Source organism: Carassius gibelio, chromosome A5, assembly GCF_023724105.1.
Source record: "Carassius gibelio isolate Cgi1373 ecotype wild population from Czech Republic chromosome A5, carGib1.2-hapl.c, whole genome shotgun sequence".
Lineage (NCBI taxonomy): Eukaryota > Metazoa > Chordata > Actinopteri > Cypriniformes > Cyprinidae > Carassius > Carassius gibelio.
Window position 1 is genome coordinate 24457406 of NC_068375.1, and position 144179 is coordinate 24601584.

The 144179-nt window shown below is 38.5% G+C and overlaps 4 protein-coding genes and 3 long non-coding RNA genes across 19 annotated transcripts; 2 read left to right on the forward strand and 5 right to left on the reverse strand.

Moving 5' to 3' along the window:
• Positions 1-1771: 1771 nt before the first annotated feature.
• Positions 1772-10671, reverse strand: LOC128005730 (uncharacterized). Of its 7 annotated transcripts, none has more exons than XR_008178378.1 (11): positions 10375-10671; positions 10054-10084; positions 9818-9956; positions 9668-9718; positions 9371-9513; positions 9221-9271; positions 8794-8964; positions 8527-8652; positions 6339-6549; positions 3973-4053; positions 1772-2708 (listed from the first exon to the last, which is right to left on the reverse strand). It is a non-coding gene; the product is annotated as an uncharacterized LOC128005730 (long non-coding RNA). The 7 variants fall into 7 exon arrangements; XR_008178384.1 differs by having other exon boundaries at positions 6350-6549; positions 8880-8964; positions 10375-10670; XR_008178372.1 differs by having other exon boundaries at positions 6350-6549; positions 10375-10670.
• Positions 10672-14479: 3808 nt separating this feature from the next.
• On the reverse strand, positions 14480-16321 carry LOC128005771 (forkhead box protein D1-like). The gene has a single exon (XM_052592696.1). The coding sequence runs from the start codon at positions 15794-15796 to the stop codon at positions 14765-14767; it is 1032 nt and encodes a 343-aa protein (XP_052448656.1). The 5' UTR covers positions 15797-16321; the 3' UTR covers positions 14480-14764.
• A 6088-nt stretch (positions 16322-22409) lies between these two features.
• On the reverse strand, positions 22410-24386 carry LOC128005896 (uncharacterized). Its single transcript, XR_008178542.1, has 5 exons — positions 24180-24386; positions 23849-23907; positions 23695-23760; positions 22868-23004; positions 22410-22752 (listed from the first exon to the last, which is right to left on the reverse strand). It is a non-coding gene; the product is annotated as an uncharacterized LOC128005896 (long non-coding RNA).
• Positions 24387-24702: 316 nt separating this feature from the next.
• On the forward strand, positions 24703-30303 carry LOC128005839 (transcription factor BTF3). 3 transcript variants are annotated; one of them, XM_052592702.1, is made up of 6 exons: positions 24704-24801; positions 25580-25648; positions 25767-25880; positions 25986-26187; positions 28877-28933; positions 29939-30303. In XM_052592702.1, exons 2-6 carry the CDS (start codon positions 25580-25582, stop codon positions 29983-29985), a joined length of 489 nt encoding a protein of 162 aa, XP_052448662.1. In that variant the 5' UTR covers positions 24704-24801; the 3' UTR covers positions 29986-30303. The 3 variants fall into 3 exon arrangements, with proteins under 3 accessions (XP_052448661.1, XP_052448662.1, XP_052448663.1); XM_052592703.1 differs by having other exon boundaries at positions 24710-24864; XM_052592701.1 differs by having other exon boundaries at positions 24703-24801; positions 28877-30303.
• A 195-nt stretch (positions 30304-30498) lies between these two features.
• ankra2 (ankyrin repeat, family A (RFXANK-like), 2) lies at positions 30499-34170 on the reverse strand. Of its 2 annotated transcripts, none has more exons than XM_052592699.1 (9): positions 34092-34170; positions 33042-33418; positions 32784-32942; positions 32616-32681; positions 32051-32148; positions 31656-31781; positions 31376-31442; positions 31187-31267; positions 30499-31040 (listed from the first exon to the last, which is right to left on the reverse strand). In XM_052592699.1, the coding sequence occupies exons 2-9, from the start codon at positions 33292-33294 to the stop codon at positions 30985-30987; spliced, it is 906 nt and encodes a 301-aa protein (XP_052448659.1). In that variant the 5' UTR covers positions 33295-33418; positions 34092-34170; the 3' UTR covers positions 30499-30984. The 2 variants fall into 2 exon arrangements, with proteins under 2 accessions (XP_052448659.1, XP_052448660.1); XM_052592700.1 differs by having other exon boundaries at positions 34088-34131.
• A 15130-nt stretch (positions 34171-49300) lies between these two features.
• arhgef28a (Rho guanine nucleotide exchange factor (GEF) 28a) lies at positions 49301-113459 on the forward strand. Of its 2 annotated transcripts, XM_052592698.1 has the most exons (35): positions 49301-49343; positions 67416-67566; positions 68523-69005; positions 72378-72558; positions 72707-72900; positions 73447-73451; positions 73856-73907; positions 74862-74908; positions 75141-75207; positions 81243-81331; positions 82335-82624; positions 83466-83667; positions 83809-83923; positions 84410-84452; positions 84979-85080; positions 85599-85722; positions 86526-86661; positions 86906-86961; positions 87223-87283; positions 87425-87557; positions 88024-88142; positions 88265-88405; positions 88490-88740; positions 89517-89642; positions 89741-89858; positions 89956-90207; positions 90360-90436; positions 90685-90863; positions 90993-91084; positions 91783-91956; positions 92253-92491; positions 97090-97137; positions 98359-98874; positions 109488-109806; positions 112126-113459. In XM_052592698.1, exons 1-35 carry the CDS (start codon positions 49311-49313, stop codon positions 112281-112283), a joined length of 5373 nt encoding a protein of 1790 aa, XP_052448658.1. In that variant the 5' UTR covers positions 49301-49310; the 3' UTR covers positions 112284-113459. The 2 variants fall into 2 exon arrangements, with proteins under 2 accessions (XP_052448658.1, XP_052448657.1); XM_052592697.1 differs by lacking the exons at positions 49301-49343; positions 67416-67566; positions 68523-69005; ... (4 more) ...; positions 74862-74908; positions 75141-75207 and adding an exon at positions 78850-79523.
• LOC128005875 (uncharacterized) lies at positions 60899-62411 on the reverse strand. 3 transcript variants are annotated; one of them, XR_008178525.1, is made up of 4 exons: positions 62213-62411; positions 61882-61940; positions 61728-61793; positions 60899-61046 (listed from the first exon to the last, which is right to left on the reverse strand). It is a non-coding gene; the product is annotated as an uncharacterized LOC128005875 (long non-coding RNA). The 3 variants fall into 3 exon arrangements; XR_008178531.1 differs by having other exon boundaries at positions 61882-62066; XR_008178519.1 differs by lacking the exon at positions 62213-62411 and having other exon boundaries at positions 61882-62184.
• Positions 113460-144179: the final 30720 nt, after the last annotated feature.

Here is a 144179-nt window from a genome sequence, read left to right on the forward strand (position 1 = left end):
TTTATCCGCCCAAGACTACGTAGCTGCTGAGATATCACTCTTGAAACAAGCCCAATCTATGTGTTTCCCAGTTGAACTTGATACATTAACATGTGGTAAATCTTTGCCTTCCAACAGCAGATTAGTCTCACTTGCACCGGAGATTGACCAATCTACTGGGCTCATAAGAGTTGGTGGCCGTTTGCGACGTAGTGAGCTACTTAGGCCAGATACTGTCCATCCAATTGTCATTGATCCCAAACACCCACTCAGTCAACTCCTGATCCAACATTATGATGAAAAACTTCATCATCCTGGCCCAGAAAGAGTATTTGCTGAGTTACGCCGTAAATATTGGATCATCAGAGGGCGAGAAGCAGTACGGCGGCACCAACATCAGTGTCGTGAATGCAAAAAATGGCGTGGAAAGCCTGAAGTGCCAAAAATGGCTGATTTACCACCAGCCCGACTCCGTCTCCACCGCCCAGCTTTTTATTCGACAGGTGTTGACTGTTTTGGGCCTTATACAATCAAAGTAGGCCGCCGCAATGAGAAACGGTGGGGGATCATATTTAAATGTATGACGACCAGAGGAGTCTACATTGATTTACTTCCTAAAATTGATACTGATTCATTCCTCATGGCCCTACGCAGATTCACTGCACGCAGAGGAACTCCCCATGAACTCTATTCTGACCAGGGAACCAACTTCAAGGGAGGAGAAAGGGAACTATCAGAAGCATTTGCGGCCATGCAACCCAATCTGCAAAGTCAGCTTGCAAAGCAGAAAATTCAGTTCAAATTCAATCCCCCTGGAGCTCCTCATTTTGGTGGACTATGGGAGAGGGAGATCAGGTCTCTAAAATCTGCTCTCAATGTTACCCTTGGAGCCCAACATGTAACTGAGGAAGTGCTTAGCACAGTGCTTACAGAGATCGAAGGCATGTTAAACTCCAAACCCCTGGGCTACGTGTCATCGGATGTAGCAGATGTTGACCCCATCACACCAAACAGCCTGTTATTGGGGCGGCCAGACCCTGATTTACCCCAAATTGTATACCCTGAGTCCGAATTACTAAGCAGAAAACGCTGGAGACATAGCCAGGTCCTTGCCGACCATTTTTGGGCCCACTTCATCAAGAGATACTTGCCTGAACTGCAAACTCGTGCAAAGTGGATTACTGAGACTGGCAAAGATCTAAAGACCGGGACAGTAGTGATGATCGTGGATCAGCAATTGCCTCGAGCCCTCTGGCCAGTGGGCAAGGTCTCAGCCACAGTACCCGGTGCTGATGGGAAAATTAGAACTGCTGAAGTACAAGTGCAGGGTCGGAAATACATCCGACCAGTGAGTAAACTTATCTGTTTGCCACCTCTACCTGAGGATAACAAAGACTCGTAAGCCTTTTCTAAGTAGAATTTACAATGTAAATTGGGGCGGCTGTTGAAAAGGCTCTAGGTTAATTCTTATTGGTGCGTTGTGAATGATTGACAGTCGCAACTTAGTCCCGCCCCCAGAGTCTGACGCAACTTCCCAGACAGCACACATACGTTGTGCCGATGTCGAGCCGACCTACAAAATTCCATCGGGACGATATCGCTCAGGGAGCGTTTGCTAATAGGCAAGATGTCTCGGCGACGTCGGCCTCTGATCGGAAATGCTCTCCGGCCAATGCTGGGACGATACATCCCGGCCGCTCTGCGTGGACGCGGTTCACCGGCGTTTTGCTCATAGTTACGGACCACCCGCGGCTACCGCCGCTGGTTTATAATAAAACAATACACACCACTCTCAAGAACAGATGCAACTTTATTAATATTTTCATTTATTTCATATTACATGTACAAATACATTAACATTTACCAGATGCTTTGATCAAAAGTGGATAATTCGGGATTATTTGTAGTCTTTTGAACATTAACCATGATTTTACTACAGCTTTTGCAGTGAAACCATAGAAAAAACAAAATCAACCATAGTTTTACTACAATCACCATGATTTTACTACAGCTTTTGCAGTAAACCCATAGTAAAAACAAAAATAACCATTACTACAGTCCTTGCATGGTTAAATGTTGTATGAGTATAGCACCTTTTGACAATACTTATTTCAAAGTAGGTTTACAGGAAATGCATGTTTCAAGGTTACAGTTTAAAAAGCCAGAGATGACTGAGACTCACTGGGAAGACCATCTAGTTCATAATAAAAAGTCATGTGTTCAGTGCTGTCAGCATCACATGCGAACTTTATGCCAAGAACTTTTTAAAAAGAGTTACATAAACACAAAATAAAACCAGGCAAACAATACTAATTAAGCAATTAAAATGTTTTAAATTGCATGATAAAAGTTCAAAAATATTTTCTGATAAAATCTTACTAAACAAGTCTCTAGTTTTGTATTCAGTTAACATTAACATTATCTTTCAACATTTTTAAAGTGATGCTTACAAATAAAAGGGGACATGTAGGTCCACATAACTCAGAGAGTAAATATTGATCATTTACAAATAAAAGAGACGTTACAATAAAGCAGTTTGAAAATCATCAAATTTACCCTTATAGGCAAAATAAGGATAATATTTGTTTTGTGTGTCCAATGTTTTGTGTGTTCATGTACAGTTGTCGTCTGTAGTCTTTGTGAGCGTTGGTGTCATCTGAAGTCTTCAAAAGTGAGTTTGGATTCAGTCTGGAGCTGCTGTAATCTCTAGAAACCTTGGGATGGCCATCCTGAGATAGAGACAGGAAATAAAAAGGAGAAAGTTTAGAATAGCTGCTGCTGTTCATATTATTTCAGACAAAATATTATTTATTTAATCACATATAACTGGAGTGCATGGTTATTAGATGTGTTGTGTGAATACTAAACTATGTATTTTAATTTAATTTAAACAACAACAAAAAAGTGTGTCCGAGCCCCAAATATTATTTGGAAGGCTATTTTCAAAGTAAAATACCAATAGGTTTTACTTCCTTTAGTGGACTTTGATAAATTCTTGGTGTTAGAATTTAGTGACCTCACTACAGGCCATGCACCATAGATGCTGCTGCCTCAATTTGAGCTTATTTTGCTATATATATATATCTGATTTAATCACAAGTAGGTTTAATAAACGCACATCCACTTCCAATTCACCAATCAATAAACAAAAATCGACACACTGCCACTAATGCTCTCAAAAATCAGTTTATTGATGAAGTGTTTCACGTGATCCCTGTAAATGTAATATTTGTGGAACAGGCATCTCTTTAGAATGGAATATACATTTCAGTAGGTGGAACATTATATTTGTAATTTATACTACCGTTAAAAGTTTGGGGTCAGTACGATTTTCTTTTTACGTCTTTGAGAAAAGTCTCTTCTGCTCAACAAGGCTGCCTTTATTTGATCAAAAGCAAGTAAAAAAACTGTAATATTGTGAAATATTACAATTTAACAACAGTTTTCTACGTGAATACATTGTGAAATGTAATTTATTTCTGTGATCTAAGCTAATTTTTATTACTCCAGTCTTCAGTGTCACATGATCCTTCAGAAATCATTCTGATTTGCTGCTCAATAAACATTTTCAATTATTATCACTGTCTTATCAATTATCAAAAGTTAAAACAGACATTTCTGTTTCAAACACTGTACTGTTTTAAAACTTTATTCATCAAAGAATCCTGAAAAAATGAAGGAACACAGCGGTTTTCAACACTGATAATAGTGAGAAATGTTTCTTCAGAAGCAAATCAGAATATAAGAATGATTTCTGAAGATCATGTGACACTGAAGACAGGAGTAATGATGCTGAAAATACAGCTTTACCATCACAGGAATAAATTACTTCTCTAAATATATTCAAATAGAAAACTATTATTTTAAATTGTAGTGAATTGTATTCATTTCATAAATTAAACTGTGGTTGCCATAAAAGACTTTCAAAAACACAAAAAAACCATACCTTCCCAAACTTATGAAACAGTTGTGCATGTTCAAGTTTGTACTTACTAGTCCTGCAGTTTATAGCATCTTGGAGATGTTGTCTGACAGCAGCGGTGGGCCGTCAGGGTGAGCAGGGCTCTGCTGGCCCTATAAAAAACAAAATTGTGTGAAAAAAGCTTTAAAGACTATTTAGTTATCATTTACATTTGTGTAATGTTCACAAATTGCTTGTGATTAGTTTAGTTGAGGTTGACCTAGAATATCCTACATTACAAAAAGTCTATGGCCAGCACTACAGATTGTGCTACCCTTTTGATGAAAGAAGTCACATCTGATTTGTTACAAGCATTAGTGACAGAATCATCAGCCAATCAAATTTTGACATTCAATGACAGCACGCCCTCTGGGTCTAGAGACGTGCCCAGTGCTACCCCCAGCGTTAGACTGCCCTTTTAGTCAGGGATTTCCATAGTACGAAAGTGAAATTCAATGAAAAGAAAATACAGCCTACAGACCTGGTTGCCAATCTACTAAAATGCTTTTTTAAGGTGCTCTTTTGCAGACAAAATAGAATAACTGAGAAATGAAGATCTACAACTGAGAAAGGAAGACCTACACCTAAACTGAAGGCCAGCAACATTTTTATGCACCATTTCAAAGATTGCAACTACGAGTGCTATGAGTGGCTAACAGTTAACACCAAGCACAAGTTATTTTGTTGGCCGTGATTACTTTTTAATCTGAGTCAAGGGACAGGAAATGAGTTCTTTATTATTTGATGAGTATTGTATCATGCACATTGTTATAACAGAGGTCGACCGATTCATTGGTTTTGCTGGTTAATCGGCACCGATAGTTGATTTGTAGAACTATCGGTTATCTGCAAAATCCATGGAGATATTTTTCCGTGTTGCGTTTGTTTTGCCATGTGACACTGTGCGCTGCACAGAGTGGGAAACTTCAAACGCGAGTTTAAATGCAGCCGTTCACATAGTTTTCTACTAAATAACATTATATTAATCTCAAATCATTGTAATTTTACATAATGACTTCACCCTAGGCTATAAATTATGTATTGTGCATTTTACAGCAAAAACGTTGGTCTTTCTGTGGCTCTAATACAGTCTGTATGCTTCATATAGAAAGCTGTAATACAGATTGCGCGTTTTCTTTCCGTTTGCTCTTTTTTTTTAACACTGAACTTTAAACACATATGCCACATAGTTCATTCCTGAAGCAAACTTATGTCTGTTTGGTGATTAAATAAACAGTTTTAGACCGCTGCTTGAATTGAATGTGACGCATCCGGTGTGTGTGATAACTGTGACTTCTCAAAGACGCTGCGCATGATTAGATAATCATGCACTGTTCTAAAATAGCAGCAAATAAAATGTGACGCGTCCGGTGTGTAGGGTTGGGTATCGTTTGAATTTTATCGATTCCAATTCCGATTCTGCTTATCGATTCCTAGTTTCGATTCCAATAAGATAAAAAATCCAATATAAAAAAATTAAGTCAAACATTTTGATGTCAAACATGTTTCTGTCTTTTTACAAAGCATTCTGTTACAGCTGAATAACATGAGCAAAAATCAGCAGCTTACAAAACACTGCAAGAGGAATTTTGCCTGTGCTTAAAAAAAAAAAAAATACCATAGCAAAAACAATTAATTAATAAAAATATTAAAGTGTTAAAGACAAGTAACCAGTCAGTAGTAAGATATGAACAAACAAATCAATTAGCAATATCCTAAATACAACTAAACAAAATTTCAGGTACAGAAACTGTAATTAAAAGTTTAAAAACACTGCATAGTTTTCTTTTTATAAATAAAATAAAGATTAATCAATTAAAGTTATTAAATATATTCAGTCGTGATCAGTGAATGATTTTCTTTTGTTCTTTGATTAACATTAATGACAGACAGCGCGTTTATTAGGCTGTTGTCTCTTTAAACAAAAATACTGTACACGTGTTTTCTTTCTCATCTGTTTACATTCATGTAAGACAAAAACGTTTGTGTTTATGATGATATACTGATGTAGTTTTCTGTATATTGGTCGACAAATATGAAAGAAGTCAGTTTCGGCTCGGAACAACCTTTTCTACAGTTGAAATACGGTCCGAGAATGGACACAAACCCGGGAACCCACAGCGCGACCGCAGAGCGCTGCTCTCGTTCAGTATCCATTTTGTTCAGTATTCATTTTAAAAACTAGTGGTTTATAAATCGGTAACGGCCAGTGTGGTCCAAACTAGCTATCAGTATTGGAAAAATCCACTATCGGTTGATCTCTAGTTGATAATACTGTGGTGCTGTGTGGATGTCCAGAAAAAAAAAAGACCAAATCAATACCGGTGGCTACTGGTGATACATTGAGGTCTAATGAAGCGAAATGATCGGTATTTAGGAGAAAATGAACACTACTTACAACAGTATTACCTTTAATCCATAGCCTGGGCAACCAGCTGTCAGCACGTTCACAACTGTCTATAGAAACTGTCTATAGAACGTGACTTCTCTGTTGCATGACAACGGATGCACGGGCGAGATACTGGAGCTGATGACGCTGTTTCCGGCGCAGCATCGTGATGTCTATCAGCCATCGGCGATGGACGATGGCATCGTCAATCAGGCCAACCCTAACCAGGATGACATAATTAAACAATTGTACACAATTTTGAATAAAGCTTTTATATTTTATTAGCTAAACAAATGCACAGCTTCCACCAAGAAAAAAATAGTTCAAGCAAGAGTACAGCACCAACTGCTGTTACCCGGATGAGCCTGTGTTATTACATTTTACAGGTTGTTATCCAGGGATAACATGCATCGGAATGTCGCAACTGACCAATCAGAATCAAGTACCCACAGAGCCATGTAATAAAAGTAATTAGCTAATGGTAAACTAATCATTTACAAAACATGACTATGTGTTCATAGATGATTAATAAGTGATGTTAATATTTTTATCTATGTTCTGTAGATTAAGTTATAAATAACTTACAAAGCTTTCTGCACCCACAATCTAAAGTGTAAACTACTCATCAGTTGTAAATGTAAACTTTCCGGTTACAGGTTGGTTGATTTTGTGTGTGTGTGTGTGTTGGTGTGTGTGTGTATATATATATATATATATATATATATATATATATGTGTGTATGTGTGTGTGTGTGTGTGTGTGTGTGTGTGTGTGTGTGTATATATATATATATACATATACATACGCACACACAACTGAAAACCACAAAGTTTGTAAAACATTTACAACTGATGAGTAGTTTACACCTTAGATTGGGGGGTACAGAAAGCTTTGTAAATGATTTATACTGTTTATTGAGATAATAGTACAATGTTGACATTTCAATGATTTATAAGTGATTCATAATATATTAACTAGTAACTATTAAAAATTAAGGATCTGTTTGATTTTTTTCGTGATTTTTTTTTTTTTAAGATTGCTTATGAAAGATGTGTAAATCATATCATATTACTTAATCATTAGTGAATGTATATTCATGTCACTTGTAAATTATTTATAACTTAATCTACAGAACATAGATAAAAATATTAACATCATTTATTTCTATGAACACAGTAATGTTTTGTAAATGATTAGTTAATCATAATCTAATTACTTGTAAATGACTTTTAAAATGAATTTACAAAAAGTACACAAATTATTAGTATATCACTTATTAGGCGCTTATGAATGTTTTGTAAATGATTAGTTCATCATTAACTACTCACTTAAAAGTGACTTACATATGAACTTTATTATAAATTGTTACCAAAAAGTCACCCACAACTTGGAAGACCTGAGGGAAAGTAAATTAACAGCAAATTTTCATTTTGGGGTGAACTATCCCTTTAACCCACACTAATCTAGCCTACTGCTGAAGTTGTTGATCAGCCCCGTCATTGTTGTTGAGAGCCTGTGTGGGGCATAATATGTGCATTAAGGGGCGGTCACACTGCACTTTTCATTCCACTGACTTCCATTCATACGCATGCGAATGCGTCAGACCGGAAACCCAGGCTCATGCGTTTGGTGAACTTTGACCTGCGAATTCGCATCACGTGAAGTCGTGGGACCAGTAGATGAATGATACGTCACTGCGTGACCTCTCTGTACAGAAATTAAAAAATGAAGTGCTAATTTTAGCCGTAGCGCAGCATCCTATTTTATATAATACATATTTAAAAGATAATTAAAAAAGAAGCTGCATGGTTCGCAGTGTCAATGGAAACAGGAACAGATGGCACATTTGAATGAGGACACGTTCTATATTTTGTTTTTATTGTTTAGTGTGTATATTTATAGAGAGAGAGAGAGAGAGAGAGAGACAGAGTGCAATATAATAAGACGCTTTCGACGCCATCGCCAAAGACACAGTAAAAGCACAGATTAACCCATGTTGTGATAAGGGGAAACCGTTATATCTTGCTCCCGCTCCTTATTCGCAGCGGCGTCCGAAATAATTTTGCACGTTCAAAGGCTAGTGTGACCGCACCTTTACACATACGGCTGCATTAGCTGTAACAGAGATGTGTAAGATGTGTACAGGTATCTAACAGTTGTTTACTGAAGGCCCTGACTGAAACCTCACGGTACTTACTGTCTGACAGCAGGTTCACTCAGACTCTGCTCATCATCACTGAAGAGTCCAGGAACAAAACAAGCAATCTGACACAGAGTCAACAATATTTACTCTGCAGTTCCAGGTTCATTAGAAGGAAACAAGCTAGAGTAGAGGTGAAATGGAGATAAAAGACAATAATATATAACAATTATAATAACATGTAATATACATATTCTACTACTAAAAATATAATCTTAAAATAACACAATCTATATTTTTAGTTTTAGGTTGAGTGTGACTTACGTTATGATGTCAGGGACTTCTTAAAATTGGTGAAATGTATTCTGAAAAAGGCATATTAATGTATTTCATGAGCTTCTTCAGGTCACCTGTATTTCTAAGTCAGAATCTCCCTTCAGAAATGTTGAAATCTTGGAGCTTCACTTCTGTTCTGTAGAGTTTCTTTCTGTCCTCCTGAAATCACAGAACAATTTGTATTAATATCTGTTTATCATGAAATATCAAAACTAATGTGAACTTGATTTCAGCCGATTACACTCTCACTGTAAGTGACGTCATCGATTCAGTAAATCAGCCTTTTCCAATAACATACTGACAAATCACCAGCAAAACATTCAAAGTGCCATCAAAATATCTCATACACACACGAAGATTTTATTAAAAGCCCAGAGTTTCATCAACAAGAGCTCAATCTATATAGTTAGCCTACCTGAAAACTGCTAAGATGCTAACGGACTTTTTCGAAGACACTAAACCATTTCTATAAAATAAATTTAATTGAAACAAGTCAATAACAAGTAAGAAACGTGTCAGGAACATTTGTATGTAATATTTGTGTGATTTTAGCGACTAAACTTACCTAAAACAGTGTAAACCGCAGCGAGAGACGGAGATTATTGCTTGCCAGTAACGGTTTTTGTGTTGACGCCCCGTTTCCATGGCAACTCTGCTCCCCGCTCGCGCAGGACTCAACGCGCACACAGCATTTACACAAACAAACATCTAGAGTTAAAACATTACATTTATAAAGTACAGTCTCATTCAATAATCATTCAATAATTAATTTAAAAATCATTTTGTTTTAATCAAATCGAAGATTTGATTAAAAGCCCAGAGTTTCATCAACAAGAGCTCAATCTATATAGTTATAGCCTACCTGAAAACTGCTAAAATTATAACGGACTTTTCCGAAGACACTAAACCGTTTCTATAAAATAAATTTAATTGAAACATGTCAATAACAAGCAAGAAACGTGTCAGGAACATTTGTATATAATATTTGTGTGATTTTAGCGACTAAACTTACCCAAAACAGTGTAAACCGCAGCGAGAGACGGAGATTACTGCTTGCCAGTAACGGTTTTTGTGTTGATGCCCCGTTTCCATGGCAACTCTGCTCCCCGCTCGCGCAGGACTCAACGCACACACAGCATTTACACAAACATCTAGAGTTAAAGCATTACATTTATAATGTACAGTCTCATTCAATAATAAATTTAAAAATCATTTTGTAGTTCAGAAGCAACAGCAACAATAGCTCACCATATTATTTCACCGGATTATTTCTGAAAGCCTGTAAAAGAGTGAAAAACACGGTGAAAAAGCAGTCAGGACTTATAGTCTTTAACGCTTTTACATTTTCCCTCCGAGAAACTTCTGAAAACGCATTAAGGCGTTAACATTAATGTTAAAAAAAATCGCTACCGTGACCGTAGGCTCAAAAAGTTAACGGTAACATTATTTGTAAATGAGCCAGACTCTTCAGCTGCCCATAGACTGTATTACTAGTACTTTTTCAGTGTCACAGAATTAACAAAGTAGTATTTTTTGTCTAATTGAGCTGAAGTGAAATCGTAACGTTACCTGAGAGCCACAGATGTCGCTGGGATTATCCTCTTCTCTCTCTCTGGGTGGCTAAAAGAGACGAATACTGGGCACGCGCACACAGAGAAGCGCGGCATCGGCCCGCGGTCGTGAACCAACTCAGGGCCGACGATTGATGAGCTGGAGAACAGAGCACTGACCAAATTATATCGGCCTTCGCCAGGCCGATGTTTTATAGATGTTTTAGGTATAGAGGCCGACGTTTAGATATTGGGCCGACGTCGGCCAGACGTACATGTGCTGTCTGGGTTATGTTTCGCTTGAAGGCTGTGGAGGGCTCGCGTGTATTCAAGCCATAGATGAGTGTGCGTAACTTTGAAAGTAAGTTTAATTTCCACTCATACTGTCTTTAATCTTGTTATATTGCTATTTGTTGTATTATGGGTTGAAACGTTCAGACGTTGAGTGTTTTTGGATTGCCGTGAGGCTAATGTTAGCGGTAGACTGTGTGCATTATCTTTGCACGTGTGTTCCGATGCACGCTGTATATGTGAATAATCATAACGTGAATAATCATAACGATTCATATTTCTCCATATGTTTAATTTAGTCTCTATAATTTACAGATGTTATTAAGCCATATTTATGTGGATTGTGAAGATTACACTGGATTGGGATATGGTTATAAGACGATAGTCACGTGTCTATTTATAGTCAATTGTTACATTTTATAGTCATGTATCCTCACGCATCTATTATTTTGAGTAAAATGTATATCATTTATTACTGTAAACTGATTATTTATATTTCTGTTTTATTATAGAAACCACACTCACACAACCTTAATGTTCATGCAATACCCTGAGTATGTTGATGGCTTGATCCTTCTATTAAAACTGTGATTGGACTTTGGACTTTTGTGCATTCTTACCGATGCCCCGTGATGATCCCAACTAAGTCAGAACCAAGCAATACAGTCCATAAAACTAATTAACACTTTGTATGATGATCAGTGTTCAACAGCAACATCACAGGTCGATTTAAAATAATAATTTAGATAATTCTAAACACAATGTTCCGCTTGCAAATGATGCTGCTGCTGCTCTTAGAGTTTTAATAAAATTACTAAAAATGGCAAAATAGTTTGTAGGCTATTTTTAAACATTCAAATAGGTTACGAAATCTGTTAGCATCCACTCAATATGAACACAGTCACCGTCAGCATAAAGGAAGTGTGTGTTTTAGCTTGATTATACAATTGCACGTTTTTCTGTTTCTATTTGGCTCAATGTTTTTACGCAGAAACTGACTTTGGCGTGCACATGATACGCACGTATTTGTCGTGCATATGATATACGCAGCTACATATTATACGCATCTTTTTTTTTTTTTTTTTTTAAACGTAGCCTACCTTCATGAGATCGGGATTAGAGCCTTGATCTTTGTGTTCAATAAATAAGTAAATAAAAATAATAATACATATATTTAAAAAGCACAATAACAGCTAAATTTTAGTGAACTTGTTTGTGTGTTATATACAAGTGTGTGTAAACGCCTCTCTTTAGCATCAAGGAGAAATAGGACAGGTGGAATTAAGAGATGGGGTGCCTCTTTCCGTCCTGCCCTCCTCTGACGCTCATGTCGGGTGATGTGGGTGTGCGTGCAGTAGGGTCCTCGCTGAGATTATTATTATTTAAAATATATATGATTCCATAGCTACCAACCTTTGGTATTAAATGGACGTCTTGAAGTCTGAATTTTTTTTTATTGATTTGAATTCTACTCGGGATAGCATCCTCTTTAGCTCATCCTGCATTCTGACCCATGCACGCTCGCATAGTAACCATCTATAATTTATGAACCTGACAAGATGAAAACACTATATAGACCTCAGCACGCGAACAGTCCTTGAATTTGCACGAGCTAGCCAGGATGTCTGAATGGATGCGCAAAATAAACTCTGGACCTCTCCAAAGCAGTCTAAAAAAATAAAAAGGAGGAATTATAAGTGATGCTACATGTGTGTTCATTTCATAAAACTGTATCTGTTTATGCGTGTACTTTTGTTTTTATCTAACAATTTCACCTTGGAATATTAAATACAAATTTGACACTTATATTGTTTTAGGATAATTTTACTTTTTTAAGTATTGCATATATGAGCTGTCACAAGTTGTCTGAATGAATGAATTAATGCTTGGAAGGAAAAAGCGAGTATTCACCCCATCACGTTTATCTCCAGCCAATGGTTACATCATAGTGGCACTACACTGTGTGCAAGTAAGCGTGCGAGCTTTTCCTGCTCCATTGGCCTACTGTCTCTACTGTACATTTCATCTGCGTACAATCCAGATATGCTACTCTAGATTTCCATTAGGATCACAAAAATCACAGACAAATACAACTTCCGTGCATCCGTGTTGCACTTTGAAATATTTTTTATTTTGGTTTGTCTCAAACATTTTCTATTGTGGTCTTAATTGTCGACCTTTTGAAGAAGTGTATCTATATTTACAGCCCATTATCCCGTATAAGCATCTCAACAGCAGTTTATTTATGATACCTATGGGATTTGCTGAGGTTCAGCAAACTGGCCTCGGCGTCGCCACACACACTCTCGCCCTGCACTGTTAAACTGACCGATCTCTTTTACTGACTATCTCTAGTCGGTTAAATCATCCTCCTCACAAATGACAGCAGAAGACAAAATAGTTAGAGCACATGCCAGCTGGATCAAATCACGCCGATTATCCCCGACCTGGACAGGGAAGCACCGTGTTTCTCACCCCAGTGACACTGCGCTGTCGCGGAGTATTGTGGAGATAAATGTGGGAAACAACATACAGAGAGATAACTGGGCCATGAAGAGGAATCGACATCGCGTTTCTGTTGTCTGTTAGAGAGGAGGGAATAAAACCATAATGTAATCACGAGCTAAAAAAAATCACATTATCCTCTTAAAAATACATATGCCTGCCTTTCGATGTATCACACTTATCGCGCGAAATATTCAGATTATTTAATACAAATATTAAAGAATATATAAGAACTTAATTTAAAGTGTAGGCTAAATGACAGAATATGTCATATAATCTATAGTATTTAGTTTTATTTCACGGGGTTTTTCTCTTTATTATAACTGCTGTTATTTATTAAAAAAATACTATATTTTTTCTTAAAATATGAATTCAAAATTACTGTGCTCAAGCTTAGTTAAGTAAATTGTGTGCCATCGTTTAATAAAGCACATAATTATCTTACAGTGTTCTAAACATTGTCATCTCATTGATAAATACGTAAGAGTCCCGGAGCACCAAAACCTGTCAGTTTTTCTTCTAAAAAAAGATGCCCACAGTTGTTCTATCACAGGCCTCAGTTGAACTGGACAGTCATAGGCGTATTTTATCTTTGCCCATACGCGTCTTTGAGCAATAATCCTGTCTTATACTGAGCAAGTTTATCTAGTCATTAAGCTGAGACTAAACCATTGATGCTGCTCTTCGATTCAAAACAGCTCCCATGATAACTTTACATTAGAGTTCAACTGGTCCTCCATTATCTCCCTCTGTATGTGTGTGTGTGTGTGTGTGTGTGTGTGTGTGTGTGTGTCCGTGTCTCCAATACAGTCGATTCTTCCTCAAGCAGTGCAAGACGCCATCAAATGCTACAACAGCACTGCACAAAAAACTGCAAACACTGACCCACGAACTGAACTGCACAACCTCATGTGTGTGTGTTTATATATATATTTGTATATATGCTTTCAGGATACAAGAGGCTCAAGACAAAGTTAACACCTGATTTCAGAGGCAGAGGGTAGAGTATTATTATCTTATTAGCATTTAAAGCTATTGGGACTATCAATGAGGTAATTTCCACTCCATCTTATTTTGCAAAACAATATTTATTATTAATGAAAAACAGACCGTGTAAAAAATAATCACACTCCGAGTATACAATATCAACGAATGTACATTTTTTATTAGGCTACTGAGAAGTAGGCTACGGGTTGTATAAAAAAAAAAAAATACTCGATTTACATTATCGATTCATTACAAAGTATTTAAAAAATCAGTTTGCCAAACTAGAAAACATTTGTGTTTTCACACAAAATACATCGACTATTTATTTTATAGCCTGTAAAAAAAAAAAAAAAAAAAAAAATGGTTGTCCTGAGACGCCCTGCAGTGATTACCACAATCACATCGACAGCAAAAAGTTCGTGGGGCGGAAATTAGATTGAATTTAAACGTTAACATAAATATATATATATAGATATATTTTATATTTCACAGCTTGAATATAGGCACGAACGTGTTACTGTCCATCATTCAGCTGAGTGAAACAAAACAATACAAAAATAATCCTACCTTAAACACAGGAGTGTATCGCTTTAAAATGTGACGTTTAGTTTAAAAACATAACAAAATTAACAGCCGCTAGTGCCACTGACAATCCGGTTTGCGTAGGTTTCGTGTAAAGACATTGGTCCGTACAAGATTCCCGGTAGTGGGTTTGAGGAGTGCTGAGATGCGAGGGACGGCGGAAGCACCGGGACCACCGGGGAAGTCCGTGAGGCACAATGCGAGTTGGTGGGGCTTAAAGAGCTCCCGATAATGCTGTCTATGGAGAAGGGTGAACGGTGAACCGGGGACTTAGCAGCAGTCTGTATGGGGGAAGAAAGCCCGGGACTTAAAGGAGGATAGAAGCGGGAACGGGTGAGGTCCGTGGTGGTTGGCATGAGGGAAGGAGCGGGGATGAGAGTTCCGGTGTGAGGATGCCGGGACGAGGGCGCCGGAGGCTGCTGCTGCTGCTGCTGAAAGGCGAGGAGCGCAGAATGCGCGTGATACGACTGAAGCTGCAGACCGAATCCACAACCATAAGGTCCGTAACCATACGCAGGGAGAAAGCCTCCGTGCTCGCGGAGAAGTTCAGGCGTCTGCTGGCGCTTAAAGCGTTTCCGGCGACGTAGAAAGCTCCCGTTATCAAACATGTCGGCGGACTCTGGGTCCAGTGTCCAGTAGTTGCCTTTACCGGGGTTCCCAGGCTCCCGTGGTATCTTGACGAAGCAGTCATTTAAAGACAGGTTGTGCCGGATAGAGTTCTGCCAAGCTGGGAACTTTTCCCGGTAGTACGGAAATCTGTTACTGATGAAGTCACAGATCTCGCTGAGCGTCAGTCGCTTCTTGGGACTCTGGAGGATTGCCATGGTGATGAGTGCGATGTAGGAGTATGGGGGCTTCACCAGGGTGTTTTTACTTGCTGGCTTGTAGGGGTCCCGTGCGGCGGAGGCATCCACACAAGACGGTGAACCACCGAGCAGGATCTCGTCGTGCATCTGAGCCACCTCGTCCACGTAGGAGCGCGTGTGGCCATCACCTTCATCTCCCTCTCCAACCACGTCGATGTCGGTCTCCTCCGAGAGCACAGACGCATCCGACATCTCGGAGCTCAAAGTCATGGCTATCTCGGGTCCCAGATGGACTACGGCGGAAATGCGCTGCGTGTGCTGAGCCTGCGTGTTACCTGCGCTCTCGATTCGAGGGAACTCATAAGACGCGCCGAGCAGATGCGGGAGACGCGGACAGGACGTGCCAGTGTGTCACCAGTGCCATGGGCTTTTAATGGATTAGCCTACTGTCGGCAAGGAATCAAGAGATTGCCCAAATCCCAACATCCACACGCTTATTCTATCTGGGGAGACCCTCCTAAAGGGCAGACCAGGATTCCAAAGAGGGCGGACCTTTCCATGCGCTTTATACCAGCTCGCTGATCACATGACAACAAAGCGTCACCGCTGCTATTGAAGAGATAACAAATATCAGCCTTTGTAAAATAATCTAAAGAACTCTGAGGTTCCTCTGCATCTTTAGCGGTCACCGCCGCTTATCCCAATGGTTTAGTGGGAATTTTCATCTCCTGGGTGAGATGCTGCTGTCTTCTTTAAAAGCCTATTGACTCGAGGATATAAGAAGCTCAGCACGTCGTTATGGTAGGATCCTCCCTGCTATTGTTATATTTCTCCTGATAGAATAAAACTCATTATATATATATATATATATATATTTTTTTTTACACTGTAGTGTCCTTTCAGTTGCATGACGTTTAATGTGGACTTAACAGAATGATGATGATTGCAGAAATGCTTCAAAAACATTCTTTCCCTGTCTGCCCCAGTACGCATCGCAGTTTGCGTGACACGGGAGTGCACCAGATCATCCAGACCGCGAGCCATTGGTAATGGAAAAAAAAGGCAGCTGTTGACTCGCATCGGTCACGCGGATCACGAAAGCGCATTCTAGCTTGCGAAAAAGCAGGGCACATGCGCGCGTGCCCTATTCCGAGAGTCCAACATTGTCATATTAATATTGATAATTAATATTCGCAATTGGTATCTTGTCCTTTTTTTCTTATAATGTTAAATAAGTAGCATATCTGAAATATTGGACGTTTCTGAGCTGTCATGATTTTACACATTAAGAAAAAGTAGGTGTAACAGTGCACTGACACATGCAGCTTCAAAATGATAAGCATCCATCGTGCAAACAGGCCTTAATTTAACAAAGGGGCCAATATATGACAATAATTAAAGCACTAAATTATCGCATTAAACGGTTAATGAAAACGTTAATTCTGCTTGCAAATACACAACCATATATATATAATCTCATCATAATTAAATATAAACAGGATTAAAATTTAATTATTAGGCTATACACGCGGAATCAGACGTTTTATTTTTATGTATTTGTTTGCATAAGAATACAAAATTGTACAGTGTTTGTTTTTGTTAATTAGTTTTTAGAGTCTGTCTTTTTTTTTTGTATGCTCTCCAGCGTTTGTTTCGAATGTTATTAGCATTTTATTAAATATAACAATAGTTATTCATGTCATTATTATTATTGACTAATGTAACAATGATAATAATAATAATAAAAGCTTTAGTTTACTTATAATTTTGTGGGCCTAAGTTTTTTTTTTTAATCTTATTTAAAAAGCTCGCTCTGCCAATTAGAAATTGCATATAAAGTTATATACTAAAACAACTTGTGGTAGGAGTGATGAAAAATATCTTAAAAGACAAACAACACTGACCCAGGAACTCGTGTAGCAACCCGACATAAAAATAAAGGTATTTTCGAACTTCTCAAAATGAATTATCTTTTCCTTTTTTATTATTATAGCTCCCTGTTGTTTCTGGAGGTTGCAGTGGATATACGGGGTATTTTTGTATGATTGCAAAAACATCTGGTCCGGTTTGATGGCCGTTTTATGGTAACGCATGTGGTCAGGCTTGTGTATTTAACATATATTTACTTCATCCAGCAGTTACTGAGGGCTGTGAGAGTGCCATCTCGCGGCAGTTCAGATGATCCTAACGTCACTTTTTATTCTGTTTGGCACGTAAATTCTAACTATACAAATGTTTTAAACATTCAGTTGTCTTGCAAGCAAGTTGATTAAGGAATAATCTGACTGACCACTAAATAATATTTACATAATCACATTTAGGCTATACACATACAAATAAAAACATTTTCATAATCAAAGCTTCTGGAACAAAACATTTCTTTAAACAATCTTTAATTAATGTGGCAGGTTCGTTTTTTTCTATATATTTTTTCAGTATTTGCCTTATGGATGTAGAAAAGGAATATCATAGGTTTAACTCTATTAATTTAAAAATATCAAACGTTGTATTAAATGCCGATGCAGGATTAATATTATAGAAAAGCGTGGCCTATGTTTAAGCTATTCTACATATGTGGGTTAACTCAAAAGACAAACATGCTTATTTTAGTGAAAGCATAACGATATGTTAGCAGAGAATTTTAATTTAAATATTGATACAAAGATGTCTAGCTACAGACAAATTCAGTAATTGCATCGTTTCTGAATATCCCCCAAAATATAAAACAACAACCCTATTAAATTGTGAAGACCGATGTCAGAAAGTCAGAAGCCTATGTGCAGCAAAGTAAACTTTCAGCAGGTCAGGACATTCTAATTTTAACAATGCAGCTGAAGCAATGCAGATAAATGAGCTCAGCTAAACAGAACAACTTGTTTGAATGCATTAAAATTTTATTCTTGTAATGTTTTATTCTTTATGTTTGTAAAATATAATCAGTATTTAAAATATTTTGTAGACTCGATGTTGGATTGTAGACCTACTGATTTAGGAGTACAGTATGCGAAATCCAGATCAGGACGTCACAATAACAAGCAGTGATGCTCCTATTGGCTGTGGCTTAATTATTCTGGGTGTGAGAGTGGACGAAATAAACAATAAAAGTACAATTTGACAACGAAAAATGCTACCGATAAAATTATGGTTTATTAGCATCTACACCTACCACAACCCTAAACCTACCCTTACAGTATAATGCAAATACAGTAATTATGGGTTATATTCACGGTTGAAGCTAGAAGCGATACAGCTACAGGAAACCGAAAACAACAACAACAAAACATACTACCTATTAGACTGTTTTATTAAAGTCATATCCTAAGCCCAAACCTTCCCTTACAGTACTGCAGATACATTAAATGTTGTTCAGCATGAGAAAAAGGACGCAATATCGATGTGCGCATGCGCAGTAAACATGGTAGGAAAATCTGACGAGTAGGATAAAATGTCAGGACACCTGGTCAGGGCTTGTATTTGTGGTTTAACCACATCTAAAGTGTTTGTAGTCCCGGAGGGGAGAGCAGGCGCTTTCCGTGCCACGGCTGCTCTGGGTGACAAGTCCCATGAATATTATCTGAACTGTAATAAAGCTGCAGGGGTTCTCACGTGCTCTACAATTATTTTCATATGCACGAAATAAAACCTGTTTAAAGCTATAATGGGAAGACCTATTCATTTCGAATGTGCTTGAAAAATCCTACTGCTCTCCAACAATGAGTAATGTTTTTAAATGAGACATAGTAGTAGCCTAATAACTATACCAGTGGGCTTTCACAGTCTTTTTTATGTTAGGTTGCGTGTTCTAATATTTCGAGAAGTGGGAAAATCATTTATTTCAAAATATTTCGCTGCCCTAGCAAACGTTTATTTAGGCGCAGAAGCAGGCTAGGTTTTTTCTAGATCTGCATCCACATGGAAAAAGCCAGGCGATTCTTCCCAGAGATGTATAGTAACGAAGTAGAACTACTTCACTACTGTACTTAAGTACTTAAAGGCGGTATCTGTACTTTACTAGAGTATTATTTTTTTCTCCTACTTCCACTTTTACTTCAGTACATATTTTCGCTGAGTTTAATACTTTTACTCCGATATTTTTTTCATGTGCTGCATCGTTACTCGTTACAATTATAAAAATGTTACGAATCATTCCATTACAAACCACTGCCAGAACTGTAGATGGCATGGCAGGTTTGATGAAGCTGGCACATCATTGAGCGAATCAAGCGATTAAGAAGACTGCGCATGCTGACTGAACTGCTGTGAAGAGAGAAATGAACACCGAGCCGAGCCAGATAATGACTCGTTCACGAGTCAAGAACCGGTTACATCGGTTCTCGGATGACCAGTAACGTTAGTTCTTTCTGACAGTTCGATTCAATAAACCAGTTGAAGGAAACAGTTCACCGATTCTTTTGCGCTCGACGCAATGGCGTCATTGGCGTTGACTGCACCTGGGCTCATAACATTAACTCAGAATCAATCACCAAAAGAATCACTCTGTGTGTCGGTTTGCTTCACGCTAAATCACACATGCGCAGTATCATCAGCTCCTCGGTTCACGAATCGGACGCGTCTGACAGAAACGGTTCTTGACACGTGAACGAGTCATTATCTGGCTCGGCTCGGTGTTCATCTTCAGTTCTCTCTTCACAGCAGTTCAGTCAGTGTACTGTTTGAGTCAATGAATTACTCCGGGATATTGGTTTGTTTTAACTCAGAGGAGACACATTAAACAAGTTAACAGCTTAATTAATCTGTGGATTAACGCGTATTGGAGACGCGAACCGTTTAAAACGATTCAGTTCGATTTGGTGAACTGTTTAAAAAAGATCCGGTTACATTCGTTCGCGAACCGGATATCACAAACTGCTTTGTTTTTAAGTGTCTTACAACAGACACGGAAGAGAAGACAATGCTGAATAAAGTCGTAGTTTTTAGCTATTTTCGGACCAAAATGTATTTTCGATGCTTCAAAAAATTCTAAATGACCCTCTGATGTCTTAAGGGTTTGAAACAACATGAGGGTAAGTTATTAATGACATACTTTTGCAAATTGGGCTAACTGACCCTAGTAACCGTTTTTTGTTTACAAGAAGTTACAGTCAAAGGAATTGTGATTGTCCTTTAGGATAATCATTTGAAATAGTAAAAACAATATGTTCAAACTTTTGACTACTTTCTTTAACTACATAACACAATACTTCTACTTTTACTTTCAGTACTTGAGTAGTAAATTTTAAAATAGACTACTTGCAATACTTAAGTACAAAATATGTTGAATACTTTAGTACTTCTACTTAAGTGTGGTGCTTAAAGAGCACTTCAACTTCAACTCAAGTCACTTTTTTGATAGAGCACTTGTACTTTTACTCAAGTATGGGTCTCTAGTACTTTATACATCTCTGATTCTTCCTCGTATAATTCTCTGAGGGGTTCTGACATCTGCAATGCAGGAGTTCATAATTTCAAGCAATGTTCATCAATGGTTATTGATACATTTATTTATTCGTTTAGCCAAAATATGTAAAACTAACAACTGAACTGTGGTTGTTATTGTTGATGCAGAATACACGTTTATCTCCTTTTCCAGTAGCCTACCTATTCCAAATCACACTGCCTCTAAATGGTCACGCTATATCACTGGAAGATATGCCTGGTTGTTTATATACAATCTTGTAGCTATTACTCCTACTATTATTAAAATTATTGATAGTCTTACTTTGAAGACTCAAATGGGTCCTATTGGACCAAGAATAATGTCCGTCAGCATTTATCCAATAACGGAACAAAGTGTGTAAATATTGTTCCACAGCTATAACTAGCCTACACTTTCATTGATTTAATTAATTTCCCACAAAACAATAAAGTCTAGAATCAAACAGGACTACTTACAGATGTTCAAGCTCATAAAAATCATATTGTTTTGAGATGGCATATTGATCCAAGTATCCCAGAGTGCAGTCTGGACGATGGGGCGGGGCGACACGTTGGGGCGGAGCGACACGTGTCGCCCCGCCCACCTCAGCGGTTATTGGTTTATGATTAAGATGAGCTTATTGGTGTATAGATGAGTGACGATTTTACAGCTTATTGGTATAGAGAATTATGACGCTATTAGCAGGATTGGAATGCGGAAGTAGACACTCAGATGAATAAACTTTTAATATAAATTAAAAAGTGAATGTAAATGTTGTGTTTTTGCATTTATTGTTGCATTTCCACAACATCCCGTATAAATACAAAGAGTTTTGGATTACGACGAACAGAATAGAAATAAATGGTCTACTCCCTCAATGGCTGTAGTGTAGACGCTACCTCGGCATTACTCGCTGGTTTGAAAATGACACGGCAATATTATGCGAAGTATGGTTATGTAGATAGTCATGGAGTACCTTGATTTATATATTCAAATTATATATACATATATATATATATGTGTGTGTGTGTGTGTGTGTCGTGTGTGTAACAAATTGTCACCAGTCTCTGAACGTCACCAATAATATTCTGAACATTCCCTTGGCCCCTACGAAAATTTACCATGGTTCTGCTACAGTAACTATAGTAAAACTATGGTGTTTTTATAATTACAGCTCACAGTAATTAATATGCCAACAAATATTTTTACTACAATAAATCCATGGTTACTTTTTGCAAGGAAGGAACTATACAGGTTCTAAAGAACTTGCCCAAAAACACTTGTTACTTTCTGTTATTTGTTTTCTGAACTGCACTACTGAAAACCTCATTAATCCTCACAATCCTGTCACAACTAAATTAAGAATCCATTATGAGCAATGCATAGCAAATGATGTTATCATCAAATATGAGAAACCTTAAAGAATGATAGACTGATGTAAATGACTGAAACCTGTTGTCATGCACGTGTTTTCCATAGCTTCTTTATTAAAACTTTATACACTGCAAAGTTTAACTTTAAATGACATCAATTAATACATCAAAACCAGTTGATCTCAGTCCATTCTCTATTTCCCTTCAATGAACTTAACACACAAATGTGTTTCATGCCGCAAAAAAAAAAAAAAAACAGTCCTTGGAACAAAATCCTGTGTAAACGAAAGCCCAGAAGATCACCACGCCGGTCTCTTCCCTGTACCCTGGTGGGTTAAACTTGAAAAGGGCTCTGCACTGCAAGCATTCCCTGATGCTGTACATCCGTCTGAACTCGTTCCGTGAGACAGGACGACAATTCTTCCAGTTGGCCACAACTTATAGTGTAAAGACAAAATACATGAAAGATAATAATAATAATACAAAAAAAGTTTAACAGCCTTCTACTACAAAATTCAATTGGAGAATGAGCATTAAACGGGGAAATGTTACTGTCTAGCCAGGCAAACTGTGCCGCTTTCCGAAAAACTTCGGAGCACATCCCTAAACCATCTGCAAACCAGAGAAAGTGTAAAATATGCAGAGTCACCCGCCAACAAAATAACTTCCCTGAGGATTTCCAGTGGAAGCTGTTGAATCAAAAACATACATAGGTTTATTTATACATGTATATAAAAGTTATTAAACATTATATAAACTCTGAATACAGACAACCTTGCTTTAAAACTCTCATTAAAAACTCTATAGATTGTTGCCACAACTGCATACTCATTCTTTTATAATAACACTAATAAAATGTTAATATATACAGTACTGTGCAGAAGTATTAGGCATGTTAGTATTTTCACATTGAAAAAAAAAACAGTTTTAAGCCAATTATTTATATCTTTTGCTGTTGCGTGTCAGTAGGATATATTAGTTTACATTTCCACACATTCATTTTGCCATTAATTGTAATAATCCAGTGAGATATTTGTATATATTTGTATGCATGATCCACATGAAGATCTTTTACATTGAATATAAATATTTCTGTCTTATATGGTGAACAAAATCCACATTAGATCGCAAACAGAAGTTATTTAAAAAACTCGCTGCTGTCTGAAAATGAATTAAGCTGAAATGTTTTTAAATGTCTTTGATGCTGGTGTTAACTGATAGCTATATATTAAATAATCCACAGTGCTGACCAATATACTACTTGTACATAATACCAATTTCACATCTGAACAACTATGTAGCTGTAATAACTAAAATACCTCTGCATGTACACACATATGTAATTATTAGTTCTTAATGAATGTATGTGCACAAATAACCTGCTTTGCTGGACTCTGCCTGAAGACATGGTGAATGGTGAAGTTCCTCCCCTCAGTGGTTGAGCTCTAAAAGAACAAATGTCAAGAGGTAGGTATATTGCTAGATATAGTACAGAGTAATGTTTCATGTAGCAACATTCAAACAGCTACATACATTTGCGGAGTGAAGCTGTCCAGGAGAACAGAACACCACCACCTCCTGAACATGTCATCCTGAATAATAATAATAATAATAATATACACACAAAAATCATGCATGTCTGTTCAAATAACTTGACAAATGTGATGCCATACCTCTGTAAAATCGAACCTATGAACTAAAGCCATGTACAGAGTGTACTGTTACAATCCACAAAGAACAATAAAATTAGCAATTTATAACAATTATTAACAATAATTATTCAAATTGAACGTACCATGGATAAATAAATGATCGAACATCGCATTTCATATTATAAGATATTTACACAACCACTTTTACTCACCTCAAGCAATCAACGGAATAGCGTTATTACTCTGCTGCTGTAGTTGCCACCGTTCTGTTTGTGTCAACGCAAACTGCCCCCTGCTGGCTCGGAGGAAAATGTCAAAGGCGGGGAAAACAAATATGGGCGGGGCGACACGTGTCGCTCCGCCTCGAAGTGTCGCCCCGCCCCATCGTCCAGACTGCACTCTGGGGTTACTCTATTGATCTTCTGAGGCGTCAACATTATATATATATATATATATATATATATATATATATATATATATATATATATATATATATATATATATACACAGAGTTATTAAACTAACGTTAGGCTACATCAGAGGCCATCTCACGATCAAGTTTCCACATAGCTAAACAACGTATAGCAACGACATTATTTCTGGTTAATATTGTGCTCGTTAAACTTTTACCTTATATCCTTACACAAATACCGCACAAAAGAGACCCGACTGCGCTGGTTGAGCACTGTTGTTGCCCAGACTAGTGCAGGCCAGGGTGGGTAGGAATGGTTTCTGGATCCAGCCCACTGCGTCGCATTTCAGTCCTGTCGTCACTTCCGTCCTCTTCTCTCGCTTCCATCTTGCTCTCCGCGTGTGTTTGCTGCTAGCGTGCAGGTCAGTGAGGAGCTCTAAAATACTCTATTTCCTGCACAACCACTCCTGGTTTCGAGGCTCAAGGTAAATAAGTACCTTATTTACCAAACGCGACTGCTGTTTTGTAGGAAATACCCGCGAAAGCTGCCTAAATAGGTTCGGGTGAGACTCGGCCCTACTGGGGGAGACCCAGGCCTGAGAGCGCGTGAGATTAGCACTGCTGCTAGCTCACTGCAAACAAACTCCACGAGCCTCCATACGAGAGACTTTTATCTAATGTTTTTACATATATACTTGTAAACCTTCTGCTAATGTCCTTTTCCTTTATGACTTTTCGTCAGCGTTTAGCGTTTTGAAATGGCTAACTTAACGGTTTTCTATGTGGACCAAGAGCCTGTTTTTTTTTCAGCGAGAAATCGCGTCGCATTGTTTTATATTTAAAGAAAATGGCTACATAATAGTGTCGGACTGAAAGTGTTACGTTGCGGGTGTTAAAACTACCTGACTTGACTTGAGTCAGTTGATCGCTCTTGCTCAACAGGCCTGACAACCAGCTCTTTCATTTGCTCTTTTTATTAGCGGCTGCACCGCAAATGATATATTCTGTGCGTTTAAGAAATGAACAAGGGCGTGAGCTGGGCGATTAACTAATGGATGTGCATGTGTTTGTTCAAGTTTTCTTGTGTATTATTAAGAAGATTGTTCGCTGAATGTGTCATTCATACCGCGCCCCTGCAACTCATTTGTGCTTTAACTTCCCTCCACACTATCATTAACATCCTTCTGTGTGTCTTTACAGATGAAAGAAACGATAATGAACCAGGAGAAATTAGCCAAGTTGCAGGCACAAGTCCGCATTGGTGGAAAGGTAAGAGCTTATAATGCAAAAACCCCGTTGTAATTTGGTTGGTGTATTTACTTCATAACTGTTTGGTCATGTAAGTGTAGTTCCTCACAAACACATTAATGGTATTTTGTTTTGATAGGGTACAGCCCGCAGAAAGAAGAAGGTGGTCCACAGAACGGCCACTGCTGATGACAAAAAGCTTCAGTTCTCTCTGAAGAAATTGGGAGTAAATAACATCTCTGGCATTGAGGAGGTAAGGTTTGGTTTCAGCTGTGTACATACTGTATTTACTAATGTCTAAAATAATCTCTTTCCATGTACACTTTGGTCATTTAATTGCCACACTGTTGCTTTGCAGGTGAACATGTTCACAAACCAGGGCACGGTGATCCACTTCAATAATCCCAAAGTGCAGGCCTCACTGGCAGCCAATACCTTCACCATCACAGGCCACGCCGAGACCAAGCAGCTGACAGAGATGCTGCCCTCTATCCTCAACCAGTTGGGTGCTGACAGCCTGACCAGTCTGCGCAGACTCGCAGAGGCCTTGCCCAAACAAGGTGTGTTCAGTTCTTAAAAATGCACAAGGACAGATTTTTTTCAGAGGCAGTGTCACATTTTTTGTTTTCATTTTATGCAGCAAGCAGCTAGTGAACCAACTAACCTTTTAAAGTGACAGTCCCATGTGTGTGTTGCTAACAGGTGTAAGCATGTTTCGGGGGAGGGGTGTTTCATTGCCTCTGGTCTGTTCCAAGAGAGTTTGCTTTAAAAAAGAATTTAATCTGGTCATTTAAAACTAAATTGAGAGTGCAAAGGAGGAATGCATAAGCTTTTTTTTTTATCAGCGGAACTTCTTTGACCTCAAATATTATTCTGAAGTACTCTTAGGGCTGCAAGATTAATCAAATGTGATTGTCATGCACATCTTGTCAGTAAAGCCGGTTCTGTGATTTAGTAGTGATATTCAATTTTTACACGGTTTAGTTTTTCAAACCGCAATTTGGGAAAAATTGGTTTGCTTTGTAATTTTAATTTTTACATTGTTTTTAATGGTTTAATCAACTCACAAACCCTAGTTTGAAACCTTGAGCCAAAGCAAGATTAATTATTTTACATGCAGAATCTTCGCTAATATAAAGCGTGTTATTTCTTGTTTGACCTGGTTGAAGGTTGAATTTTGGTTATTGTTTTGTAGGCTTTTAACCCTGAGTGATATTTCTCACTCTTCTATTAATCTGAGCCAATGGTTCCCATAACATATGCATGTTTAGCCCTGTCTTTATGGAAATTATATTTTTTTAGTCTCTCTTGTAGGGCTGGGTATTGATTCAGATGTCCCGATTTGATTTTGATTCACAAGCTCTCCATTCGATTCTCTGTTTTTACATTCAGTGAATATAGTTTTAATACAAATGAAATTTTTACAAAATTAACTGTTAACATTAGTTTACAATCTGTGAATTTATAAAAAGAAATTAAAAGCCACAGGCCTGTATTTTAAACTTTTTCTTTTTTTTATAGGATCCTTTTTTTTAAACAATAATGGGGCCATATGAAATGTTCTTAATTTTTCTGGTAATCCGATGAAGGCATAAAATTTTTTAATTTATCCTAATTAAAAACCATTTAATTTTTTGGAAAGCAAAGTGATGCACAGTAGAGGTTTACTGTTAAAATTAAAAAGAAAACAAATGTTACTATTCCTTTTAAAAAGTATTTATTAATATTATTAATAGTAGTAGTATTGTTTTTATATTGAGTCTTAAGACTAGGGATGCATCGATCCGATACTGGCATTTTCCGCTGATTGGGTATCGGTCAGACGAGACAGCATGTACTATTCTGTGTTGTTGTTATCTGAGCTCCCCAAAAGGCACAAAAAAATTATAAAGCACCAAAACGTTTTCGTGCGCACCTTACTTGCATCAAGAACCGGGTACTTGCAACATTTTCATTTTAGTACCGAAGTATCGGGTCTTTTGACAACACTATTCCGTTCAGCAATCAAACTGTGTGTCGCGTTTGGTTACAGTCAAAACCATGAAACAACTCTCTTCAAAAGCGCACAGTAACCAGGTTTAGAACTGTTCAAAGGGGTCAATAAACTAACATACAGGTTTAATACACTACGTATCCATATCTCTTCTCTTTATACTAGTAATGTCCGGTTCGCGAATGATTTGTTTGACTTAACCAATTCTTCTATTTGTTTTAACCAGTTCACCAAATCTGATTGAATCATTTGGTTTGAACCGGTTTGCGTCTCCAGTAATCATGAATCCACAAATTACTTAATTCATTTTTTTTTTACATGGCTAACACTCCCTCTGAGTCGAAATAAACCAGTACCGCAGAGTAATTAATTTACTTAAACAGTAGACTGACTGAACTGCTGTGAAGCGAGAACTGAAGATGAACACGAGCCGAGCAGCTTGTGTGTTGTGCTAACTTTTCTAAATGGACTCTGAGGACTGCGCAGCCTGCACACTGTGACTGTTTTAATCTCATCATGCGGAGCACGTGATGCGCATAATCGCTCTGTGCCGCTATATATGGGCACCTTTAGTATTATAATACTTTTCTGCGCTATCAAAGATTATTAATAGTCTTTCTTGTTTTGTCCTTTCTATGATATGTTGCTCCCTTCATTACTGTGCTATACATTTAAAAGAACAGTCTTTTAAATTTCTATATGTATATACTTAAACTTTGTGCATTTGTGGACCAGTGATTTTTCTGGAATCTAGAGTATCTTTTGCTGCTGAATTATCTACTAACCTAGTTTATAATAGTCTTTTTTGTCATATATTATGATTATATATTTTTACATTTGTTATTTTTCATTAAAATGAAGTTGTTTATATGTTTGTTATATATTGTTTATATTGATTGTGTTAAATACACAAGAGTGATGATCAGGTCAACACAGATAAGAATAGAAATTTTACATTGAATAAAAAAAACTGCGCTGTATCAGATTAGATTGGTTCTGAAAAATTTGTAACGTTGCATCCCTACTTAAGACTGCTAAATAGTTATATATTTTTGAGTTTCAGAATCAGAATGAGCTTTATTTTTCACATACAAGGAATTTGTTTTCATGATGGAAGATTCTGCATTGCAACAGAATGACACTGACAGAACAAAAACACAGATAATAATAAAATGCTCTAGATTCTCCAATAATGTATTGTTTAAATAGGAGAATGTTTGTACATTTATTATAAGATTTTCTCCAATTTGTTTCAGCTGGTGATGGAAAGGCACCGGTAGCTGCTGGAGAGGAAGATGATGACGAAGTTCCAGGTCAGTATGCTGCTCTGAACTTTTTTTTTGTTGCAATTTCCTTTTTTATTTTTAAACAATCAGCTCTCGTGTCTTAACTTGCAACAAATACCATAAGATTATTTGCTTACATTTTCTATTATTTCTTGTGTATTTTATATGCCCCTTAGCTTGAGCTCCACAATTATTACCATATGGGTTTCTGTGCATGTGGTAATGCAAGCAAAGCACCCTTGCTCATGTTAGGGCAGCATCTCATCTTGTGGTGTGGAAATGTCCAAAAAAGGAAGGTTTCAGCAGGTTGTCTTGGCTTTTGCACCGTCATCATATACAAGTGTTTAAAATCTCCTCTATTGTTTATGAGTACTGAAAGCTCAGTTTGCTTTTCTTTTGAAAGAGAGGGGGTCAAACACATACGGTTGCCTTTACAATTCCCCAGTTCTCCTCCCTGATCAAACTCCAGTTAGTAACCCAAGTCTTGCACATGTACAGTATGATTACATCCCCAACACTGCAAAATGAGCTCACCCGTGCGATGACAAAAAGAGGTTAACAGCTTGTGCCATTGTGCCCATTACTGAGATTCAACCTTTTCTGTCCCTTCTGAAAACAAAGTCCAGCCTTCTGTTAGTGATTTCCATTCTGATGCCCCAAGGCAGAAAAGTTGCTGGTCCCTTTTTTTTTTCCATCTCCTAAAAGGCAACCTGCTTTTGATCCTCTGTGGTTTCATTTTTACAGCTGTGGACTTTTCAGTCCCCAAGTGCTCGTTTGTTCTCTATGGAAATTACTTGCACACGTGGGCACACAAGTGAGAGAGAAGCACAGAAATTTCCTTTACAGATCATGTTTCTTTAAACATTCACAGATTGTTTATTAAAGATGAGATTTAGTTTGTTACTCTCACATTTGTCCAGTGTTTCTTCATAAATCCTGTTTTCCCTGTGTTCAGATTTAGACACTCTGAATTGTCATTGACTACAGGTAGAGCTGGTATTTGATTGAATCCTTGTTTTTCTCTCTTTGCAGACCTTGTGGAGAATTTTGATGAGGCTTCAAAGAATGAGGCAAATTAACGTCATGGGAAGGAAAGACGTTTGAAATCTCTGGTCTCAGCGGAGACTTGTGGGACTTTTTTTTTCTTTTCTTTTATAAATATTTTGCATCCCTGAATCTCCTTTATCTATTTCGTGCACTGCTGTGACCCTCATGTCGAAGCTGAGAGTGTGAGATCGATTGTACCACACAAGTTTACGCACAGTTTTATGAGTGTGTGTGTTTGCTTGTGCTGTCCACGAAGCCATCTTTGCCTACACCTTCCCTGTTACTGGGGCTCACTCATTTGGAGCCTGTCTGAATCAACATCTGGAAATAAACGTTTGTTATTGACAAAAGGCTTATTAAATACTTTTTTTTTTAAGTGGGGTTGAGGTCACTCTATGCTGTTGACTTGGTCATTTTCAACCACAATTAAGATGATTCCTAAAGGATTAGTACATAACTAGAACCCTCATATTAGAAATGCAGTGGAATTCTACTTCTATGGCACTTTAATTAGTTGTTGTTCCAGACACAAGTCAGGCACATCCTTCAGTATAAATTAAGGTTTATTTACAGTGTTGTAGCACAAAACTTACATGAAAAGGGAAAAATGTATATTGTTACTGTAAACCTAGATTTCACAATGTTCTTTTCCACTTGATTCTAAAGTACCCATATTTAGATTTACTTTGTTTTATGAACCATTCAAGTTTAATGTAAAGTGAAGCAGCTTATTTTTGCATTAAACGGCAAAATATATTTTCAAGTACACATTGAAAGTGGTTAAAGAGGACCTAAAAACACATCACACGGAATAAAAACCACATATATATCAGTAGATTAAAAATGCTGAAGTTCCGATGTCATCATGTGCCATCCATTTTTGATCTGTGCATTTGCACTTTCTACAGTGGATAAAAAGTGCCAACTTCATATAAAGTATGTTCTGCAAACTTCAAATGGTATTGTCCATGTCATCATACCAAACACTGACAACACTTAAATATTCACTGTACTTCTTGTAGTTGCTACGGTTATTCTTTGATTCCTTGCAGAAGCTTCAGAAGATGAGCCTCCAAGACCTGTTGGACTGGGAAACAATATAAATGATTACAAAGACAATAATAAGACCAACACAAAATGGGTATAGTAGTCTGAATATTATTTACACTTAATAAAACATGTCTTAAGAAAGCTCAGTTTGATTAACACTAATAATAATCATGTTATAGTTACCATTTCGGTGTCCCATTGCCACAGCCATGTCCATCGCATTGAACCCAGAGTCAGACTCCATGGTTGGGTCAGCTCCACTCTCTGTCCAGTGATCGGAAGTAATATTAACAGTTAACCAAACCTAAGAAGAATACTTAAATGCTGTTTGTACTGCAGTGAAATGAAATCAATTTAAAGTAAGCATTTTACCTAAGAGGATTTCCACACAGCGAACATGATTACCATGCACTGCATAGAGTAATGGCGCGCCACCATTCTGGAAATACAGAAGCACTGCCTTAAGTGCATATCAGTTTTTTGCTTAAACAAACATTGATTCTGGCTACTACACCTCAGAGTGCAAGGTCCAAGCCATACTCAGAAGTGTATTCACACCATATAACCATACTAGAAAATAAAATGACTCCTACTCATCAAACCAGGTCATAGATATAGATGTCTTCAGGGACTCAGTGTTGTGACTGCTTACCCAATCATACTCATTGACGTCAACTCCACAGTCGATAAGCATTCTGATAATATCTGTGTACCCTTTACTGCAGGCCAGTGACAGTGCACTCTCTCTTCCCTTGGCCAAGAGATTAGGATCTGCACCCTGAAAGGAAAGAGCTGTGAGTACCTGGAGATTCGGCTATAGGATTTCACTTCTGCTTTGTGTTTCAGGTGATCAGCTAAAATTTGAGGTGACAGAATAAAGAATTAAAAAACGATCCAGAACAGTGAGCTCATGATACAAAGATGGCAGCAACTGAGGACGGACACAAAAATGAATTCTAGCTGATAGCTTTGTGCAGGTAGCTTTGGACTTCAGTTAGTCAGACAACACTGAAGGAAAAATGTAGTGAGTGTGTATGATGTGCTCACACTCTGTAACAAGAACTCCACTACAGCGATCTGTCCATGAGCTGCTGCCCACATCAGTGGGGTGAATCCCTCTTCATCCTGCAGGTTTATTACAGACTCTAATTCAAAGAGAAACAGGAAGGTAAGGGTAAACTCATCTATCAGAATTTTAGACCTAGAGATATAGTTAAAACTACACTACTGTTTATCCGTCTGGGGTCAGTCAAATGCTTCTGTTTTGTTTCTAAAATAAATTAATACTTTTATTCAGCAAGAAATCAAGTTGATCAAAATTGACAAAACATTTCTAATTCTAAAATAGACTTCTAGTTTTCAACACTGATAATGAAGCAACATGTTTCCTCAGCACTTAATCAGCATATTAAACGGATCATGTGACACTGAAGACTGGTGTAATGGCTGTGGAAAATTCTGCTTTTCTATTGATACTTTTAAAATATATTCAACTATATCAAATAACTGCAACATTTGTCAGCATAGGAAACATTAAAAACATTTACAACCCCAAACTTTGAACAGTAGTAAGACCAAATTGCTTCAAATTAATTTTTACAAACAAACTAGCCTTGTTCTATTCGACTGGCTAAGAACACCATCTCTCCTTGTGCTGCCAACTGATGTATAGACAGTGCTAGAAGAGAAAACAAATGGTTATGATCATGGTTATAGTTTTAAACAGTAGGTTGACAAATATCAGAGGCCTGTCTTGCCAAATGAGATTGAGAAGACTTACAGTGAACGAGCAGCGGTGTGGATGAGACCTCATTTCCACGGTGTTTGTTGGTTAGCGTGGTCGACTGCTTTATCGGAGAGAAGTGTTTGGTGGTGGATGGTGTGTACACATGCCTAACCTGAATTCCAGGTGAGGGAGATGTTTGAATATTACACTCCGCTGTAGAGAGAGAGAGTAAGGAAACAGGCCATTTTAAAGACTTTTCTGACAATTATATTCAATGGGAAAATATCATTTTTATCTATTCACTTGCTTTACCTTTAAATAACACAGAGGCCACCTCCAGATCAGAGTTCACCTGGTCCTGGATATTTTTACTATCTTCCTCATTCAGTGACTTCACAAAGCGCGAACACACGTTCATGTCAAAGCGATTGGGTAATATAAACTTAATGCCCATGGCATTCTGTGAGTTGCTATCGTCTGCTGATCCAATGCTGACGGATGGCTCCACCTTGATGCCCGTCACCTCTGGCAATGGGCACAAACCCTCCATCTCCTCTGATGCCATCGGCCCCTCGGAATCTGTGATATTCCAAAAGATGCTACGATAGCCTCTTTTTTCTTATATAGATTCAACCCCTTTACAGTAAGTGGATGATGTTCAGTCGCCCTGAAGAATGGATCTTTTGTGCCTGGGATATTTACAAAGAAATTTACAGTAGTTTAAATATGTGTACAATTTGATTTGACACACTACAGCTGATATAAACAACTGTAATTCATGTCTTCTTTGTTTATAATTTTTTAAAGGCTGTCCCTTCATTTACTTTTGTGCCTCTGTTTGATACTATAACCTCACAACCATCACTAACAGCAACACCCCCCAGCTGAATATTATTATAATATTATATCAGATTTCATGATGGAAATTAAACCATGCACGTTTGAAAAAGCCCTAATCCTGGAAAACGATACATAATCTCACATGTCCAACAAATGAACGCGCTTGGTGTCAGTGTGACCAAAACAAGGTTAGCCAACCAGCTAACGACCGCCGTAGGTCACACTGACTGTAGTTTATCAATAAAAAGGAAGTGAAACACTGCTGTACAAATACATCTTAATTCCAGCATGGGCATTTCCTCAGTTTAAACACAGACAGGATACGAGAGCGGCACAGCTTGATTTCTAATACAGGATTAACAGGCTGACGCCATCATCTTATTTCAGCATTTGAAAAAATAAAAATATATATAACGTTATATATATATATATATATATATATTGCTCAACATATACTATTGAACATTTAACCACAAACGTAAATAATCGTCTATTTTAAATAATTCAATCATATATACCTACCAAGTTTACTAATATCGTTTGTTTTGAAAAGACGCGTTGTTCTTGAGGTTGAGTGTAAATAAAGTTTTTTAGAACGCAGAGTGGGTGGAGTCAAGTGTGTTCATTTATCAACAGTTGGATTTGTAAATGTATGCTGTACATTGCAATTACATTGTATCCATGGTAAGACAACTCCCGCTATAAAAATAGCAATATTTTTTTCCAACACAAAATATAAATATAAAAGGCATTTTAAATAAGCAAAATTAAATCATGAGAGGGGATTCAAAGCTCCCAATCTGACATTCATATAAAAAGTAAAAGAGAGGAAAAAAAAGTTACTTTAAACATTTTTTGTCATCTTAGTGACAAATAGTTTCCCATTTTACCTGAATTCACACTAATGTTTGTAACTTTAGTGACAAAACGCCTGCCTTTTGTGTTTATGCAACTATCCATTCTGCGTGTGCAGGCTTTATTTATTTAGTTATTTTATTAAATTTTTTATAACATGAGCTCTATCATGAGTGATGTGTTTCTTTGGAGTCTTGCAAATCTTGCATGACATATTTAGTGATTTTTTGAGTATGTGTACTCATGAGTTCTTGTCATTTGTTTATTCTTACAAAATATTTGTGTAATTTTGGAATTAGTGGTCACTAGATATCCTCCACCAAAGCCGTTCTCAGAATCGAGTGGAGCAATGCATAAATATTTATGTAAAATCTGGTCCAAACAACTGAAGAGGAAACAAAAGTAGACTCTTGTCCGGCCCACTGCAAACCACTGGAAAAACATCCAGATAATAACATCTCCATTCTCTGCTTGGGTACAGCTGAAATGTTCACTGCAATTTGATCAGACAGCTGCATTTCCCACTCCAGTATGTAATAATTGCTTGATGAAGCCAACAAAAAACTTTTCATTGATGCAAATGTATAATTATTACTTCCTAGTATCTCCCTGCTTTTAAGAAAGCAGATCAACTTCATTATTTTTTCTCAGTATGCAGAAAGCCTGTGCTTTTGACGTTTATGGCATTTTTCATACATCATGACCGCTATGTGATTTTCTATTCCACTATTTAGTGGGTCTGAGATCATGCATTTATATTGCTAGATTTGCCCTTTGGTTTCACAATGGTAATCAGATTATATGGGATATACTACATATTTCTACATAACCTGTCAAAGGTCTGCTTTAACAGCCTCTAAGCCCCATTCACTTTTGTGTTCACACTCGAGTTCACTGTTTGTACAGACCCCTGTTTAAATGATGGATTTTAGGGCATTGATTGAAACGGACACTATTACCAGCCTTCAATCCTCAACTTTTAAATACACACAGAAAACTGAAATGTTTTGAGGAAAATTAATCACTGCGTTCTTTGTCAAAGTACTTTATAGAAAGTCAGTTATATCAAGTTTAAAAGACAAGGATAAAATGCCTTTTCTATTCCCTGTCTTTTATCATCCTGGATGTAAAAATTTTTTTTTCTGTGTTGGAGAATTGAATTGAAAGTCTTCACAGAAAACTTTGGGTCACATAGGAGAGAGCAGCGAGCTCTTTGGTGATAAATAGTATAGCATGGTTACAACCAGATCCTATTTTACTTATAAATTACTGTAAAACTGTTGAAGAACATGTTAGTTATTGTCAGGCCAATTGTTTTGTAGGTTGTAATGGACTGTTTTTTTTTAGTGGACGCTTAAAGACAATAAAACATTTAAGATAAATATAAACCATTTCAACAGCCCTGCTTGAACTATGTGCAGAGAGCTTTTCTTCGAGAAGCTGATCAGAAGGATCTAATTCAGCTGTACACTCTGACCCCTCGTGTTTCATGGCTTTAACTCCTTGATTGTTTTGAGTTGACTGTGAGACTAATTCACACACACATGCTTCTAAAGCTCCAGAGTGCTGATCTCTTAACTCGCTGATTAAGGACTTTGCGGGATGAGGCAGCATTTTAAGCTCTTGTTTAGAACTTAGCCAGCTTCTGTTACACTAATCTTTTTTTTTTTTTTCTGGCACTAGAAGCCCAGCTTCAGTTAAAACTAAATTTCATCCCAATCCCTATTGAACCATAGTCTAGTTTTGAAATTACCCATGATATTCATAAAGGCCATTTATTGCATGGAGCATACCTTTTTTTTTTTTTTTAAACAGGAAATAAAACTCTTGAGATATAAAATCTCTTTAACAAGAGGGTCCTGACCAAGACAGGCAGTGCACATTGTTACACATTTAAACAAAACAACATGCATCAATTCACATAAACAAAAATATACACCGGGTAAATCCAAGACAAAATCATTTAAAATACACTTAGATTAATTGAAAGAGATCATCTCTCTGAGACAAAATGTATCTGGTTCCAGTTAGATGAAGCAGCATAACTAAACACCATTTTACCCATATTTGTATGAATTTTATCAGGATATTTAAAGGAACACTCCACTTTTTTTTTTTTTACTAGGCTCATTTACTAACTCCCCTAGAGTTAAACAATTGAGTTTTGCTGTTTTTTAATCCTTCCAGACAATCTCCAGCACTTTTAGCTTAGCTTATCATATATCATCGAATCTGATTGGACTGTTAGGGTCTCACTCAAAAATGACCAAAGACCAAAGAACAAAATGTTGTGAATGAAGATCATAATAACAATCACTTTGTTTGTTTGTTTGTTTGTTTTACTGCATGTGCAGAAGACCAAAACTCAAACGAGGATGCACTTGGCCTACACTGTCTATATAACAGCTTCAACAAAAGAATTCCAGAGCGTAATTATACACATTTGACCTGTTTCTGTATTTTCCAAGAACAAAATAATAATGCTGATTGAGCTAAGGGATTACAAAATCATAGGTAGGCCTGTTAATGATCTTGTACAAATATGAAAGGGTGAATTTGCATTGTTTGAGTTACAGCACTTAACAGAATAATCAAACTCTTTTTTTTGCATGCTGGATCTGATTTACAGAGAAGTGTTTTGAAGAATTTGATTAATCCAAGTAAAAAATGAAAAAAGCTTTAATAATCTGTTCCAACACAAACACATGCAGTATTTGTTGAATACTTTTGCTGAACCTTAGAGGAGATTAATAGTTTAAAAGTTATCCTATACAGGCACTGACCAAATAAATGGAGGGTGGGTTGAAAATCTGCAGCATTTTTGTTGGTGAGCTGCTTAGTATAAACCATTATTAAGGTTATGAGTTACATGACAAGGGTCAAAAATTGTACTCATAAATGAAAAATGCCAGTGTATTTTCCTAGTTTTTTTTTTTATATCCTAATTTATATAAAATAGGCCTTAACTGTGACATGCTCAGCTTTTGATGTTTCTGATGTTTCTGATCATTTTTTTTCTAAATCTGTGTTTTTAGTTTAATTACATTATTAGGCAGTATGAAAGCCCATTTTCACCATAAAAGAAAAAAAGAATAGCAGTTTTGACAGGTATAATTGTGAGAAAAAGTTTTAAAATGAGATAACAAAGGTCCAAATCATGTCATAAAAAGTCATAATTATGACATTAAGTTATAATTATAATTCAACATTATGACATTAAAAAGTATGATTTAAAGCCACTAAGTGCGATGTAATTGTGAATTGGTAAAAGATAGAATGGCTTTCCCACCGCGTCGCATCTTGATGACAGAAATATTTAACAAAAATAAAAGATTACTAAAGTAAAAAGTAAACATGTAACACAGAAATGTGAATATGTTCTCTCATCCTAAACAAAGATAGATTTTTTTTAATGTCATACTTTTTAGTTTTTATATGTTAATTATGACTTTTTTTTTTTTTTTACATTTGGGACAACAAAAGTGGCATCATATTCTGACATCACTTTAAAAATCAATAAAATAGTAATTAAAAAATAACATCAGCAAACGTGAAACTTTTGTTACATTTGTTACAAATGTTACATTTTCAACCAGCAAAAGCGGGAAACAAAATGTTTCATTAAAATGTAAAATCATCTCCCATTTGCACTGATTCACTGATTTCTTCTTTTTAGTTCCCCAGTACAGTGACTTCTGATGGACTTTGGAAGTTGAAAAGTTTCGGGAAGTGAAATGTAGCTTGGTAAATGTGCTCACTGCTGTGCCAGTGGAGGGCTCAGGCCAGCCGGAGCGAGAGACTGCAGTTGTGCTTGCACGGAAAGAGAGGACAGGACTCATGAGAGATCATGATTTGGGACACCTGGGTCGAATTTAAACTTAAGGCTAAATTTGAAACAAAAACAGTCCAACCTTTGATTTAAACACAAATAGAACAATTTCAGATACACAATTACAATAAACAACTCCCAAAGAATACAGACCACAACCATATACTAGACTTTTTTTCTTTTCTTATAATGTAATGTTGGCTTTGCACTTGCCAGTTTGGCCTGCATATTAGTATTATTTTGTTGTTTTTTACTGTGGAAAACTGTCATTTTGTCTTGTGTTGTCAATCGTAAATAAATAGATGATAGTGTTGTTTAAGAACTGATTGACTTTCATGCTGTACATTTCACACTTCTCTCTTTTTTTGCCAACTCCCTTCCTTTAGTCATCTCTGTGTGTTCTGGGATTGAGATGGGAGATTGGGGATCTTTCATTTTGGGGTTGGTGGTGTAACTAAATCAGGAACCCAAGGAGGGCAGCAGTGAGAGAGCTGCCTGCTGAATATAGGCCGATAGCGTGAGACCCTACTGAGCAGCCTTGTATGTTCTTCCGGTCAATAGGATCTGAAGTCGTGCTGGAGCTGTTGTGGCCAGTCTTTTCTCGGTTCCCCTGCTGTTCTTCACAGCAAGGACATGGGCCATGAGGTGATCTCCCCTCTTTCATAGAGTGAGGGAGTCAGACAGATATTGTGATGAAGGAAGGGAAACTGTTGTTGTAGCTTTTGGTTTGATTCTTGGTGTTTTTTGTGCATTTGCTCATGAGAGAGACTAGGGGGTTAAAGGCACTTTTTGGGTCACGGCTCAGCTCCAGTACACAGGAATGACGGTGGTTTGCTCGGTGGGAGATTTCTTTCCTTCCACCTCATGCAGTGACTGTCCGGTTACATTACTGTTGACTATCAGGAAAAAATTGTATCACAATTCAAAACATGTCCTATTTTCATTGTACGTATCAAACTACCCATAAATGATCTTAACTGTTCATACCTTCACTCTTCTTATTTGTGATTACTTTAAAAGTCACATTATATGTCACCACCTAACGTCTTACTGACTATTCAATTATATATGCTTAGTAAACTAAGGTTCATGAGATGTTTGTCTTTATTAAAGTAGCAGAATCCTGTACAATCCTGTTAGAATCCCAAAGAAAGCTGTCTGAGTGAATAAATGCAAGAATGGGAAATGTGCAGGGTTGTAGGGTACAAATTCCCTTTAATGCCTTTATATTTACTTTCCTTTTTACATCTTCTGTCACACAAATTTGTGTCTGTGCTTCATCAGTATTTAATAAAAACAAAATATTTGTATGATTATATTCTTTGGGACCCGTTATGGGCTTAAGTTACTGTTGATTAATTCACAACAGCATATAACTCATACTATTTCTGCTTTAAAAAGAAATGGTAAAACGTTAGTGCCACGGATGCAGTGTAGAGTGATGTCCAGAAGATGGCATTGTAAACTCGCAATATACAGTGGGTGTAGAAAAGAATCACCCCTTTTAAAATAATCTCATTTTGTTGATTTGCAGCCTGAAATGAAGACGGACAGTTTCTGTTTTATCCAGCTGTACTTTCAATTTGGGCAACTTTCAGGTGAAAGATATAACACCTACATGTGTAAAGAATCACTGAGTTTTGAGGATCCCCTTGTGTCAGTATTTTCAGTGGGGTTTAAGTCTGGGCTCTGACTAGATCATGCAAGGACATTCTCCTTCAACCACTGTGTGCTCACTTGTGCTGTGTGCTTTGGTCTGGAAAATTGTCTGAAGCCGCCACTGCTGGCATGTTGGTGTTATATCTTTCACTTGGATGTTATAAGTTGCAAAGAGTAAATACAGCTGGATAAAACAAAAAAGGTGTCGGTCTTCATTTCATAACAGGAAGTTTAACATCTGTATAAAAACATTTTTCAGTGCACTAAATAAGCAGACATTTTGTATGATTAAGTTGGCTTGAAATAGCCAACTAACTGAAATCCTGTTTAAATTCTCAGACCAAATTTGAAAGTGTATCTCCTCCTAGACTTTTAAAGCTAAAACCACCAAACATGGGTCAGATCTTCATCCTGGTCTGACTCAGGTTGCTATGTCTTTTTAAACTGATGTGGCTTACGCTTTTCGTAAACCAGACTATCAAGGCCACCTAAAATCCCATAGACTTTCAATGAGGGGGTAAAAATTTTATATAATAAGACTTATGTATTTATGTCTATTGCTAACAACTCCCTACTGAAAAAAAGAAAAGAAAAGAAAACCATGCTAAAAACCTAAGCTGTTTGGCTGGTCTCCCAAGATGGTTTTAAGGTGGTTTTGGCCACTTTTAGCACTTTTTTGCATTCAGCGGATATTCTCCAAAATGGCGCTTTGGTGATGTGGAGAGACACTGAGGAGACAAATTGTTGAATAAAGTCATTATTTTTGTTTTTCTTCACGTACAAAAAGTATTCTTGTTTTTGTATTTTATACTTTTCAGGTTCGATTAGACAGAGAAATCAACCAGAGGTTCACATAGAAGCAGAAAAAAAATAAAAAATAAATCAGACACATTTACACAATTGCCTCAAAATAAAAATCATTCATTCATTATAAACATTACGGGGGCACCACAGTGTATTTTCACTGTTTCATTTATTCATGTTTTGACACGAAATAATGTTGTTACCCACTAGAATGATGCTTTCTGTTAAAATCTCAGTTATGCCAAGGATTCAAAAGAATAATGAATGGCATGACTTTCATACACAATATGTTTCAGGCTCACTGAATATTAAACACTGATCAGCCACTAGATGGTAGTCTACTCTAGTTGTATACGGTTGAAGCACAGACTCTTATCCTCTGGTGGGTTTTCTGGGGAAATTCTGTGATGCTTGGACTCTGTCCAGCCTTTTGGAGAATAGAAAGGAAGGGTGGGCACATTGATTGACTTCCTCTTCATTTCCTATTCAATTTGCAAGGGGCACTTTCGGTAAACCGATCCTGTGTGACTAGGAGTGACATTTCTTGACATGTCTTTTTATCTATACCGATCAGACACAGTAGCTACGTGTTAGACGATACAGGATTTAAGAGTGATATGGTTGTATATCCTATTTCACAAGCATATTATCGACATTTTTTATTATTTAACATGGATCAAATCTGGCTTAAACAGATATACTTTCAGCTAGCTCGTCTATCACTGGCATGATCCTAAAATAGCATGTTATAGAGTAGAGCCTAATAGCCTTTCTGTTCTTAAGATATTTTATGACACAATTTCGCTTCTGCAATTTTGAAAATATTAACTTGTGTTACAAAAGACATTAAAATGTACATATTTATTGTCATGTAGTGCCACATGCCAAAACCTGTTTATAAGCAGTAGCCTATACTTAAAAAAAGAAAAGAAAAAAAAAGTATAAAGCTCTCAGTAAGTCCTGAAGTTTTAGCTCTATATTAATATTAATATTAATATTAATATGAATTCAGTCATACTGACGTTACTTGGTTACCTTTTCTGCGGTGTGAAGTCAAGTAGCCTACTATTCATAAGCCAAACCTTCACCGTAGTAGGATTGGTTAATGCTCGCGGTGGGGGGAGTGCCGTCATCACACACGGCGTTGAAGAGAGTGAGCACCGGTGGCGCATCCACAACCCTCGTGTCCATTGAAAACTGTCGGCATTGTACAGGTGTAAGTCATGCACACAGATATGCCGACCGTGAGTCAGTCAGGATACTTTTTGCTAGCAATTTGAAATCATTCTGAAGTTGAAGAGATTACACTCGTATGCAGTGAGGTAAGAGTTCTATTGTGAAAGGTCTTCTACAGGTCAGGTGCGGGCGCGCTTTAATTAAAGTTTTGGGAAGTAGTTCCCCACCACAGCTTCTTAAATGAAATCTTTTCGTCTTCAAATAATGTAAACGTTTTGAAATTGTCGGGAAGAATGAAGCTCCATTGAAAGCTCATTGTTTGTAACCAGTTGACAGTCGCAGCTATGGGAACTAGAGCGCACTGTAAAATGTCTTCATTAGGAGTATAATAAAAATATATAATTTTTTTTACATTAGTTTAATTTATTTTAATAATCTCAGTCGTTTTTACTGGATTTTATTTAATGTGGGAGAAAAAAGTATTGAATTTATCAGTATAGATTGTAACTTTGAAACCACTTCAGTAGTGTTTTATGTTGTATTTTTTTTAATGGCCACATTTCATTGTTATTCATATTTTACATTACTGCAATTAATAGCAGTTACAATAACGATGACTGTGTTTACATGCACAGAATATACTATTGAAATGTCATGTAAATAATCCAATTGGCATAACCAGATTAAGTCAACATTCTGATTAAAGGGGGGTGAAATGCTCGTTTTCACTCAATATCATGTTAATCTTGAGTACCTATAGAGTAGTACTGCATCCTTCATAACTCCAAAAAGTATTTAGTTTTATTATATTCATAAGAGAAAGATAGTCTGTACCGATTTTTCCCGGAAAAACACGAGCGCCTGGAGGCGTGACGTGTGGGCGGAGCTAAAGAATCACGAGCGCCAGTTGCGTTGAGAGAGTTTGAAAGCTGTGACAGCTGTGAAGGCTGAAACTGAACGAGAGCAGCAGCAGCAAGGACTCGCTCCGAGCGGGGCTCGAACCCGGGTCTCCGATGGGAGGCGGACGCACTAACAAGGAGGCAGAGATATTTGAAGCAGTTTTACTCACCGCCTGTGGTTCCAACACACAATCGTGACCCTTTTTCGTTGGGATTGCATCATCCTTAAGAAATAAACGATACGCAAATCCGTCATCAAACTGGGCTTTGTTTGTAAAACAAGCATTTTAGAAATGCAGGGAACAAACACAAACACTTGCACAACTCCGTTGATGCTCTGTAAAAATAAACTCCATCCACTGGTCCCTTAATGCTGTTTTTTCTTTGGTAATCTGTGCAGGGTTGTCTTGCCCGGCAACCAAAAACACACTCCTTTTGTGACATTTCGCGAAGCTCTCGCTCTGATCAGTGAAGTCTGTTGTGCTCTCAGTGCTCTGCTATACGGGAGCGCGCGCTCTTCCGGCAAACGTGCCCTCAGGACCCATATAAGGAAATTCCGCTCCATCTAATGTCACACAGAGCCATACTCGAAAAAAACTTTCCGAAACTTGTGACAAACCGGAAGGAGTATTTTTGGAACACAAATACTCCTTCAAACGTACAACTTAATTTTGAAACTTTGTCCATGTTTAGCATGGGAATCCAACTATTTAACAGTGTAAAAAACTCAGCATGCATGAAATAGCATTTCACCCCCCCTTTAAGGAATCTGTATTCGACAACTGGTATGCATGTCTGTCTGTATTTAATTTGGATAAAAGGTAAAACGTTTAATATCCACCATAAATTGGCATATCCGATCAGAACCAAACAAATGTGTTTGTGAATGGTTAAAGAACAGGTCATAAGGGTTTTCAAAAAAAAAAAAAAAAGTATTTTCCCCCGTTTTTAACGTAGCTATCCTTCAATTGTGACACCTTGTGGTACCATCGCAGAGAGGCTCAAAATCACTTTCCAGAACATTCTCGTTCACCATTCCTGGTTGGTGGAATGATCTTCCCACCCTTATCCGGAATGCGGAATCCCTGACAATTTTCAAGCGACAGCTGAAAATTTATCTTTTGAAAATACTTGGCTTCATCGTTAAAAAACAAAAACCTTTCTCTTTATTTATTCCTTCTCTTTCTAGCTTGTATTTATTTGAACAATGTCTTAAACTTGGTATTACAAGTACTTCCTGTGTCTGTTTGCCTCTTTAAGAAGAATCACTTTATTTATCCCCCAATTGGAAGTCGCTTTGGATAAAGGTGTCTGCAAAATGACTAAGTGTAAATGGTCTGCAAAGTTATTAATCAAACAAGTGCATGATAAAGATATTGTCTCTCAAAAGAAAGAGTTGACTTTGAATCACCTTAATGTGCAGTTATATTTTTGAATTTTCTATCTGTTACTTATGCGTCACAAGGTAACACATTTGCATAAGCCACACCTGCCAGCAAAATACGAATACTCTGACCTGCCCACAAACACTTCCACTAGTTGGTGTTTGAGAAGATGCGGTGTTTTCAGCCCAACTAGGCATTCGAACACAGTTCCCACACCTGCAACTCAAATAAGTAAATAATAATAATGAAAACAATAAAAATGCTGTCACATCATGTAAAGTACCACATTCAACGTTAAAACTTACCACTAAACACCCTGATCAAGTCATGCTTGCGATGGAAGTTTCCAGATGAGTGACTGTGTTGGTATAATACTCCGTAGTGGTACACGATATATATTGGCCGATGATTAATGTGCATCTAGTCAGTAAAGCTGGTTCTCTAATCATCGGTAAATACCATCAGGTGCGTGATTTCACATAGCGCAGCTGTTACTACACAGAGCCGTTAACTGACAAGCTGAGCAAATCCACGCTGATAATGAATGTGGATTTGAAAAAAAAAAACACATTATTTTCCACATACTGTACTGCATTTCATTAGCTCTGTACTTGTACTCCGCATAATGACAATAAAATTTAATCTAATCTAATCAAATTATTGTTTCTCCTCATCTGTCTAAAAAGCAAGGTGTGCTTTGATTGGCAAGCTATTCAGTGCTTTGTGATTGGTCGAATACTTCGAGCGTGTGATGGAAATGTTTGCCATACTGTGATGCTTTGTCCCGGTCAGAAAGTAATAAAACCCATTACAAACAAGCTATTTGTTGCATCCAGTGGGGACATAAATATGGATTACAATGACTTATACGGTCTTTTTATCCAAATGCAGACATGGTTTTATCTTTATGTGGCGCGGTGCAATGCAATGCCTAAACATAAAACCATGTCTGCATTCATGATCAGAGAAATGACAAACCACCAAGTGCTACTCCAGACTGCTCAAAACTCGCATTTGAATCATCAGTGGCAGATTCTTTACATATGTAAACGTAAGCTGTTGTCCATAAATTGTTACAGACTGTGAGTCAGAACAGCTGGCATTGTAGTCTTCTCGCTCAGGATCATGATTTCTACTTGTGTCCTCTTTTGGAAGGCCAAACAAAGTATTTTTGCAAGAATCAAAGTTACGCCTTCTTTGTGTGCGGTGAAAATTTGGGTGGTGTTATGCAAATCTTGACGAAGACATGTTGGGCCGTGTTTATAGGGGTCATACGATGCGATTGAGAAAAATGTCCTTTCTCTTTGGAGTGTAACAAGCTCTTGGTGCATGAAGAAGATCTGTAAAGTTGCAAAGACTAAAGTCTCAAATCCAAAGAGATATTCTTTATCAAAGTTAAGACTTTGCCAAGCCCCCCAAAACGGTTCAAACAAACACGCAAATCTTTGTGTAATGCCGCCCAAATGTTCATGTATAGAAAGAAGGCTTTGTTTCAGTAAGCGCTGTGAGTGTTGAAGCAGCCATGTCAGGGAGATGCTGTGTGATTCTTGGCGAAAGCAAAAGCACTTTATTTGGCCTTCTGAAAGTAGATGCATTTAGGAATCTTTAATATTATTACAACAGAACATTAACACATTTTATAGCCGACTTTTTCGTGAACCTAGGAGAGGAGGTAATTCTGACTTTGCTACGACAATCTGGTGCTTCTGAATCAGCTACTGTAAGTACGTTTTGTTATTAGTTTAAGTATTTGCTATTGAATGTCCCAATGTGGAGTTTTGCATGTCGTGTGTGTGTGTGTGTGTGTGTGTGTGTGTGTGTGAGAGAGAGAGAGAGAGAGAGAGACACCGAAACACCATGGAGTAAGCTGTCTTAACCGTCCGTGGCTTGTGTACTGCAAACACATACGAGCTTCATCACTGTGTCTGATACACAACTCTGTTCCCCTTATTGATGCTAAAACTAAGGACATTATTAACTGTCATTACATTTAAATGAAGAAGCTCGTGATTATGGAAAGATGAGATACATCGGTGTTCAGCCTATCACAATACACTGGTCATTTGGCCAATCAGAGCAGACTGCACTTGTCAGAAGGAGGGACTTTGTAGAAAATGATGCGTTTGAGAGAGGCGGGGCATAGATGACCTACAATAATGTACTGCATTTGAAAAATAATGTGTTTTTTGAACATTAAAGCATGTCAACATATTCTGTTACACCAAATAATATTCTTTATAAAGCATCATATGACCAGTTTCAATGAGGTGTTTTAGGAGGGTGTGCCATGGACGAATCTTAACTTTTAAAAAGAATATCTCTTTAGGTTTGAGATTTTAGTCTTTGCCACTTTAGGGTTCTTATCTATTCTTGAACAGCTAGTAACATTCCAAAGAGAAAATAAAACTTGAAATCGCATCATATGACCCCTTTAACATGTGTAGTATAACATTGAGACAGCACTTGAGATAGTTGTGTCCATTTAATTGAAACTTTATTATGATTGTGGCCATGAAGCTAGCAGAGCTGTCATCGGAAGTATTTTAAGCACTTGACTGTATAATGTTGAGGCTGCAGCCATGATTATGTTCCAGAAATCTAGATACGTATATTTGGGCCCGTGGATGTCTCAGAGCCAAACTTGAGGATGCAGAGAGAAGTGGGGGTGAGGGCACTGTGTCCTGGTAATCAGGATTGATTTTGACTTCTTCCTTCCCATGTTGTATCCTGCATGAATAGCCTATGCCTTAGAGAGTCCCAGCCCTCACTTTCAGGCCAGGGAAAGAGAAATAGGAGGGTCTGGCATGAAAGGCACTTTGAAGTGCGCTCCTCATCAGTCTTTGTCTTTCTACTTTTCTCTGTAGAATACTGAGCAAACTGAAGTAACAAAAGAATGCTTCACAGGCCTACTGGGTAGCTTGCGAATATCCCACACGACTAATGTTAAGGCCTCGATGTACTTCAAACGAAGTCCGTTTTCGTTCTTTGTTTGGGGGCAAAAAAAAGTTCGAAAAGGCTGAGCAGTGATATATTGTTTCTGAACTTTCCGACACCCCCACGCTGCTGGAGGCAAGTGTAGATGAGTATAAACGTGTTGCGATGCTTGCGCTTATCCCCTAAACAAAACCGTGATGGAGTGAAGAAGTGTAGGCAATCTGAGTGTGAGATGGGTCCCAGTGCTCAGAATATTATTAAAAAAAAAGAAGAATAATTAGCAGCAGTTCAGAGTCAAGTATCATGTTTGCAATCTCAAAAGAACCATAATCAGTCCTTTATGGGAAGTGTGAATGGCTCATAGTCTGAAAACTTAATTGGAGTCAGTTTGTTACTTTTTATATTAGTGTTTATTTTATTAAACTGGATAAATTGTTACACATTTTTATATTTTATGTGGTGTTATGATTTACTTAGGCTTATTATTGTATGTTTGTTTGACATTTAATTTATTGTATACTCTTTAAATTAGCTTACTTAAAGAACAGCAGCAGCAGCAGTATGGTGTAACATTTATAACCGCCACAGACCAGTGGAAGCTCCAAGGTTTCTAGGAGACAAAACAAAGTCCCCAAGAAAGAAAGCTTTGGTCAGCTGTTTCAAACTACTGAAATGAACTCAAAACGAACTTTGTTTCGGCCTGATGTTGTTCGAAAAGACGTCTATCAGTTAATTTCATTTCATTTGAAGTATATCGGGGCCTTTAGTCTAGTCACATTTTTGGCTAACAGAAAACTATGTTTTGCAGGAGTTTTCCAGGTTCAGTAGAGGTTAGGTTCAATCAACACTGTTTGTGGCCTAATATTGATTACCATGAGTAATTTCTTCCATCGTTTTGTTATTATGGTGGGCTATTTACAATGGAACTTGAAAAATTTAAAAGCAGAAATGTGAAGCTTATTGTAAAAGCACTTACACTTTTTTTTTTAAACATAAACTATCTTAAAAGCTGTAAAACTGTTTTAATATATATATTTTAAGAGTAATTTTTAAGGGTTTTAAGGTTTATGTTGCTGGTTGTCATAGTAGCATCAATTAAGTCACCTTTTTCCATTCTAAAATCATGTTAGTACACATCTGTTGCCTTATGACTATATTATTGAAACAATAAATATTATTGGGTTTTATTTGACCAATCCATTTTCATTGTACATGCCTCATTGAAAATCAGATTTGCCTTTTTTGAAGAACAAGCTTAACTGGTACTGACCATGGAGTATTACATTATTTTATTATGACAACTATGCTTTCATACATGGTTAACCATTTTTATTTCTGATCACTAAAGTTAAAGTAAATCATGAAATAGTGCTTAATTATCATAATATCATAATACTTGACTGACTGATTAAGAAGCCAAAATTTAAGAAGAAACTGATCGGAATCATAGGCCTATAAAAAAGGCCTATGTGAGTAAAAAACATTTACTAGCTAATAGTGATAATATTGCCAAGGTGTGCGTTGAGGGTTGAGTTTACTCAAGGAATAAAAAGCACAGTTTCACCAATCTTAGTTCTTCTTTACATTAGACCCGGCTCTCCCTCCTGTTGATTGCAAGAGAAAACATGGCAGTGGTGCTTAGGCCATAGAAAGTGAGACAGGGCTGTGTTCTGACATTTTGAGGATCAAAAGATTAAGCCCTCTGTTGTCCCCCGCACTGCCATGTGAGCATGTCCCAATTAAAAGCAAGGTTTTTGTTCTCATCCGTCTCTGAGCCTAATTAAAAGAGAAGTCAGTTGAGAGTCAGTGAAATGAAAGGACGGACAAAAAGACATTAAGGTTTCATTGTGATGCCCTTATTTCATATTTGTTTATGACTGGCCATAATGGACACTGTCAGCGACATCAAATCGTCTTTCTACTGGCTTTTTTGTTGCTTGTGTATGATATTCTCTTTCTCTCTCTGTGCCAGCGTTCAGTTAAATGTCATGTTTTATTTTTGTAGTGAGTAGACATTTGTTTTCAGAGTTTTGCAACTGGTCTCAATATATTGTGCAGCACTGAAATGCAAGGGTCTGTTCTGCTCATACGTCCTTTTTTTCTATATTATGTGTTTGGTTTAAGGTGTTTTATCTGTAAGTTTGTGTCTTTACCGTGTTTTATACATGTGTGTTTTCTACTTTTAGGTGCTGTTGCCGTAATGGAGCTCAGCAGGGGAGAGGTGCCACTTTATGTTTATAGATTTTTTTAATGTCCTGTTACTCTTGGTTTACTTTATGGAAATTTATTCTTTCTAGATTTTTTTGATGTCCTGTCACTCTTGGTTTACTTTATGGAATTTTATTCTTTCATTGTACCTTCAGGATCTGTCATTTCAATTCTCTCAGGGTGCCAAAGGACAAAACTCATTTATTAAAGACTTTACCTGTGCATGAGAGAAAACTCCTTGAAATTGTTCTGGTTGTTCAAGCTTCTGCATTTTATGGACTGCGTCTCTCATAACCGTGTTTACATTCGGTTTATAAAATAACAGGAACGAAAGTTTGTGTTTTCAGTTGTTTATTACTCTGTCTTGTGAAATTGCCTCTCTGGAAGTTGGTACAGTTGTTGTGTCTTAAAGAGACACAAACCTGAAAAACGTAGATAATTTGAAAAGTTTTAACTGTTGTTATTTATTTACAGAGGCAGACAGAGTACACAGCTTCATTACTTGAGAAAAAGTACATATAGCCTACCCCTTGCTAAATTTTACTCAAGTACCAGTACTTGGGTCAGATGTCTACTTGAGTAAAAATACTGAAGTACTTGTTTTTCAAAGTACTTGAGTATCAAGAGTACAAGAGTACATTTTCTAATTATTGCATTACTACTGCCACAGTGCTTACATTTATGTACAGAAACATCCTACATGGAGTTAATGTTAATGTTAATACCTTGGAGAATGTAAAATGAATTCAAAGTAAAATCAAGTCATTTTCATCTTTTTACCATGTTGCTTTATTCAACATTTCTCACTTGCCCACAAGGCAATAGCACAATGGCAACGCTCTGACAAACCTCTGCTAGAGTTTTAAAGGGGGGGTGAAATGCTTGTTTTCACTCAATATCCTGTTAATCTTGAGTACCTATAGAGTAGTACTGCATCCTTCATAACTCCAAAAAGTATTTAGTTTTATTATATTCATAAGAGAAAGATAGTCTTTACCGATTTTTCCCGGAAAAACACGAGCGCCTGGAGGCGTGACGTGTGGGCGGAGCTAAAGAATCACGAGCGCGAGTAGGCTTTTGCGTTGAGAGCGTTTGGAAGCTGTGACAGCTGTGAAGGCTGAAACTGAACGAGAGCAGCAGCAGCAACGACTCGCACCGAGCGGTGCTCGAACCCGGGTCTCCGATGGGAGGCGGACGCACTAACAAGGAGGCAGAGATATTTGAAGCAGTTTTACTCACCGCCTGTGGTTCCAACACACAATCGTGACCCTTTTTCGTTGGGACTGCATTATCCTTAAGAAGTAAACGATGTGCAAATCCGTCGTCAAACTGGGCTTTGTTTGTAAAACAAGCATTTTAGAAATGCAGGGGAACAAACACAAACACTTGCACAACTCCGTTGATGCTCTGTAAAAATAAACTCCATCCACTGGTCCCTTAATGCTGTTTTTTCTTTGGTAATCTGTGCAGGGTTGTCTTGTCTTGCACGCTCTCGCCCTGATCAGTGAAGTCTGTTGTGCTCTCAGTCAGTGCTCTGCTATACGGGAGCGCGCGCTCTTCCGGCAGAAGTGCCTCAGGACCCATATAAGGAAATTCCGCTCCATCTAACATCACACAGAGCCATACTCGAAAAAAACTTTCCGAAACTTGTGACAAACCGGAAGGAGTATTTTTGGAACAGAAATACTCCTTCAAACGTACAACTTAATTTTTGAAACTTTGTCCATGTTTAGCATGGGAATCCAACTCTTTAACAGTGTAAAAAACTCAGTATGCATGAAATAGCATTTCACCCCCCCTTTAATGGATTTTTTGCACCCGCATTTGACCGTTTTAAACACACCGCATACTCAAGAATATCAAAGCAAATGCTCAGCTTACATTAATGTGTAATATCAGAAAAGAAAATTCAGCTAACAGTTGTGTGTACATGTGAGTTTCTCTGTTTTTAATCAATCAAATCAATAAACCTAAATTAGCAAAGAAGGCAATATAGCAATGTTCTGACACCCCTCTGAATCTCACCGTCTTATACACGCAGCATAGAAGAGAAAATAATAATGATTAAAGAAAATCTGCTAATCAGCTGTGTTAAGGTCAGCGTACAAAGAAGGAAAAATGAAATCCAGCTCTTTTGAATGACCGTATTAAGCCCCTTTCTCTCACATTGACATAAAAAGGAAGGAGAAAATACTTTTTTTGGCTGAATAACACCATTCTGACACACACAATCTCTGGGCCCTATCATACACCTGGCGCAGTGCAAGTGTGTTTGCTAGTTTCAGTCCGGCGCCATTCGCATTTTCCCGTCCAGCTCCACGTCGTTTAATTAGCAAGTGCATTTTCACCCATTTGTGCGCCCATGGGCATGCTGGTCTAAAAAGTAGGTGTGTTCAGTCGCATTCCTGGCGCATTGCTATTTTAAGGAGGTGAAAATAGACTGCGCCATAGACCAACTCAAACCTGGTCTAAAGTCAATGGCACAATATTTTTTTGTTATTTTAAGAGCGCGTTGGTAGAAAACCTCTGTTCCAAAAATACTCCTTCCAGTTTGTCACAAGTTTTGGAAATTTTTGTTCGAGTATGGGTCTGTGTGACGTTAAATGGAGCGGAATTTCCTTATATGGGTCATAAGGGCACTTCTGCCGTAAGAGCGCGCGCTCCCGTAGAGCAAAGCAGAGACATTCACTGATCAGAGCGAGAGCGTCGCGAAATGTCACAAAAGAAGTGTGTTTTTGGTTGCCAGGGCAAGACAACCCTGCACAGATTACCAAAAAAAAAAAAAACATTAAGGGACCAGTGGACGGAGTTTATTTTTACAGAGCATCGACGGAGTTGTGCAAGTGTTTTTGTTTGTTCCCTGCATTTAGAAGATGCTTGTTTTACAAACAAGGCCCAGTTTGACGCCAGATTTGCGTATCGTTTATTTCTTAGGGATAATGCAGTCCCAACGAAAAAGGGTCACGATCGTGTGTTGGAACCACAGTGTCACGGAGACGAACCCCGTGATTCCCCCTACTGGCCAGCAGAGGGCTCCATCTCCGGAATACTGACTCTCACACTCACCTATACTGATTCGCACTACACTACCCATCATCCCCGCACCCCCACTCTGATCACCTACAGGTGCAGCTCATTGGCACGGAGATATAAGCTGCACAACTCCATTAGCCAAACGCGAAGTCTTGTTTTGCTCCGGCTGACATTTCCAAGCGTTATTTCCTGTGTTTGATTTCCTGTTACCAGTTCTGTTTGTTTACCGTCTCTTGAACCTTTGCTGCCTGCCACTTGACCTTGGATTGTTTATTGGACTCTGAATCTTGCCTGTTACCCCTGAACTTCTGCCTGTGTTTGACGACGATTCTGGTTATCTCTACTGTTGTGTTTGCTGGTCCTGATCCCTGCCTGTACGACCTCGAGTCTTTCAATAAAGCCTGCAAAATGGATTCCCTGTCTGATGATGTGTTACAGAAGACTTCGCCACAACCGAATCCAGCGGCTTACGATCATCTGTGTGCTACCATGGCAGCCCAGGCAAATCAGATCGCTGCTAATCAACATCAATTGAATCGTCTCACTTCCGTCACGGAGGAACTGGTAAAGGCTGTTCAAACCCTCCACAGCCCTGCCGTGACGTCAACCCCACCTGCAGCGGTCACCGCTTCCCACATGGCAGGAACGCCAACTCACGTTAATCCTCGACTGGCTTACCCGGAGAAATTTGACGGGGACTCTACCAAGTGTAAGGGCTTCTTACTACAGTGCTCGCTGTTCGTTGAACAACAACCCACCCTTTACACCACTGATGCTGGTAGGATCGCCTTCGTGTGTTCATTATTAACGGGAAGAGCTTTGGAATGGATAACGGCTGTATGGCGCGAGGATGGAACGGCGTTCACCACTTTCACTGACTTTCTGAGACGTTTCCGTGAGGTGTTTGATCACCCCCGAGAGGGGAAAGGAGCGGGTGAGCGGTTGCTTGAATTATCGCAGGGAGGATTAACAGCAGCGGAGTATGCCTTGAACTTTCGCACTTTGGCTGCTCAGACGTCATGGGTGAGTGACACGCTGAAGGTATTGTTTCGCAAGGGGCTTAATCACGAACTGCAAACCGAACTCGCTTGCCGTGATGAGGGGAGAACTCTGAGTGATCTTATTTCACTTACTATAACCATTGATAACCTGCAACGCTCTCGCCGTGTCAGTGCTCCACGCCTCTTCACCGCTGCGGTAACGCGACCCGTAGAAACTACAGAGCCCATGCAGATAAACTCCTATCATCTGACTGAGGAGGAACGTCACCGCCGCAGGGTTAACCGACTCTGTCTCTACTGTGGCGCTCCGGGACATCTACGAATCACTTGTCCCAATCGCCGCTCTTCTTACACTCCGAAGTCGGTGAGTTTACCTTTTAACTGTGTGTCAGTCCCTCTGATAATCAAGACCGACAAGGTTCAAATAGCCACCACTGCTTTACTTGATTCAGGAGCAGCTGGGAATTTTATCTCTGAGGAATTTGCCAGAGGGAATAACATTTCTTTAATTTCATGCGTTAATTCTCTGTCTGTAGCCACAATAGATGGGCGCCCTTTGGGGTCTGGGTTGATCACTCACCGCACCCAAGATCTCCAAATGTTAACCGGCCTGCTACACCAAGAAACCATTCAGTTCTACGTGCTCCCTGTATCTAACACCCCTGTTATTTTGGGATTGCCCTGGCTCAGACTGCATGATCCTCAGGTGTCGTGGAGAGAAGGACAAATTCTTAGATGGAGCACCCAGTGTCAGAAATCATGCCTCTCGACCATCTCTCCTATGACGGTACAAGTTGTCACATTAGACTCGGAGACCACCAACATTCCCAATCTGCCCAAGGAGTATCACGATCTCGTCACCGCCTTCAGCAAGGTACAGGCAAACACATTACCACCACATCGCAGCTATGATTGTGCCATTGATCTCATTCCAGGTTCATCACCACCCCGGGGTCGAATATTCCCGTTATCATTACCCGAGTCAGAAACTATGGCCAAGTACATCAAGGAGGAGCTGGAGAAGGGGTTCATACGTCCATCCACCTCTCCTGCTTCAGCTGGCTTCTTCTTTGTCCGCAAGAGGGATGGAGGTCTGCGCCCTTGCATCGATTATCGTGGACTCAACGAAATAACAGTAAAGTTTCGCTATCCTCTACCACTGGTGCCCTCTGCTTTAGAACAGTTACGTACTGCACAGTACTACACCAAATTGGATCTGCGCTGCGCATACAACCTCATCCGCATTAGGGAGGGGGACGAGTGGAAGACAGCTTTCTCAACCACCAATGGGCACTACGAATACCGGGTGATGCCGTTTGGTCTGGTCAATAGTCCTTCGGTTTTCCAATCCTTTGTCAATGACATCTTCAGAGACATGCTAAATAGAACTGTTATCATATACATTGACGATATCTTAATCTATTCAGATACCCTGGAGGAACATGTCCAACATGTGAGAGCTGTACTGCAAAGACTCATTGAACATCAACTCTATGCTAAGGCGGAGAAGTGTGAATTTCATACCACCTCCACCACCTTCCTGGGGTACGTCATCAGCCCAGAGGGGGTCGCCATGGATGAGAGCAAAGTCAATGCCGTTCTCAAGTGGTCAGTACCAGGGACACTAAAGGAGCTTCAACGCTTTCTGGGGTTTGCTAATTTCTATCGCCGTTTCATCAGGAACTTCAGCTCTGTGGTTAGTCCCCTCACGTCTATGGTCAAGAAAGGAGCCCATCGGCTACACTGGGCTGAAGCTGCTCTTCAAGCTTTCCAGGAACTAAAGAGAAGGTTTGTGACCGCCCCCATACTCCATCATCCTGACCCATATCTCCAGTTTCTCGTCGAGGTGGACGCCTCCAACACTGGTATCGGGGCTATTCTCTCCCAACGCCAGAGTTCTACCGGTAAACTCCACCCATGTGCCTTTTACTCCCGCAAACTCAATGCTGCGGAACGTAACTACGACGTGGGAGACCGTGAACTTCTCGCTATGAAAGCAGCCTTCGAGGAGTGGAGACACTGGCTGGAGGGGGCCAACTTTCCTTTCACCGTACTAACCGATCATAAGAACCTCGAGTATTTGCGCTCAGCCAAGCGCCTCAATCCACGGCAGGCCAGATGGTCACTGTTCTTCTCTCGATTCGACTTCTCAGTTACCTACCGTCCAGGCTCCAAGAACACCAAGGCAGATGCGCTATCCCGTATTCACGAAGATGAACAGATTCCATCCGAACCAGAGTCCATACTCCCCTTCAAAGTAGTCATTGCACCAGTACAATGGGACATCATGACGCTTATCCAACAACACAACTCTCAACACGCACCTCCAGCAGCTTGTCCTCCTGGAAAAGTTTACGTACCACCTACCTTACGTGATCAAGTTCTCAACCACACGCACTGCTTGCCCGCATCCGGTCATCCAGGTATCACGGCTACCATTCACCTGCTTCAGAACCGGTTCTGGTGGGAATCATTACCCAAGGACACTGTAACTTTCATCCAACAATGCCAGACCTGTAATGCACACAAGACTCCCCGCCAATTACCAGCCGGATTGCTGCAACCTCTCCCCATCCCACAACGACCCTGGTCCCATCTGGCGATAGACTTCATCACTGATCTACCTGTCTCTCAGGGTAACACTGTTGTTCTGACTGTAATTGATCGATTCTCCAAAGCCTGTCGCCTAATTCCCCTACCTAAATTGCCTACTGCTCTACAGACTGCCGAACTACTCTGTAACTGGGTCTTCCGTCTCTACGGACTACCGGAGGATATCGTCTCCGATAGAGGTCCCCAATTTACCTCCCGTCTCTGGAAAGCCTTCTTCCAAGCCCTCAATATAAACGTTAGCTTGACCTCTGGTTACCACCCTCAATCCAACGGCCAGGTCGAAAGGCTCAATCAGGAAATCACCCGGTTCCTGAGATCATACTGTAGCTCCAACCAAGAAGATTGGGCACGGTTCCTCCTTTGGGCTGAGTACGCACAAAACTCCCTGGTCAAACCAGCCACTGGTATAACTCCCTTTAAGTGCATCCTAGGCTATCAACCACCCATGTTTCCCTGGTCCGGGGAACCCACCGATGTACCCGCCGTCACGGACTGGTTGCAACGCAGTGAGGAGACTTGGAATCAAGCTCACGTACACCTTCAACGAGCCATCCGCCATCAAAAAGAACATGCCGACCACCGTCGTCGTCCTGGGCCTATATACCAACCCGGTCAATGGGTGTGGCTCTCTACCCGAGATCTCCGTCTCCGACTACCCTGCAAGAAACTAAGTCCAAGGTACGTGGGTCCCTTCAAGATAACACATCAGATCACTCCTGTTTCATTCCGTCTTGCATTACCTGACACCTATCGCATCTCTCCCACCTTTCATGTATCTCTGCTCAAGCCCGCTGTGGCCCCTGGAGTGGAGGGGGAGGGGAGGTCCCGTGAGCAGAGTCCCCAGCCCGTCCAGATCGAGACTGAGGAAACTTACCAGGTGCGAGAGCTTCTTAACTCCAGGCGTCGAGGACGCATCCTGCAGTATCTGGTCGACTGGGAGGGGTACGGTCCGGAGGAACAATCTTGGGTCAACGCTGACAACATACTAGACCCCAACCTCATCACGGAGTTCCATCGGTTACATCCGGAGAAACCGGCCCCACGACCACGCGGTAGACCTCGACGTCGGCTACCATCTCGCGCCAGGAGTCGCTCGCAGGGAGGGGGCTCTGTCACGGAGACGAACCCCGTGATTCCCCCTACTGGCCAGCAGAGGGCTCCATCTCCGGAATACTGACTCTCACACTCACCTATACTGATTCGCACTACACTACCCATCATCCCCGCACCCCCACTCTGATCACCTACAGGTGCAGCTCATTGGCACGGAGATATAAGCTGCACAACTCCATTAGCCAAACGCGAAGTCTTGTTTTGCTCCGGCTGACATTTCCAAGCGTTATTTCCTGTGTTTGATTTCCTGTTACCAGTTCTGTTTGTTTACCGTCTCTTGAACCTTTGCTGCCTGCCACTTGACCTTGGATTGTTTATTGGACTCTGAATCTTGCCTGTTACCCCTGAACTTCTGCCTGTGTTTGACGACGATTCTGGTTATCTCTACTGTTGTGTTTGCTGGTCCTGATCCCTGCCTGTACGACCTCGAGTCTTTCAATAAAGCCTGCAAAATGGATTCCCTGTCTGATGATGTGTTACACACAGTCGGTGAGTAAAACTGCTTCAAATATCTCTGTGTTGTTAACTTAGCTATCGGCGCATAAGCACATCAAGTAAACCTTGTACACCTTTAAAGAAAAAAAAAAGACGACAAAAAGTGGAACTTAGTCATTTTCCAAAACCGCTAAGCAAATATATACAGTTTCAATACATACCACATAGAGACGTCCTGCTGTAGACATTGCTGCTGCTGCTCTTGTTCAGTTTCAGCCTCGGGATCTGATTCTGGATCATAAATAAACGGCTGAATCTGTTAGCCATGGTTTGTTTTGGATGATGGTTTTGTCCTCAAGGTAATGTCACTTCCAAACGCTCTCAACGCAAAAGCCTACTCGCGCTCGTGATTCTTTAGCTCCGCCCACACGTCACTCCTCCAGACGCTCGTGTTTTTCTGAAAAAAATCGGCACCGACTATTTTTCTCTTATAAATATAATAAAACTTAAGACTTTTTGGAGATATGAAGGATGCAGTACTACTCTATAGGTACTCAAGATTAACAGGAGATTGAGTGAAAATGAGCATTTCACCCCCCCCCCCCCCCTTTAAGTACTGTACTCAAGTAAATGTACTCCGTTACTGTCCGGCTCTGTTTATTTACAAAACAACACTGTCATTCATCATATGGATTAAAAATAGGGCGAAACAAAAGACACTAAAACGGTATTCAAAATCTAATTCATGTAAGAGGATGTCATACCCCTTGCATAAATGATTTTTTTGGGTGGACTATCTCTTTAAATAACAAACTTTTACCTGTTTTTTTCTGATTTCTGGTGTACTTTACTGAATCATTTACCCGTTACATTTTTACAAACTGACAGGAGCAATTCTGCTTAAGAAACCTGGGTCACTCTTTGCAAGGTTCAAACCTGCAACCTTTTTATTACTAGCCCAAATCTTTAAACCCTAGGCTACAGGAATAGATGTTTGAGAGGTGTTGATCCCTGGACAGGATGCCATTGTGAATCTGAAGCTCTCTTCATCGGTGGGCTGAACGAGAGAGTCGCACAATCCTTCTCTGTGACCTCATTATAAAAGAGGGGCACTATGTGCTAGCTTAGTTAAGCTTTTTAAGGTGTGTGTGACTGTGACGGGGATAATGTGTTTTTGTAAGGGGATATGTTGAGAGTTTGTGGCAAACTTGCATAGTGTCAACCCTCAACTCCCTGTACTGCACTACAGACAAACAGTCTCATTCACTCAGAGCTAAAAGCAATTAGTGTGTGTGTGTGTGTGTGTGTGTGTGTTTGTGTGTGTGTGTGTGTGTGTGTGTGTGTATGTGTGTATGTGCGCGCGTGCAGGCGTGCGTTAAATGCTTTCAGGTGTTCCTGGTCCAATATGTGGCACCTAGTGTGTTTTAGGAAGTGTTTTTTTTTTCACTTGAAAAAATGTGCTTCTAGATCAGAAGGTCAGTCCAAATAAAAGGTTTATATTGATCAAAATTCAAAAACGCTGTAAAAATTAAATAAAAAATTAAATAAATAAATACATTTTATTGTGTTTTTTTCCCCTGTGCAAGTAAAGTTGAATTTATGCAAGAACTTTCAGGAAATAATTCTGTAGAAAAAAGTTGTTCTATTTAAACTTTTTTTTTTTTTTTTTTTTTTTTTTTTTGTGGAAACAGCGATAGTCAAAGTCTGTCACTCTAAAACCTGGAAGACAATGCCATGGGTTCATGGCACAAGCAATTTGGGATGTGAGTTTACACTTGAAGAATCAGACAAACATTGTAGTCCTTACGGTTCAGCTGCTTTAGTTGTGTTGCTGTTGCCATGACATTCTAAATGAAACCAATGAGTGTGGACATTATTAACTGCAGTCATCATGACTATATGTGCTCCTTCAGTACATCTGAGCAAGTATCCCAGAGTGCAGTCTGGACGATGGGGCGGGGCGACACGTTGGGGCGGAGCGACACGTGTCGCCCCGCCCACCTCAGCGGTTATTGGTTTATGATTAAGATGAGCTTATTGGTGTACAGATGAGTGACGATTTTACAGCTTATTGGTATAGAGAATTATGACGCTATTAGCAGGATTGGAATGCGGAAGTAGACACTCAGATGAATAAACTTTTAATATAAATTAAAAAGTGAATATAAATGTTGTGTTTTTGCATTTATTGTTGCATTTCCACAACATCCCGTATAAATACAAAGAGTTTTGGATTACGACGAACAGAATAGAAATAAATGGTCTACTCCCTCAATGGCTGTAGTGTAGACGCTACCTCGGCATTACTCGCTGGTTTGAAAATGACACGGCAATATTATGCGAAGTATGGTTATGTAGATAGTCATGGAGTACCTTGATTTATATATTCAAATTATATATACATACATATATATATATATATATATATATATATATATATATATATATATATATATATATATATATATGTGTGTGTGTGTGTGTGTGTGTGTGTGTGTGTGTGTGTAACAAATTGTCACCAGTCTCTGAACGTCACCAATAATATTCTGAACATTCCCTTGGCCCCTACGAAAATTTACCATGGTTCTGCTACAGTAACTATAGTAAAACTATGGTGTTTTTATAATTACAGCTCACAGTCATTAATATGCCAACAAATATTTTTACTACAATAAATCCATGGTTACTTTTTGCAAGGAAGGAACTATACAGGTTCTAAAGAACTTGCCCAAAAACACTTGTTACTTTCTGTTATTTGTTTTCTGAACTGCATTACTGAAAACCTCATTAATCCTCACAATCCTGTCACAACTAAATTAAGAATCCATTATGAGCAATGCATAGCAAATGATGTTATCATCAAATATGAGAAATCTTAAAGAATGATAGACTGATGTAAATGACTGAAACCTGTTGTCATGCACGTGTTTTCCATAGCTTTTTTATTAAAACATTATACACTGCAAAGTTTAACTTTAAATGACATCAATTAATACATCAAAACCAGTTGATCTCAGTCCATTCTCTATTTCCCTTCAATGAATTTAACACACAAATGTGTTTCATGCCGCAAAAAACAAAACAAAACAAAAAAAACAGTCCTTGGAACAAAATCCTGTGTAAACAAAAGCTCAGAAGATCACCACGCCGGTCTCTTCCCTGTACCCTGGTGGGTTAAACTTGAAAAGGGCTCTGCACTGCAAGCATTCCCTGATGCAGTACATCCGTCTGAACTCGTTCCGGTCAGGAGACAGGAGTACACTTCTTCCAGTTGGCCACAACTTATAGTGTAAAGACAAAATACATGAAAGATAATAATAATAATACAAAAAAAGTTTAACAGCCTTCTACTACAAAATTCAATTGGAGAATGAGCATTAAAGGGGGAAATCTTACGGTCTAGCCAAGCAAACTTTGCCGCTTTCCGAAAAACTTCGGAGCACATCCCTAAACCATCTGCAAACCAGAGAAAGTGTCAAATATGCAGAGTCACCCGCCGACAAAATAACTTCCCTGAGGATTTCCAGTGGAAGCTGTTGAATCAAAAACATACACAGGTTTATTTATACATGTATATAAAAGTTATTAAACATTATATAAACACTGAATACAGACAACCGTGCTTTAAAACTCTCATTAAAAACTATAGATTGTTGTCACAACTGCATACTCATTATTTTATAATAACACTAATAAAATGTTAATATACACAGTACTGTGCAGAAGTATTAGGCATGTTAGTATTTTCACATTGAAAAAAAAAACTGTTTTAAGACAATTATTTATATCTTTTGCTGTTGTGTGTCAGTAGGATATATTAGTTTACATTTCCACACATTCATTTTGCCATTAATTGTAATAATCCAGTGAGATATTTGTATATATTTGTATGCATGATCCACATGAAGATCTTTTACATTGAATATAAATATTTCTGTCTTATATGGTGAATAAAATCCACATTAGATCGCAAACAGAAGTTATTTTAAAAACTCGCTGAAAATTAATTAAGCTGAAATGTTTTTAAATGTCTTTGATGCTGATGTTAACTGATAGCTATATTTTAAATAATCCACAGTGCTGACCAATATAGTACTTGTACATAATACCAATTTCACATCTGAACAACTATGTAGCTGTAATAACTAAAATACCTCTGCATGTACACACATATGTAATTATTAGTTCTTAATGAATGTATGTGCACAAATAACCTGCTTTGCTGGACTCTGCCTGAAGACATGGTGAATGGTGAAGTTCCTCCCCTCAGTGGTTGAGCTCTAAAAGAACAAATGTCAAGACGTAGGTATATTGCTAGATATAGTACAGAGTAATGTTTCATGTAGCAACATTCAAACAGCTACATACATTTGCGGAGTAAAGCTGTCCAGGAGAACAGAACACCACCACCTCCTGATCATGTCATCCTGAAAAATAATAATAATAATAATATACACACAAAAATCATGCATGTCTGTTCAAATAACTTGACAAATGTGATGCCATACCTCTGTAAAATCGAACCTATGAACTAAAGCCATGTACAGAGTGTACTGTTACAATCCACAAAGAACAATAAAATGAGCAATTTATAACAATTATTAACAATAATTATTCAAATTGAACGTACCATGGATAAATAAATGATCGAACATCGCATTTCATATTATAAGATATCTACACAACCACTTTTACTCACCTCAAGCAATCAACGGAATAGCGTTATTACTCTGCTGCTGTAGTTGCCACCGTTCTGTTTGTTTCAACGCAAACTGCCCCCTGCTGGCTCGGAGGAAAATGTCAAAGGCGGGGAAAACAAATATGGGCGGGGCGACACGTGTCGCTCCGCCTCGAAGTGTCGCCCCGCCCCATCGTCCAGACTGCACTCTGGGGTTACTCCATCTGAGAGTGGGTTCAGTTTGTGTGTGTGTGTGTGTGTGTGTGTTAGCATGGCCCTGTGTGCCAGGGTGTGTCTAGATATTGTTGGCCATACCCGAGTCTCACCTGGTGTGCAGAGCCATGAGGAATATTTAATGAGTCACAGTCAAGGAGAGCATGTTTCTAACGACTGGTAAAGCCCTTAATGTCACTTAGAAAACTAACCAGGATATTAGAGCCTTAGTAACTATTCATTGAGACTTTCTTTGAGTTTAAATTACATTACTAGAACTGTGATGTCCATGATAGAGTTAGTTCAATCAAAAATGTACAAACATCTTTACAGAGATGGTAAAGTCTGGCTCTGTGTACGGTTTGACTGTAACAAACAGCATTGAGGAAAAGGCCTCTGTGTTTGTCTGTCAAGTATTTTTCCTCAATCACACTAAATCAGCTCTATCCAGGGAACCACAGAGTGCTTAGAGTGATAAAATAGTGAGTTTAGTGTTGGGGTTTTCAAACTTTTTGATGTCAAGGACCCCCAAATATAATGATCAGCAATGGAAATATACACTACTGTAAATTAGTACTTTTATTCACCAAGAACTTATTACATTTTGTGTACTATGATGGGGCAAATTAAGAAACTAATCAGCATATTATTATCATTTTTTTCTTTCTCGGAAGCATCATGTGACACTGGGGTAATAATGCTGAAAATTCAAGCCATCACAGTAATAAATCACGTTTTTAAATATTTTAATTCACAATATAACAGTTTTACCTGTTTCTTTTTAATCAAATAAATGTGCTTTGGGGTGATAAGAGACTTTTTAAAAACATGAAGAAAATCTTATGGACCCCATGAGTGGTAAAGTGTAAAGAAAATGTCATATTACTATGTCTGGAAAATACTGGTCAAGCTAGCAGTTGATTGTGTTAACGTTCAGCCTTCTGGATTCTGAGTGTTGTGATGTGGGTCACGACTGTGGGTCACTGGCTTCTGGCACAACTCCCTCAGGAATCATTAAGCATACAGAAGTAAGTTCTTGGACGTCTTAGCAAAGCTGGAATCTCATGTTGGAGTCATGTTGAGTCCATAGGGGACTATTTGGACAATTTTCTCATGTGGCACTATGAGCTTGGAAATATTCCTGTGCGCTGTGTTCTTCCTCTTCCTGTGTTCTGTTTCGGATATCAGTTGGAATCGCATGGAAGGCATTTCCTCGATGAACACATGATACTCTGTTCTGGTCAAACACTTACCTACAAACCGCGGCTGTGAAATTTGGATTGAGCAGATCATCTCGGGTTAAAGGAAAATGATTTTGTGCAGACGTTGACCTAAAAAAACCTGACTATTTTTGTATGAACCATATATAATCAGACATAAGATATATATAATCCATTTATATTCCTTATTACCAGGTGCTGAGTTGTTAATTGGGATATTATCGGTATCCAGCTGTTGCTAGCTGATCAAATGACTCTTTATCGAACAGCTGTTTGCTCTAGTCCCAAGCTTTACCTTTTTATTTGATATAAATAAATATTTTTAATGTGTTGTCCAGTAAGACTAGAGTGTTACGCTTTGTCTTGGAAGCTTGTTGATTCCAAAAATTGACAGGAACAGGACAGGAACACCATGATCAAAGAAAATCCAACAGGTGATTATCTCTAATAAAGAAGACGTTTCTAGAAATACTGTTTCAGCTCACTAAGAAGATTATGCCTTGCACAGACTTCATATTTCACAGCTAGTCAGTAAATCTTGAGCTGTTTGGCTGCTTGTCTTTTGAAAATCAACTTTTGCATCTATACATATTGGATGGTTGATGTCAATTAAATCTGTATTTCTTATAATGGTTTAATATTAATACAAATTAATATGGCCATCACAAGTTTCAAGAAAACAAACAAACTGCAGTAGCAAATAATAGAGTGGGACTGTGGGAGAGGAAATATTTCCTCATTAAAACATTTTAACACACAGAAATGCTGAAACACATAAAAAGTCAGTCACAAATAGCATGACGGAGGAGTTGTTTCTCATGAAATAATGAAAAAATAATTATTAATTATTTTGAGTTTGTCTAAAGCGTATTAATGCATGTTTATTCATGTACATTTATATTAAAATGTTTTAAGACGTTGATCATGTTCTGCAAATCCTTTTAATAAATTAACAAAACATTTTATGATTTGCCATTTTATATTTAAATGCTTAATTTATGACTGTAGAATATAATGTTTAATGGTAAGTTTATTATGGTGTATAATAATGGTATCCTTGAGTCATGTAATTGACCGAACCTCCAGTAAATAAGTGACGATATGTTTATGGTTTTAAAATTCTGGCACATTGTTCTAAATCTAACTCGGTTTAGAAAGGGGAATAATTAAACAAAATTGCTCAGACTTTTATCACTTGGTATTTTATCACAGCGTTGGTCATAGACGTTGAAGCTCCAGATTGCCCAATTCAAATATGGTCAGCAGTATATGGATAGTAGCATTAACAAAAATGTGCTTAATTTTGTTTTAAAATGTTAATGTTGTGTTTCATATTAGATGATGTAAACTGTGAGATGCACAGATGTCTGAAAAGATGGTAGAAAGATATTATCACTACTGAATAGCAATTCTAACCTAAATATGTGTTTGGACTTGAATCCTGTTTGAACATGAGAACCCATACACACCCTTCTCAGGTGGCAGTAGTTATGTCACTGGTAAGGGAACACACGTGCCGTCAATAGGGACCAGGGTATTAGTGAGCTGTTTTTCCTTCCAGGAACTAGTGTGTAAACAGGTGCCAGAGACTCTCATTGATCCGTGGAGTAACTGCAGTAAATTAGCTTCTGCTCTTTTCTTAATTTATAAGCCAGCATGACAATAAGACTATAGGGCAAAATATACACTTGCTAACTGTTCTGCTCCATCTGTTGCATACAGTTTAAAAAAAAAAATAAAATCATGAGGTTCATTAAATATTGTTGATGTGACCATAGCATTGTTTCCTTCATCAGTATTTTTGGCTTGTTTTCCAAAAAAACATCCTTAAAACAAATGTTTTTGTGTTTTCTTGACTCATAAATACATACGTACATGCATAGAGACACACACACACACACACAATCATGTATTTAGAGTCATTTTAATTAATAGATTGTTTCATTTGTGAAGCAGCTGTTTTTCCACTGATTCATTACTTATGAACAGTTTTTTTAGTATTTAGTTTACTGGATATTCAAGAAATGGGAAGTATCACATGATGTTTAAAATAGAAACCATTTTTAAACATGACTCATATTGTGATGTAAGATTTTGGCCTCGGAACCCATACACTTTGCAAGTAGAACTAAAACTGGGCCTGTTAGATTAAGTATATGAGAGTTTTATAGCTATTTACCTCTAAACGGCAGTAAGATTGTGTGGAAAGAGAGCACCGTGAAACCGCATAACTCTGAGAGGCAGAGTGAGGAAAGAGAAGAAGAGGAGCAGAGAGAATCCCATGCTCATCATTCATTCACCCTATGTGAAGTATACAGAGCCTGAGAAAATAGGAGAGAGCTCACCTTTCCCTCATTCCCGCACCAGACCTGTTCTGTATGCCTTCTTTCTCCCTCCATCACTATTTCTGCAGGGCCTCTTAAATGACAGGAAGTGAGACAGACCTCTGGTGAAGGAAGGCATACAATCAAACGGGGGCTTTATGTTGAATGAAGGGAGAAAGAGAAAAGTGACTTGTCACACACGTCTCCGGTGAGACTGAATTTATCTATGTCCTTTGCTGTGGTATAAAGAAATTCCTATGCAAACAAGTCTATAGAGGAGGAGGAGCCCAATGTTCAGTGAACAAATCAAAATGGCTGTTGAATCAAAGACGTTGAAGCTCCAGATTGCCCAGTTCAAGTATGGCCTCAATCTGCAGTGCACTTCACTGCTGCACCAGACTAGATAGTAGCATTAACAAGCTAATATTAAAGGACATATCATATGCCCATTTTCCACAAGTTGGTATGATTCTTTAGGGTCTTTATGAAATGTCTGTATTAACATACTTTTTTTCATAATTCCTCGGTGGTCTTGTAAAACAACACCATTTTGACCAAATACAGCTCTGTTCACAGCGACCCGCTTCGGTGCATGTCTTTGTAAATGATAATGAGTTATTACTCATCCCATTCCTGTCTTCCTTGGGATGTGTCAACACAAGACACATGAATATATCCATGGCTCAGATGTTGTCTTATTCAAATAGCTAGCTATCTACGTAGAAACTCGCTGGATGACACCGTTTCAGATTCAGACAGCCCATTACAAGCTGGCTGTGTGTTTTCTTTCCAACTGTTTTGAGCTGGCAGACTCTCTAGAAACCCAACTAAATTAGGGCCCTATAATAAGGAATTGATTCGTGAATAACGCTGAATGTCACAGAATTTGTCAAATTTTGACACTTACGTCAAACTGCTATATGGACTAGTATCTGTAAATATTAAGCCGCAAAAAGACTATTTAAATATGAATCCTGCATATTCTGTGTGTCTTATCTCTGTGTGAATGGCACAGACACGTGGTTTCGCTTGCTAACTTTACACACATACTGAAGTGCGTTACGCTCGCTGTGATTTCAGCTCTGCCGTCTCACTAAATGAGGACATAAATACATGAACAACATTTCCAGAACTGTTCTGAGAGTCACTTCACCGACATTTTACCATTTAATTTGAATAAAACTGGTGTCATATCATATACACACAGAACTGTAAAGATATTCCCGGCAACCCGTCAAAATAAAAGTCTGGATTCATTTGAAGAAATATATTGCTATTGTTCGGTAGATTGTTCATTTTCAATTTGACTAACGTAACATTTCAGTGATCTGCATTTATTTGCCTGAATAATAAGCTCCATTTCCAAAGAATTGTCTTGGCTTTAAAAATATATTTCTTTGATAACTCCATCATGACATGCTGTGTGTATCACAAATCATAATGTGGATGTAACTGTCTTTCTCTCAGGGTCAGGTGGAGGTCTTTGTGAAGCTGCAGGTGTCACCGTGTGTTCAGGAAGAAGCTGACTACTATGTGCTTCTTGTAGGCTCATCCCTTCACCATGTCACTACAGCTCACAGGACCGCGGATCAAGGTTCAGTTAGATTCACTGTGCCCGGTAAGACACTGAATTAAACACACAGTCTAATAGATGTATATAGGTTGATTTTCTTTGATTGTGTAGAGGCCAGCTCACACCTAGAACTATAACAATAACTATATTGGCATTCACGTCAATGGATGTTAACATTGTTTATTTGAAATGTGCTGTAGTTTTTTTCATCTGCTGCTTCAAATGCTTGAGCATTCTTTTCAGGTGGATTCTGATTGGCTGTCAATGCTTTTATCATACATCATCTTGGAAAATGGGCATCATCTGAAACGGTTCTAAAGATATTTCTATAGTTGTGGTGTAGTCGTACCTTTTTTCATATAGAGTTAGAATGAGTATTAAAACTTTGAAGTTCTAGTTATCTTCATGGTTACCGTTGTCAGTGTGAACTGGATTATAAGGGGATCTCCTGTTCACAAATGAAACCAGTACAGCACTGGTCAGTGATAGTGCTTGTTTGCATATGGTGAGGAGTGAAGAATATGTATTTCTATTGAAACATATCGTTAGAAGGCAACAAATACCTGAAAGAAATTGTTCAGTCTTGAAACATAATGAAATAGAGTTGTGAGCTCATGTTACCTCATGGCTTTAAGTAAAGTAAAAGTAAAATGGGCCAGTGCCTGATTTCTTCCTATAATATAAAGTTCTAGTGTTCATAACGTCCTGTTTTTGTGTTTTGTCATATCAAGACAGTAACACAAGACAGTATGATGATGTACAAATATTACCCTAGTTTTGAATGTTTAGGGCATATTGAAGGACTTCTCCTTTTTTCAGCAGCCTTTAGTTTAAGACACTGTAAAACAAAAAACTACACAAAATCACAAATTACCAAATATAAAAAAAGTTGGACGGTAAGATCAAAATGATGTAGTCCATCATGAGCAGATAGAATATGTATAATTTAACATATTTGATGAGCTACCTCAGTGAACTTTTCTCACCCTTTCTCCGTCAAGGCCACGATGTTCCAGAGAAAGTATCTGTCGAGATCTACTGCTGTTTGAGGGGCAGCAGAAGCCCCATCAGCCCCTTCTGCAATTCAGGACAGCTCTCTCTGGAGTATATCTGGGATGAGGCACAAGAGGTGGCAGAGCAGCTGATGAACTTGACATCCAGCAGCTATCAGGATATCCTACGGAAGTTCTGCCCAGAGAAAATGCTTTCATCTGAGACTAACCATTTAGACCAGACTGGCCAGCATGGGACAGATGGGATTTGTGATCCAAAGGAATTATTTCGTTTGGACTGCCTAGCAGATCGAGGGCTCAGTGTTTGTGAACAGGGGAATTTGAGTCAGGGAGAAGCCTCAGGAACATCAGAGTTTAATCCAGAGCACAGATGCACAGTGGGACAACAGAGTGCAGTTGATGAACAAATCACACAGGCCCTGGCTAATATCCACTTTCTGGGATGGGACGGCCAAGCTGGACAGAAGCAAGGTCAGTCATTTTCATTCTGCCACTCTTATCACTTCAAGTACTGCTGCTAATCCTCATTTTATTCCTGTATGCTACACCACATACTGATTGTTTTGTACAAATAGATTTGCCAAAGTCTTCAGAAAAATTTGTTCTCAGAAAAAAAGTGCACTTCAAAGCACCATAACCCAGACTGCCATTATATTCATAATACATAATATGTGATTTATGTTTTGGAAACACAGATCACCTTTCTGAAACATTTAGAGCCTCTTGTGATCTTTTCAGATGTGATACTGCTTGAATGAACTGTATCAATTAGATTTTAATTGCATTATCCATATGGGTGTTTAACTAACTTTTGTAAGACAGATGTATGGAGCTCTGCAGTATGTTTGTTATGGTTCGTTAGTGGAACACAGGATTAAATTCAACAGCACTTTAGTTACAACTGAGTAATTTTAAGTAATAGTGTTTTGTGTTCACTTAGAAGCTAGACTCATGAAGGGGAATGGTTTAGAGTCCCTGGGCCAATGAATCTGTGCGTATATAATACATTACAATACAATACAATACAATACAATATAATATCAGCATTGTCTGCTTACCTTTGACCTGTAGAGGTGAATCAGTCTTCTCTTTCTGTATTGTAGTCTGGCAGGAAAAGTTATTAGAATGAGTCAGCCCATTGAAATTTATCATAGACAGGTTTTAACCAAGGAACACAAAATTTTTAGGAATGTGGATAATCCATTACAGAAAGAGTTCAGTTGTTGCCATCAGGATGTCTTTTTAGGGTACCTGGGGGAAGAACAAAATGTTTTTTTTTCCAGTGACAGTTGGTTTGAGGAATTCTTAACTTAATTTCACTTGTTTTATGCATTATGGATTTCCAGGAGCATGCTTCTCATGTGACAGACAGCCAATATTAACAAACGGTGATATAGAATAAAATAGTGAACAATAATTTGAGTCTTGTTGGCCAGAGCACAGTTTCAGCAAAGCCATTTAACTCCTCGAATATTGTTGATAGAATATTTTATTTCATATACATGATCTTTCTCTGTGTGTGTGTGTGTGTGTGTGTGTGTTTATATATATATATATAAACTGTTTAATGCAGAATATTCTGAAATTAAAGTAATGCCATGCATGTTCTTTTCTTGAATATAACAATATTTATCTGTGTGTGTGTGTGTGTGTTTGAAATAGAGTGAAGTGTTGTAGTTGTTATGGTCAGGAGCTCTGTCTGAGAGAGAATGGATACTGTGGATCATTCCTTCACAGAACATTAACTCATTTCTTGAACAGTAGAGAAAGAGATTTAAAGAATGTCTCTAGTGCACACAGAGCCCCTGGCATAACACTAGCGATTGTTTGCGGTAAATTGCACAGCTGAATTAGTGCTCATTTTATTTCATTGCTTTGTCTGGAGAACGGCGTGCCAGCTTTAATTCATGACAGCACTCTTTAGCAACATTCTTGCTATTCTCAGGGAAAGTAACAGCAGTTTATCTCACAAGTGTTACTGATTATTTTGAGTGTATCAAAACAACCTGGACATTCACGTAATGGATATGAATATGTTGATCTAATCCTTTACATTTGTTGCGTCATTCCCTTGAGAACTATTGTTGGCAGTTTGCTGAGTTAAACAGCTTTAGCACGATGCACTTTATAAGATTCACCAACAAAACAAATCAAGCAACTGCAATGCTTTATCTCTCAAACAAACTGCTTCGTTTTCTGCAACTTCTTGCAAAATAGATAAGTGACATGGTTGCAGAAATTGTAAACCGAGAGCAATGTGATGGAAATGTTGCCTCACCTTGCTGACACTTCTCTTTTAAATCAAAACAGCAGTTCGACTACCACCATCAGTATGAGCAAAGAGTCATAGACATCTGTTAAGTCATTTACTGTGTGTGTGTGTGTGTGTGTGTGTGTGTGTGCGAGCTGTGTGCTGCGTTTTACAAACACACCAGTCCGGTTTAGAGTCCCCTCTTTAGTTTGTCTGTCAAGACCCAGTAACTTGTCCTCAGTTCCACTGAACCACACTTATACGAGGCTTTGTCAACTTGATTATTTATATCCTGAGCCTCCTGAATCTCATTCATATGAAGATGAACTGATTGTTTATGACGAGTCCACTTGATTGAATGGAATTTGCATTTGCCATTGTGAGTTTGAGCATCGTGATAACATGCTGAGCAGGTTTGGACTCAGCTCTACACATATTACACTTAAATATCTGTGGCTTACGCATACTTAAGGGAAATACTAAAACAATAAAGAGGAAAACAGAAAGGGTGACACATTCACTGTAGTTTTAAGGCCGGATTGGTTTCAATATTTTTCCCTCAAATCATCCAAAAAGCTGACTGGACTCCTCCATGGACCGTATTCAACCTTTGGGCCCTGTCTTTGACTCCCCTTCATAATACACCTCAGACTCCATGCACAAAGTGCTTGCCATAAGTGTTTTTCTCCCTGCAGCATGTTTATGACCAGATGTGTACCACACAGAGATTAGCTGTCTGTTTGAACTCTAAACCATTGATGTGGATGTTCACAAGGTTATAATGGTCCATTTTTTTTAAAAAGAAGTGTTATACCTGTTATCAGACTACTGTTTGTTTGCATACAGCACAAAGCACAGATGGGCTTGCATGCAAATAAAAAAACAACACCATCTTGTGTGTATTTTAGAACTTGTACACTAATGTGCCAGTTGGTCTCCTGATGTCTGATGTTTTTTTGTATTTTTATTTTTCTATTTGACAATCTCCCTATTGAGCATGCAAAGGGCTTTCTTTTAGTGCTAATTAAAGTAGTTATATATATTAAAAATAAACACAATTTGTGTGTGATTTTAATATACTGTGTGTACATTATTTTATTTTTTGTACAATATTTAATGAGTTGCAAAAATATTCATGATTTAAATTTATATATATATATATATATATATATTATATATAGTAGTTCTGCTTATATTATATACTGTAGAGGACCTTTAAATATTGCGTATGGTTTATATCGTGCGGCCTTCAAGCCCCAAAAAATGGAGAACAAGTGCTCTACAGGATTTTGAATGCAGTCATGCCCTAGTATATAAAAAAATCTGTGGGTGGAATAAAAGAGAACTTTGACGTGGATCACTGAAAAGAATGCCAAACTCATTTCCACACATACTACAACTCCTTTTATACTTGTACACCTTATAAAAAGCCAATTTCTTCCAAACTGGGACATGAATACATAGAAATAAATAGAAAATTAAAATAGAAATATAATCAGCTTTTTTTTTTTATTGAAAAAAAATATTTTGAAAAATAAAGCTGTGCAGTATTTTTCCGAGTCTGATCGTTGATTATTCTCTGTCTCTTTAAGATCTCCTTTCCAGGAAAATGCCTGTACATGTGGCTATCATTTTGGGGTTCCCCCACCTCAGTCACTTCCTCCTCCATGAGTCTGAAGGTCAGAGGATGATTCCCATCATCAACAAGGAAGGACAAAGTCCTCTGACACTGGCTCAGAAGCACAGAGACCCACTCATCAGCGCTCTAACAGTGTGAGTCAGTCCATCCAGCCTGACACAATGCACTATAATTAGATTACATCTGAAAAAGATCCATTAATCACTGTTGTGTCACCTCAGTCACTGATCTAGCATACAGTAGGGCTGAGTTTGATGTGTCTTATGACTGTGTTATGATCAGTCCCTCAAGTAGCAGTGTGTGGAGGCCAGTGTGGATGTGTCAGATATGGACTGACGGCTCTCATCAGCTCCGTATCTGCCCTGTCACCGAATCTGTTTGTCTGACTGTGAGGAACGGAACATGGATAGATGCAGCGCACAGCATCGAGCTGTACAGAGAGAAGGGCAGAGCTTCGGATACACTTGCAAGGGTGGGTCTGCATTTGCATACAGGTGTGGACACCCATTAACATGCCATTACAGAACATCATTAAAAAACTGATGACACTGATGATTTAAACAGCTTCTGAATACAAATTTCCAACACACCTCCAATTTGCAGTAGATTGAGTTCAAAGGGTCAGAGTTCAGCTGGTTTGCAAAGACTTGTTAGCCTCTGCTGGTACAGTACATGTTGTAACTACACCATCTGCACCCCAAAATCATCTTTCTCTACTGGCAGTTATTCAAAAGAATTCAAAATCCGTTATATATTCTGAGTAAATACATGGGTAATATTAATTTTATAATGGAATAAATATTTTATGTGCTTACCATTTGTTACAGAAAAGAAAGTATCATAAAACTCCAGGTGAAATAATCCCCAGTTTGAAATACACCTTTCAGCTGTCCACCCCTCCCTCTAACTTTCATTTTTAAAAGTCTATAAATGACTAAAGTCATAACTGGATTTTTTTTGGCAGTTTACAGTATCGTTTACAGCAGACTGGTATTTCTCATATAACAACTGTTGGCAGACAGAACATGTAAATCATGTACCTGTGAGGTTTCTCAAAACTGTTTTCATATGTACTTATGCATAGTTTAATAAGTAAATGTACAGTACCGTTTAAAAGTTTGGGGTTGGCAAGTGTTTTTTAAAACGTTTTTGAAAGATGTCTTTTATTCTCATCAATACTGCATGTAGTTTATCAAAAATACAGTAAAAAAAGCTACAGTGAAAAATATTTGTAACAGGCAATACAGTTTTCTATTCTAATATATTTTAAAATGTTATTTATTCCTGTCACTTTTGATTTATTGCATCCTTGCTGAATAATACAAAAAAAAGAGTTTAATGAGTTAATCAAAATGCGATTTTTCAAATGATGTCAAACACAAACACATGTGACTCTATCTCAGACCTGACCGTGTTAAACACATGTTACAGGTGGAGCGACTGAGTGAGGGAAGCGTACGCAGATCTGATGAATGTGACACAGGTAAACAAGAGTGTTTTACCTAAATACACAGATTAAAATATCTGTCTTTTTTTAAATAAAACTGTTAAACTAAAATGTTTACCTGCAATCTGGGATTTCAACTAATATTTGTGGCTTTCTGGAAATTAGATATAAGCCGTGTTGTGAGTGTTCAAACTCCACAAGATCAGTCCTGGTCATAATGTTCATTTGTATTATTTTAAAGTTAATTTTATTCTTCCTGTCTTGGGTTTATTTTATGACTAGTTTCTATATTCTGCTGTCACCAAGGTCTTACCACTTTTCATCCTGCAGTTGTGATCAATTTTCTTCTCGTGTGGCTCTTACTTAGTCTCAGTCCTCCTTCTGTTATTTCACTTTCACTTTTTCTCTGTCTCTCACTCTCCTTTCCCTCTTCATTACCCCAGCTCTCCCCACAGCAACTCTCTCTCTCTCTCTCTCTCTCTGTGTGTGTGTGTGTGTGTGTGTCACTGTGAGTTAGGTCTGGCAGGGTTGTTAGAGTACATTGGGTGAGTTTGGCTCAGTCGGGAGGACCTTGTGGTAGAATGTGGGATGAGGAGAACACATACACTAATACACACACACACATACACAGAACAGTCGTTGTGAGGGACCTCCGGCTGGTTTCCCAAACATGTCTAGTATGAGCAGACACATTCCTCCTGGGTGGGCCAAGAGACAGAGACACTGTATGTTTGGGAGGGGTAAGAGAGGACAAAATGAGAGAAATAATCTGTCTGTAGTTCGACTGATCAAGAAAAAAAATGGCATGAGCCTCTGTGGGTTCAGCCTCTGTGACCCTGTGAACTTGACGTTCACACACTTCCTGTCATTGCTCACCATGGTGATAGGTGTCTTGGTTTTCCAACAGAAAGGCTTGTTTGTGCTCAAGTTTGCAAATGCATACAAGTGGAAATCGATTTTCATCTTGTATTTGTTGTTTCTGCTCCTCAGATCTGAATAGCCCACTGAGAATGGAGGATGAAACCCTGGTGGATAGTGTGAGTGGAGTTATTTTTGTGTGTGAGTGAGTCTCAGTCAATTCCTGGAATCGGAAACCCAATAATGGACCACTTAGTCTCCTTCAGACCTGCCATATGTGCTCTTGTAGTGTTTTTCTGTTTGCTAATGGACTGATGTTCGTGCTTGCGTTCTTATTTTGGTCTGTTTTTGTTCTTGAAAACGATTGAATTGCGGTGTGAGAGTGTGTTTTTGTCGTCTTGTTTTTTTCAGGTCTTTGAAGAACAGCTTGTTCTCTGTCTGGATGAAGAGGAAGAAGATCTAAACACGTTTAACTCAGGTAAACATACGTCCAAAGAATTGATTTTATTCAGCAAGGATATAATAATAAAAACAAGGGTGACAGTGAAGAACTTTTATAATCTTACAAAAGATTTCTATTTCAGATAAATGTTTATATATATATATATAAACAATGACTGGATCACAGTTTCCATAAAAATATTAAGCACCACTACTGTTTTAAATATTGATAATAATAATAAATATATAAATGTTTGAGCACCAAATCAGCATATTAAAATGATTTCTGAAGGATCATGTGAAGGATCATGTGACACCAAATACTGGAGAAATGGCTGCTGAAAATTCAGCTTTGCCATCACAGAAATAAATAACTTTTAAAATATATTAAAATAAGATCAATTATTTTAAATGGTAAAAAAATGTCATAATATTACTGTTTTAACTGTTTTTGATCAAATAAATGCAGCCTTTGTGAGCATAAGAGAATTCTTTCAGAAGCATTAAACAATCTTTTGAACAGTAATGTAGTTGTAATGTAGTTTTCATTTTCATAATCATTTTTGGTCGTGGATGGTTTGGAGTACAGTAGCAGCAACTCAAATATTGTTTTACACTAGAGGTTGAGTGTGAAGTTAGCATGTTGCTAAGCTAACACTGTGATACTCTAATAAGGATAAAAATATATAGCAAACAAATTGGGTAAAAAAAAAAAAAATATATATATATATATATATATATATATATATATATATATATATATATATATATTATATATATAATCAAAAATTTTTCGTTGTGCCATGTTGAAATTCATTTCTCACTGAGCTTGTTGGAGGCCATTATGGTCCATGCTGACTAATAATATAGTAATATATCCTAATCCGAACCTTTGTCCAAAAGAAGTGATTATAACAGGCAGCATAATTAAGTTGCTTAATGTATCTTGAGATTCAAGATTATAATTTTTTTTGTCACATACATGGTTATATGGAGAGCATATGACCAGCAGTGAAATGTAAGTCAGGTCTGCTCCATCAACAGTGCAATTGCTAAAGAATACAAACACACAATAAAATTATATATAAATATGGTGCGGAAAAGGTAAGATAAAAAATAAGGATAAAATAAAATGCTTATAAAATTAAATTAAATGTGCAGGACAGTATATTCTAGACCTAATAAATATTACGATGAGCAGGAATGTAAAAGAGAAGAACGTGCAAACCGTTTGTACTGCTTTACATAGCAGCAATAGAGGTAAAAAAATTTAATTGCAGATATTGCTGTGTGCAATTTTACTGATAATTAAGTGAGTTCATGTTAAGAGGCTGGGTTTGAGTTTAGGAGCCTGGTGTCCTGGGGGAAGGAGCTCCTCCGAAGTCTCTCAGTTTTTGCCATCAGGCTACGGAAGCACTTACCAGATGGCAGAAAATGACTGGATGATCTTAAAGGAGCTGACTGGGTTTTGAGCAGAGTATTTATGATGCTGGAGTTGAGATTTAGTATTGAGTATGGAAAGGTGCCTGGTAGTGTGTCATGTTAGGATTTCTGATGTCAGAAATGTTTATGTTTGTTTCAACAGATGTATTGATTGGACTACAGATAAATATTGAATATCCTACAAAGTTCTTATATGTAAACATCAACAAGAAATTTGGATGTTGACTGTTAATGCTCTGTGTATGTCCTTGCATGCATGAGAAGGGTTTACTGAAGATGGAAAAGTCATGAATTGTCTAATTGGAGTGATGTTAACCAAATTTACCTCAGTGCATTTACATCAGTCTGGCCAAAGGAGTAGCAGAAAAGTGTTTAATTTAAGAGGATTCTTTGAGGTTAGAGCAAAATCGTGTTCATTCAAAACAGACGTCTTGTGTTTTTAATTATTCTCTCAGTGTGTTACAAGTACAAGTAGCAGGCGCTGGCACCAGAACATGCTCATTTTCCATCTAAATGAAATTGTGCAGACCTTCTGTTCAGTGTTCATTGATTTGTTTCATGTCATTGCTGCCTTCTGGATTTCAGATGCTGCCATTGCTCTTATGGATCTGCTTTCCTTGGTACAAAAAGTGCATTGTTTTGTTTTTTTGGAGGAAGATTTATAGGCAAGGAAGGACAGAATAACTCTTTTCTTTTGAAACCACTTTGGTCCCTTCAACACAACAGCCCTCTCACACAGATATGCACATTCACAGTTTTAGCTGTAAAGTCGAAGCAGGAATCTTAACAAGCTTAGATTTTTGAACTTGCACAAAAGCTGACATTTAAGATGATGCTTTAAAATCCGACAGAATGGGTTCCTCATCCTCATACAAATGCTCTCATCAATTTCTCCAAGTTACCTAATTTTTGCTTTCCATACAGGTCTATGTTACCCGAGGGGTTACATTGGAGAGATTTATTTGGTTAAACCTAGAAAAAGAAAGTACTTTATTAGTTGTGATATTTTTTTTTAAGGAAAGAAAATGTAGGAAAATAGTACATTTAAAATTAAATGTTAAAATGAACAAATTGCACAACACAAAAGATGAAAATGACTTGTGTTTTATTAAATGACTTTGGGTTGATCAAACTTGAGCTGATCTTCTCTGTAATAAGTGTAGCATAATTGTGTATTCATTTCCCTAAAATAATCTTGTTTTGACTCTAAACATTTGAAAAGTAGTACTTGCCCATGATAATGATTATAAGAATATTTGTTCATTCACACTCACATATGCAACCCATTCTCATAATCTGAGCAATAATGAGCTAACATTTCCCTTTTTCTCTCATTTTAAACACAAACTAAGTCTCTCACACGCAGACAGCCACTAGAAACTCTGGAGGCAGAGGGAGGAGAAAGCTGGGGTTGGAGCCCAGATTTCATGAGATGAGAGACTAAAACAGTCACACAAAAAAGAGCAGGCAGACTGGAAGCAAACTCTTTCGGAGGTCTCTATTTAAACTGAATGGACAATTCGTCGAAGTAAGGGAATATGAACATGGATGAACAGATATAAGAAAAAAGGAATTTAATATGACATTTTTGTTTACTCACCTTCACCTTTCAGGAGATCTGTCTTCATAAGGAGGATTTTCTAAACAGACATATATAATTATTGAGTTGCAGCAGACTTATGGTAAAAATAAGCTGTGAAATAAGTCTTCTGTTGGTTTTTGAGACCTTTGGTGAGCTGAATGAGTCTGCTGTTTGGATTACTGGAGCGCATGTTTCCGCTGAAGGATGGATAAATACACACACGGAGCGGTTCGCTAACAGAGTCTGAATGTCCTCCACATGCAGAGAGTAATTCATCTCGTCTCAGACACACACTCACACACACACCTGGCTGTAATGCTGCTTTGTAAAAGTTCCTGGCTGGGGGTGACTTGGCTTTTTAACTAGGAGACTTACTGTGTGTTGTAGAGCTTGTGTTGTGTTTCAGTGGGTTTGATTTTGTGAGTTGGGTCTGTGAGCTGTTCAATTTAAGTGGGGTACTTTATGTATAGTTGGGTTTTGTAGGATTGACTTGAGGTTGATTTGGTGTTAATTTGCCTGTGTAGGGTTGGCTTTTTCTAGGTTTAGGTTTTATTTAGTTGCAGATTATAGTTTAATTTCAATGTTATGTTAATATAAATGAATATTTTATTATATACAGGTACAATATTATTACCGATATATTTTAGTTGTTCTAGATTATACTGTGGGCCACCACTCCGGGATTGGTTTGGGACTGTTATTCAAATTAATTAATGTTCGTTGCAAGTCAGTTTGGGCCACCCTTGTACTGTTTTTGAGGCGATACTTAGCTCATTCCTGCCTGTGAGAAGTTGCATTACAAATTAGGTTACTTTGCATCATGAATTCATGAAAACATAATTATGGAGATTTGTTCCACGTTGAAATTGCAGTCTGCTTTATAAAGATCAAGAGGAGGTGTGTTTCCTTTTGCATCCCAGGACCTCATGGGGTTTTATTAACGTTTATGGTTAATGATTCATAAACCTTGGCTGACACCTTAGTTTAAAAAACCCTCCTTCATGCTCTCCCAGGTCCAGATTGAATCCTGACTCTGCCTGCAACAAGAAAGTGGGAGTATAGAGTGTCAGGTCTGAGCCCACCTGCTTCAACATGAGCACAAGCGTTCGTGGACTCATCTCCTCAATGCTTATCTGAGGAATCTGCTTTCTTCAGAAAGGTGTTCTCAAACTCCTGCGTAACTCCTTGTTGATTTTACTGTTATGTGTTTCACAAAACGGAGCAGTTAAGGAAGATTAAAAACATGGACTCTGATTCAGACTCTCCGTTTAACTACTCATGGCCATCCTTCCCAAAGATGAGAATCCGGAGACGGACATCAAAAGCAGGTAACTAGAGAGCAATGGAGAGAGCGAGTAAGAGAGAGTGAGAGAACCTGTCTGAATGAATGATGCATGCAACAAAGACACACACACACACACACACACACATATATATAATGCTTAAGGAAAGCAAACATACACAGACTAAAAGTCTTTGGTTGTCTCACATGACTAGTTTGTGTGTTTTTGTTCATTGTTTTGGGTCTGTGGTGCAGGGCAGCTTTACAAGCTTAATTCAGCAGTGAGTCAGAGCTCAGATTGCTGATTCTAGTTCTGTACAATGGGAATTTTAAGCCAGAATTGCAGTGAGATGTTTTTGATAGGATATTAAAGTGGTTATTTCACTGGTATTGGTCTTTAATTTCTTACCTCAAAAGTGTGTATAGTCATCCTGACCAGAAATGCTGTATTCAGAGGTACCATCTACGCAAGAGTAAAACTAAACTGCCAGTCACAGGTCAAGTTAAGTGAGTGATTAATCCAGCTTGTGTGTGGAGTGGACATCACTATCTGGTATTTCCGTTGTTGTTGGAAGACCTTCACACGCATCCGTCATGACGGGATGCCCCTGCAAGTTATCTGAATCCCAGATCACTTAAACATACACACTCATCTTTACCAAGACACACACACACACATGATCTTGTGCCAACACATACATACCTCTCCCTTGAACATTGAATCTTGATGTGTTTGTGTTTGTTTGACAATGTCGGTGGATGTTCTTGTCATGTGAATGGATAGGTGCATGTGTAAGTTTGTGTTTCTGCACATAGCTGTAAAGGTCAATAGTGTGTGTGTGTGTGTGTGTGTGTGTGTGTGTGTGTGTGTGAGGCTGAATGTCTGTTTCTTCCATTTTCTTTACACACTACGCCACTTTGACTGCATTGGGACCACACATTTTGTACGTTTGCCCAGAAGATAATTTATTATTCAGAGGTTTCTTCTTCATAGTTTATGGTGTATTAATGGAGTTCTCAGATATTTATTTAAGATAATAGCAGATTTGCTTAACAAGTTGGTTATTTCTAAGACAATTTAAAATTATAAATAGAAGTGGTAAAAGTAAAAGCATGAACATGCTAAATGAATAATTATAAATGTACATGCTACTGTGTGAGAAATAATTATACTCTCTTATGCTGACCAACACTGCATTTATTTGAATTAAACATACAGTAAAAAGAGTAATATTGTGAAATATCATTACAATATAAAATAAAGTTTTCTATTTTAGAAATGAATTTTCAGCAGCCATTACTTCAGTCTTTTGTGTCACATTATTATACTTCAGAAATCGCTCTATTATGCTGATTTGGTAAAAAGAAATAGTTCTAGAAAGTTCAAATGAACATCCTTTTTTGAAAATATAAATCTTTTATGTCTTTTATATTCTTCAAAAATAGTTTTTTGGATAAATGCACAGAGACACATAAAATTTAACTGTGCAAAAGGAAAGCAAAAGCCTCCTTAAAAATAAAGCTTTACCGGCCATAAAGAGACTATGCTGTTGTGCTATTTTCTATTTTAATGGCTTTCAGAGACTGTCAAAACACTAACGCACACATAATTTTTCATAGAACAGAACAAAGGCAGCAGCATGTAAAGTGCTGTCATTCACATAATTTTTTTCTATTAGTTAACTTCTAAATATCACTGACTCTGCATTTCCATCCAGTTGTATTGACACACACATCAATTTGACAGTGTGCTTTGTTTTGACAGAGAAGCTGTGTTCCTCTCCTGACTCCTGCACTCCATTTCACCTCAGTTCTTCAGACACTGCTGCTGTCATGCTCAGAGACTCCGCTAAGGTCAGACGCCACACATATCGCTACTCCTACAAATCAGCATACTCAGTATGCCAGATCTACAGACACTCAGCTGTAACATTTTCCATCCAAATCCCATCTCCTCCCTTCACTCTACTGCCTTTGTCCTATGATTGATCTCTTTGAAAGTCTTGGGGAAATACTTTATTTGATCTTGGCACATTGTAGCCTGAATCTTAAGCCACAACTCTTCTACTGCCTTACAAGTCTTTAGTTTGACATGAATCAAGACACTAGTTTATGAGACACCAGGCTTAGTGTAATGGATAGTTCACCCAAAACAAAACAACAACAAAAATTGTCATCACTTATTCACCCTCATGTCCTTCCAAACCTGTATGATTCTGAAAAATCTCTCAGTGTTTTTTGTGCATACAAATGTCAGCAGGGACCAGTAATGTTTTGGACCGCATTAACTTTCACTTTATGGACAAAAATGGTTGCAGATTTTTCCAGAAGCATGTAATACAGGTTTTTTCATTTAAAATGCTTCATGAGGGTGAGAAAAAATATTTAACTTTAAGTGAAATAACCCTAGTATATCGCTACATTACTTTTGTCGTTTTCTTAGTACCTTAAAGGGTTAGTTTACCCTAAAATTTTAATTAGGCCATAAATTACTCACCCTCAAGTCATCCTATGTGTGTATGAATTTCTTCTTTCAGATGAATCCAGTCAGAGTTACAATAAAGATTGTGTTTGATCTTTCAAGATGTTTCATGGCACTCATGCATCAGTCCAAAAGAGGTTAAATAAAAAGTGCCCATCAATAAAAAAGAAAAGAAAATGGCCTCCTGTAGCGAATCGATGCGTTTTTGTAAGAAAAATATCCATATTCCAAATGTAATAATCACTTTAATATAGCTTGCGCTCACTGTTGTACACGGAAGCAGCTCCAGGTGGATGACTTATGAGTTTGGCTACTGTTTTCATTTTTGGGTGAACTAACCCTTTAAATATTTGTTTGTTTTCACTTCTGGTGTAGGACAATGACCTCAACATGAAGTACGCTGTTACAAGTGTCACAGAGGACAGTTCTGGGACAGATAGCGGTGTGTGGCGAATGTCAGATATGGGGGTCTTGTCACCAGGGACTATAGATATGCCTCCAGCTATTAAAGATGATGAAGGTCAGAGAGGATGGCAGCATGCTTCCTGTTCTTTCTCTCCCACCTCTCCAGCGGGACCGATGCTGGATAGACTCATACGTGCCACACGACCTGCTGAACTGACATATAACAGCTCAAGCTCACCTACAGAGCCATGTGACCTAAGGTAAGCATGCTAACATTGATGTTTTGTTGTGACAGTTATTTAATTGCTGGTGGTGTTTAACATTTGACACTTTACACTTACCGTTTGCCATTTGGGGTTGGTGAGATTTTCTTTTTTTCTTTTTTTTTTTAAGTTCAAAAGAACAACATTTATTTGAAATGTAAATCTTTTGTAGGATTGTCAACGTCTTTAATGTCACTTTTGATGAAATTAATGCATTCTTGGTGAACAATCAATAATAATCAATTTCTTTCCCAAAAACGTCCAACCCCAAGCTTTTGAATACTAGTTTATGGCCTCGGTTTATACTTCATAGTGATTTGAAGTAGCCAAATCAGGCACATGCCAACATGGACAGGTTGCATGACATGACAAAACAACTCTTACATCAAACGCAGATTCACTTACAGCAAGAATAAACATGGTTTGTGCCGACCACATGTGTTTTACGCAATGAATTCTTAGCTGCTGAGAGCATGATGCCGTCACTGTTCAGAAAACATTTTAAGGACATTTTGTTTAGATCTTTTAAAACTTGGTAGAAGAACTGTGACAGTGAGTAAACTAGAGAAGAAAAATACAAAAACAAACGCAGACTCTACCTGGCTCTGTCTGCTGGATGCCTTATAAAGCAGGAATGCAGTTTTTATGCAAAAGCCCAGAATCAATTAAAAAATGTTTCCATGATTTAAAACATTTGCCTTGCTGTGATATTTCACCTTAGTTTGAGGAGTGTTTGTATAAACTAACAATGTATAAATTATTTACAAAGCGTTAAGTGATGCTCGTCTTACTTGCAGTAGTTGTTGAGAATTTTTTGAAGTCCAATCCTCTCTCTAAGCCCGAGTCTGGTGGCCTTGGAAATGGACAGCGAGGAGGATGATGATGATGATGATGACATTTTAATGAAGAAGCCCCTCCCCCAGCCACAGCCTGAGCTCAAAAACAGCGTAGATGATCGGGTTATATCTGGCCCCGCCCCCGATCTTACCTGCACGCGTTCACACTCCGCCTCCTCACCCTGCAACCCCACCCCTGCAAAGGTACCACACTTATTTTCCTGGTTCCCTACATTACAAACTATGCACAGATACAGATATCTGACTACAGCTACTACACATGATGGTCGTTACTACATTTGTGAGCACTGTGGATTGAAAATGTTAATTATTAATTTTTTTCAGGATATTGAGCAGGGCATCCGTCTCCGTTCGTATTCCTTCACATCCCCCAAAATCAGCCTGCTGCCTCCACGGTTAAGCAGGGATGCCCAACCTCCACCTACCGACCTCAACCAGGGTCAGATCCTTTAACCTTTCACCTTCCACCTCTCACTTTACTCGCATTTTGTCCCAAATGATGTGTGTTTTTGCAAAGGTTAGGTTTTTTTCAGAGTCAGGTGACAGGAAGTCAAGTCAAACATGAATCACAGCGCATAAACAAAAGTCCTTTTATTCTGAGATATTTATAAATCACATACTAAGTCACAAATTGCTGTTTCAAGCATGGTGAGCTTTTAAAGGATGATAGGATTTGTGACTAATTTAAAATCACTTTTCCTTTTTTTATTATTATGTTTATAGGACATTTCTGATGAGATTCCTTTTTGGTTATTATGCTGTTAAAAATAATTTCTGGACACTAACATATAATATAGCAGCTGAACATAATTGCCTTTACACTTGATCATAGGTTGTTAGAAGCATGTTTCATAGCAACCTAAATTATAAAACTTCAATTTTAGAGTATAATCTTCATATCAGCACCTATATTCTCTTTCCACAGAACATCGTGCCTGCAGCACATCAGAGCAGCCTCGAGAGAAAAGGTAATTCAGACCTCGAACAACCTCCACTGTCATCTCCTCTGAACCCTGTATTGGGTGTTGAACAGAGAATACAACTGTTGAGAAGAATTCTCCAGTGTCCCTGACAACATGGTGGCCAGGTGACAGGGTGCTTTTGGTTGATTTGAAGGATATGGCACCTTTTCATGGGTCAACCTTTTTTTTTTCTTTTTCTTAATGAGCAAAAACATTATCATTATTTACAACATTATTAACATGTCAATGGATACAAAAATATGCATGTAATAGTTGGTGATTGACTTACAGTTTATGTGATAAGATCACTTTGTATGTTTTATTGCATTTCATATATCGTCATCGTCCATATGTCAGCTTATTTTCAAGTTTTTTTTCTTAATTCCCCACATTTTGTTTTTTTTAACTTTTTTTTTCAGCAAAGCACAATAGCGCCCTCTAGAGACAATATGTGTGTGTGATACATTGAAATGTAAATGCATGGATCTGCTGTGTGTATAAACACTCAGAGTGCTGTACTGTACCTCTATAGGGAGTTAAGGTTTCGTAGGCGTGCTCAGTCGGCTGACGACGAGACCAGTGCAGAGCTGGCCAACTCCCTCCAACACCTCACGCTCTCTGAATTCCTCAAAGAGTACGTCAATACAGAGTCCCAGTAGCCCCAAAACACCAACAACACTTGGCATGAGCGTCTTAATAACCTAACCAGAATGCACTGTCACCCACCGGCATGAAATCATGTCTAATGCTTGTTAATGTTTGTGTAAAACTCCAAATGATGCTGTCACTTCACCCAGTATGTAATAACACTGTTTGTGAACCTAACTGTGGTCCTTGTCTCACAACTCACCTCCCACTAAGCACAGATTTCTAATCCGGTATGTGTGAAATGCAGAGAATGTCCGCACTGCTCAGGTGGTATGTCCTAATTATTTATGGCACGGAGGGTGATGACTAATTATTAATTTTCCGGCTGCCTGGAAAATAATGCTTGACTTACTCTGAAACAAATGCATTAATGAAACTAGCCAGCCACTGCATCATGGTCTGAAAGTAAAAGCTGTGTTATCATTAAACACTCACTGGACAGGCATGTGTTTGTGATTCTAGTGCACACCAGGTGAATAATCTAAGCGGGCTTTTGTCTTCCAGGATTGAGGAAGAGGAATGGGACAAATACATCGTCCCTTCCAAAACAGAGTCAGAAAAATGCAAAGTCAGTCGCACGTTCAGCTTTATAAAGAGCCGAATGTATAGCACTCGCAACAAGAACAAGGTAAACATACTGTACACACGTAATGTATATTTATACACTGCTGTTCAAAACGTTTGGGTAATACTTTAAACAAAGGTAAATTAAATTTAAGAAAAGTGAAAGTAAAGGCATTAATAATGTTACAAAAGATTTATATTTCAAACAAATGCTGTCATTTTCTAAGTTTGTTTTTTGAGCACACAAACAGCATTCACTGAAGTTCATTAAAGAAACCTGAAATAAAACAGGTATCACAAATGTCCACAAAAATATAAAGCAAAACAGATTTCAACATTGATAATAAGAAATGTTACTTGGAGGAAAAAAAATAATTTTCAAATATTAAAATAGAACATTTATTTTAAATTGTAATCATATTTTACCTTATTACATATAAGCAATCTATTAAAATCTTAAACTTTGGTTTATATTCTTATACAAGTTACCTTATACAATGCATGTTACTTTATACAAAGGTGTTTTTTTACTGTACTATATCTTCCTGGTTTTTGCACACAATATCCTTTAATAGCCATTCATGATGTATGAAAAAGAAATTGGGGGTAAAGACTGGTTGTTCGACCGGAAAACAACCACAGTTGTCTCTTTAATAATTAAACCTTGTTCTGGCTGTAACTGTTTTACTAGCAGCAAACTCTCCCACGGCCTTTTCTTTTTTTTTTTGCTACACAAGCATGTCAGACTTAGACTAACTTAGCAAGCAGACAACGTGAAGAGATGAACATGTTGAGTTTAACGTGCAGTCATGGCAGATGGTGATGTGGACTGTCAGTGATCTGATGGCTTTTTCTTGGTTCTTTAAGGGGAGAGGAAAAGAGAGAGAGACCAAAGACAAACAGGTCAATGGACATCAGTTCACAGCTGGATCTGTCCTGGGGTCGACACTTTGTGAGATCTGCGGCAAGCCAGCTCCTGGGAAAGAGGTCCTCCACTGCACATGTGAGTTTCAGATCTTTTAAATAATAAGACATTAAGATAGACTGTGTTTCTTGCAACAAGGAGGTTTGAAATGAGACATTTCATTTGATCTATTTTTGTGATTTGGAAAATTTAGGTCCTGGATGTCTGCCAGTTGATTTATTAAGTGTTTATCTGTATTTTATTATATTATATTATATTATATTATATTATATTATATTAATGTTCTTTCTTCTGGTTTGTTTATATTTCTCTTGACTCTTAGACTGTGCAGTTAGCATCCATAAGGGCTGTAAGGACTCATCTGCACCATGCCTGAAGGTGGACTGCGCTTGTGATTACATGTTGTTGTTGTTGTTGTTGTTGTTGGTTTTTCTTAGTTTTTTTGTCTTGAACTACATTGTCTAAATTTAATATTTAAACCTAGAGACACGTTTGCCCATGTTTGGTCATACACAAAGGACAGAGGCTCTGTAATGAGGCCTATTGTTACAATACTGAATTCTGCTAATCAGTGTGTCAAACGAGGAAGTAATGTTAATTTAAAAAATATATATATACTTATCATGCTTTCTTTTACAGAAACCTCAAGACAAATCTTCTGTAATGACAGTAAAAAGCAGGACAGCCTCCCTCCCTCAGAGTGAGTTTTACCACCTTAATAAAATATGTAAAGGAAATCGATATGACTCATGCTATCATCTCTTTGAAAATCCTAAAGAGGTTTTTTTAAGCAGTTACAGTTTTGTTTTGAATTTGCTCTCACCTTTTTTGTCACATTTAGATTTTATAGTGCGTGAAAGTTCCTCCTCGTGGTCTCAGATGCCCATCTCCGCCTCTCTTCCTGTGATGACATCACGAGACTCTACACCTCTTCTTTGCCCTCTGTCTAGAAGTGTGCCTGCAGTCACAGAAAGGTCCGAAACTCTGTGTGTTGCAATATTCAACCAAAAACTAACTAGATCAATTTATTGTTAATGTTTATGACCCATATGCTGTTATAATGTAATAATACTACAAAAATCAACTAGAGTGAGAAGATTTATTTTGTTTGATTATTAAAATATTAAAAGTTAAAAGGTAAATTTTTGACTGAAAATTACTGCAACATTCTTATTTATTTTCAGTCTGACAATTTCAGACATAATATTGAAATGCATGCAGTCTCAACACAAGCTGACTAACTTTTATCAATTTGTTTCCTCTGTAAATGCTAAATAATTGCTACTTGACCTTAACTGTTTGGATATTCAATATTTGAATGGGCATTACAATAAGCCAACACAGCATAAGTGCCCAAAGTTTGTATTTTTTGAAATGAACAAGAGTGTTTAGCATTCCTTGGTGTTGTAATGAACATTAATGCCATTTATTTCCCATCAGGCTTTGCGGTAGCCCAGAAGCAGATAGTGACGCTCCCCCATGGCAGAACAATATTCAACCAGAGGAGCTCCTCCAAACATTGGAGTCCTCAACATCCACTGATTCTTCTCTTATTGAAGGTAAAACAGCTGGGCATTTGATGGAGGAAATTCCTACCTCAACTCAACATACTTGGAACCCAGTAATTTTGCCTTAATAACTTAAAAAAAAGTGCTCTTATGTGTATCCCACCTCTCCATAGACTCTGTAGATTCCCCACTACAGAATGAGCTGGTAATGAATGCTGTGGATTTGGAGGCGGAGTCATGGAGTCTAGCGGTAGAGCCCCAGTTCTGTAAGATGCAAGAAAAGCGCATCGTCAAGAGACAGGATGTCATTTACGGTCAGCTGAAACTCACCTAAAATGTTCTGTTCAGTTTAATTCTGTACATCATTTGAAAGTGTTTGTACTCTTGGTCTTACTCAGAGTTCATGCAGACCGAGCTCCATCACGTACAGACGCTGGTGATAATGGCGGAGGTCTTCAGGCGGGGAATGCGGGAAGAAGTCGGACTGGATGCGGACACTATTGATCGGATTTTCCCTTGCTTAGATGAGCTGCTTCTCCTCCACCGTGACTTCCTTTCAGCGATGAAGGAACGGCGGCAAAGCTGCATTCAGCCCAACAGCCGCAAGAACTACCTCATCCACCATGTGGGTGACATCTTTCTGCAACAGGTACATTAATTATAGTAGTAGTCGTATATATTTCTGTACGATTACATAATTCAAATAATTCAGGGTCCTGATCAATTTAATCGTAATACTTGTAATGATGTTACATTAGTTTATTGTTAGTTAATGAGTTAACTTTTACTAACAGTAATCAATATATTTGTTACTATATATTTTTTTTTTTATTAATGCTAGTTCATATTAATTCAGGTGCTGAAATTAACATTAAGGTAATTATTTTCCATTGTTAGTTTCACTGATAATAGTAATTACCCTACAACAGCTCTATTAATACATCTATCATAACATGTACACATAGTGTCTAAACTGGGATCTGTAATATTTTTTAATGTTTTAAAAGAAGTCTCTTCGGCTCAGCAAGGCTGCCATTATTTGTACAGTAAAAAAAAAAAATAGATGCCTGATTTAAGTCTCAAAAATGGACAAAAAATAATACTTTACTGACTTATACATTTTAAGTTAAACTGTGCTTTGTTGGTATAGTATCTGCTAGAATTTAAAAATTATTTAATTAATGCAGTTTTGAAAAGGAAAAATAGGCCTACATAGGTAATGTTTTCGGGTATTCAGCCTTCGGCACCCGGCCCAGTGTTTTGATTTAGTTCGGCTTTGGCTAAGAACTTTCATTTCGGTGCATCCCTGCTTGTCACCAGAATTCGAGAGCTGTAGTTCCAGTCACACCTGCTGCTGGTATCAAGTACATATAGAGTACATACATCATAAGAAACATCATAGGTGTGTGTTTGTGTTCATCATAGTTCTCCCAGGAAAATGCAGAGAAGATGAAGCAGGTGTATGGCGAGTTTTGCAGTCACCACACAGAAGCGGTCAGCTACTTCAAAGAGCTTCAGCAGCAGAATAAGAGATTTCAGCTCTTCATCAGAGTGAGAGCCAAATCAATGACTGTATCGGTCACATTTTGTATTATGGATGCTCTTGGTAGCACTAAATTTCCGTTAATCTGATCTTTTTGGTCCCACAGCAACAGAGTAGCAACTCCTTGGTAAAAAGACGAGAAATCCCAGAATGCATCTTGCTAGTGACGCAGAGAATTACAAAGTATCCCGTCCTCCTGGAAAGAATCCTGCAATATACAGAGGGTATCTGTCTTCACACACAGTACATCACAACCAGTCCCGAACATATACTGTGCATACACATTCGTTTACTCTCAGTTTCTCTTGTTCTTTGCTTCAGAGGGCACAGAAGAGCATGCTGACCTCTCCTGTGCACTAGTCCTGATCCGAGAGCTGATCTCCGCTGTGGACCAGTGCGTGAGTCAGTGCGAGCAGAACCAGAAGCTGAGTGAGGTCCTGGGCCGCATGGAGAACAAATGCTCGACTAAACTGAAGAGTGGAAACCCCTTCCGCAAGCAGGACATCACCAGTGGCAGAGCTCTGCTGCACCAGGGCCCGCTGCTCTGGAAGACAGCCACAGGAAGACTGAAAGGTGAGGAAATGAATTATCCAATAAAACGGCCACAATACATCACACAGTAGTCAAGCGAACGGACATATGAATAACCATGTGTGCTTAATTCTTGTCTGGCTCAGCAGATGAAAGGTCTGGCTACATTATTTGATTGTTCTGGTCATCCACAGATGTTCTGGCGTTTTTGCTGTCTGATTCATTGGTGTTCCTTCAGGAGAAAGATCAGAAATACATCTTTGCTGCTGTGGTTGGTTTTTGAGATTACTATGCATTTTCATCTTTATAAAGCATGCATTACAGGTCAAAGGTTTGGGTTAACAAGAAGTCTTTTATAATCATCAAGGCTGCATTTATTGGATGTTGCCATTGCATTGCTATAGATTGTGCAAGTCTTAAACAAGCTCAACTTTTAAGTGGAGCAGAATCTTCCCGCTCTTCTTCGTAAATCTGTTGAATACTGTGTCGCCAATCTCTCAGCTATGTTGTCTTTCTCAGGACCAGAAGCCTCCGGTGATCTCTCTGCAGAAGCTGATTGTGCGTGAGGTGGCCAATGAGGAGAGAGGCATGTTTCTGATCAGCGCGTCTTCAGCTGGTCCTGAGATGTATGAGGTGCACGCTGCTTCTAAAGATGAACGAAATGCCTGGATGAGACTCATCAGAGAGGCTGTGGAGAGGTGTGAAGTGATGAGGAACTGGAACATGTCATACTTAATATTCACACTTGATCTACAAAGGCAGCTGAGAGTGAAAAAAAAAATCTGTGTGTGATTGAACTAATTATAAATTTATATTTGTTTGATAAGTTGCCCTGAAGAGGAGGATAAAACTACAAGTGAGTCAGAAGAGGAAAGGAGAGTCACAGAGGCAAAGGTCCAAAAGATCCACAGGCTAAAAGGTACAACCAACCAGATATGCTGAACCCAAGGATAATAGTTTATAATAGCTGAAATGTATATATAATTCATAATAACTGAAGATATATATCCATTTGCATCCCTGTTCATCTTTCATCTCAAATTGTTCTGTGGTGCAGGCCATTACTGTGGATTTGCAAGAGGTGATGGCACCTCAAGAATGCCCACATTCCCTAACTATTTTTGGAGAGCTCTTATAGTACTATGAAATGGATTTGTCAATGTATGTGCCAACAGTATAATCTGTAACTGGTAAAACATCTAATAACATAATCAAATACATCAGATTTGTATGTTGCTTTTATTTCATCAGCATACACAGTTTATTTTGAATAGTGGTCAATGAGAGGTAGGGTTTCTTAAAGGGTTAGTTCACCCAAAAATGATAATTAGGCTGTGTTTTAGGTGTATATGACTTTCTTATTTTAGACGAATCCATTCCAAGTTATATTAAACATTGTTTGAACTGAAGCAATGCAACACCAGAGACCATTATTAATATAACTCAGACTCGATTTGTCTGAAAGAATTTAAGGCATATACACCTAGGATGCTTCAGGGGTAAGTAAATCACAGCCTTATATTCATTTTTGGCTGAACTAATCCTTTAAGCTATTTGTGTGAGCTAAAGAATAATATATATATTTTTTACATGACAACCAACTTCCTTCTTTCACAGAGTCTTTGTGTGGCCACGATCACCTCATCTGTGCAAATCTGGGGGAGAAGCTACACATCTATCATATCATGGCAGGAGAAAGTGAGACAGGACCAGAGCCCAGACTGCTGGTCCGGCCCAGCACTGAAGACATCCCTCAGGCTGGAGTACTGCTCAGCGCTGCTCTTATAGAGGGTGAGAGTCCAACGAGGGAAGCATATCCATATTTACATTACCATTCAGAACAGTGCAGTTTTTTTTTTATTCAGCAAGGATTCATTAAACTGGGCAGATGTGACCGTAAAGGCCATCAAAAGGAATTAATAACATTTAAAATATATTAACCCAGAAAACAGTTAATTTAACTTGTAATAATAGATCACTATTCGTTTACTGTTAGTTTACTTTGTTATGAACCACAATACACATAACAGCATGCACAGTAGTTTTTACTTTTATTAAATCCTTCTGTCTCTCTCTCTCCTTATCAGTGGAGAACCTGAAAGCAGCTCTCTCCTCTCACTGTGCTTCAACTGCTGCCATCCTGTCTTGTCCAGAAGAACAGACCCAACCCGAGGCTTGCTCTCCCTCCTCCCCTCTGTCCCTTGAGCACCAGAGCCCACTGATGGACCCCCTCCAGAGAGAGGATGGAGACTGGAGAGGAGAGCAATGTTTGGAAACACAGGCCTTTAATCACAGCTCAGATGCTGATCACAATATTCACCTAAAGGTAAATGTTCTCATGACACAGCCATTATTTGCACACAGGATTACCACTAGAAGATGAATTGTGGAAGTATAATGTCACAGCATGATTACTAATAGAAATATACTAACATGGGTAAGAAATAGTCAATATTTTCCATTATTAGTGATTTTAATTGCAGCCTTACCAAAAAGGCTGTGTTCAGCATGAGTTTACAGTCGCCTTGCATGAATTATTCACATTCTTCTTCAGCTATCACATCTCATTCTTTATGTTACTAAGTATTCATGAGCTTGACATAAGAGGTGTCCATTTCACCGCCTCAAGGGTCCCGTTTCATTAAAAATAAAAGCAAAGAATTAGGCTTTCATTTTCTTGGATCTGTTTTCTGCTGTCTATGGCGTCTTGCAGTGCACTGCACAGCACATCATGCTGAGAAGGTTTTTTGTGCTGCTGACATGAGCACAGTTCACGAAAAGAGATGATCAATATTTAAAAGGTATTTACATTTTATTGTTACAAAACCTCTTGGTTACGTATGGTAAACCTCATTCCCTAATGGAGGAACCTGAGATGTTGTGTTGAACACAACAGGGTCGCTCTTGGGAGCCCAGACAGCTCTGACGTCATTGAGAAAAGGCCAGTGAAATTGGCAAGCAAAATCTGCATAGCTGGCTACACCTCAGACATCCATATATAAATAAGCCAGCATAGCATTTGCTCACTCATTCTGTTCTGAGGAGTCGAGAAATGTCTCAACCCACTCCGAGGCAGTTTAGAGTTGTGGCATAAGGGAGATGATCACAGTGTCTCAATTCAGATGCTGAACTGCGCCACAAGAGCCTGGGGCATAGATGTTGACAAGACCGGCATGTCACAACCAAATGCACTATCCTCAAAACCTTACAACATCCAAGACTTATGATCTTACTACCCAACATCGTAGAGAGCCAACATTAAGGAGGAGGTCACCTCAGCCTGAGCTTATTAGAAAAAGAGTAATAAGTAATGGCTGAAATCCTGGTAGGCAATGTTGGGAACATGTCTGTTTTCCTAGAAGGGAAAAAGACACTTCGGAGATCACATATTACCTGAAGGGGAGGCAACTTAAAGACTGACCTATGGACTTACTGAAGGAAGGACCACACAGGGAAGAATCTGTTGTGGGCTCCAAAAAAGGGGAGAAATACCAAGCACAGAACTCATTGACAAACTGAACGTCTATCTAGGGAAAACACTAAATCCCAACGGACAAGTCGGTGAAGTAAAACACATATGGGGCCATATAGGCGAGCAACTACGTGTGGAGCACTTCATGTGGAGAGTTCATTTGAGGGATGCCTTTTCATAATGGATTATAACAGTGAGTTCCTCTGTCAAACTCAGCTATGTGAAACAACAGCATTCTTGCCTCGCACTGAGGTTAACAGAATGCTACTGAACTACGGCAGAAGCCTGGTGAACTGTATCTCATAGCAGAGATAAAAGGTTCTGAGAAGCCAGCAGGAAAGGTTGGGGAGGCTTAACCAAGCTTCCAGACACGTCGCCAATGGACTAAAAGGAATAAAGTTTGTTGTACCTAGGGCAGGGTTCCTGTGGTTCAGTGGAGCAAAAGGCACTAGGAAGAAGTGCACTGTGCCTTGTCCGCAAGGTTTGTCAAACGAGTCATTGATGAATGAGAGAACAGGAGTTCGTCAACATGTGTCATGCCGGCTTGATGACAAACCTGTTGGATCAGAAAATGAGGAGACAAGGTGTCTCAGCATCTGGGCATCACAGATGGGAAGGCCAGATAGTCTAGATGTGTGATTGTGACCCAGGGAAGAAGGCAGAATGTGTATAATAGCCTCCATCTGCTTCTTAATGGGTTACTCCACCCCAAAATGAAAGTTTTGTCATTCATCACTTACCCCCATGTCATTCCAAATCCATAAAAGCTTCATTCGTCCTCAGAACACTATTTAAGATGTTTTTGGATGAAAACGTTAAGGCTTGTGAGTGTCCCATAGACTACCAAGTAAATTAAACTGTCATGGTCCAGAAAAGTATCAAAAGCATCGTCCGAATATTCTATCTGCCCTAAGTGTTTCAACCGTAAAGTTATGAAGTGACAACAATACTGTTTGTAAAGTTAAGAAAACAAAAATAACGACTGAATTCTGTTGACAAAGGAATTGTTGAATTAAGTTGTAATTTTTGTTTTCTTTGTGTACAAAAAGTATTTGCATCACTACATAACGCTACAGATGAAACACTGATGACAGTGCTAGTGCTATTCTGATGATGTTTTTCATACTTTTCTGGACCTTGACATTGTAATTTACTTGGCAGTCAAAAGCCTCCCGGTTTTCATCCTAAATATCTTAAACTGTGTTCCGAAGTCAAACAAAGCTTTTACGGGTTTGGAACAACATGGGGGAAAGTGATTAATGAGAAAATTTTAATTATGGGGTTGAGTATTTGTAACTGTGGATAACGTCTGTGTAAATTCTTCAACAGTGTTGCTGAAGAGACCAATCTATGAAATGGGTAGGGCGGTAACAGCCATGACAACCGTGTCACCACAGTGGTCAGCTGCCATCCGTGGTTGTCTACTGCCACCGGCGGCAGTGCATGTGACAACACGCAATCTATAACAAGCATAATGCTAAGTTTTGTATACAAGTGTAAAATCAGTAATAGTTGCAAATTGTTTTATTTAGACTATACTGTAAGTCTATGGTAATTCTCAAATTACCTCAGACGCCATACACAGTGGTTCCTTTAGTTTGGCAGGTTTGAGTGCAGGAAAATACAGCAATAAATGAAAGATGTTGACAAGAAATGTGGCAAAGATTCCTATTTCAAAGAGAGAGCGTGCAGATGAAGAGTTAATGTGCCCGCTTGCTTGGCGGTGGAACAGGTTGAGTCTCTACACAGGACAATTGAACTTGTGTCAGTACCTCATAAATAGGACGAGGCATATATATATTTACATAAATTATAAATATAAATATTAGGCCCTAATAAATATTAATTATATCAACACCACAATTGCGGTAGTTGTTCCATTACCACCGCAGTTTTAAAAATCTGCCACCGTCACAGCCCTAGAAATGGGGGCATTGAAATGGGGACAAAATCACCCTGCCCAGAGCCTGCGCTGTGACCTTTGTAGCCCGCAGGGCATAGTTGGTCGCTGAGCGGAGTTCATTGAAAACCTCTGGGTTGGGACAACCCTTGTGTAGTTATTTGAACAACTTGGCCTTGTACAGTAGATCTGCAGGATAGCCATGGCATGCAGGGCATCCTTCACCACAAGGGATAAAGAAAACATACAGGCCCTGGACGGGAGTCTCAGGCAACCATGCCAGCTAGTGGTATTTTAAAGGCAAAGATGCACCACAATTGCTCTCTCCATAATTGGTTAACCACTGCCTGTGCCGTAGATCCAAAGACGAGGAGATAGAGAGGTGAATGAGTGGGGCTTCTCACAGAGACGCTACATTTGGCTCAGAAAAACGGAAGGAGTGAGCAAATGCTATGCTGCTATATTTATACTCTGATGTCTGGGGTGTGGCCAGCTATGCAAATTTTCTCTCCAATTGTCTTGGCCTTTTCTCAATGTCAGAAGTGTCTGGGCTCCCAAAACAAACCCTAGTTTTGGAACTTCGACACACCTTCAAAGTGATCAACCGAAATGGAACAAAGGATTTTTGATTTACAGGATGTTAAATAAATTTATATTTATTTGTTTTCTACATTTATTTATTCTATCACTTAAGCTTTAAATGACAATTTATATTAAGTTATATTTGTACTCCGTGTCGTTATAGAAGAGGCAAAATTGATCCTGTTGCATATAAGCAGCCAACAAAACCATATTTGTGTGTCCACCAGATGGTGCTACGAACTTAATATTGAAATTGACTGCCATAAACCTTGCCTTAAGAGGGCAGACTTGTTTTGTGTTGATTTCAACACAAAAGAGTGTATTTGTTGCAACTATCTTCCCGTTTATACTTCTACACTAGAATCCAAATTGCATTAAAGTGTAGTAATATTATTGATTTTCAATCCAACACAATGTTTAATTAACATAGGAAACTGTCCAACTCAAGTTAAGGTGAATTTAGAGGTATAACAACCATTAACAGGCATTTTTTTTTCATCCTCTCACTTTCTGGGAAGTAATCAATCAACGAATGTCTAAATGTGTCCTCCCACATTACTCATGCATCCTTGAGTGAACACTTTGCCTTGCTAATTTACAAACCTACTTGGCTAAAAGGCTGTTTTCTTTAACTCAGGTCACCGCCGTCTGTTTCCTGTGCTGTCTGTTGACTTTGTAGATAATGAACCAAGTGGTATTTTAGTCAACAGATGCTGAAGTTTTTGAATCATCCCTAGCAACCTGCTGAAGTAAACGCAATGCTTGCAGTTTTGTAAAATGTGCTACAGGAAGCAGATGTCTGCCAAAAAATGTAAATGAAATATATTGCACAGTTGTTTGCAATGGAACAGAACATACTGCTATAGTGCACGCAGCTATGGAAGAAGTGACATTGCTCAGAGTAGGCTCATAGGTTTATTTTGGAGTTGTTCACTTTGTCACTCATTGTTTGTTTGTTGTCTTAATGCAGGTGAGTCAGAGTGTGCAGAGCTTGACTCAGCTGCTGTATAGTCTACAGGTGAGCTCATGTCACACAACCACATACCAACTGAAAGAGTAATTATAGTGGACAGCCCTTGTGTCAGACACACACAAACCCACAACATGACTCACTGTTAATAGCTCTGTCCAAGCCTTAAGTTTCATCGCCTAAACATGTTTGACCGACTATAAAACTCTCTTATATAACATGCTATGGTTTGGATGTATAATAGCAGGTGTTGTAATGCAGGTTATCTGGAACATAGAAATAAGGGACACACCTACAAAAGGCTCTTAGAAGAGATTGCTCTTCTTTATGAATCACTATTAGAAAAAGAAACAACAACAACAAAAAAAAAACTATATTTCTACTGTTTGTTTGTGAGTAGGTAGGCATAATAGATCTGTTCAGTCATGATGTAAAATAAAACGGAGACATTTTGTTATGTAGCATAATTTACACCGTTACAATTAAAATCAAATGTGAATTTGTTGCTGTTGTGTGCTTTAAAAACAGATGATAGATAATTGCTTTACAAGGACTGCAGCTACTACAACAATGTGCACTACTGTTCAAATGTTATATATGATATATACGTTTATAGTTGTTTTCACAGTCAGCTTTCTCTAAGCATGAATCTGAACCTGAGCATAGTTGAGCCAAACCCATCTGTCACAGGACAGATCTTAGGCTAAGAGACTCGATTTGAATTATTATTCAGTTTTCACAGATTATGTAGTTACTGTCTTTTACATATGCAAGACAGCAATGTAGTCTTTAGTAATTTGTTAGAAATGTATATTTTTTGTAACATTTGAGTTATGACTTCAATTAGTTATATAACAAAACATGAAAGTAATTCTTCAAGAGATGTTAACCACAGACCTTATTTTACTCAAAATCGAAAACCAATTAGATATACCAGAGGGAACCATGTCTGAAAAATGCTAATTTTCCTCAGGTTTTTAGAGCTGAAAACAGCTTCATTTAAAATGTCACTAGAGACGGCACAAGAAAATATGCAGTTTTTTGCATCGGGCTTGCGTTATATATGTATGTATACATATGTACATATGTGCATGTACGTACATGCAGAATCAAATTATTAAAATCTTATGATGATAATGAATTGTCAGAATTTTTGCTGGCGACGAATTGTCAGATGAATTGAAGATGAGGGTAGTTGTTTAGTCAAGACACTACACACGTGCTGGCTATAAACACAAACATTTAAACCCCCTCACTTTTTGTGAATAGGCCGCAGTCACCATCCAAGACAGTTGCTATGAAGTCCAGAGGCTCCTCCTCTTCCTGTTAGCAAGCCCCTCCCCTCACCAACACTCCCGCCCACTGCCCATCACTCGCAGCAACCAGACCCTGCAGGAGCAGGAGCGTCAGCGGGAGGTGGAGCGCCGGCGAGAGGAGCTGGCGGATGTGGCCCGTCTACGGGGCGCCCTGGTACGAGAGCGGCAGCAGTGGGAACGGGAGAGCCAGGTGAGGCAGCTTCAGCAGTCAGACCTGGAGGCATCACTGGAGCAGAGGGAGGTGGTGTGCCACCTAGAGGAGCGGAGACTGCAGAGTGAGCAGCAGGAGCTCCAAGAGCAGCTGCAGGAGTACCAGCAAAGCCTGGAGAGGCTGCAAGAAGGCCAGAGAAGTGTGGAAAAGGAGAAGGAGAAGCTGGATGCCCAGCGGAGGCTGCTGGACAGTTTGAGGCAGGGCTACCAGCAGAACCTGCCAGCTATGGTGATACCACTGGATGGACAGCAGACACAGGTGATCATCATGGGATGGGATGGAAATGTATGGTCTGTGTTGATGTGTAAGTCACCATGAAATTAAAACTAGAATATTGAATGGAATATTGCCATGTTCATTATAAATGGTTTATTATTATATACACCAGTATAAAAAAAAAAAAAGGTTATCCATAGGCCAGACAAATTTCAATCGCTCACCTCCTTCAACCTGTCATTTACATGTAATTATCTATGAAGATTCGGGAGGAGCGCGTCAGATACTTAGCCTAATCATCACAGGTGGACCACAATCAAGTAATCAATCCCACAGTATAAATATCGCTGACTTACCTCTATCCATTGACGGTTTATCAGCATTTTGGTCCGCATGCACCATGTCCCAAAACCGAGATTCCTCGTCAGAAGACTCATCCAGCTCTTCCCCAGCCCCATCACTGCAGCCAGCCGGCTCCAAGGCCACCCCTTCCCGGCGTGGCAACCAAATCGAGCCCCAGGCTCCAACCCGCGGGCGCGGTACGGCGCGAGCAGCTACTCGCCTCCCAAGACGCCTAGGCCTACCTTCGCCGCCTCCGGCGAGAACCGCGGCTGACTCCCCCGCGTCCTCCTACCGCTCGGCCAGGCATACGATTCCGCCAATCGACAAATGGACGGTGTCGAGTCTGAGGCAGGCCCTGTCCAAAAACGACATCACACCATCAAGCAAGTTAAACAAATCCGAACTGTACGACTTGTATACAAAAAATCTAAATAATAACATTTCTCCCCAGTCTACCCCTGTACCAAAGAAACGACAAAAGAAAGGAGTACCTCAAAATTCGCCTCAAAGCACTCCACCATCCTCCGCCGCTAGGCCTAGCTCGCAGCGGCTATCAAGCCGTAGCAAGAGGCCTTCAGCAAGCCTAGGCCGCGCCCCGGTTCCAACCGCAAGGGCGCTCGCTATGTCGCCCGGAGCTCAGCCTCCTTCCGCGGCTCCAATTCCAACAGCTCAGGGCGCCGAAGCCCAAGGAGGCTCCTGGCCGCCTCCTCCACCCATCGCAGCCCCTCCATACGGAACTTTCAATACCAACACCGCAGCCCAGGCGAGCGCTTGGCCGAACAGTTCGCCACATACAGCGCCGCCTCCCGCTTCCTCCAGCTTCGCGCCCGCGGTCCAAACTAGCGCTTGGTCGAACTGGCTGTCACACAATGCCCCGCCTCCCGCTCTGCCGAGCTCCGAGCCCGCCGCTCATGCTAACGTTTGGCCGAACTGGCCGCCTTACACAGCCCCGACTCTAGCCCATCCCAGCTTCGGGCCCGCGGCCCAAGCAACTGCCTGGCCATACTGGCCGCCCAACCCAGCCCCGCAACCCGCGGCCTCAAACTCCGGGCCCGCGGCTCAAGCAAGCGCTTGGCCGCAATCGCTGCCAAACACAGCTCCGCCCCCAGTTGTCGCCACCACCCTCCTCCAAGCGAAATCCCCCCATTCACTCTTCACTGCTACACCAATGCCCATCCCATCAAACGCTGTCGCCCTCGAACCTCCCCAAGTGACCCACAGCATTCGGGCACAGATATTAGCAGGTGCGGATGTAGATCTCTCGTCTCTCCTTTCTCTCCTGCCCACATCCGATTCAAACCGCCAAATAGACTGCGGGGACTTCTCAGTCACGCTAAAAAATCCAAATCCCCTTTCATCTCGACTACTCTCCTTCTCCGAATTCACCATCGCATTCAACCGCTACACCGAGATAATCTGCTCAGCCTTCCCCCACAGGCGACGCGAACTAAACGATTATTTGTCTATAATAGCCGAACTCGCGTTGTCCTACGGAGGGGGGCACTTCTACACTTACCACAAGCTTTTTTCCGCTAAATGTGCCATCCGAATAGCTCAGTGGAACCAGTGCCCTTACTGGGGAGCGATCGACTCCGACTTGCACAGTCGCGTATTCCTAGGCTGTAGGAGCATTTCGTGCGCAATCTGCAGGTCCGTGGCTCACTCCACCACAACCTGCCCACAAATAAACCCGGACGCAACCCAACACTCTCTTACTCCCCCGGCAAAATCCACCAGCTATGTCCCAAAATCAGTTACCGCAGCAAACTCACGCCTAGCCCAACCAGGAGAAGAAAGCACACAGCTATGTATCGCCTTCAACAACGGGAAATGCATCAGACAGCATTGCCGCTATCTACACTCCTGCAAGTTCTGTGGCGGTGCTCATGCACGCATAGTTTGCCCCGTGCATAAAGCCGTAAATAAAAAATCTAAAAATTACCTATCGACTCCTGTGAATATTTTTCGCATGACCATTGAACTAGCACACCATCCCGACAAAGAATTTACTAATTATCTCCTGTCTGGCCTCAAACACGGTTTTAACCCGGGCGTCGTTTGCGAGCTTACCCAAAACACCGTCTGCCGTAATCTCCAATCCGCCCTCGCAGAGCCCGATATAGTAGCTAACCTCATCAAAAAAGAAGTCGAGTCAGGCTTCATGATCGGGCCCTTCAATACCCCCCCCTTCAAAACGTTCAGAGTCAGCCCAATCGGAGTGGCTACGAGAAAATTTTCTGGTAAGAAACGCCTAATAGTAGACCTGTCATCTCCGCGTAATTCCACAGTCCCGAGCATTAATAGTTTGATACCCCTCGACGAATTTTCACTCAAATACCAAGACATAGATCAGGCAGTCGAACTGATTAAAATCGCGGGCCGAGGAGCCTGGTTAGCAAAAATAGACATCACTTCTGCTTTCAAAGTGATGCCCATCCATCCGGATTTTTGGCACCTGTTCGGGATACGATGGCTCGAGAAATACTATTTCGCCGTCCGGTTAACCTTCGGATGCAAAAGCAGCCCCAAAATTTTCGATATGCTATCAGAAGCCGTTTGCTGGATCCTTTCCAACAATTACGCAATCCCACATATTATCCATCTCTTAGATGACTTCCTGGTCATTTCATCGCCCAAGGCAATCCCAGCCGCCCATATCCTCACCGTCCAAAAAGTCTTTTCCGAGCTCGGGATTCCCATCGCTCAGGAAAAAACCATGGGTCCTGCCACAACCATAGAGTTCCTCGGCATCTACCTCGACTCAGCTAAATTTCAGCTCTCCCTGCCAAAGGAAAAGATTGATAGAATAATTCTCGTCTCATCCACCCTCCTCGACAGCCCTTGTTGTTCTAAACGCGAACTTCTTTCCCTGCTCGGGCATTTAAATTTCGCCATGCGCATAATTCCACAAGGACGCCCATTCATCGCGCACCTTCTAACACTCGCATCATCAGTTCACGCGCTCGAGGACCTCATCCCCCTAACCCATGCATGCCGCGACGAACTTAAATTATGGATCCTGTTCCTTAGACAATGGAACGGGCTTTCTTTTTTTTTACAACAATTTAATCTCGTCTCCCATCGACTTGCAGCTGTTTACAGACGCGGCTCCCTCAATTGGTTTCGGAGGTTTCTACCAAGGCCGTTGGTTCGCGTCCACATGGCCCCCCCAGATGCAGGACTCGACCCAGTCCTCAGCTCTTTTCGAGCTCTATCCCCTCGTAGTAGCAGCCTTCCTGTGGGGCAATGAATGGACAACTAAAAGCATTTTAGTGCACTGCGACAACGAAGCCGTAGTTCAGTGCATAAACAAAGGCCGTTCTCACTCCCCCGCCCTCATGCCTCTCCTTAGACGCCTTATATGGATCGCAGCATGCGACCAATTCATAATTAGCGCAAAGCACGTCCCAGGTACAGAAAACCAAATCGCTGACTCCCTGTCTCGTTTTCTGTTTCAGAAATTCAGGACGCTGGCTCCAGAGGCGGACCAATTCCCCACTCCGGTTCCTCACTATTCAGAATTAATATTTCCGTAACTCACCCTCTAAAACCACTCCTCGAAGCATCACTGGACTCTATTCTCCAAGCAGTCTCTCCCAGAACCCTCCAGTCATACGTGACTGCATGGAGGTGCTTTAAGTCATTTCACCTCACCTATAACATCCCTTTCCCAGATTTTTCTCTACTCTCCATCACCTCTTTCATTTCGTTCCTCAACGGCACCAAGGGTCTCCAAGTCGGATCTATAAAAAACTACCTGAGCGGAGTCCAGTTTTTTCACAAACTAATGACCGGCGCTCCTTCACCCGAAATAAATAATTCACAAACCTCCCTCCTAATCAAAGGGATCCAGCGATCCCAGCCCACCCATCCAGACACCAGAAAACCCATAACGCTAGATATCCTCACAAAATGTATCCACACCCTTCGCACAAATTACCAACCCCTCAGCATTGCCCGCACACTCGACGCCATGTTCATCCTTGCCTTTTTCGGTTTTCTCAGGTGCTCGGAGCTTACGATCTCTTCCAAATTTAATCCTAAAATCAACCCCACCGTGTCAGACCTAACCATACTAGATGACGAAACAATCGCTTATTTAATCAAACAAAGCAAAACAGACCAAACCAACAAAGGCCATTTCATATACATTTTCAATCTCCCCTCCCCAATCCAGCCTTACCAATCCGTCCTCGCCTTTTTACACCTTAGAAATTCCCAGGCAAAATCCCCACACGAACCCCTATTCACCGACGAGTCCAAAAAAACCAGTCACTCGTTTCTGGTTCCAAAAACACCTCAAATGCGTCCTGCAATTATCAGGCATCCCAGCGAACAATTTCTCCACCCATTCATTTCGCATCGGAGCAGCAACTTCAGCTGCACAAAAAGGCCTCTCCAACCAACAGATCCAAACTCTAGGAAGATGGTCCTCAGAAGCATACCAAAGCTACATCAGAATAAACCAGTTTCACATAAAGAAAGCCCACCAAACCCTCATCGGCCATAAATAAAAAAAAATAAAAAAAAAAAAAAAACCCTCAGCGACACATCCCTACTGAATACCGACGAGTAAATTCCTATTAATACCGCCGACTCCAGCCGCACACCCCCGGCCAAATAACCTAACCTTTTCTATCCTATGACCAGCGAGGCTTCTCTCTTCGATGACAGGAGCACGAGCTCCCTTCGGATGCCGACGAGAGCCTCCCGGCCAGACAACCTCACCTTTTCCATTCTGCGGCCAACAAGGCTTACCCGTCCGTTGCCAGGAGCTCACACTCCCTTCGGACGTAGGTGAAAGCCCCCGGCTACCTGCTTTTCCATTTTCTGTCTTACGTACGGAGAGGTTTACCCGTCCAACGCATGGAGTCAAGGCTCCCATTGAACGTAGGCGAGAGCTTCCCGGCTAGACAACCTTACCTTTTCCGTCCTTTGGCCAGCGAGGCTTAACCGTTCTATCCGGGAGCTAAGCTCCTGTCGGACGAAGGTAAGAGCCTCCCGGCCGGACAACCTTTTCCGTCCTTCAGCCAGAGAGGTTTACCCGTTCGATTCCTGGAGCTAAGCTCCTATCGGACGTCGGTCCGAGCCTCCTGGCTAGACAACCTGACCTTTTCCACCCTTGGCCAGTGAGGCTTACCCGTCCGATGCGAGTGCTCCCATCGGACGCCGGCGACAGCCTCCTGGCCAGCCAACCACGACCCTACTGTGTGGTTCAGGTTACAAACCTACAAGCAAGCTGCTTAAATGCTGCAAGTACCTAACACACAATAAACTCTCCTTCCTTCCTATGGTCACCAAGGCTAAACCGTCTCTTGCCAGGAGTAGCAAACTCCCTTAAACGCCGACGACAGCCTAACGACCACGCAAACTTACCTTTTCCATCCTACGGCCTGCGAGGCTCACCCAGTTTGTCCCCGCCGGACGCTGGCAAGAGCCTCCTGGCCACCTGTCGTTACCTTTTCTGTCCGCCATCCGGAGAGGCTTACCCGTTCGATGCGCGTGCTCCCTTCGGACGCCGGCGAGAGCCTCCCGGTTAGACAACCTTACCTTTTCCTTTTCTATGGTCAGCGAGGCTTACCCGTTCGATGTGTGTGCTCCCTTCGGACGCTGGCGAGAGCCTCCTGGACAGACTTGCTTTACGTTTCCACCCTACGGTCGGCGAGGCTTACCCGTTCGATGTGTGTGCTCCCTTCGAACGTCGGTAACAGTCTCTCGGCCACACAACTTACCTTTCCATTTGACGGTAGGCGAGGCTTAACCGTCCGACGCTACGAGTCTCGTCCTCTCGCCAAATCCTGCAAAAAAAAAAAAAAAAAAAAAAAAAACCTACCCTCAGCTACTCTCACATCTTTTAACCCCGTCTGGCGAGGCTTACCCGTTCGATGTTCTGAGTTAGAGGCCCCATCGGATGCTGCGAGAGTCCTCCCAGTCGGGTTTTCCTTTCCAACCCTCCCCGTCCGCCGAGGCTTACCCGTCTGTCGCGTGCGCTCCCTTCAGACGTCTGGCGAGAGTCTCCCGGACGGGCCTATGCTTGCCAGCCGCAAGCGAATCTCATCCAGCCGATGCCGTGAGTCGGGATCTCCCGTCGGATGTTGCCAGAGTCCTCCTTGTCGGCTGGCCCAAAAGCTTTTTATCTGCCTAACCGAGAGGACCCAGACGTCCGTCATCCTGAGTCTCAATCTCCTGTCGGAGGCTTCATGGGCCCTCTCGGTCAGCGTTAGGCCCTTCACCCACTGAATAGCAGGGGCTATCAGCCAGTAGGGCCCGTACGCCGACACCGTGACCTATTCCGGTCGAGGCAACTCGGGTCCTCCCGGTCGGGCACCACAACCACGCCGCTCCTCCTCATCGGCCGGTAGGGCTCACCGATCCAACGCCAAAAAACTCCAGTTGAGCATCGGCCCGAGCCCTACCGACCGGGCGCCAACAACCACGTAGTTCACTAGCTGCAGCTGGTAGGGCTTCCAGCCTGCCAACGAGATAACTTCTCAGAAACCAAATCAGCCCCCGCCAGTACTCTGCTTTTTGGGGGCATTCTTTAAACTGGCGGCTGTCCTCCTGTACATTTGCCTTTTTGGGGGGTACTCTAGGTTCGGGCAATTCCCGAGCTCGGAGCCCTTCCCCGGACAGCACGCCAAATACGCATACCATACCTCAGCTAATTATATGTAAGCGTGAACTAGTGAAATGTAATTATCTATGAAGATTCGGGAGGAGCGCGTCAGATACTTAGCCTAATCATCACAGGTGGACCACAATCAAGTAATCAATCCCACAGTATAAATATCGCTGACTTACCTCTATCCATTGACGGTTTATCAGCATCCCTCCTCCACCCCATCTCCCCACTTCAAGTTCACTTTACAATATACGGGGAAGGGGGGGTACTCTAGGTTCGGGCAATTCCCGAGCTCGGAGCCCTTCCCCGGACAGCACGCCAAATACGCATACCATACCTCAGCTAATTATATGTAAGCGTGAACTAGTGAAACAAAACAAATCAAATCAATCCACTTGTTAAATCATGACATATCAAATACTGTTTCCTGCTCCAAGTCTCAACTTCAATTGAGAATTCATTTAAGAATCTCAACGGGTATTTACGAGCACTATTTATTTATAGCACACATTTAAGCTAAGATTTGAAATAACCTGGTCGACACCTGGAGATTTCGCTACTAAGATAAAGGTTAGGCTCATGATATACACCATGAGTGTAAATTAATAGTTTTTTGTTTGCTTTTAGGTTCTTATAGAGTTTTTGAATCTGGAAACGGTGATGGTGACTTAAGCACATTAGCAAAAAACAACAATCCAGCCATTTACAATTTTTATGTTACTTGCTAAGGAAAATAATTTACGTCAGTTGTACTTTGGAACTTCTCTTATGAGTAAATGAATCTAATGGTTTAAGGTTTACTTGTATTTATCTGTGAAAATGAAGGTGGAATGACATAAACTTGACATTTCCCATTGAATGAATATCAAAATATCAACCGTTTTTGTAGGCCGTAATGACTCGAGGTAGGACAAGAGTGTGATTTTGGATGAGTTTAGTATTTTGTCCATTTCCAAGTAAATTTGAAACAAAGATTCTTTATTGTGTACTATACCTTTAACAATGATCATTTTTTAAACACCAGCCAACCACTTCATATGAATGGATTGAATCATGCAGTGCAATCTTTGTCTCCTGGAAGCAACCTCTATGGACGCATTAGTTAAAATTGCTCATTTATCTGTAAGGAGACAAATTCTAGTTCTCTTTCTGCCCTTCAAGCCATACTTTTTAAAATTAAAGTGTTGTAATTTGTGCATTGGTATTCTGATTGGTCAGTTTATACATCAGAAGTCTTGGCTGTCAGCCTTCCTTTGGCTCTGATACAATGATTTGAACTTGCTTAGACTACCACATATGAAAGAAGAATCTATTCAAAAATACATCTCTATGCGTTTGAGTTATACACATTAGTTAGATATTGATTAAAAGTAGTTTTAATCAGTTTCTTCCGAATCAATTGAATGGAAACTGACGCTGTCTTGACTCCTGTGATGGACTGTCACTAGTGGCACCAAGGGGGCTTTTGTTTTGCTTTTGGGACTTTGTAGTTTCTGCCTGTTTGCTCATATGCGTGTATATGCATGTTCTCCATATCTGTTTGTGTATGTTTGAAATATTCCTAAAAGCTATAGCTGTGAGCTGTGGGTATGTCATAAAAGCCTTCGTGCACAGCATGAGTCTGGAGACGCAGCTGTCTTCTAAACGCTGAAATATTTATTTCCTCCTCTGCTCTTTCCTCATCCCTCCTTTACTCTGTTGCCAAAACACCCAGATAGTGATGTCAGGGGAAAGCTCTCCCAAATCCGCTCTCATTTGACTTTGAAGAAGGAACAAAACTGTCAGTTAGGAATTCAAAAAAGAGAAGCTATATATTTTCTGTTTTTCTTGATCCCATTTGGTTTTATTGTCTTGTAATTCCCTTCTGTCTCATTTTGTTCTTCTTCTTTTCTGTTCCTTACATATTAAACCTGTTTTGTACACTTTCTTTCTGTCTTTCTCAATCTTTTGTCTCTCTTCTCTCTGGATTGACAGATCATTGTAAATTTTCATCAACAATCAGAAATCATTAATTTGGTACCCAAGAGAAACAGTAAAACTTTTTCCAGGATTCTTTGAGTAGAAAGCATTTTGACATAAAAAAAATGTTCTAACATTTTTTTAGTGTCATGTTTGATTTATTTAATGTATCCTTGCTGAATGAAAGTATTTTTTTCTTAAAAAAAAAAAAAAAACCCCAAAAAACAAATGAGAAGTAATAAACATCCCTATTTCTTCAGTTTGCTCTTATGGTTTATTTCACATTCATATTTCTCTCTTTCTCTCTTCTTGTCTTTGAGGTGAACAGTATTTTGGATTATTGGATGAAATTCAGTTACCAGTCCTCCCAAACAGAAACCCAAACTCAGTGGAGTTGTTAAGGTTCAAAGCCAGTCTTGTTTTATCAGGCAGAGTCAAATCAGGTGTGGCAGGCCACTAAGGAAGAAAGCATTTCTTTCCTTCGACCTCTTGTACACAGGGAGGATTCCGTTGCGGTCAAACGTCTGTTGTTCACACAAAGCTAAGCCTCTGATTCACTACCTGGGATAATGAGAGCATTTCATGGCCCATCAGTCTTAGGCCGTGTGAGGCAGTCTTAGCTTCAGCCTCTTTACTGTCTGCTAGTAAACAAGCTTAAGATTAATGATAATTAAAAAGCCCCTACCAAGGCAACATAATTAAAAACAGCTCTTTTGTGCTTCATTCTGCAGGTCAGGGAAGTGGTGTTTCATTTGTTGGTGTAGTGTGATCAGAATGATAAGAAAGTGGACAGGTGCAAGGGCGAGTAGTGTCCATCTGATACTCACTGCTCAGGAGTGTCTTCACTAGATACAAAAACACTTAACATTTAGACATGAACACAGCAACAATCTGACAGCTAAAATCCTTTTCCAAAGGCTCTTATTTCTTTCTCCATTGCATGAATTCCCCCTCAGAATGGCGTTCATGAAATCATGACTTTAAATGGCTTGAGAGTGTGTATCCACCATCTAAGCTGTAACCTTTTGGAAAGTGTATTTCTGTGTCTACCTTTAAGAGTCTCCATCACACATTGAACCGCATAAAATAAAGCCACCTCAGGCCCAGGTTTTAGTCATTGTATTGCTTGTGAGGGCTCTGTTAGCACAGAATGGTGATTTTGAGCTTGTGGGTCAAGGATTCAGGCTGGCCAGCTTAATGAACGAGGAGAAGCGCAGGACGAGAGGTGAAGAGGTGGATATGATGTCTGATGGGAAAACTGCATCATACTGTAGGGCTCTGCTGTCAGTTTTATAAGGTGAATCAGTGGTTTCTAAATTTGATCAAATCAAGTACAAACAAAATACATTTTTGAGGAAACAAAATTATCATATAATAATTATCATATATTATCTATACTTTTGCTGTTTTTTTCCCCCAACACGTTCTCTTTGTTGATTTTTATTTGTTATTGTTTTCAAACTAACTCACAGGATTAAACATCTTATGTAAGTTCAATACTTCTTATGTTCGATATCATGACTTTAAAAATTGGGGTAAAGTTGTGTGTCATTTATACATAATCGGAAGCTGCAAAGCTGCACAGAAACACCTTTCTTCCATCTGGGCATTACTTTGATTATATAATTTGAATGAGGTGCAACTGTATGTACCATGATTGCTTTGTTTATAGATAAGTTGTATTTGTGTATATTGTAGTTATATGTGAGTGATCCGCATATCTGTCTTTCAGGACGCTGGTCACCATCGCCTGGGTGGTCAGGATGAGCATGGATCCATTTTTGTGAACGAGGCAGCGTTTATGTCTCCCTCTCTGAACAACAGGCACATCCATCTTCAACATCATCATCAGACTGTTCACCTTCACTCAGGATCTATAGGATACTCAGATTCTCCCAGTGCTCAGAACAGTCTCAATTCACTCCTGGCCCGATCCAACCACAGACAGAGCTCTGCTGGATTATCTGACGGTCCTGCGGGGCTTGAGAGCTGGACTGGAGGAACAATGTCCTTGACCCCTCAGAGAAGTCTAACAGATATCCCAAACAATGGTAATGGTTTTACTGCAATCTCTAATTACTGTGTTGACAGTAGACCTGGGCAGAGTGAAGAGTCGTTTGTCACAGTGGGAGTAGGTTTTTTTTTTTTTTTTTTTTTTTGCATATTCCCCTCCTCTAAAAATAATAATATGCATTTGTTTGATCAAAAAGTAAAAAAAAAAAAAATCTTAATATTGTGAAATATCATTACAATTTAAAATAACTGTTTCCTATTTGCATATATTTTAAAATGTAATTTATTCATGTGATGGCAAAGCTGAAATTTCAGCACCTTTATCACATGATCCTTTAGAAATCATTCTAATATGCTGATTTGCTGCTCAAGAAATATTTATTATTATTAACAACAGTTGTGCTCCTTAATATTTTTGCATAACCATAATGTATTTTCAGTTATATTTTCAAAATATACTATGACTCAAACCAAAGGGTAAGAATATGAACTGATATAAAGCCTCACATTACATAACACTTGAGTTTAAAAACAAGACAAAAATAATTTAATGAGCCTGTTGAAATACCAGTTGTGACATTAATAGGTAACTGTAAACAATCTAAAGTTAACTGCACCAGGCACAAACTGCTCCCATTATAATCAACAAAGCTCTTCATGCAAAAAGTGTCCAAAGTGCAACACACTTTGGAGTATGTGCTATAGTTTTCTGATTTAAAATCATGTCTTAGATATTCCGCGATATAAAAGGTATGGGAGAATCTCTAATGATTGGAACATTTCTACTATTTTATAGCTGTCTATAGTTAACAACGTAGCAGAAAACCTAGCTGGACTTAATATATATATCTTCAGCCCCTAACTATGCCATAGAAGCAAAAGAAATTTGATTTCATCGCATCAACTTGCAGAATGTTACTAAATCTTGTGTTGCAGCAGTGAAGGTCGATTTGCTCTCTTTGTGTTGTTAATCTGTGTTTAATAACAAAGATTCATCCTCACTCTATCACACACAGATACACATCTGTCTCGGCGATCGATTACACCTCTGTCTATTGACTGTCGAGGTGACAGTGGCGTGTGAATCAAAGGCCTCCAGCTACGAGAGACTGATTGGAACATTGATCTTAAAAATCTTTACCAAACTCATTACAGAGTGGCCTGTCATCTTACCAGGAAGGGGAGGAGAGAGACAGAGACTTATTCATCTGTTTTTTTACACATGAGCTGTCTCACATTATGAATTGTTTCCCTCACACATACGTATAAACACACACACATACTCTTTATCTCTGTAATTTCTGAAGGTACTTGTTGAACACTGAAATGAAATGCAGGTTTTTACAGGTGGATATTACAGTAAATAGCACATCCTGTTATTTACCAAGCCTAACCCCAACACTCAAAAATTGACAGCAAAGACATTAAGAATGTTATAAAAATGTGTATTTCAAATAAATGAAATATTTAAATAAATTTAAATTAATAATAAAAAATATAATTAAAATAAATTATAAACACAATACTTGTCCAGAAAAAAAGAGACCTAAGCAGCAGTTGTGAGTGGAGTGGCCAAACACTTTAAACTGTGGGTCATGATTCACTCAACAACCTGAAAGATCTCCTTACAGTCTGTAGCTTCAAACAGAAAATATTTTATTCTAAGTGCATAAATATGAAAGTTACCTGTCCTTCTATGAAGGCCTTTATTGAAGTGCTGGTTAAATTAACAAGCACTGCTTTGTTTAATGGTTTAGTCAGAGGTCAAGGGTCACTGTTTGACCTTCACTCTGCGAACAACATTACCTCACATACACAAACATTCAGAATGGAGATAATGAAACTGGCTCATTGTTGAGAAGCAGGTAATTAAATGAGAGGAATTCATCAGTGTCGTTCACAACATCACATGAATGGAAATGACATGTGAAAGCATTTCAGCTGGACCTGTTGTGTGGAGTAGATTTTTACATGAATGTAGTCACATGAAACTGAACATAATAGTTTGCTCAAATAAAAAGTGTTGACCCATTTTATTTCCTCTGGTCAAACACAAAAGGAGCTTTATATATAATGGAAACAGATGCTCTCAAATGTTGTCTTTTTCAGTAAATAATGACTTAAATTTCACAAAGCTAGGAGAAGACTTGGAATTTTGCACACAAGATCACTTCTGAGACTTTGTGGAGCTTTACATTGTAAAATACCATTATCATCCAAAATCCACAGTTGTACACAAAACGTTCTGTGTTTCACCAACAGAAAATGATGGATCAACATTAAGGAAATGATGAGTAATGTAATTTGGTGACTATTGATGAAGCAATGAATCATAACATCCGGTCTTGTCTTCACAGACGCGGGTCATCTCAGTCATGTCCAAGACTCTTGGTCAGCCGGAGTAACAGGGGCAGAGCTTCATCAAGCCGACGTCCTGCTCGTCAACCAGCCCTTTGTTAACATAGAGACAGAGAACAGAGATACTGATGCGGAGGAGAATATTGTGTATCTCTGAAATGGTTGGTGTTGAAACGAAACATTTGGACTTGGATTTTCAATTTGAGATTTGGGCCGGATCTGATCCCACTCCTTGCTTTTGGCTTCTTTCTTTAAACTTTAATCAAACTTTTGGCCTTCTGTGACATTCTCCAGACTTCATAGCACTTACTTTGGTCCGTGTGTGAGACGGGGCTCGTCTGAGGCTGGATTTTGCTTTATAGCCTGCAGCCTGCAATGACAGAATCAGGTTAGGCAGTTTCAGCACACGTTTAGTCACACACGTACAAAAGTCCCCCACCCACACAATGTATTATTCAATGTATTTTTCTGCAACTGCCCATGCCAGCTCACATCAGGATGCAAAAATACTGACCCTTTCTTTCAGTAGTTGAATGATGATTTGGTTTATAAAAGCATTCACTGCTTAGTATATGAGTCAGGGTTATGTTATGTATGTGTGGGTTTTAGAGTTAGGAATTTGATTGTTACCTTTCAAATTCAATCTCTCACATTTGGAAACTAGTTGTCCGTATGGAGGATAATGTGGTGTCCTGCTTTACTCTTCTGAAACAGTTCAGATTCATTGGTGCTCATGAACCATTGCCTGTAATGTCACATGTGCAGTAAACGTCTAAAAAAACGTCTCATCAGCACTGCATCCAAATATATTTCTTGATACTTTAGGCTAATTAAAATGTTTCTGTATTGGTCTAAAGGCTTTGTTCACACATTTTGAATGTTGTCTGTTATATTATTCATTGCTTGTGTGGGGCAACACTATAAACACTTTTTGGTCATACATAGACTATATGTTTGCAAATTGCATAATTCAAGCTTGCTGTCATTTCAGTCACACTAAAAAAACAACAACAAATAAATAAATAAAAATCCCAATTCAAATTTCAAGGCATAATTGTTATAAAAGAAACCAGTACAGACCAGTACTAGGTGTTATTATGTACTTGATGTAAAGTGACAAGAATACAATGTGTATTTGCTTTTTTTAATGACTTTGTGTAAAAACTGCACGTGAGAACACTTGCTATTTTTTGTTTTGTTTCTTCCAATCCATAGACCTTATTTATTGTTGATATTTTTAAGAAATCATTGTTATGTACAGAGCATGTTTTGTATAATTGTTGTATGTAGACAGGTGTATCAGGTGTTTTATATAGTAAACGTTCATACATCAGCTTTTGTATTTTTTCTTGTTTGAAACAATTTCCATCTATTTTATGATAGATTTTGATATCTAATATTTACAATGGTGTGTTTATGCACATAACTGCTAGACCACAGCTCCAACTAGATTTTTAAAATTCATTGTTGGTACATCTGTGTCTATGAATGAATGCAGATCTACTTACGGCAGTTTTGATTTCATGTTGACTTTAAGATCATTTAACTGGAGATTTAGTGTCAGTCAAGTTGCCCTTTTCACAGTGACCGCTTATGTCATACAAATGTCGCAAATAAATTATAGAATTGTATAGGTACTGAAGACTGATTCTCCGAACTGGGCTTCTTGAGACTGAATATATCAGACTGTAATTGCAAATGCAAAACCTATTTAGACATGTTCTTTCCATTTTTGTATCAAAGGCATTTAGCTGCACAAGTAATGTGAACAGAAGGATTGTTTTGCCATTTCAAAACTTTAGAACCAATTGATAAAAAATCCATACAGTGCAGTTTCTCAGTCATTTGTAAAAGTGTTAGTACAAGATTATAAACACATGCTGCTTGTTTTTTTTAACCTTTGTAATTTTGAACATTCTCACCTAAAGGCTAACTTTTTAAAGTGTGTGTGTAGGGAAAAAATTTAATTGCATTCAATTATTCTGGTTAAACAGATATTTTTAGAATCTCTTATTTGTTATATATTCAGAGGGATTAGAGCAAAACCTCAATTTATCTTTTTTGTTTCCCCCTTTTATTTAAAGATAATTTGTTCACACAACTTGCAACTAACAAAGTCAATATATACCAGCGCTGAGTAATGCATCAGTGGGTGGGGACAGTAGCCCACCGTACAAAACACCTGCCCATGGCACTGTAATGACTTTAGGAGGAGTTCCACTGTAAACCTGTCATTCCAGCAAATAAATAACAGCCAATAACTAGTATCCAACCCATGGCACTTCTAAAGAAGAAACCCCTTTCTTGTGCATATTCTACATATTACTTTGACAGGTGTGTTAATCTTGAGATACAAGACAACACAAAAGTAATCAATATAAAAAATGCCTACTAGGCCATTTTAAAAACATTTACATTTGATAGACCCCAAAGCATTGTTTTGTAATTGTTTATTTTTATCTTTATCTTATATACATGGACATTTTTTTAAAATCCAATAATAGTGTAAAAAACTAAATTTAAATCTGTAAATTATGGCAAATGAATGGTGAAAGTGAAGTTGTTCTCCTGTTCTCACTGCAACATACAGAGCACTTTTTCTTTATTCACTTAAACCCCACATTCTACTGCATTGATGTTTTTGTGCAGCTGTGCCTTTGGCTGTTGCATTTGTTTTGTTTTTCATCATATGCAGTGTAGTGTCTTTTGCATGAGCACTGTTTTTAGGATGCTGTCAACTTAAAAACGCATCTCGATACCAGTGTTTTTTGTTTTTTTTTCACTGCCCTGTTTGTTATTTGTCTCTGAATTGTAGATGCTACATGAGTTGTAACATTGCTTTGAAACATGGCTGAAACAGTGACCTATAATAGGTTATAAATATAATATCTTTAATTTATTATATAGAGAAAGTGAGCATGTCGTCAGAAAAGAATGTAAAGGTAACTTAAAACATAAAAAAAAAAAAAAAAAACATTTACCTGTGAAACCGTGTATAAAAATAAGTGATAGAACTGAATATTCTTAATAATCTTTAGGGCTGGGTGGTATATCGGTATATAATGAGCGCATCTGAGAAACAGAAATAGTAGAAGACTGCTGCGGGGAAACTGCCTAATCTAATTTGTTCTAAACATTAGACATACTTGTGTATAAAGGTCTTTAAAATAACTCATGAGATACAGTTAACACGTGCTCTGACAGACTGTTTAATGCCTTGAGATGTGCCGTTTTCCTTAGTGCATAACTTTTAACAGGTATTTTCTCCATCTGTGAATGTCAGAAAGTTACAGATATATTTCCAGTTTCCAGTTCCTTCTGCGAGATTCTCCTCTAAACTTAACAGCCTTCAGTGAACGAGGGCCACCATGCGCATGCGTGCCAAACAGACGCAGCGCAACACAATAAGATCACAATCATTCTGACTAAAATATACAATTTGTTAAAATATTTGTTGTTGGACAATAAATGTGCCATATGCAAAATTTCTAACATAGAACTAGTGTATTTTTGTAGTGAGCTCATCCAATTATTCTTTCATTCTTAAGCCTATAGTTTAGTCAATTTAACTTTGGCTTTAAATAGCATTATATTTGCTTTTTGAATGTAATGTGATCAACAAAATGTAGAAAAGATATATATCATTGCAATTGAACTAAAAACTTCCATGTTATTTCTGGCTTGAAAGTGTGTCATGCCTGACTAACTGGCAATATGAATGTGTCTAAAATAATGCAAGTTACCTAATATGAACTTGTTGGAGCTATTGTATAAAAGCAACATCACACTTGGGATTGTGCAGGCATCACGACTGCAGGTGTGATATTGCGTTTATACAACAGTAAAATCATTATGGCTGTGAATACCAGTACGCAGATAATCAAACAATATTGCTTGCGTGATACTGCTCAATTGAAAAAACAAAAAAAAGTATTTATACTTTGTGGGTGTCCGTAACTGATGTGTTTTTCTCATTAAATCTTTGTGTTAGGCTCAGAAAAGGTTGCAGAAATGGATATGTATAAAAAATGTTGTCATGTAACGTTTGGTAACTTTTGTGGGCATCACACACTGACACACATCTGCACACACTTCAGCTACAAAGGAAAGCCGCGGTCCCTGTTTACTAAACACATAGTAATTACATACGCACATTACTGAGCTTTGATGTTGAGCAGAGGCCTGCAGCCTTCACACACACACATTCAAGTGTGTACTGCTCTCACACTCTTTCATTTCTTACTAATCCCTCCATTTCTCCATCCCCTCTTCCTCAGGGAGTGTCAATGCTGTCTTTCATCACCTGACGGAATAAGACAAGTACTTCCCAATTTGTCCTTCTTTAGCCCTCACGAACAAACACACACACAGACACACGAGCACATATGTGATCGCCTCATGAGCTCTGATAATTAGAGGATTTAGGTTTGACTGAAGGCCAGTAACTTAGTTTGTGTGTGGCTGATAGAGCAACATTTGAAAGTCTTTTGTCCCATGTGAACCACGAAAAGTTTCGGTAATTCTGCTGCTGATGTCAAAACCCGTCATTATGTCTTTGTAGTGGCGTGTGAATGGTGTTTTGTACAGTAATAAAGTGAGACTGTGAAAGGTGCTTAGGGAGTGGGTTTTTACCACGGGTCAGTGGAGCAATACACACACGCAGATCTTCATCTGAAGTGCGGCATGTTGAGATATCTCAAAAGAGTGTCACTCCTGTTTAATCCTCCAATCCCTAAAGCCGGAGTCAACAAGACACTTATTCACTGTATCAATCTGAAGGCCTGTATCTGTCAAAACTGTAACACTGACAGTCCACAAATACACACAGCCTTTAGTCAAAAAGTAGGCCTCTGTTCTGGAGCTGTCAGCAAAAATACACACACACACAAACTGAAGTGCTTATTCTTTTCTTCAAAAACATTCCATGTATCAATATAATTTTGAGGGGATGTCAGTCAAAGAAATACCAGGGAACGCCAGAAAGAGATTAGAAGGAGATAATGAAAGAGAAATGAGGTTGTGTACCTGTCAGATAAGAACGTTTAAAAGAGTCTTTAGTGCTGAAGGGTGTGTGCAGCACTTTGAAGTGTCTCTGAATTACAGTCCTTCTCTGCCAGCTTAACACAGGGATTCTCCCAAAATGTTACTTTAATAGATCAACAGAACATTTACCACACAAATGGAAAACAAGTACAGAAACAATAAATATAATTTTAAAACATAATCTAGGAGAGGGTGTGTGTATTATTATTATTTTTTTTAGATGGATGAATGGAAAGATACACTCAAAAGTTTGGGGTTGGTAGACTCAATGTTTCTGAAAAAAAAAAAAGTTTCTTATCCTCACCAAGGCTGCCTTTCTTTGATCAAAAATTTTGAAATATTATTACAAATTAAAATAAACATTTTAATATATTTTAAAATGTGATTTTCAGCATCATTACTCCAGTCTTCAGTGTCACATGATCCTTCAGAAATCATTTTTAATATGCTGATTTGTGTTCAAGAGACATTTCTTATCAGCAATGATTCATATTCATTTTTGAACAAAAAACGTTTGTAACATTAGAAAGGCATTTACTGGCACTTTTAAACAATTGAATGAGTACTTGCTTAATAAAAGTATGAATTTCTTAATGATCCCAAACTTTAAAGCAGTCTATAGATACTGTACTAACAGAAGAGTTTTTTGGAATATTTTACTATGGTTTATGCATTTATATTTTTCTACCTTTCGGCTGTCCTCTACAGATTTTTCACTACTTTCAATCTTAGTGTGGAAATCCATCAAGTAATATATATTATTAAATTGAAAATTAAGAACAAATAATAAAATAATCACAACCATTTTCATTTTTATTGTGTAAAACGATTTTGGTCAATTGCTAAATAAATAGGACTGTTATTTCCACCACGGCGCAATGGCCATAGTTAAAAACACCCAGACAGATGGTCTGACTGATGGTAGACTGATAGTTGGTGAGGTTATACGGCAGCTGTTCTGGTTGTATTAATTCTGCCCTTTACAAAACCTGCTACACACACCGTGTCTGTAATTGATATCGTTTGGCCTTTGCAGCTCGTGTGGGTGAATACACTCGCACATATTCAACCTTTCAACATGTCACCACTCTGAACAATAACAATCACACACACACCTGTTATCACTTTGTGTGTGTATGTGTGTGTGTGTGTGCGTTACTAATGACACTTTTCAATGGCTCACTAGCCAGACTGACTCAGCTGTTTCCGAGGGAGATAAAAGCCCCAAGTATTATTGCCTCTGTGTGATAGTGTGTTTGTGTGTGTATGTGTTAATCTACAGGAGCAGTGTGACCTCAGTAAAGTGTAGAGTTGAGAGTATGTCTGTGTGGGTGATGGGTCCTTTACAAAGTCAGGCTGTGTCTGGGACACATGTGTTTATGAGGTGTTTTAATAATGTCGGTGTGTGTGTACTTGGAGCAGCGGGGCAGTATTATGAAGTCTGCATGATAGAAGCTGATGGTTCATGACTACAGTTATTACCATCCCTGTCGACCCACCTGCTCTCTCAGCGGTGAGCTTCTGGAGGCGGCTTTGTTCCCTTAAATTACCCCACTGTGTGTGTCTGCGTGTTGACACCCATCCTATATCAGGCCTATTGTGAACGAGTATCTCGAAAGAATGTGCATGTGTCTTGTAATGAAAGGTTCTTATTTGATTCAGGCAGTCACAAGGGCAGCAGCTAATAGCTGTCCTGATTGAACTGTCATCAGAACTCATCCCAGCTTATTAAAAAGTACACACCTCCATCTGTCTTCATTAGGACCAGCATCCCTCTCGGCTCTGTGCCCTCATAAAAATATCCTCCAACATCCAAAGTTGTAATGATGCCACATTTCATACTTGACCACCGTGTCCTTGCTCTGCAGTGTATACACGAGTGCTCTTGTGGCTTAGCCTTGAAAAGTTATTTCAAACACTTTTCTAAAAATAAAAGACAATGAAACTTTCTATAGTTATCCCGGGTATGTCTGAATCTCTTTAATATGCTTATATAGTGTACTACAATTGCAAACAAACAAATAAGTTAGAGCAGGAGTACCCAATAAGATTTAGTTTTTGTCTTCATAAATATATAGTTTACTACCGTTCATGTATTTCTGAGTAAATCACTGCAGCCTTGGTAAGCATGAGACAATACTTGTTCAAAATGTATGAATGGTTTATACTTTATTTTCCCCTGGTAAGAACCTGCATATGACACTATACATAAATATGATACTATATGTATAATGCTAATTTATTTTATTTATTATGATTAGATTGGATTGTGGACATTAAGACAAATGTGTATCTGCATGTGTATGTGACTGAAGACTTTGTGACTTAAAAGATCATTAAGCATGAACTAAGTTGAAACAATTAATATCTATGTTGCATAAAAGAAGCCAGTTTAATTCTTGAACCATTAACTCCTCATAGCTCATCAGAAGATGACCACGAGACAAAGAGCACACACAGACCTCTCTCCGCTGGAGAAAAACTATCACTAATGCTATGAGTCTAGAGAATAAAAGAAAAAAGGCCAAAACAGTGCAATTTATGTATAATTTAGCTAAACAAACGCATCACTTTTGAATGTGTATTTAGATACACACATTCTCTCATTATCATCATGAGTCAGAAGGACTAGCAGCTTTTAAACTTAGTGTCAGTCATTAACGCCCCACTGTGTGTGACCTTCAAGCAAATGCTTAATATCTCTCATGAACTCAGCGATCCACAAAGATTGCAGCTGTAATAAAACATCACAGCTCCCCAGCTTACCCACACACCACATCACAGCAGCGTGTAATCCACGATCTGCAGCTGGCTATTAATAAATTCTCCAGATGATGAGAATGCTTAATGATGACATGGTAATTGTTGCAGACAGTGAGTCTATTTTTATATTTTTATACAAATTAAATAGATCTTAATAGTAATAAAATGTTCAGTGTTATTTGTACAGCAGTGCATGAGAAAACAAAGTCTAAATAATTGAATTTTGTACAACAATTCCAAACCTCCAGTCTGATCGGCTGAACATTGTTACAAAGAGTGCTTATATGCTGGACAGTTTGAATCGCATCACTTGTCTGATTTTTTTCTTTGCATTATTGGTGGGGATCTTTCAGGTAGAGGTCTACTCTACACGAGTCCAAACAAGAACCCGAAGAGACATGTAAACATGCTACACCGAACCAACCAGACCCGTCTATTATTTTGAAAGTTGGACCTGAAAATTTCTATTACCAAGTCGATAAACAAGTTGCTTTTTGTCTTACCTAATGTAAGAAGCCTTCTCCCTTGTACCTGACTGTGATGCACACAATCCTCTTCGCCAAGAAAGTCCCATCTGTGTTATTCCTCTCTTGAAATCAAATGAAATCCTTAATTCACTTATTATTCCAGCTTCAAAAGTCCACTTGCTCTCACGGTGATGGATGACAAATGCGACTTTGCAGTTTTGCTTTTTTGTATCTTGAGTCAACTTGCATAATAATTTATTATCCATTGTTTGCCAATGGATTATGCCATGGCTGCTGATGTTAGCTTTACTTTTTTGCTATAATCTCTGTGCTCTCTGAGCCGAGTCTGAGCAAAAAGTTTAGATACACAGTAACAACAAGACGGTTCATTCATAATATTATTATACAAATTTAAGAAAGCATAGCGTGGTATGGTGGAATAAGTCCTGCCTTCTAAAAAAAAAAAAAAAAAAGAAGCCAATTGTCAAAAGTTTTTTGTTTTTCTTCCCCACCTTATTTCACATTACAGACTCACACTTTTCTCATCCTAATTTTACAAGTTGAAAGTTACAAAACAACACACACACAGGGCTAATGGACACTGATAACGGTCGGGTGTTCTCTGAGTCTGATCGACTCGGGTATTACACACAATGTTAAATCTACCCAGGACCCGAAGTAAAAATATTGGGACCCAACCCGGACCCTGACCCGGCTGACCATTTAAAATACAGGCCCGAACCCGTATGGATCTCGGTCGGGTTCAGGGTCCTCGGGTCTGGGGTACTCCGTTTAGACTTTCAGGGACTCTTTCTGCAGGCTACAATGTTACACCAGTAGATAACGACAAGTGAAAATCATCGTAAGTGAGTCTTTAAATAATTAATTTAAAATAGTCATTCTAAACCACTGATTCATTCAGGAAAGAAAAAAGTTATTTTGAGTGAGGTATTAATTCATTCACTCAAATGATTTATTTAGGAACAAAACAAGTGACTGTCTGTGAGTGAGCCTGAGCCATTACTAAAAATCATTCAGTCAACTGATTTAGTCAGAAATACTGATTTATTCATTACTACTGTGTGTTGCTTGGAGATAATTGATTCTGCTTTTAATTTGTTTTACTCCACCAACCACCAAAATGGCTCCAAACTAAGTAACACACAAAACTATTGTTTCTAAATAGTCTTTTGTATTGAACTTTTGCTTTGGCATTGAACAACCAATGAACTTCTAAATATCATCTGCTATTTGAAACAGTAGCACTTTTGCTTTTGTGAGTTTGCTTAAATATTCACTTCGACGTGTTTTGATATGCAAAATATGTAGTGTTTTTGCTTGGTGCATAATTTTGAAGCATAAACATTTTAAATACTCAGAAAACAGTTATTTCACAATAAGACTACTATCAATTTTCTTGGCATTTGTAAAATGAAAAAAAAAAAAAAAAGACTAATCTTTTCAGTGTGAGACTTCAGAGATCCCTTTTTTCATTTTTTTAAATATTATGCATGTATTTTTTGTGCCAACATTTTGTGAATAGCCCTACACTGTGGAAAAAAATCTGGGCAAAAAAACAAAAACAGAATCTGGCATACATTTACATTTTAAAATGACAAATGTATAGCGAACCGCGACTCTAGAAGCTAGGCCCTCTCCCTGTACTCTTGTCAGGGGAAAGAACAATTTGACAATTCCACGTCTGAAACAAGAGCCTATTCCAGACTATTCCAGGCTATTCCAGAGCCTTTTCCGGGTTGCACACCGGAGACAAGTGCAGCGCTGCATTACACCTCAGACACATTCAAATATGGAAAAAATGGGTGGTGTTCATTAGCCTATTCACTGAATAGTGAAGAGAAATTCTATTTATTTTATTCAGATGATGTTTGCCTAATTATGAATTATTTAAATAAAATTTGTAATTATTTTTCCATTTAAAATGCCATATTTTAAAACATTTATTTAAAAATGTTAAATATTGTTTTTACATTAAGCAAAGCCCTCTCTGAGCCCCCAATGCACATACACACAGTTTGTATTGCATGATCTGTATTCTAAGGCTAATAGATTAATACCAAATCAATGCATGAAGGACATGTAACATAATTCACATTAATTCACATCAAGCCTTGACTAATGAAAAACCCATGATGTACTATTAATCAGCTATGCAGATCAATATATTATAATACATCCATTTCTCTTTCTCTTATTTTCACGTTCAGCATGAGTTATTGGCAGGACAAAAGTTGGTACATTTGTATTGCCAAGTCAGTAGCTGGTTCAGCAATATCTACTGAACTCCTTTTTCTCTTCTGTCTTTTTCTCCCACACACAAAGGTTGGCGAGTGTGTTTTTTTTTTTCTTTGTTTCAAACATATGCACTAAAGATCTATCTAGCTTAGCTATTCATCTAATCATTATACAAACCCGATTAAAAAGGTGGGACACCACAAATGTTGTATTCTGAAAAAAACTTTTTTGGAATTGGGTTTCTATATAACTATACCTATACTATTTTATAATATAATAAATTATTATATACAAATTATGCACGCACACAAGCTGGAATATGTATATATATATATATATATATATATATATATATATATATATATATATATATATATATATATATATATATATATATATATATATATATATTCTTATATATCTATAACATAAAAGAGAGAATATATTTATAACATAAAAGAGAGCGAGACATGGAGAGGTGCTTTGAATGTTATCCATGGTTATTGCCATATCTCTCCCTAAGCAATGTTTTAATGCAATACAGAGAGTACAAAGAAGGGTAGCTTCGGGCTTCGCCGCTAGCATTCTGCAGTTAAACATTTGGGTAAACTGCTGAGATAAGTGAGTTACTTCTAATACATCCCTGAGGAGTTACACAGAGTGATCGCAAACAGCCAAAACGTACAAAGCAGGAGGAATGATAGATGGAACTGGTGCAACATCAACTGAAAATAAACTAAATGATCCAAATACAGCATCTGGTCAACAGTAGTAGTGTAAGCTTTAAATAAACGAAGACCTGTCCCTTAAATGTGTAAATATCATATTTTAATGTTACCCTACTTAAAGTGTGTCCTGCTAAATTTAAAGTCATATAAATATCATAACATTCACGACTACCTTTATGCATCTAAAAGCATTAGAAAATACGAGCTTTATACTATAAACATTATATATATTAACTCAGCCACAGTGATTAAAATGTATGTGCACGTGTTTTACTGTGGAAAGAGCTCAGAGGTGTTTGAAGCTCAATAACATTTCTTTATTGCATGAGTCATTGCTTGTGAAACAAAACATTTTAAGAGCGAAACTTTGGAAAACACTCAGTCCACACACTTTTATCTGCTATGTACAGACTTTTTTTATCCTTGTTCTTGAGGGTTTCCTACACACTTGGCTACTATGGGAGTTTTCCTCCAGCATGGTGCCGAATGCTTTGGAAATATGTCTGGTGTCACTGATCATTAAAACTCTAGTAGGAAACACTGGAGTGTTGTTGATATTGCATCACGATAAACATAATGTGTACACTCTTACCATATCAGAAAAGGGTTATTCAGCTTGTAACAATAGCGGAAGCCTTTTTTATAAGGTTTTTATAAAGAGCCATTCTTTGAAAGTGCTATGTAGGACCTTAATAATATTATAAATAACTTTTAATGATAGTTGTTCAATAATATTCATAGCTTATATTAATATTTATATCATTAATATTAGTAGTATTAATATTGTTTTATATACTATGTATTATGGTCTTATAACTATATCTTATCTATCTACTATATCTACTATATCTTGTAACTGCTCTGTTAAGATGAGATGAGGATACTGCAACATTCAAGATATTGAATTTATAATTCATATTATTATATTTTTTATTACTTGGGTTTATACATAAACATACCATGTCACAAAACATTAAAGTTATCCCAAGGCTTTTATTGTATTTATTTTTTTCATCTAACATTTCACATTGTAACTTGTAATTTTTGCAATGTATTTTTCAGTAAACTAAAAGATTCAGGAAACAAATCATTGTCACTGACCTAACAAATATTACAAGGTTAGCAAAAATCAGGCATGTAAGTGCAAACACATAATTGTCCATCAATATCAAATCAGTCCCTCAAATAAAAAGTATTTTTAATCACCCTCTCTGTTCCTCTCTGATGGAATGAGTTTCCAACCTCCACCAGAACTGCTGAGACAATCACATCCTTCAAATAAGCACACAGTTTCTGCCAATCTCATGTTAATCTTGAGTACCCATATAGTATTGTATCCTTCATATCTCTGAAGAGTATTTAGTTTTATCAGACTTATAAAATAAATATATAGCTTTAAGCTTCTCTCCCAAAACAGCTGAGCTCCTGGAGGAATGCCATGAGTGGACCTGCAGACATGCACATGCACTGTCAGACTGCACTTCTGCAAGTGAAGCCACTAGCAATCTTTATTATTATTATTATTATTATTTTTATCTTTCAACATTTTACAACAGTAGCTGGGTGGCAAAGACAAGACTTATTTAGTACTATAATGTACTACTATGACGTACAGAATCGTGTCCTGAGTCTGAGACTGAACATCAAGAACAATAGAAACAGCAAATACTGGTTAAATACTGCAATCATTTGCTTAGCAGCTATTGGTTTTAAATGTATTTAAAAACACACAATTTCATCACATTTGAACCCAGAAGGAGAGTATTTTGTACAGAAATCCAAAATCCAAATAGTTTTTTGAAACTTTGGCCATGATTAGCATTAGAATCCAACTCTTTAACTCCCCATTTAACCACCTAAAACCAATGCACTTACTCATACAAGCACTCCTAACAATATTAAATGAATAGGAAAATCTGGCGTGTCTCCTATTCTGTAGCTTGCTTCCAAATCTAGTAGTCTAACAAACATGGCATTGTGTATTACAAATATTAATTGTTCCTCTTTTGCAGTTTGCTTTGGATAAAAGTATCTGCTAAATGCATAAACGTATCAGAGTGTTGCTAACAAGGCTATCAGCTCCAAAAAAAAGAAAAGAAAACAGTTTGGCATGATCCTTCATTATTAATTTCTGAATTCATAGATTTTCAAAAAAAATTACCACTTATTTTTTTTGCTCGCCAAATCCATTTCATTTAACTTGACTCCCCTAAAACAGAATTATGAATTATTACTTAATAATATTTGTAAAATACCTTTTACCTTAAATAAAACGATTTTTCCTTTATTGCAGACTCTCTTAGTTGTCAATGACCCATAAAACATCACAGGTGTAATTCCATGGGCGAATGAACGTGAAAAAAATTTGACTAAGTGGTGACAGCCGAAACCCAGTGTAGCATTGTGAGCATGACTCTCTGTCTCTCGTACTTCCTTTGCTTTTCATCAGCATGGCTCATGGGTGAAAAGAGCATGACGGGTTTGCTTTTCTGATCACCTCTCCTCCCCTCTCACTATAATGATGTTCCTTTGTCTGTCAGTTACTGCATGCAGCATCACACCTGTCTATCTGGACCTTTGCATTCATGAAGTAAAGACTAGAGAAGGATAAAGTATCCTCTGCAATTAGAGGGGCCTGATGGTCACCTACACCACTGCACACACTCACACACAACAGCGCCAATGAAAGAGCGCTCATGTGTTGTTTTCCAAGGGCGTTTTGAGTTCAGTACTCTATCAGCGTGATGTATCATATGCACTTGAAAATAAATTATACATTTGAACACTGACTTGTTCCTTTTTAAGGTTAGCCTAACTTCCTTTGTAAAACTTCTTGTCATTGACATCCCCCATTTCTCTCTCTGTCTTCCTCCTGCTCTCCTCAGGTAGCGGGGGGGAGCTGAGGGTCCTTTTATGACTCTATAAATCTCCAGACGCCATGGGCCAGGCAGCCCAGAGCAGTAGATCACCGCCAGCCTGTCACACACACGTGCTTAATGAGCGAATCTCAGCCCTCCGGGAGCACAGGGTGGCACATAGCCGTTTAGTCAGAGGACTGTCAATCACTCACCCACATACACACACACAAACGGGACGGGGACGATTATGAGTCCCAGCACAAAGTAAGGACTCTGAAGGTTGGATTTAGGTGGACACACTAGTGTTTGTTCGATTACAATGGCAAATGTATAACTAAGATTAGAATGAAGTATTGGCCCTGTGTGTTTGGCAGCTCTTCATCCTGTGGCTTCTTTAAATAGCAAGAACAACAACTTATATCAGTTGATAGCATGACACTACATTAGTTTCCCGACAATTCATGTTATAAAATATTTTTGCATGGACTAATTGGTGGTTTTGTGGAGAAAAGGTAATTATATGATACACACACACACACATATACATTTGAAAGTAAAATGAATAAATAATAACTTTTAGCTCTTGTGTTATATAATAAAGATTCAGCAAGTGTCCGAGGCTATTTAACTTATCAGGAGTTTTCAGTTTCAACTTAATTTTATTAATCAGTAATTAAATTCAAAGTGGTCATAAAACTGCACTGAACTTTCACTGCAGGATATACATTTGATTTTACTCGAAAATTTAAGGCAGCAGTTAAAATTATGTTTTCAGTTTCAGTGGGTTGAAATTTTTATAGCACAAAGAGGTTCATAAAAAGTGACATGCTGGCTCAGAAACCACCAGAAATACAGGATTCAGGATTTGGCTTTGCTCATGACTCAAGCTGTGAAAGACCTGACTAATCTCTGTAAAGCTGCACGGAAATGACATCATGACAATGCGTGATGGCACAACAAGAACAGCCTTAAAGCCTCCATTAGCAACATAAAGATATTCATTTAAAAAATAAATCTTGTGTAACATTCAAAATGTCTTATGATCAGTCTGTGTTCTTGGTGAATAAAAGTATTTATTTCTTTCAAAAGGTCATGTATAGATATATACAGTTTGGATTTTTGTCTGGTGGTATGGGGTAGAATAAGGGATTTAAAATACGGCCATGCAAAATAAGGCTTTAATATGTTATAATATGCATGGTACTTAGTTTTACAATTCTTCTTTTTCATTTAGCATCTTTTTTTGTTTATTTCCAGATTAAAATTAGATTTTGAAACCCTTCATTGGCAACTATTATAAACTGTGACGTGAAACGTGAAAGGAATCAGGCATTAAATATTTTTAGTAGTAGTAGGAAATATTACTGATATATAGGCCTACCTTGTGTTACTTGCAGAAAAACACAACTAATTTTGATCGGCAAAAAATTAAGAAATATTATTTTTGCAGTCATAATCCTTGACCACTTGATTACAAAAGACCTAGTTGTTGAAAAGACGTCTGCTACATCATATCTCGACAGAAATACCTGTTCATGACCCTGTGAAATATCATGTGCTAACGCTCCACTCCACTTTTATTTTCTAGGTCTCGTTCCCACTCATGGAAAAACCTAACCTTTTCTTATTTTTTTTACATCTGTCCGTCTCCTACCCCCATTTATATATTTTCATGACCATCTCCATTTCATGAGTCCATACTCACATTGTGTTTAGTTGTGGCAGCATAATTCTATCAGTCTTTCACAATATGCGCTGTGCCTTTACCTTCATGCTCCAGTGACTGTTCCATTAATCAGGATGGGTGTCGTCTTTCTCTCTTATCCTCTGAGGTTTCCTTACCTCCTGTTTTGTTTGTTGAGCTTATTTCAAACCGCATCACATGAAGTTGCATATTTGGGTCTTTTGTTTGATGATCCTGCAGTCAAATGTGGGGAGAATACAAAAAGCAGTGGGACTGTCTTTATGTTTTTACCAACTGACCTATCGGTAAGATCCGTCCCAATTAGTTACTGTTGTGAACTCGGACAAACAAACAGAGATTCTATACGGAGTTTCTGTCTCACAATGACAGCTGTCAGTTTGAAAACCTTGTCCTTATATCTTTTTGACCAATTTTGGACACAGAAGGACCACCATTCAAGTGGGACTTAAATATGCCATGGAGGGATATATAAAAGATTTTAAAATAAAGATTGTGGGTATTCATTTGGAAGCGAGAGTTTACAAATCACAGTTGGAGAAGCCTTTTATGTTACGTTCGTCATAATCGCAGATAACAACATCCCAGATCAACACTGTTCATGTAAATTAATTGACATTTAACCAGTTTAATATTAAGAGAAAGTGTAATGTAGACCTTTGTTTATCTGTTTATGCCCTACACTGTACATGATGTGACAAAAGTTTGCTATTTAGGTTTGTAATAGCATTGACTCACTAACTTTTACGTTAACTATAGTTTTAGCTTGCTGAAACGCAAGATGATATTAACTTTCTGCTTGAGCAGATGAAAATTGTAACTTAACGAGAGTGACAACCAGAAAATGAATGTTTTTGTCTTCATTGGGGTTGAATGCATAGTGACATTTTGCTCTGTTTTGTTTGGGTTTAGGAAATGCAGTAAAATAAGTGATAATGCCTGTCCTCTCAGGATACCTGGAATCAGTGTAACAAGTACCCCAGGCACATAGTTTTCCATTTTCACAGCATAAACAACATCAAAACGATGAAAGCTTCGGATCTTCCAATGTTTCTCTATGGCGATGAAACCTACAGATGTCTGAGTTCCGCTCCCCATGCAACTGACACTTGACTGCCATTGGCTCATCTTCATTTGAGGGGAGGGGCTTACCAATAGGTCAATTGGCCAGCAGATCTGCACGATAGCTTATAATGTATCAACATTCATTAAATGTACTATAAGAAGAGCCTGTGTTTCTAAATGTTTTATGAGATTAGCAGTAAGTGTTTACATTAGATATGCTTTTAGCATAAAATGTTTTACATCAACTTTTTAAAAAATCATTATTAAAATTAGATTTTGAAATTGAATCCCTTAAATATCAAGTCAGTCTACAGTAACCAAGATGCTGTAAGGTAACCCTTTAGCCCTGTCTAGTCTGAGAGATAAAATCATTAAAACCCCCAAAACATTCATGAATTCACTCTTTATGAGATCACATTGCCACAGCTGCTCTCTATCTCACACCTAAATACAATATATCACTGTCCTGACTTTTTATGGTACAAATAGGTATAATGAAACTCAGTTGTCCTCTTTGCAAAATAGAATCATTTTTACACACCTGCACCGGAGGATATTTTGTATTCTTTTTGAGTGCGTGTGTGTGTGTTTGTGTGTGTGTGTGTGTGTCTGTGAGAGAGAGAGAGAGAGAGAGAGAGAGAGAGAGAGAGAGAGCTTAGATTGCTTTGGGCTAAACCAAAAAATATTGTTTTACTGATTTAAGATTTGTGAAACCAATTATGTATATTAAACTATTTTTTCTATTATTTATTTTTTTACTAAAAGCTAAATAAAAACTCATCTCTAATCTCTTAACAAAAACTTTGAATAACTTAATACATACTAATTAATACATAATATAAAACATTATCTGATGCAAACAAGCAAAACTGTTACAGAAAACAATTTGTGTAAAAACTGATTATTCCTAATTTGTTACCAACACACATATGTACAGAGGTGACACGACTTAATTTGTGGCTATTACTCCTGTAATAATATGGGCAATGACAGATATGTGTAAGGTAGTGTTGGGCCTGTCAGTATTTTTATTAATAATAGAAAATGTGCTGACAGAATGGTCTCTGCAGTAACCAGTGCATTTGCAGGTGGTTTAATAAAGAAAGGCCAGGGCAGTGATTGACCTCAAACAGCATCACGTTTAGATTTTTAAACAGATTGAAATCATATAAAATACTCAACGTATATTAATTTGTGTAGTTGTGAGAGGGGAAGGAGGAGGATATCATTGATTGTAGACATGCTTTGTGAGGTGTACAGGAACATAAAGAATGTTCAGTGTTGAGAGGAAGTGAGACTCACTTGGTGAGTAGTGGTTTGTTTTCTATAAACATGAGGTTTCTTTATTTTTCTAGAAGGGAAATAAATAGGCTTTACTTATCAGATTTGTCCCTCACTGATTTCATCAGAAGGTGTTTGTTACGGGGAAAGTAATCTTTGCTTCCGTTTGACCTTTCACTGAATTTTGTAATGCACTGCAGAGGTGCCAGCATAAAAATAAATGACAGATCAAAAATAACATACGGATATATATATATATATATATATATATATACACACACACACACACACACACACACACATATGATGACAGGATCATATAAGACAAAGAAAATGGTATTCACTTACCAGAATGGCAAGATCTTAAAATAGGACAAAACAAAAAATGGTGATAAGGTTCACACTAAGACACACATACATATGTAGCTGCTAAAAGTCAAGGTTGCCAGAGAAACAGAAAGCTATCTGATTTTATGCTGATGTGTCTTGTCTCTCGATATGGTTCTTCTGAAATGTGTGTAAACGCAAGCGTGTGGAGAGGTGCGATAACGTTTAAATGAAAAGCAGATTTATCTTGAAATCAGAGCCTCATATATCCCAGCTGACTCATCCTCTGAAAATGTTTCTCTGTCCACACCACTCGTCCTCACTCAAACACACACACACACACACACACACACACACACACACACACACACACACACACACACACACACACACACACACACACACACCCTACACTTTTGTTTCTGGGCAGGAGGTGTGTCTTCTTATTAGTGTGTTGTGTGTTTTAATTTGTGTTCTTGTACAAAGCATAATTTACAGGTACACTGAGTGAGAAGAGTTTAAGGTCAGGATAATAGTGCAATAATTAACAAACACATTCTATCTGATCTTGATCTCCACCCTTTTCCACAGCTCCAATACACACACACACACACACACACACACTTAGGTTTGATATGTACTCCCGGTTTAGCCAATAAAAGGAAAGGTAAGAAGCCAAATTAGCTGTAAATGTCAAGAAACAAGTGTGTCTGTCTATGTGTGTACATGCTGATAGTCAGATTATTAGCAAAAGTTTCAGTGAGTTAGCTCTAATTCAAGGCGCTAATATGTTTTAATATCACTTATGGGTTTGAGCCCTAGTGAGAAGCAGAGGATATTATTCATATTCTGATAGCTATGAGCAGTTGTGTACTGTGGGGTTTCAGTAAGGGCCTTCCATAAGCAACTGTAAAATAAGGTGACCAGAATTCTGAAATGAAATATCACTGAAATCTCACTTGTCATTATCTACAAATTAAAAAACGGGGACAGTTTGTTTTTGTGTTTTTTATTTTATTATTGTGGGTTCCATACATTAATATCATAATTGATACAGTGGTGTTTGAGGATCAAACTTACCCTAGTTTTTTTTATATACAATTCACCAAAATTCACACTGAAAAATAGTAACTAGCCTGGGGTATAAAAAGTCCACTCCCTGGTAAGAACATCACTAAACATGATTTATAATTAATATAACATACAAGGCTCATTTAAACATGTTTTGGAAATTTGTAACATTTAATTTTAAAAAGCTGCCATCCTTCCCAAAACATGAATTGTATTTAAATTCTCGTCACTGATAGTATTTGCACTAATATACTACAGCTAATAAATATATCAAAATGGACAAGTACCCCCAAAATAATACTTAAGTACATTAATCCAGTTAAATCAGCCACTTTTCATTTTTAGACTAATAATATTGGCCTTCCTGCCTATTATGAGCAAAGACTTGATTTACACACATTTGATAGCCCCATTCATTTCAAGCCAAGATGTTTATTGCACAGTTATACGATCATTAAGAAATACACATTATTTTCATATAAATAGATTAGTCTATGTGGAAATGTATATATATATATCATTATTATTTCTAAGCCTTAACTGGCACAAATAGCGTAATCATAGATCACATCAGGTCATCTGTAATGCTACTGTAATGATTTGGTATGTCCAGTTACCTGTATTAATATATATCGCCCACCACTTATTAACAATGCCCAGGGGTGACGGAGGAACTCACAGGGTTAGCCATTTCTGGGGAACACTACTGGAGTAATGGACGCACGTTTCCGGCCCAATGGGGTGGGAGTGGCATCACAAGCTGATGCTAAAAACGGGTCCCTCGTGCTACTGGCCACTGGGGGCGAGTATACGGGAAGATACTGGCTCTACACAGAGGCTATAGATATATATCTAGCGAACGTGTTAGGTGTCACCCAGCTCTATATATATCTGTCAGTGAGGCGCCTTGAGCAAGTGCCCAGGAGGAAGCCTAAACCTCTAGTTGAGTGTGCTCACAACCCAAACGGGCAAGGCACACCTCGGACTTCATAGGCCAAGGTGATGGCATCCACTATCCAGAGGGCCATCCTCTGCTTGGAGACAGCCTTTCCCTTCTGCTGGCTTCCGTAACAGATGAAGAGCTGATCTGAGGTCCTGAAGCTTTTCCCAAGAGGGTATAGAGGGGGGGCTAGGTGGATTCAGTGTCCTCGCTCCCCTTGACTTACATTCAACTGCATTGTGATGTGCGGCAATAGCAATTTGAGGGTGGAGGGAGAAAGCCTTTGCTCCAATCCATCTTGCAGGAAAGAAAGTACGACTCTGATCTGACATATTCGGGGGTCTTCCCAGTTGGATGAACACCATTCAACAAACAGGTTCCACTTCAGTGCATAGAGACGCCTCGTTGAGGGGGGTCTGGCAGAAGTGATGGTATCTACCACCACCTGGGGTAGGTCACCTAGATCCTCAGCATCCCATCTAGAGACCAGATATGAAGTTTCGGGTCTGGACGTGGGTGCCATAGAGTGCTCGTCTCTGAGGAGGTGCTGTTGCGAGGAGCATGAGTTCTGGGAACCAGGTCCAGTTGGGCCAATACGGCGCAAATAGCAAGACCTGCTCCTCGTCCTCCTTGACTTTGCACAGAGTCTGTGCGAGAAGGCTCACTGGGGGAAATGCATACTTGCGTAAGCCCCCAGGGCCAGCTGTGTGGCAGTGCATCCATGCCAAGGGTCTGCTCGGACAGGGAATAAAACAACTGGCAATGGGTCGAGTCCGGAGAGGCAAACATATCTTTCTGAGCAGCTCCAATGAAGAGACCTCAGAAGGCTTGGGGGTGTCTCTGATTCACATACTGCTGCCCGCTGGCGATGGAAGAGGGGGAAAGGAGTGGCTCACTGCAATCTGCGCCCTCTTGTGACCCAGAGATGGAAGAAATTGCTCTTTTACTGAAAATGTGGGTACCACGGGACTTTGAGAAGCCAGCACCAGAGCAGAAAGAAAATGAAACAAAAGATTTTCCACCCGGACCTCCTTCGGGGGAGGGAGAGGTGCAGACACTCTCTCTCGAAGAGCAACTTCCTCCAACCCTGTCCCTGTCCACTACCCTGGCTCAGTCCCTGACCGCTATCCTTTTAACAGTATATTTTATAAACATGCCAAGCTTTATTCCAATTCTAAATACACTGGTCCACAATAAGCTTTTGACAAAAAAAAAAAAAAAAAAAAAAAATGTTGGTTATATCTAAAGTGAAAGTATACAGTGGAGAAAGAAATCAGATGTGTATCATAATTATGGATTCATTGTCTTTTTAAGTGAGCACACCTACTTTGGCTTTTGGTGTCCTTAAAGGGGTGGTTCACGTTGTTTTTTTTTTTCCTAGGCTTGTATGATTTTATGAAGTGCAGTCTAATATGTCTGAATGTTTTTTTTATCGCATAATTGACCTTTATTCCAAACTGCTCTGTCCCTTCTTTGAGAAAGGTGCTGATAATTTCCTGCTTTTATGAAGCCCCTCCCTCAGAAATAGTTGATGGCTCTGATTGGTTAGCTAGCCGAGTGTGTTGGCTAAACCACTTCTAGAGAGTGTCTAAACATCCTGCCCCTCTTCTCAATGGCATGTGCTCCAGTTGTATTGAAAACAACGGCATCGTTAATAAAGAGTGCAGGGGAGCACTCAGCATTCATCCATACTGACAGCACCACAGTTTAAACAGCAACATATTAGTGTTTAAAGAAAATACCTTGTTCTCGTGGGAAGAAACACAAGGCAGAGGCCCTAATAAGATCCAAAATGGCCTCATAAAACACAGACAGACATTCTAGTCCCAACAATTTAAATAACTTGGGCCCTTCTACAGTGCCCTTGTGGTGTAGTAAAACATCATAGAGTTTCCTATATGTAATGACCTGCTCTGATTCAGGAGCTTTATACAGCTCTACCAGCCAGCTCTGAAGTTTAGAAGCCAGAGATGCTGAAAAAGTCTCCACTCCAGAGCTCCTGGCCTTTTTGTTTTTCTCTTTCACCTCAATGCAATGAGTACACAGAGGTTTTGTGGAATTGTGTGCAGGCCTGTTTCTTACACTGAAAACACAACAACAAAGCACAGAGTACAAAAGAAAACACATTCTTGTCCTTGTCCTTGTATTATCTGCTGGTGTTAGCATGTAGCAAGTTAGCTTACAGATTAAGTATTTGCCCTTATGGCTATCATGACCATAATGCACAAGCAAAATGTAAATAAATCATTCAATAGCTATCCTTGCTTGTGATATTAAAAGCATGCATGCTATGAAGTTGTTAACAGACCAGTACTAGATAAAAACCGGTCATTGGATGCTACATGCACTTTTACAAGTAGTTTGAACTGAAATGTGTGTTTGGCAGTGTGTATACACAACCACTTTATAATGATAAAAATCCACCCAGAATTTTTTTTTTTTAATCCAGATCTTTCCCCCTATTTTCACATCGAGCCAATCTCAGATGCATGTCTTTGTGATGTCACACAGACAGGCCCCTCCCACTATAGTTTGACTGACAGTGGCATTTCAGCGCAGACTGAGCTGTCATCAGTCGACCATTGTTTCACCGCAGGAGCAGATGTAGACAAGAATGACTCCTAAGCGATTGAAGTGTTCTCATAGCAGTCTTCATTTAAGACACAGTTGATTACATTTTTTTCTGAAGGGAATGCACCCCCTGAACTACATAAAAGTGTCTATCTTCACAAGAATCATTGGTGTTCCAGCTTTACCGACAGAAGAGGTGAGTATAAGGTTTTTCATTAATCTTTGCAAATAGCTAATAATGTGCTAATTAGCAAGTTTCATGATGAATGTAGCTAAAGTAAACAGTTTCTCTGAGAGCAGCTCTGAAGAGAGAGGCGGGGTCAGCAGAGCTCATTAACATTTAAAGGAAAATGCCTCAAAACTGCTTGCTCTGAAAAGAGCTGTTTTTGTCAGGGTAAATTTTGTTTTTTGTTTTTTTTTACACTACAATTAACAAATTTTAACCAAACTATATTACAGACTTTTTATTAAGACCATAAAAGTATCATATCAACTTATGGAAAACAGACATACGATGACCCCTTTTAAGGAATGCCAAGTGCTATGCAGAATGCTATTTGCACTATTTTAGTTTTGACAGCTCTGATAATGATATTTATACAACCATTTCCTGACAGGATGAGAAGACCTGCACCACACTTGAAAGAAACAGTGCTTATTTTTTACTTTTTATCAGAGATCAACACTAACTGACATTTTCTTTGCTGTCATATCTTTCACTTGCATCATGGGAACATGCAACCACTTTGAAAGTTTCTCCTTCTTGTTAAGTGGGAAATGTTTTCAAATCTCAAACATCACATTAATCTAAGATCACTTTCAAGTCAGATTTCCTTGTCCCAGAAGACAAAGCATCAGTATGGCAAATGCTTTGTCTTCTGGGTTCAGACTTTACTGCTTCTTTTGGCTGTACAGGGAATTATTTTCTCGTTGAATATGTGTTTTTTTTTTCACTCTTTGCACCACCAAATTACATTCTCTGAAAAGTGAAACACACTGAAAAAATATAATTAAAACAAACCGTTATGAGAACAGTCTTCATCTCATTTGAGTGTACACCATTCAGCTCTTCACAAAAATACATATTATTTCTCAATGTTTAAAACTTCTTAGATTAGCACCAAACTACTGAATGCACCATTAATGAATTATAAATTGACATAAATAAAATAACTGATCGCAATGGCGTAAATATTTATATGACTAAAGAAATGCTGCAAATACTGTATAATGTGTTAATTGTTGGTTCATGAATCATGATAATGCTTTCAGTTATGTTAACAAAATGAACTTTACTTTAAAGCATTACCCAAAAATGAATACCCTCGATTTAGATTTTTTTTTTCATACCTAATGCATTAGCCAACTGAAAATAGCTATTAAAAAGTGTTACTATTTGTTTTTCTTCTCACAGTTATTTTACCACTTAACTGAATGGCTTCTGCACATCTGAATTTTGTAGAATCACTTCAATTAAGGCCGTCTTGTGAAACACACCGGTCAGATTACCCCCAGCTGCTGTTGCCATGGTTTCATATCGTTGGTCTCTGGTTTCTACTGTGTGTCTCCAAAGCTGCTGAATGTTAAAGAGACAAAAGGTCCTCACTCAATGAGCAAAGGCGCTGCTGTATATCCAAATGAGACAGGCCTTATATCAAACCACCCCCACACGAATGCACTGTTTTAAACAAAGTTCGAACGATACGGTGCGTGTGTGGGAGTTGAGCTCAGGGAAACGAGACACAGAATGTGTGATGTATTATTCCTTAAAGAACTACATGCACACGGGCTCCATATGAAATATTAATGAACCCCTGTGCACAGGTTTTATTTTTTTTTTATTTCCTCTGAAAAATTACTAATGTAATGGTTAACAGATCATCCATGCAGGTGTTGATAACAGGCCTCTCATAACAGGTCTCATTTACTGATTTGTATAGGATAATTAAGATTATGTTTTTGAAAATGAACCCAGTTTGATCGATCCTAATGATGATATTTTATACTGCACAACTTGTGCTATGATATGACATCATGCTTAGTCAAGCATTCTAATCATCTATATGCTCAGTTTATCTCCACTTACAATAAGCACATATTACCTTAGTGTGATTTCAGGCACAGTTTGTAATCTGTTGTTCAGATGTGGAGCAATTTTGTGTTGCCAGGTTTCAAGTTGCTATAGCAACACGATACCTGAACTAGAAAAGCTCCTCTTCACAGGGAATCTCAGACATTCTCCTTCATTAAAAGGACTGAGATGAGCTTTCCTCTGCGTGTTTGTTTACCTTACCTTGTAAATTTGATTTCCCACCAACAGTCATAAAAACAGCTTAAATGAACAGCACAGTGGAAGGCATCGCACTATAATGGGTTTGTGCAATAACAGAGTAACTTCTATCACTAATGTATACTGCATTCAAGGGGAAAATGCAGACAGTATACTGTAGAGCAGTGGATCCCAACCTTGTTTCTGGAGGCCCCCCAACATTGCACTTCATGGCACGGCATCTCTCCTTTATCTAACACAACAATTTCAGGTCTTGGAGTCTCTACTAATGAGCTGATGATCTGAATCAGGTGTGTTTGATTAAGGAGATATGGAAAACCTGCAGTGTTTGGGGGTCCTCCAGAAACGTGGTTGTGGAAGCACTGCTGTAGAGGCACATCCATTATTTTTCTCCCGTTATCTTAAGGTGGTACACTATATAAGAGAACTGTGCAAGCAGTAAGCAAAGCAGCATATAATAGCAACAGCAGGCTTGTGTGCTGCTTTCACACTTCCAGCATTTCTGTTGTGTCACACACAATGTCTCCTTGTGACTAAAAACTAGTGAGAGATAACAGAAATATTGAAAAGATTACAGTCTTAAAACATATTTCTAAAACGTTTTTTAATTTTTGATTTAATACATCAGGCATTTATGACTCATATAGATGATATAATAAAATATGAAGCTCATACTTGAGGAGGATTAAAACTATTCAATTTGATGCGGTTGCTGATTTATATATTATTATATTTCTTTGCTATTTATATAATATTTAGATGCTTAGTTTTATTATTAAATCTTTACATTTTATTGTGGGATGCAAAACATAAAGTTTGAGAGTACAAATAAAAGTTCCCCAAAAGCCTGAAGTGTCTTTAAATTGTACTAACAATATAAAAGTTATTTTTATGTTTACTTTGCCCACAAGCTGAAGGTGGACATTTTTTAATTGTACTAATACATAATTTGGAAGTCTTCAAATATGATACAGTAGGCTTTGTAGAGTTAACTAAACATTTAATCTTAAATCAGTGGTTAAAAAAAGGCTGTGAGACACAACAGTCAAAGATTTTCTTCTACTTCTTATTTAGCTTTTCTATGCAAACCATTACATAACAGGGTACAAACAAGTACAGAAGATGCTTGTGGAAGACTATTCATTTTTCAATGCATTTTGGACTAACCTCCAGGAGACAGATATAATTGTTTGATGGCATATTGAAAACACATTCTTACATGACATGACAGCAGCATAGAGGATTATTTCGAATCATAATACCTAGTCCACAGGTAAAGGGAAATCCACTGAGATCAACAGCTTTCTTTCATACATGAGCTGTCAGCTGTCTTGTAAATCTTTCATGTCTAGCTTGATCTTCAGCATTTTGTTTGGTTTAAAGACAGTCAAAACAAGTTGATGACAGTTTCATTTAATATAAAGCATATTTGCTGAAGTCAGTCCTCTATTATTACAGCCTGTCACGGATTTGTTAGTCACTGTCAGAATTAGTAAAATAGAGATAGAGATCGCAAAAGCCAAGTGTACTCCACACACACACCCCTTACAGATATATTGTAACTGTACTTTATTACTTTATTTATGTCTGAAAATAACACTAGAAGTGCAGAGAGTAGTAAGCCATACATTACTGTAAGTGTCAACTATGGCAGTGGTAACACACATAACGATAATAATGTAATTGTAATTGCAAAAAAAAAAAAAAATAATAATAATAATAATAATAATAAAAAGTGGTATCAGTAATATATTTAAATTAAGTACAGTAAAACCTTTTTACCCCCCCCCCCCCCCAAAAAAAAAAATGGTTTCCACAAAAACATTAACAAGCGGTTTAAAAAATTTAGAATAATAAAAAAAATGTTTCTTGAGCACCAAAACAGCATATTGAGATGTTTTCTGTACTGAAGAGTAGTGATTATGAACAGGGTTGGACTGGCTATCTGGATCAACGGGACTTTTCCAGGAGGGCCGCTGGCCAATGTGGCCATATATATATATATATATATATATATAAGAGAGAGACGTAAGAGAGAGATATATTTATCCGGTACAGCGAATTTCTCTGAGCAGCAGGCCACTGTATACGTTCACTTAAAACATAACCAACTGTGTTTAACAAAAAAATACTTGCAGAGACCATTATTTTTAGATAATTTTGTGTGTATGTGTTCATTCAGAAGTTACGATACGTGAAAGATGAATTAATTCTGTGTATGCACATTGTCTGAAATGCTGCTCTCAGCTTTGAACGAATGCGTGCAAGCTCAGAACGCACGCGAATGGTTTAAAACGCTTAAATCGGCAAGATTTAGAAACAAGTGCAAATGATCAACTATGATCCATTTCACCCCTTCAAGCACGTGAACAACGCGAATCAATTCAGGAATTTTACATAACTATTCAAGATAGCCCGTTGGTTAGTGCCCAACTGGAAAACACAATAGCCCCGGGATGTCGGGCTAGCGATTTTGTGATCCCTGCACTTCAGATCTATCCAGTTTGTGAACCATTGGTTCATCCACTGGTTTCGTTCAACAAAATAAATGATTATTTTAAAAGACTGACTCAAAATAATCTGTTCAAGAATTGGATCATGAACTTGTATTACCGAGTCAAAGATGATCTATTATTTAGAATAAATAAAGACTTCAAGTTCATCTGTAAAGCACATAAAGCTATCGTTTGAATTATAAACTTCTATTTCATGCATGATTCCTATGGATCTGTTGACTGAATGCAAAGTGTTATGTATTGGAAAATGTAAATGTAAATACAGAAATGCATTGCCATTTTACATATTGCATTGTCATTTTTCATATTACATTATGAATAATGAATATTGCTACCCATATGCTTCCATAAAGTGTGAGTTCTAGGAGAATGTCTGTGTCCTGATGAGCATGTATCGCTCACTAGGAGTCGCTAAATGAACAGCTGCTGCACGCAGGTTAAATTTAATTAACTTTTTTTTTTTTCAATGGGGGATCAGTTGCCCTATTGGTTAAAATCCCCAAACTGTATACTTATATATTAAATTAATAGATGACATCAAAACAGGGGCGGATGCTTATGATGTGGTGGGCTGCTGTGGGCCAGAAAGTCCAGAGGAACATTTTGGTCCCAGTCCGCCCATGATGATGAAAATTCAGCTTTGCCATCACAGGAATAAATCACTAATTATAAATTATCATAATATTTTTTATTTATAATTTATAATTATTTCATAATAATACTGTTTTTACATATTTTTTAATGAATGCTACTAATGCTAATTTTGTAACATGAAATGCTAAAGGTTTTTTTATTTATATCTAGATTAATAAATGTTGTGAAGTATATTGTTCATTGTTAGTTTATGTTAGCATTAGCTGAAGTTAATGGACAGAATCTCACTGTAAAGTGTTACCTGTGTTAAATGCTTAGAAATGTTTAATACTGTATTTTGTTTTATTTTTCTTAAGTGATTTATGGCAGTTTTTTGGCTCCACACTCTTTGCTGTTATTTCTGGGCTTAACAGAACCTTTCGGTCTCCTTTGGAATGTCGAAACTGAATTTGTAATAATATTTAAATGTAATCAAAGCTAATTAAATATTCATCAATCATAGTCATAACTCTGCAATCTAGACTAATTAACATTCCCCACTGAGCTTAAGTGCATTTCCTCTCTCACTACCTCTTTCTCTCTTTGGGATTTCAAACTGGAAACCTGTCGAAATTTCCAGCAGTGTTAAACATCTACAGTAAGTGAGCTCTAACTAGGGTCTTCATAACAACTTCATCAACACCCTATTGTTCTTTTCTTGACCACTCATCCATTAAAATCCCCCCTGAGCTCACTCTCTTCAACCAATTACCTCAAGCAATCATGAAGTCCTGCCGGTGGCATGTTTATTTAAAATATTAATTCAACTTATATCCAGTCTCAAACACACACACACACACACACACACACGCGCACACACACACACACACACACACACACACACTCATAAAGGCTCTGGTAACCCCATCTTACAGCATGGCCTTTACATGCTGTAAGATGGGGTTACCAGAGCCTTTATGAGTGTGTGTGTGTGTGTGTGTGTGTGTTTGAGACTCCTCACAGCATGATGGATTACGCCTGGCCAGGTGACAGTGCTCAAGGAAATAAGAGCATGCCATCTCTCTTTCTCTCTCTCTTTCAATCTGTTTCTCCCTCAGAGATGTTTGAATAAAATAGTAAGATGTGCTTTTAAGAAAACCCAAACGAAAAGACAATCTTCAATACTAGCTGCAAATCTACATGTATTATGAGAAGTGCCATAACCATAAAACTATACTTGCTTTCCTTGCTTCACAGTCACATCCTCTAGCATAAGCAACAAGTGTTGGTGTGTATGAGCATGTGTGTATTGTTCTTGACTTTTCTTAGTTATATTTTAGTGTTAAATTAGTCACCAGACGTTAATTAAGATATTTAGGGATGTCCTGGAAAATACAATTCATCAAAAAAAAAAAAAAAAAATACATTAACAAAGTTATGTTGAGTAAAGTTAATAAATCTATTCTTATTGTAAAGTGTTACCTTAAAAAACAACAGCAGAATCTATGGTAAGTGTGTGTGTGTGTGTGTGTGTGTGTGTGTGTGTGTGTGTGTGTGTGTGTGTGTGCTTCAGTAGGTCAGTATGTGTGACTTCACTGATCTGCTTTAAAGCTGTTTTTCACCTCATTAACACACATGGTAAATGCATATGTACACACTGCACGTGCCCTTGAGTTTTTATTTGTTTCACATCTATTATGATTGAATTATTAAACATGAGCCCTTTTACAAGAAAAGCTGTTCAACAATAGTTCAACATATTTAGTTGAGACATTTTTTTTTTGTCCTTAAGCAGCTAACTGGTCTGGTTAAACAGCAATTGGCTTCACAAACACCTTACAAAGCAGCCCATTCATAACAGTCATCTTCCTCTTAATGTGTGTAAGTGTGTGCTCATGTGCTCTGCTCTACCTGTGTACAGAGCTGCTGTCAGTGGGGTACAACTGGGAACCTGAGCGGGGCCCACGAAGCTCCTATATACCATGTGTAGGTTTATATGATACGACATTAGCCTCAGGGGAGAGAAGGACCACCTATAAAGATTTTCACCTAGGTTCTGAAATTTGTGTCAAGTATCTGACATTCTTTAAGTGTCTCACATATTCAACTTTATAATTTTGCTGTAAGATTTAACTATATGTTAGTAAATGTCATATAACTTTTGTAATATTGGCAGGAGTTAATAAGTAATATAATACTGTTTGGTGAGGGAATCGAATGCTCTTTCCAAGAATGCAAACATAATTTGAGTGTGTGAGCTGTTTTTCATTGGCTCTTTAAATCATGAAAGGGTGTTAACTGTATCCATTAAAATAATCCACCCACTTTTACACATGCTCATTTGCTTAAGTCTAAAACCGTACTCCAACAACCAACCTAAACATGTGAGTAAACATGCTCTCCAACACACACACTTGAGGCACTTTAGACTGATGTTGATCGTATACACATCTGGATACTCTTTCCATAAAGTTTCAAACACTGGCGTTGTGAAGAGGTGACTCAGTAGCTCATATAATAGCTGTGGAGGATACAGTAGCTGCAAAAGACATTTACATGCCCCAACAACTTTAATAATGGATTCCTGTTCTTGTGGGTGTTGTTATGGGATCTAATTTTTAGAATATGTTGCTGCAGTGCTACATGTGTTTCATGAAAATCTGAAACACATCAATATACAAGAAATCTTACAATATGTTTAGTCTTGCTGGCACAGAAACACAAATGCAGCTTCAGGGCTCTGATTTTTGGAAAAGGCTTGACAGAAACACTCATCGACACACACTTCTCACATACCCACCATATTTTCCAGGCTAAATCTGGGTAGAAATAAAAATTAATCAGCACTGAGACTTTAAATTCCACATGTCCATTTAAAAATGTAGCATGCACTTAAAGGGATAGCTCACCGAAAAATGACTACATTTTTAAATAAAAAATTCATTATATACCCGTCCTCATGTCATTCCAATCCTGTATGACTTTCTTTCTTTGGCACAAGAGATCATTTGAAAAATGTCTCATGGACAAATAGCACAAAGTCAAAGAGGACCATTTACTTTCATTTTATAGACACAACCAGTCCTTCCAGTTTAAGTCTTAAAACTGTCATTTTTGTGTAAAATCTCCTTCTAATGTAAGATAAGATGTTTGTTTGTCTTTACTCTTAGAGCCACATGTATAATGACACATTCATGTTTTTGATGACAGACCGCTTCACGCCATGCAGCCTCTATCATTACACACACGTCTCACATGCACACAAAAACAAATCTCCAAAGAACAGTTATGACGTTCTCACTCCCATGTAAAAAACCGGGGTGTGTCCCTATGATTAAATTAACCCTATCATGCTGGTCCTGTGGTTCTGTGATGTATCGCTATGGTCAGAGCAGAATGTACCACTCAGGCTTTTGTTTGAACTCACAATATGGCTACAGCATGCTTATTTGGGGCCATGTGCCATCTGTTAGTTTTCTTTCTCTCACCACAGACTGTGCATGATAACAGGCCAAAACATAATGGCATTAATCCCTCAATACCTTTCAAATGACAAACGTGCTAAATTCTGAACCAGTAGTGGAGACATGTATGTATAACCT

What these genes read in the sequence shown, in the direction of transcription:
- arhgef28a (XM_052592698.1), top strand. Translation starts at nt 49,311, where the DNA reads ATGGAGCTCAGCAGGGGAGAGGTGCCACTTTAT. An exon ending in AGTTAGATTCACTGTGCCCG is followed by an intron (nt 67,567 to 68,522) that starts GTAAGACACTGA and finishes TTCTCCGTCAAG; the next exon opens with GCCACGATGTTCCAGAGAAA. An exon ending in ATCTGATGAATGTGACACAG is followed by an intron (nt 73,908 to 74,861) that starts GTAAACAAGAGT and finishes TCTGCTCCTCAG; the next exon opens with ATCTGAATAGCCCACTGAGA.
- LOC128005771 (XM_052592696.1), bottom strand. Translation starts at nt 15,796, where the DNA reads ATGACTTTGAGCTCCGAGATGTCGGATGCGTCTGTGCTCTCGGAGGAG.
- LOC128005839 (XM_052592701.1), top strand. Translation starts at nt 25,580, where the DNA reads ATGAAAGAAACGATAATGAACCAGGAGAAATTAGCCAAGTTGCAGGCA. An exon ending in ACATCTCTGGCATTGAGGAG is followed by an intron (nt 25,881 to 25,985) that starts GTAAGGTTTGGT and finishes GTTGCTTTGCAG; the next exon opens with GTGAACATGTTCACAAACCA. An exon ending in AGAGGCCTTGCCCAAACAAG is followed by an intron (nt 26,188 to 28,876) that starts GTGTGTTCAGTT and finishes AATTTGTTTCAG; the next exon opens with CTGGTGATGGAAAGGCACCG.
- ankra2 (XM_052592699.1), bottom strand. Translation starts at nt 33,294, where the DNA reads ATGGCATCAGAGGAGATGGAGGGTTTGTGCCCATTGCCAGAGGTGACG. An exon ending in CTGTGTGGAAATCCTCTTAG is followed by an intron (nt 31,268 to 31,375) that starts GTAAAATGCTTA and finishes ATCACTGGACAG; the next exon opens with AGAGTGGAGCTGACCCAACC. An exon ending in GGCAATGGGACACCGAAATG is followed by an intron (nt 31,041 to 31,186) that starts GTAACTATAACA and finishes ATTGTTTCCCAG; the next exon opens with TCCAACAGGTCTTGGAGGCT.